Source organism: Pseudorasbora parva, chromosome 23, assembly GCF_024679245.1.
Source record: "Pseudorasbora parva isolate DD20220531a chromosome 23, ASM2467924v1, whole genome shotgun sequence".
Taxonomy (NCBI): Eukaryota; Metazoa; Chordata; class Actinopteri; order Cypriniformes; family Gobionidae; genus Pseudorasbora; species Pseudorasbora parva.
The window spans coordinates 21,044,282-21,166,177 of record NC_090194.1 but is presented as its reverse complement, the minus strand read 5'-3'; the positions used below and the strand labels follow the sequence as shown (position 1 = coordinate 21,166,177).

General features: G+C 37.7%; 3 protein-coding genes and 2 long non-coding RNA genes across 5 annotated transcripts; 2 read left to right on the top strand and 3 right to left on the bottom strand.

Moving 5' to 3' along the window:
- Nucleotides 1-1,445: 1,445 nt before the first annotated feature.
- On the bottom strand, nucleotides 1,446-4,283 carry LOC137062615 (uncharacterized). Its single transcript, XR_010901256.1, has 5 exons — nucleotides 4,061-4,283; nucleotides 3,510-3,550; nucleotides 3,137-3,290; nucleotides 2,801-2,886; nucleotides 1,446-2,120 (listed from the first exon to the last, which is right to left on the bottom strand). It is a non-coding gene; the product is annotated as an uncharacterized lncRNA (long non-coding RNA).
- Nucleotides 4,284-8,460: 4,177 nt separating this feature from the next.
- Nucleotides 8,461-27,412, top strand: sh2d4a (SH2 domain containing 4A). The gene is made up of 9 exons (XM_067432955.1): nucleotides 8,461-8,619; nucleotides 10,795-11,044; nucleotides 12,742-12,901; nucleotides 15,860-15,992; nucleotides 16,090-16,237; nucleotides 17,695-17,890; nucleotides 22,177-22,307; nucleotides 25,713-25,930; nucleotides 26,828-27,412. Exons 2-9 carry the CDS (start codon nucleotides 10,879-10,881, stop codon nucleotides 26,921-26,923), a joined length of 1,248 nt encoding a protein of 415 aa, XP_067289056.1. The 5' UTR covers nucleotides 8,461-8,619; nucleotides 10,795-10,878; the 3' UTR covers nucleotides 26,924-27,412.
- A 2,617-nt stretch (nucleotides 27,413-30,029) lies between these two features.
- slc38a9 (solute carrier family 38 member 9) lies at nucleotides 30,030-52,432 on the bottom strand. Its single transcript, XM_067432954.1, has 15 exons — nucleotides 52,275-52,432; nucleotides 50,466-50,578; nucleotides 49,540-49,669; nucleotides 47,423-47,541; nucleotides 46,986-47,049; nucleotides 46,803-46,896; nucleotides 43,891-44,061; nucleotides 43,727-43,783; nucleotides 41,548-41,748; nucleotides 38,481-38,588; nucleotides 37,861-37,967; nucleotides 35,046-35,159; nucleotides 34,802-34,950; nucleotides 30,498-30,587; nucleotides 30,030-30,381 (listed from the first exon to the last, which is right to left on the bottom strand). Exons 2-15 carry the CDS (start codon nucleotides 50,546-50,548, stop codon nucleotides 30,216-30,218), a joined length of 1,653 nt encoding a protein of 550 aa, XP_067289055.1. The 5' UTR covers nucleotides 50,549-50,578; nucleotides 52,275-52,432; the 3' UTR covers nucleotides 30,030-30,215.
- Nucleotides 52,433-53,793: 1,361 nt separating this feature from the next.
- On the bottom strand, nucleotides 53,794-109,048 carry ddx4 (DEAD (Asp-Glu-Ala-Asp) box polypeptide 4). Its single transcript, XM_067432559.1, has 25 exons — nucleotides 108,931-109,048; nucleotides 108,457-108,528; nucleotides 99,223-99,253; nucleotides 89,460-89,504; nucleotides 89,135-89,164; nucleotides 88,071-88,121; nucleotides 87,744-87,800; nucleotides 87,264-87,290; nucleotides 87,123-87,185; nucleotides 86,036-86,074; nucleotides 85,927-85,953; nucleotides 85,791-85,853; nucleotides 85,536-85,577; nucleotides 85,391-85,426; nucleotides 85,260-85,304; nucleotides 75,669-75,811; nucleotides 69,802-69,954; nucleotides 69,434-69,588; nucleotides 65,644-65,773; nucleotides 65,380-65,546; nucleotides 63,270-63,415; nucleotides 58,454-58,553; nucleotides 58,000-58,270; nucleotides 54,448-54,555; nucleotides 53,794-54,372 (listed from the first exon to the last, which is right to left on the bottom strand). Exons 2-25 carry the CDS (start codon nucleotides 108,478-108,480, stop codon nucleotides 54,286-54,288), a joined length of 2,040 nt encoding a protein of 679 aa, XP_067288660.1. The 5' UTR covers nucleotides 108,481-108,528; nucleotides 108,931-109,048; the 3' UTR covers nucleotides 53,794-54,285.
- Nucleotides 109,049-114,695: 5,647 nt separating this feature from the next.
- LOC137062565 (uncharacterized) lies at nucleotides 114,696-117,948 on the top strand. Its single transcript, XR_010901244.1, has 4 exons — nucleotides 114,696-114,942; nucleotides 115,051-115,110; nucleotides 115,258-115,395; nucleotides 115,570-117,948. It is a non-coding gene; the product is annotated as an uncharacterized lncRNA (long non-coding RNA).
- The last annotated feature ends 3,948 nt before the right edge of the window (nucleotides 117,949-121,896 follow it).

Here is a 121,896-nt window from a genome sequence, read left to right as displayed (position 1 = left end):
ATTCAGTCTACATTTTAGACTTGTCTTTTTTCATCAACGATATTGCATGTTTATATAACGTTAGTCACAATGTAGGCTAACGTTACGCAGTGACTGTGATGTACTCTGAACAAGCATGCGAAAACATCATAGGCCTACTTCAGTTATTAAAATATAAATATATTACTTATATTTTTACAAAATTAATAGCCTTGTCAAATGACTGTCATTTTAATTTAAAAAGGTGGAAAAGGTGACGTTTGCTAGAAGGATCAAGTGAACGATCTGTAAGCAACGTATCTACGGTTGTATTTTATAATACAAAATAATATAACCCTTTGTCATTAGACACACTATTTAGTTTTGTATGGTCCTTGGTGTTTCCTATTGTTACTGTACTAGCATCTTGTGTCATCTAGACAATGCTGTCTCTCTAAGAAACTTTCAATTTACGTTAATCAGAAATAGTTTAAACAGTCAATAAGTGGGTAAAATCGCTACTTACTGCTTGCAGGAATACAGTTGTAATTGCTTGAAATGGGCTGAACAAACTAACGATTTTGAAATAAATTGTTGTGGTATCCGATTATAATAAACCTCAACCCTGACTGTTGACATAAAGTCCTCACGTCTCCTGCACAGCCTGAACATGACGTGTGTCATGAGAGACGTTTTTGCTATCCTCAAGTGTCTTTGTTTACCTGCAGTCCCGATGATTCGGCTGCATCAGCTCCGCCTGACAATGCACGTTTGGACATATGCAAATGTTGGGGACGTGCATATAAATGATCCCCAACGCTTGCGTCATGGTTGGGTTTATGTTGAGAAGCACTTCTTTTTCCGTGGTGTTTTTCATGCACAAGATTTACATAAGAAGTAGGAGGCAATGTTGTTTGAGACTCACAGTAGGTGATGTCCATGTACTGAACTCTTATTATTTCCCTATGGCAAGGTTAATTTAATTTTTCATTCTAGGGCACCTTTAACAAAAATATATCCCAAACCATTCTTTAAATTTAACGACGATGCGCTAGCAAAACATTTGGGTACCTGACAGTGACATATCTATGGCTTTACAATTAAATTAGCGGACTTCATAAATACTGTACTACACTGTAAAAACTGTTACTTAAATAAAACTCAAAAAAATTAAGGCAACATTTTCCAACTACTTTTTGTAAGTTTAGTGAACTTCTTGGTTTTTTGAGTTGGTAAAAATCAGTATTATCTATTTTACTGTATGCTAAAAAATTAAGTAGAGTCTACAAGATAAAGTAAAACATTTGAGTTTAACCATTGTGTTAATGAGCAGCATATCGACCAAATCATACTTAGTTAAAATAAGTAAAATTTAAAATAAAAATTGTTTTTATTTTAATTAATTAATTTACTCATTAATTTAGACAAATTATTTCTTAATCCACTTTAAATAATTAGTTATCATTGCCATAACTTTAATAAATAAGGAAAGCGATGTATTCGTTTCCAACGTTTATTGCTCTATAACAGCTGTCATAAACAATTGGGTACATTTTCTGTAATCAATTTTAATGTAACAATAATGGTAATGTAAACATTTGTAACATAAAAAATTACAGAAACTTCTGACCTTATCTTTAAGTGCAGCATTGAACACCTTCAAAGTTCAATCTGTGTACTCTTAACACTGACATTAAAATACAGTGACTCTTCACCTGAGCGATACATAAAATGTACAGTACATTACCTTTTCATATTTATTAAAACATAATAAATTAATACAAGAACACATTTTAAGTACAATCTGTGCCATATTCTACTAGCCAATTAACAATTAAACATTCAGAACAATCTTCTGAAAAACACAAGATTGCCATTTATGAGTGTGAGGCTGGCATTTGACCAACTAAATCAGAAGTTTGTCATGAATCAAGAGGAAGGTTTTGGGCGCAGTGTGTCAAGTCCCACAAAAAGTCTTTGGAACATCTCAGATGTTTTGCAGAGTTGTGGTGGATACTGCAGGTTCAGAGCATATGTCATACCCAGAAGCAGGCAACATGCCCTAGGACTCCCTCAACGATGATGCCCACTGCATCTGGTTCACGACAGACATATATCTGCATATTGCGCAAGTCCTTGTGCACACTGCTCTCTGTTTTTCCCTGTATGAGACATAAACAGAACAATAAATGGCAACAGAGAACAATCTTCAAAAGCCTTCAATAAAATCACACATTAAAAGTTCACAAAAGGTTTTAAGTTTGGACGAGCCAGCTCCTGCACAGTAAGTCTGGCCTGTTGAACTGGCTTCATAGTACAACTTTCAGTACAGTCTCACTTGACACAACAAACCTGCGAGACTAAATCACATACACAAGTCACCTCCAAGGCCTAAATCCTTAAAGGGGAGAGGGGTTCAGCTGGTAACACATAGGTGTGGTTAAGTAAAAGTATCTGAAAATGCCACTCTTACAGTTATATCAGCAGATAAATAATGACTCCTGCATTCATGTAAACAAGGATTTTACTTCTGTGAAGCTGCAGTTGAAAAATATGACAGTATATTTTAAATCAAGTTTACTAACCACTGGAAGACCAAAAGATTAATTTTGATAACTGGTTCCTGTGCAGACGTTTGGTTGTTTGTAGGTGTGTTTTTGAACTTTTGACTGAGCCATCAGACAAGCCATTTCCACCCAATTATAGTATTTGTTCTTAGACAAGCTAACCAATCCTCAACTCCAGCTCCGTATTAAACTCAGACAGACATAACATTGATATCTGAGGAATAAATGCTTCCCCCCCAAAAAAATTAAAACTATGCTTTTTAAACAATACTTACATAGTAGTCAGAGATGAGCTCTTGCCCACTCTCTCCCATGTTTTCACATCTCAGAGTCTCTCCTTCACCACAGAGGTACTTGGATCCTATAGTTGGCAAATGAATATTGAAAAACTGAATCTTGCAGGCAATATAACTACAATGCAATTATCAGTGTGGGTCTGTACTACCTATTTAACAGAGCTTACCGGCATATTTCTTTCTTTTATATTTAAAATTAATTAGCAGCTGTAAACAAAAATGTTTTTTGCAATATTCATCTATAGGCAAGACAAGAGAATAAAGTACTTATTGTATGAATATGCCCCTGCAACATTGTTACCACTTTTGCCTCACCTGTATCAGTTCCATTAACAAGTTATTGATGCGTTGACCAACCGCTCCACCCTTCGCACTAAACAGGTCGAGAAGTTTTGGAGTACTTGTCCAGCTGGGACATAAACACTGATTCTAGTGGAACTGCAGCACACCTTCGGAATTCTTCATTTACCTGTAATACATCAATTGTTTAACTGTTATTTGGAACACAAGAATTGACAACCTTTCATTTTAATGCAATCCAAAAATCAGAAAGGGATGATACTTTTTTTTCCGTTCCTTTTTTCCTGACACTCAATAACTGACTTTTGGTTACCTTAATTCCTTTAAATGACAGATAACAACAAACCTCTGAAACATTTATCTCAATTCAACCTACTAAAAAGCTTACCTACTCCATGAACTTTTCCTCCCAATAGATTTGATGGTCTTCTAAAGAAGCAACACAGATGAAACAAAAGTTTATTTAGGAAAATATCAGGATCATTGATGTTAATGCAACGCAAAATAAATATATAATCTTTTTACTAGATCAAATGGTTTCAAAATATTTCAGACAAATATATCAACAGATTAAGTTAAAGCATTTAAAAACTGATTAAACAATGTTGAAGCGGACTAACGTTAGGTCCATAAACAGCTGCTTTGCAACACAACAACACATTTACGAATTTTCATGATACCACGTTGCAGAGAGACACCAGGAATATATTATGTCATGTCCTCATATTTTTCAGCCATGCGGGGATAACAGTAACTACAAACCTAACAGTTAACGTAACTTTTATTGTTAATTTCACGACCTTCGGTAGGCCTCATGCGGCGCCAGCAAAACTGACAAACTTAATGCTGTCTGAAACAGGCGACGCTTTTACATTTTAGTTAAAAAATGCGTGCTCATTCGGCTAAAACCTAACTTGCAATGTAAATAGCTATACTTACATCGGTTGCACGTTGTAAGATCCTCAAAAACTCCACAGAAACCCGAAACTGGTCCGGTACAGCCAGGTGACAACGCGCAACGATCTCGTTCGTTGTTCTGCTGCAGCATGTGGGCGTGTCGTGACGTTTTACTTCAGATATAAACACTTAAATAGAGTTTTGTAGAAACAATTTATTGTGAAGGTCAGGGAAATCATTTTTTTGATAGGTAATAATAAGTTGCAAAAACATTCACACTTTTTACTTATGTAAAACTTAAATTAATTCAAAAATAAAAGAAAATCAGTTTATTGGAATAAATATACTTTTTAAAATAAATTCCTACAGACAACACCCTGAATTACTTTTTACAGTGTAGGGACCGAACCAGAGGTTGATTGCTCCCCTTCCCCCTGCCCCCGCTGGATTGTGTTCACATTAGGATATTTGGGTCAGAACATCCTCAAAGCAGCAGCTGTTTACTCCTGTTGCTTAGTAATGATGGCAGAGGAGAAGGAGGCAAAAGGCATAGCATTGCTCAGCTCACTTTTATATTTTGGTTTTTGAACCTTTGGTTTTGTTTTCAAAGCATCAACACATAACGGCACTTGCAACAACTGCGAATACTGCGAATGTTCTAAAGAATGCAGAAGTTAATTCCTGCTGAAGTGTGTCACTAATTCTTGTAAGAACAGTGAGTGAGAACACACGCAAACAAATCCAATCATATGCAACCAATAGCAGTTCGCCATTCAAATCAGCAGCGAACCATACCAGAGTTCACATGAACCATACCCCTGATCACCCATTTTATATTGAGTACGGTTTACGGGTGTGAACCTGAGTCTGGAAAACAACGATCACATCATCCAAATGAACTGAACTCTGATGTCAATCGAACCCAGATAGTGATAGTGGGAAAGTGCGCTTAAATGCATTGTTTCCAAACAGGTTTCTCAAACACTCTTACGACCACTTAAAGGTGTGGTCACATTAGCTAAATTTTGCAGGCAAAAATGGTCTATTGTCTATTGTATATCCAGCTGTGCGCGCATGGTGGTAGCAGAAAAACGGAGTAGCAAGTGGAGGAAAATAGTCAAAATCTACAGAATAGGAGAGAAAAAAATTGTTGTGCCAAAAATACGGCCTTCAATTATATATAATTCCGTCGTTGAAGACACCCTTTGAAGCTAAACGTAGACGTTTATGTTGCAAGTCACAGACTGGACTGATAAAACTTGCAATGATTAGTCTACTATTAAAGCATGAATTTGATGTATACAGTAAGTCTACGTAATATTCACATATGCAGTTCAAAGGGGACATACATACATAGCAGATATAGTATAAATAATATTTAAACCTATAGCATTTTTTAATAGGCGATAACATTATTATCTCACAATTTTTTACTCTTTTTCTTGCATATGCCCGTTGATATCTCCCAGTTAGTTTCATGAGAAATTGTAGATTACATAAATACCTATTGAAATGACTGGACTGACTTTACATGCTGGGACACCACAGAATCACAGTGTTGCTCTTCAGGAAGTCAAACTATCAACATCTGGAAGCTGACTGGGATACATCCAGAAAATTCCACACAACAGCTTTAAATCATGGAAATGAGAACCTTTCGAATGATTGCCTGCTCGGTTTGCACCATTTGTTCTGCCCAGCCAGTTACTATATAGACATCCCTAGGGCAGGTAACAGCATGGCCCAGCAGCCAAATATATCCCCAGTTAAAGGAGCTTCGCAATTCACCAAATCACATTGGTGATATTTATAAGACTTGACCCCTAAGCACAATAAGTCTAAACTAAACTTCAGTGTATTTCGTCTTTAGAAAGACTCTGTTCTGTCCCCTTCTGTGATTTATCCCATATATCTATAAAGGAGTTTATCTGTGTTATGTTCCCCTCACTGTCCCTCCAGCCAACTGCATCTGCAGCACAAATCAGCCAGCGTTCGGCTCATGCTGAAACACTGCACCTCCCAACACCGCTGACATCAAACAGGACAAATATGTAAACCATCATGGATCACTACTAATTACACCCTTGATATAACCAACATCCAAGGCCACATGAAGCTCCAGCAAGATAGCATCACAGCGTCATATAAACATGGATAAATTACAGAGTTCCATTCTAGCATGAAGCAGGAAATCCGTCCTTAAACTTTTTTCTTTAAACGTTTACTATTGCAAACCTTTTAGAGTGTAAATATCTGAACAAATAGCGGTTAATGTAAAAATCTGGCTATGTCTGTTTTGGTTTTTGAGCAACAACTCGAATGCATTTTTAAACTAAATTAATAACAATCCCAGACTTTGGCAAACAAATAAGAGGATTTGACCTATACAAATAGTAAAAAATAAATGAGATTCAAGGTAATAACTCCGAAATAGGCATAAAACAAATAACATCGTTTAATCAAGTGATTTATCACCACATGACAAATAATTGAAAAAAGCAAAAGCTGCAAATGGTAATTTTAAATGGTAATTTTTTATCTTTTTTAAGGATCAATTTGCATAATTGATGTATGCCATGGCATTGGTGGAAAAGTGCTGCATCTGCCATACAGAAGGGTGGAAAAAACAGGAAAAAGCTTTTTAAAAAGCTCTAAAGGTTTCTGGATTTCTATGTAAAATACCTATTCCAGTTTAGTTTGTTGTTTGTTTGTTTGTTTGTTTGTTTGTTTGTTTTTATAGTAAAATAACTTTTGCAAATGGCTCTCCCTCAATTGGTGCTCAGCCATAAGAATGGTTCGCTGACCCAGAGTCAGTGTGATGGAACTGAGATGTTCTTTTTCGGACAGGCTACACTGCCACTTTTTGCAATCTTTGATCTTGTATTCTATTCTACTGTATCTATTTTAATGCCAGGCCCAACATTGGTTTTCTGTGAATATAGCCTACATTGTTGCAAATTATGCTGATTTGCTAAATTATATCAAACTTACTAAGAACTTTGTTAAAATTGCAAAATGACTAGTGATTACTTTAATGTTGTATATAATTACAGTTTGCTTTAATATATATATATATGAAAGCACCGCAAACCCACAGCCTGGCCCTGGCCAGCAGACAAACATGAACATTTCTCAACAAACATGATGATATTTTACAAACTGCAGTGTACATCAGGATCCACAGTTATTTGAAATGGATGGATCTATTTTGAAGATCAGATTTTATCCACATTTTCAAAATAGAATTTTTGAAGTAATGATAAGGAACAATGTCATTATCACAAGCAATTAATATGAACCAAATAGACTCGTTCAAACCAAAACCACTCCCCATATCGTTATCAATTTGAATCACTTTGTGATTGCTCATTTGTGTAAATGACTTGAGCAAATTTAAGACGTTCACGTTCTATTGTCTCATTCATTTGTCTATATGCTGTGAGTGACTCAATGACCTGTGCTGTTTAGCTAATAGGCATATAAAATAGGCTACAACATAAGTTGAGCTTTATTTGAAAATAACAGGCTTTTTTGTCTGTTTCAGTTCGATGGGGTGTCCATTTATTGTTGTAATATAGGCCTATTTTTTGTGAGTATTTTGTGTCATTGTGAGTTTTTACAGTCTATGCTTTGGGAACAGCAAGAAGAATTAAGCCATGCAGTTTTACTGGAGGTTTGAGACAAGTGCGCCACCTATTGCAATCATCAAGAAACTTCAACGCCTGGTGGTGGATGCTGTATTGAACAATATGTAGCCTAAAATGTGGATCATGGTCACGCTTTATTTATTTATTTGTACTAATTCCTGTGTGTGTGTGTGTGTGTGTGTGTGTGTGTGTGTGTGTGTGTGTGTGTGTGTGTGTGTGTGTGTGTGTGAGCCTGTTTTGTGGTTTATGAGGACACAAATTTGTATAACTACATGGGTATTACACTGGTATTACACTATAAATGTGGTTTATGAGGACATATCAAATGTCCTCATAAGTGTGTGTGTGTGTGTGTGTGTGTGTGTGTGTGTATGTGTGTGTGTGTGTGTGTGTGTGTGTGTGTGTGTGTGTGTGTGTGTGTGTGTGTGTTTTATTTATTTTTATTTAAGGGACAAAACGTCACTACAACAACCCACTGTGGGGGGGCGCTCATCTGCGGAGTGGGTTAAAATATGGTCGAACTCTACTACAGTACACAGCAGCTGTATCATATTTTAATTAAAGCTAAAGCTTGTTTCATGTAGAAATGTGAAATTGACGGCGTTATGTATATAGGTAGAGATTCCCCCGGAGGTCTAATAACGCTGATAATACAAACAAATATAAAGCACGTTTAATATCGCCGCAAATAAAGCATCTTTCCTAAATCAGAACGAGTCTTTTACAACACGTAACCGGCGTGTAGGAGGGAACTCAGTTTGACCTGTAGGGTTGAGATAAGGGTGTGTACCGCAGACTTCAGTCGACATTTACCTTTCTGTACAGGTTTCTGTGTTCTAATCTAAATGAAGCTTTATACTCAGCAAAGACTGTTGTGATTCTTTATAGACACGCCACTGATGTGCAGCGCTGATCCTCACGAGAGTAATGAGTGTGTGAAGCCTCCGTCCAGCGGTAAGTAGTCTAAGCATGTCAGCAACGGTGACATTAATTGATTGACGGCTTTTTGTCCCTCTTCCTGTTCCTTGTTTACATTCTGATGTTTACTGTATCAGATTTCTGTGAGTTTGGTCAAATAATAATGTGTGTTTCGAGATTGACCGGCATCCCTGTTTTTGTCATATTATAGCCTATTTAATTTTTTCAATTACACGTATTATGGTAGCCTAATACTTTTTTGTTGTTGTTTTAGGTTTTTTTTCTCTCTCTTTTTTTTCTCTCTCTCTTTTTAAAATAATAAGTATAGCTACTATGAATGAAGGCATCACTAATAGCGTCATGCTTTTATTCATTTTTAATTTATTTTTTTCTTTTTGTTGTTGTAATGGCCATAAACATTACAGCATGATTGAAAAACAGGTCTAAACCGCAAATTTAAATTTAACAATTATACAGAACTTATCACAAAAATATATAAAACAACTTAAATTTGTTTTATATATTTAGTTGTTATAATATATTGTTATATAATAACAACTTATGTACGATTTTTGGATTAAAATATTCAAATACCACTAGAACAGTGTTGCCTTGCATTATCCCAAATGTTTTCAAGAATATTTAAATCCATAGAAATTAGCAATTTTAACCAGGAACCTTGGACCGTGTCCATGCGTGGCCTATCAATGACATCATACCCGCATTAACCCTCGATTTATGTTTTTATTTTGTAGCAATCATGGAAATACCAAAGATATATGCTTTAATATGTTTTATTAGATAACTGAACAACTGTTTGGAGACATTTATTGACAGTAAACAAATTATTGTACAGTAATATTGAATTTTTTTTCTGTCAGACAATAGGTGAAATTAATTCAAATGAATTGCATGCCATTTAGCAACACAAGCATCCAGCATTTATTAATATGATGTTCTAATATCAATCTAGCTTACTGCAGTGTGCAACAAGTGTCTCATAGCAGTAACGTTAAAATATAATTTTCAAAACACTCAAACGTATCTATAATGATAAAGCAGCGCTGCGTTACCACACATATGCTTGACCGGAAGAAGCAGAAGTGGCGACTGTGGCATAATAAAAGTTCAGCTGCTGTCAAGCCGTGTGTCGCGCTCATCTCTCATTAGCTATCGCTTCATCAGCCTTGTTCAGCTCCACAACACCCGGTCCTGCTCTGCTTCATACTACATGGGCGTCGGAAGCAAATAAAAAGTGGGTGGGTCAGTAGCGGCTAAGACAAAATATGATAGGTGGGGATAGGGAAATTGTTTTGCGGGGGGTGTGGGGGTTCTCCCCCAGAAAAAAAAAGATTTCATAAATGTGATTTCCTGCATTATGGTGCGTTTTAGGCCATATCCCTTTCCTATACCAAAAAAGACCTCAAACCAGTCAATAGCTATCAATAGTCTAATAAAACACAAGTTGCATGTTTTTTATGCTCCGTATCCAGACAGAAAAAGTACCATTTACTAAACGATTTATTGGGCCAGACAAAATGACAGAAATCACTAAATTATTTACGGTGGCTATAGAGTAGGGGTAAGATGCATGGTATCAAGTTTTGACGCTTATCGCGAGCATAGGTTCGATTCCGCCTTTTGCCACACTCGCTCTACTCCCTTTCCCCATCACATATCAGATCGGAAAGGTATTTATTTTCAATAAAAAAATTTATATAAAATATTAGAAAAGGGGAAATAAAGCGTTTAACGTGTTTAATAATATGTTTCTTAATAAGTTTCTCGGTTAAGGGGTAGTCAATGTAAGCAGACATGTGTTGAATTAGAGACGATAAAAGTGAGTGGGTCCAATATCATTGGTCTTAAAAAGTGGGTGGGTCTTGTCCCACCTACACACAATGGTTCCGATGCCCATGTACTACAGTAACATTTATAATCTCATCCATGAACATGATTTCTGCCCAAGTCCCGTCCTGATTCTATTCCACCAGCTGTGAAGTGAAGACGACAACCCCAAACATTCTGCGCTCAATCTCAGCGTCATCAATCACCCTCTAGGGGCGAAAAACTACATAGAGTGCCTTTAAGTTATTTAATTGAACTTGTTCAGCCTTCAAAGTTCAGCCTTCGCTGCGATAGTTTACCCATTTGTCATCATTTACTCGCCATGACCTCCCGTGGTGTTGCTCCTTTGTATCTGTTTTACAGAGTCCAAGCCCACGGAGACCAAGAGACAGCTGTTCTGTTCTGCTGCAGTTCTCTGAGTGGTTACTGTGTTACTGACGTGTGAAGATGCTGCAGCAGATACTGGCTGACATGTACATTGAGCCTGAGCTACTGGCCGAGCTGAATGAGGAGCAGAAACAGGTGTTGTTCTTGAAGATGAGAGAAGAACAGATCAGGAGATGGAAAGAAAGAGAGACACAGCTGGAAACGAAAGAAGCTGCAGTCAAAAAAGGTTTTTATTTCCACATCCTCCTCACTGTCAGTAACATGTGAATATACAGGGGCAGATCATATGTCATATAGAGTATATTACTGAATAAATATGGAATTCTGTATTTGTCTAAAGGCAAAACGACTTTTGTTTTGTTTTGAAATTACATTCTGGAAAAGTTGATGCTAGTTGCCTAAAGTCAGAACCAGTCTGTAGGTTTGAGTTGAGAGATCTCACAGGAAATTGTGTACAGTGTGATGGACACACACATTTTTTTAGCTTCAAAGTTTCATCCCATCCTACCGGTCACCAGTCCTCCCAACTACAGGGCACCCAACACCTGTTCAATTTCTCATTAATGCAATTATCTAATCAATCAATCACATGGCAGTTGCTTCAATGCAATTAGGGGTGTGGTCCTGATCAAGACAATCTCCTGAACTCCAAACTGAATGTCAGAATGGGACAGAAAGGTGAATTAAGAAATTGAGCGTGGCATGGTTGTTGGTGTCAGACGGGCCGGTCTGAGTATTTCACAATCTGCTCAGTTACTGGGATTTTCACGCACAACCATTTCTAGGGTTTACAAAGAATGGTGTGAAAAGGAAAAACATCCAGTATGCGGCAGTCATGTGGGCCAAAATGCCTTGTTGGTGCTAGAGGTCAGAGGAGAATGGGCTGACAGATTAAAGCTGATAGAAGAGCAACTTTGATTGAAATAACCACTTGTCACAAGCGAGGTATGCAGCAAAGCATATGTGAAGCCACAACATGCATAACCTTGAGGCGGATAATAATAATAATAATAATAATATTAATAATAGATTTTATTTATAACGCACTTTTCATTCCGAAAAATCTCAAAGTATCGATGGGCTACAACAGCAGAAGACCCCACCGGGTACCACTCATCTCCACTACAAATAGGATAAAGAGGCTACAATTTGCACAAGCTCACAAAATTGGACAGTTGAAGACTGGAAAAATGTTGCCTGGTCTGATAAGTCTATATTTCTGTTGAGACATTCAGATGGTAGAGTCAGAATTTGGCATAAACAAAATGATAGCATGGATTCATCATGCCTTGTTTCCACTGTGCAGGCTGGTGGTGGTGGTGTAATGGTGTGGGGGATGTTTTCTTGGCACACTTTTTGCCCCTTAATGCCAATTTAGCATTGTTTAAATGCCCTGGCCTACAGCACCTTGTTGAATCAATGCCATGTAGAAATAAAGCAGTTCTAAAGGCAAAAGGGGTTCAAACACAGTATTGGTCATCAGCTCCATTGTCTGCAAAAGCCTTTAACTTGTTCTAGTTTCTGCACCAATAAACCTCAATCTTGTGGTCTGTTTCCTGACAACGTCAAAATATAATAGCTTGTTCTTCCTATAAAACAACTTTCCTTTTTCTCTTGGACTATTGGATGTTAAATAATAAGCATTCAGTATCTTGTTTCAGTATTTCACTATCCATTCCATATAATGGATAAGTTTTTGCGCTACATTTATAGACGGAAGTGAAATGGGTTGCGAACAGCAATTCATGTTGACTTTTAAAGAGATCCCATTTGTGATTTTTTTAAATTACTATTCTTGAAGAGAAACAAAGTCAGCATATTATAGCTTTGTGTTGTTTAAATCTTAGCCCATGTCTAGTGTAGACATAGATATTTATTATTCCTGCTCAAATTGAGTTTTATTCAGTGTGTGTGTGTGTGCAGTTTCAGGAAAGCATGTGTCATGGATGAAGGGTCCGGATGATGATGTGTGGGTATGGGTGATGGGAGAACATCGTGACGACAAACCTTACGATCAAATCTGTGACGAGATCATGGCCGAGAGAGCGGCGCTGCAGGCGCAGAGAGAGGCTGAGCAGCTCAGGTGAAACTACTCTTCACACATGTAGCGCAAACACAACTACACATCAGATTACACTTATAGAGTGGCTATAGGGAGACCAGGTATGGTTATAACACTTGTGCTTCTGTAACTTACTTAATTTTTGCTTACACTTTTATACAAAGTACCAACATTTGTTTTCTACAAAAGGCACCTATTCAAATCTCTGTAAGATTATCACAGCCCTTATGAGTTGATGTCAAATATTGTGTGCCTTTGTTATACTCTACCCCGCTACCAACAGATGCTGGGGTAAGTTGTAACTATTAGACAAATGAAGTAAATACAGAGGCTACATTATACAATATGTTAGTTTACTGAAACAATCGATAAAAACAATCCAAAACAATGCCTCTCTCTATGATTGACCATCACTGTGTTGTATGTGTAAATTAGTCTATTAGAACAAAATGGCTTAATGCACACTTGACTGAAGAGTGTACCTGTGTAAAGAACTTGTATAGGTCTAACAAAAACACTGTCAATGTGTGAATATTGTGGTGACAGATGAATGTTGTTTACCCTGGAGTGCAGGCTTGGTGGGACTAGAAACTGCATAGGCACAGTTTAACCACACTTCCTTTGGCTTTTAGTTGACAAATGGCTCCATACAAACAATTTCATTATCTGAGGTCTCATAATTCTCACCAGTTTTTGGCACACCTCCATCTGTCCTTTATTTCCACTGTCTAGACAAGTCGTTTATTACATAGAAACTGTTCTGAGATGTATGTTAGTTGATTAGTTAACACTTGTTACATGTACTTACTGTAGTACTAACTATAAATGATGCATAATTACATGCAACTAACCCTAAATCAAATCCTACCCTATAAGTACATGTAGTTCATTATTATTACCCAGTACTTAAATGTATAATAAATTTCACTGAAACACAGACACCTTAAAATAAAATGTAACTGAGGATTGTTGTAACACAAGATGTGTTACTTACAACCCACCCCATCGGTGTCAGCTAGTGTTTGCTAGCTGTATTAGAATAAAAGTTTGAAATTAGCAGGTTAAATTGCATCACATTTTGCCTGAGAAACTACAATTTCTCAGCCTTCACAACCCTTCATATGGGATCAGGTACGAATAGGGTAAACACTGAAATTATCATATGACTGCTAGCTTATTCCTGAATTGATGGCGTTACAACCATACCCGTTTTCACCATACATAATGTTATATATATATATATATATATATATATATATATATATATATATATATATATATATATATATATATATATATATATATAGAAATAAGAATCTAATGTTGATGAATCATTGTTGACAATCAATTATTTTAGAATTTTTTATTCATAAAAATATTAATGTGTAGGTTTTTTTTTTTTAATTTTCAGTTTTAGTTTAGTTTAGGTACATTTTGTATCTATTTACAGTTAGTAATTTTAGTGCTTCAAATTAAACCTTTGTTTAGTTTAAGTATTATGTCTAATATTTATATTTTCTTTTCTTTCAGTTTTATCAATTAACAAAAATGTTTTCAATATTTTTAATGAATTGTTTTAACAGTAATAACCTTAATGTAAAATGTCCAAAATTTGGGCAGAAGTTTGCTGTATTATCAACAAAATCAAACTGTTAGAATAGGCTCAAGATTTAATTTCTTTCCATTTTTTGGAGGAATTATGAATATATATAATATAACCGAGTTTAACCCAGTTACATTAGAGAGGCACTTCTTTCAGTGGTCAAACTGATTTTTATCTGATATTTAGGATATTTTATCTGATGCATGTGATCCAGGCAGATTAAAAATATCCTAACAGAATTCAAGTATAAAGAAACACAAAGTTTATCAATCAATCAATCAATCAACTTTATTTATATAGCGCTTTTACAATCACGATTGTGTCAAAGCAGCTTCAGTGTCAAACAGGATAATATTGCGACAAAATTAGATTTGGCTGTATTTTAATAATACTTTTAATAAGTAAAATATACATTTATAGCAGTAATCTATAAATGATTATTACAAAATAAATAAATCATAAAAAATAATTAATAAAAGTGATGTTAGTGTAAATCAAAAATAAAATCATAAAATCAAAATGAAATATTTTCTCGAGCTGAATAATGACTCGTCTTCTGCGGAGCGGCTTTATAGCTGAATTGAACTATAAATATACTTTGACTCTGAAAATGTATCATTTGGCATAAACTACAAAGGAATCCACTCGGTCAACACTAGTTAAATATTTGACCAGTTTAACGGAATGTTGTCAACACAGGGCTTGTGCGCTCATACCGCGCTCACTTCCTCCTCACGTGTTTGTTCTTTTCAAAAGGACTTTTAGACTGAACTTAAAATTATTATTCATTTCTGTTTTTAGAGGCACTTCTGATGTGAGATTATGAAAATCAAATCATTGCCTAACTGTTGTGGTGTATATCAGTGCAAACACAACCTATATGGTCTGTATTTCTATGATGCAATGTGTGTTGTAGATAACTGCACTTAGCCAAAGGGCAAAACCTCCATGTGCAAAGCAACCTGAAGAGGCTTTGATTTAACATCAGGTGTGAGGCAAATACATTCTGTTATCCAGTCAAAGTGGCATAACTAGTGACAGTAACTATTTAACAACTGGAATATTAAATTGGGGCTTATATCCAACATAAATTCACAGCTGCCTGATTTTCATATCATGGAAACAACGTGGAAAAACAAGTTTGACCTCTTTTCTTTTCACGTTGACAACTAGACAGTGAGCAAAAGGAATTTGTTTTGTTTTTTCCTACATGTGAACATGAGCACGTATGTCTTACTGACATTCATGTCACTGACATTCATGATCTTCTCTTAGAGCAACATTTCCTGTTCAACTCTGTGAATAATTAATGACCTCTAATAACTTAAAACAAGTAGCCTTTATATTTTTATGGTTTCCCCCTAATAATTGCACAGGGCTAAGAAAGAAGCCGAGCTGGAGAAGCGTTTCTCTGGACTGTATTTTGAACCGGAGCAGGTTGTGTTGTCGGAACAGGAAGTCCAGCTGAAGGCCAAACAGGAGCAGAGCAGAGCAGACGAGGAACTCAAGGTACTTCCGCCACACAAACACTAACATAAACAGACATGTTCAGTCTGGCTGCCCTCATCCCAGTCTTGTGTTTGGGTTTGTGCTGACTCTCTCTCAGAGGCTGGAGCTGGAGGAGCGGCGTAAGGCTGAGGAGGAGCTGAGGAGGCTGGAGAAGGAGAGGAAGCAGCAGATTTACATGAGCCTGAAGGAGGTGCAGCGCAGCAAACACACGCATGACGAGCAGGACAAGGACTGGCAGCAGACATGTAAAGAATATACTGCCCGACTGTACAATCTGCACTACACACTCTGCCCTCAATCGCTAATTACAAGTATTTGTGATGTATGGAATATACAGTATTCATGGGAATTAGGGATGAAGAAAAACCCTCCAAAAACCATGAGGAAAAACTTAAGAAAATTAAGATCCATAAATGTTTTTGTTATTGTTGTCGTAAAAATGATGGGTGAGCAATATGATAAATTTTATTTCACGATATATCATGTTATAGTAATTCTGTGTTGTTTTATATCATTTCTGTTATTAAAAATAAGAAAAAAGAAGCAAATTGCAAACAGTAGGACAAATACAATACAGCAAAAATATGAATTATGCAGGTGTATCCCCTCTCCCCCTCCCCCTGACTCGAGGTTGCCAGATAGGCTGCAGGATCCAGCAGGAACGTTTGTAGCTGCAGCTGTGGTAACTAGAGCAGATCTGGCAACCCGGATCCCGAAACACTACTGACTTCGTGATTGGTCGATAGGTGGAGGGTGGCGCTTCAGGCCAAAACACAACATGTCAACATCAACATCAGTTGAGGGCTGCAACAATAACTTTTAAATGACAATATCCTGGCCGGACTACTGTTGTCAGTGATATAAGTATTTGAAATGAACATGATTTCTTAATGTCTAGTGACATATCAGGGCCATTTTATGATTAACTGAAATACATTGCTTACATACAGTACAATTATGCACTAACTGCACAGATCCATTATACTGATACACATCCGGTTTACACCCAACTCTTTACTATCATTTGAAACATAACCGGCTGTGTTTACATGAATACTCCACATGATGGACATTTTGACATTACTGCAAAAAATGTACAACCAACTGTCATTCACGGTGTGTGTGCGCAGACACTTAACTTTCATAGGAATTTATTGAAACCACTCGCTTTGCTCCGCTCTGTTATTAATCCCCAAGTGGCCGTGTGCATGTTACTTTCGGGCTACATAACATTTGTGCTTTAAAAGGTAGCGTCACACGTCGATTAACTGGTGGGAAAATTTCCTCACCGTCTGCATGCGTATTATACCATTCAAGCGCAATAAGACATAAAAGAGAACTGAATTCACAATCGCATGCCAAGCTTTCTGTGTGTCAGTCAATGCAAGCACCGTGTTGAGTTCTTTTTCTCTGCTTATTGTGCTCAATACTTTTTAACAGAGCACGCCTCAAATCCATATACTGTATGTATACAGTAAATACATTATTGTTTTTCCTGCATTACAGTAAAAAATAATCTGATTAAAAAAAATCATCATAAGAAATAATGAGAATTACAAAGAGCAATAACTTATTTGGTGTGAGATTGGTGACAGTGACACAACATCTGAATAGGGAAGTTTTGTTCTCTGCAGTTGTGTTGTGTTATTTTCTCAGTGATGTAATAGGAATAACTGGTGTAATTTTGCATATGTGGTTCCAGTGCAGAAGTCAAAAGCCGCAGACATGCGCAGACGATCTCTAGCCAAACAGACAATCGAGGACCACCGCAGGCGCTCGGTGAAAGCTCTGGAAAGAGGACGTGTAGCGGCTGTGACAAAGGCCTTCGGCAGTGCAAACCCAACCCCAACCCCTCCACCTAAACCCAAACCCAGAAACACCGGCGGTGCCATCAGCCGGTGAGTCCTGTCATATGATTTCACATCACAGCCAGTGCCGTTCATTTGTGTGGCAATAATGAAGTAATGAAACAGAAGAGCCGGTGGTTTGGAAGATCACAATCATCATTCATAACAACCATGTTTACATAATAAAGGTTTAGTTTACATACTGTTCTCCCCTACCAGTGGAATATTCATGCATGCAGACTGATGAACTGCTTGTTATTCACCTGCTATTCTGTTGTGGAAATACTGGAAATTCTTGCTCTTGAGATTTTAAAGTTCAAATGCAGTAATTAGACTGTAATTTAACCATATTCATGCTCATTCATGTCCCTGACAGCAGCACACAGAGATCACAAGACATTTGTATTTATTTTGATTTATGTAAATTTAGTTTAAAGGGTTAGTTCACCCAAAAATGAAAATTCTGTTTTTAATTACTCACGCTCATTTCGTTCCAAACCCGTAAGACTTTAGTTCATCTTCGGAACACAAATGAAGATATTTTTGATGAAATCTAAGAGATTCCTGTCCCTTCATTGACAGTGTATGCAACTACCACTTTCAAGCCCCTGAAAGGTAGTAATGACATCACACTGAAAAATTATCTTATGTCAGTTGTTCCTTTCTTTTTCTTTTTTCTTGCCAAAAACACAAATAGGATTGTTTAAATATGAGTTACCATATAAGCTTTATAATGGGAGCGAATGGTCCTGATTTTAAGGTCCAAAAAAATGCATTCATCCATCAAAAAGTTATCCATACTACTCCAGGGTATTAATAAAGGCCTTCTGAAGCAAATTGATGGGTTTTTGTCAGAAAAATATCCATATTTAAACTTTATAGACTACAATAAGCTTACGGCTGGCGATCTACTTATGTAGCTGATGTATGATGTAGGAGTAGCGTAAGCTTGTATTTGACATTTAAGTTTGTTACGTACATTTTTGAGGTTACCATTATTGTGAAATGTAGACCTTGAGGTTAGGCTGTAGGTGGCTACGTAAAATACGTTTGTCCTCAAAGAAGTAACTGTGCTAATGCCCGTGATGAGTTTTGTACTTGATCATTTCTTTCATTCTACAAACAATACACTTGGCATATGAACAAGTTTTCTGTTGGTTATTAGATTTTATAGAAATAAACATAATTCAGTTTGAGAGCCAGCTCATCATTTACACGTTTATATGGTCATCTGTTCTACACATTTCAATCAAACAATCATGGAAGGTATGTATGTGTGCACGATAGCTACTCAAAACCCAAACACAAACTGACCTCTTCACCATATGATAACCCCAAAAATTAAATACATAATTCTACAAACTCTTTTACATGTTCAAAATAACTAAAAACTAAGCACTTAAACTCAATCAAGTCTTTCCATTTATTCTTAAAAAAGCAGAAAACACGCGGCAACTCAGCACAAGGGCACCAGTCTGAACAGCAATGGCACTAGCTGGATCAACATAAATGAATCATGTTCAGAAAACATTTACAGAATACGTCAAATGAAATTGGTGTAATCTCATTCAGGTAGGATGATGTTTACTCATCAGTACAATTAACATGGTTTAAGTTCAAATAAATCAGTTCAGCTGTGGAAATAGGTGTCATAATTGAATTAGTTTAGCCCAACAAGCTATTTTTGGTGTATATTAAAATCCTCCGAAATTTCTCTTTAAAAATTCTTGTTTTAGACTTCTAATTTGTGCACTTCTGCGTTCTGCGTTTGTCATTCTGACGTCAGGGTTTACTCTTTCGCCATAAATCGATGCGTTCAGTCATCGTTGGAAGCTAGTTATTTTAGTTTATTTTATTTAGTTTAGTTTTAAATATGGATATTTTTCTTTCACAAATGCATTGTGGCTTTGCCATTTGTACATGTGGAGTACATTTATGATGGATGGATGGATGGATGGATGGATGGATGGATGGATGGATGGGTGGATGGATGGGTGGATGGATGGGTGGATGGATTTGAGGTAAAAACAATGTGAAAAATTATTGCAATTTAAAATAATTATATAATATAATCTTCAGTGTAAAAGGAACAATAATTTTAGTAATTTCAGGCATCCTTACTGAATAAAAAGTATTTGTTTCCTTCATCGTCATCTCACTTCTTGATCACTTGATCTTACTTCAATCTCCATGGACTATGATGTTTGTGGATGACATTGTGATCTGTAGTGAGAGCAGGGAGCAGGTGGAGGAAAGTCTAGAGAGGTGGAGGTTTGCTCTGGAGAGAAGAGGAATGAAGGTTAGTCGCAGCAAGACAGAATACATGTGTGTGAATGAGAGAGAACCACGTGGAACAGTGAGGTTACAGGGAGAAGGTGAAGGATTTTAAGTACTTAGGGTCAACAGTCCAGAGCAATTGGGAGTATGGAAAAGAGGTGAAGAAGCGTGTGCAGGCAGGTTGGAATGGGTGGAGAAAAGTGTCAGGATCAGTTGTGTGATAAAAGTGTACCAGCAAGAATAAAATAAAAGATGTACAGGACAGTAGTGAGACCAGCGATGTTGTATGGTTTGGAGACAGTTGCACTGAGGAAAAGACAGGAGGAAGAGCTAGAGGTAGCAGAGCTGAAGATGTTGAGGTTCTCTTTGGGAGTGATGAGGATGGATAGGACCAGGAATGAGTACATCAGAGCACATGTGAGATGTTTTGGAGACAAACTTAGAGAGGCCAGGTTGAGATGGTTTGGACATGTTCAGAGGAGGGAGAGTGAATACATCGGTAAAAGGATGCTGAGGTTAGAGCTGCCAGACAGGAGGTAGAGAGGAAGACCAAAGAGGAGGTTTATGGATGTAGTGAAGGAGGACATGAAGGTAATCGGTCTCAGAGAAGAGGATACAGAGGATAGGAATAGATGGAGGCAGATGATTCAATGTGGTGACCCCTGAAGGGAACAGCTGAAAGAAGAAGAATCGTCATCTCACTTCTTAAATTTGTGGTAAAACTAAGGTAAATTGCATTCTTATGTTTGTTGTGTGGATTTTAGTACAAAAGAAAAGATGGAGTGTGAATTTAATGAACAAATTGCTGCATTCATTCTTCTAACTTCTCACGAAAATATGCATGGAACTCAAGCACAGTATTGTGACAAAATACTGCAGTACTTAGAACCATCATGTTTTCACCCACCCAAACATTTAAATATATGTATAGTAATCTATTTAATAATCAATAATCTAAGTACATGCCTTTAGTCAGAGATAACTGGAATGCCACCTGTCTCATGCTATTAATAGTGATACATTGTACGTCATGTCTTTTCATTCATCACTCAGTCTGCAGTACGACATTCCTGAGATGAGTGTGCAGTTACATATTTGGACACGGATTTCCCCTCAGCACATCACTGCCAATTCTTAAGATTTAAGATTCCCTGTTAAAGGATTAGTTCACTTTTAAATAAACTTTTACTGATAATTGACTCACCCCCATGTCATCCAATATGTCCATGTCTTTCTTTCTTCAGTCAAAAAGAAATTAAGGTTTTTGATGAAAACATTCCAGGATTTTTCTCCATATAGACAAAAAAAAGCAAAAGTTTTATAAGCATAAATGCTCTTAAAACCGGTTTAAACGATAAACTGACACAAAGACATTTGGTCCTCCTTCCGCACATTTGTAAACACTGACTCGGTTCTTCCGCCTACGTCAAGCGTGACCTTTTCAACATAATTGTGTATTACGTGAAGTCACGAACGCGCATCACAGAACAGAGCAAGGCAAACATTTGTACTTATAAAACTTAAACTTTTTTATTTTTTGTTTAAATGACTGATCATTTCGCTAGATAAGACCCTTATTCATCGTCTGGTATTGTTTAAAGCCCTTTGAAGCTGCACTGAAACAGCGAAACTGTCATTTGGACCTTGAACCGTTTGGGGCCCATTGAAGTCCATTGTATGGAGAAAGATCCTGAAATGTTTTCATCAAAAACCCTAATTTCTGAAGAAAGAAAGACATAGACATCTTGGATGACATGGGGGTAAATAAATTATCAGCAAAAGTTTATTTAAAAGAGAACTAATTATTTAAGGCTTGTTCGCACCAAGAATGATAAATCTTAAGATAACTACATTCGCGTCCACACTAGTAGATGATATCGTTCTGTTTATTCTAAGCGTGTCTTGTCTGCCACTTTAAATGCTCGGCTCATCACAGTGTCTTAGCCTGGTTAAATCTCTTTCTAATTGCTTCAGTTGCTCGGGTTGTGATGCATGGTGGTTGATGATCTAGGATTTTGACGGAGATGTGATCGAATGTTTCTTTCTGTTCTGACTGGCAGGAAGGGTGGTGCGCGGCGCTCATTGTCAACGTCTAGTCGAAATCATATTATTCGCTGGTTCCAGGAGGAGCAGTTGCCCCTCAGAGCAGGATTCCAGCGCGACCAGAGCCGAATCGCCCCCTGGTTTCACGGTGAGACTATAGCTGTTCATTTCCCTTCTACATCACACGGTCCTCTCTCTTCAAGTCTCTTTTCTGGTGGAGTTTGGGTTTTTGCTATTGTCACCTCTGGCTGGAGTTTAAAAGTCACTTAATATTTAGGAATATCTTCAAGCTGAATGACACCACTGTTTTAAAGATGAAATGACTTTGTTTCATAATTTATATAATATTGCAGCATTGACACTTATTGAATTGAACTGAATCAACACTGAACTGACTTCAGCTGAACATGACACTATTGTTATTTTAGTGCCACCAACTGTCCAAATTTGCACTCCCATTCATTTTTAAGTCACTTCGAAAGTGAATAACTTTACATCTGGGGCGTTTAAAGACTCCATGTGTCCATTGTTTATTTATAAAGAAATACTACAATGTATAAAAGACTCCGTTACCTTGTATCTTACACTATCGCCCCGTAGAAGCTGTTTTTGTAAAAATAGGCTAACGATTGCGTCATAACCAACGCGACTCTGTCGCACAGTTGAGAAATTACCGTATAGACAGGAGGAGATGCTCAGAGGCAACATTTTACTGTCTATGAGACAGTCGGGGGGACGTAGAGACAAAGTCCGATAAAGTCAAGGGAGAAGAATGGGGAGAAGCCGATAGTGAGCCAAAAGCAACGGGACAAAACATTTAAACAATGTGATTCAGATTTCACTTTCCACAACTACTAGAAGACCGACAACTGTCAGACAGGAGGCTCACGTCACATCTACGTCGTCAAGTTCAGTCTAAACCTGCGCAGTTCGCTCAGCCATCATGAAGTGAGTGCTTCTAATTGACTTCATTTCGCCGTTGAAGTCTATGGGATCGCTCTGTCCATTTCTTTTACTTTCTTTGATAAAAAGCGTTAAAAAACTACAAACATGACGGATGTGCGAGTCCGACAGTTAAAGGGGGGGGGGGGGGTGAAACACTCAGTTTCAGTCAATCTCATGTCAATCTTGAGTACCTATAGAGTAGTATTGCATCCTTCATATCTCCGAAAAGTCTTTAGTTTTATTATATTTATAAAAGAAATATGGGCTGTACCGAGTCTTTCCGGGAAAAAAACGAGCGGCTGGAGGCGTATCGTGTGGGCGGAGCTAAAGAATGACGAGTGCGAACAAAGCGGTGACGTCCTCAAGCCTGGAGAAACCCATGGCTATCAATCAGATTCAGCTAATACAGATAATGATCCAGAATCATTCGGAGGCTGAAATAAATTGAACAGGAGAAACAGCAACAGCAGGACGTCCGTCTCTGTGGTATGTACTGTATTTAGTGACCTGTCAACATTTGTGTGTGTTTACTCGCAGTTTATGAGGACATGATTCGGTTTATGGACTATTGTATGCGACTAAACCTTAGCAGTAGCAAGCAAAACGGTTTTGCACATCAGACTAGTGTAACGTTATACATAGAACAACAATGGAGTCAGTTAGCGCATTTGAATGACGAAGCACGCGATCGTGTCGTTTACTGATGTTTACTCACGTGACATTTGAAGCAGTTTTACTCACCAGCTGCTTCCAAAGCAGGACCGAACCTTTATCGCTGGGACCGCTCCGTCAAAAACACACTTCTTTGGTAAGATTTGGTGAAGTCCTGACAGCAGTGACCGTGGAGATCCACTTTGCGACGCGACTGAAGCGATGTTGTGAAGCTTCCCGTCATTTCTGCGTTCAAATCGGTTCAAATGCAGCGCTGCCTTCCCGGAATGCTGTGCTGAAGCGTTGAAGTCGCTTGATGTCACCCATAGGAATAAAGTGGAGCGCGGCACGGACGACAGAAGTGTTCACGGACGAGTGAATCTGCAGCTGAGCGAGTGTTTATGGGCGTGCATTTCCTCTCTCATTCTAGTCACACACGCGCACCCTACCGGGAGAAGAGCCTGTACGGCCCATACAAGGACCTTCCGCTCTAGTGACGTCAAGCCGACCCATACTCGAAAAAAACTCTTGAAACTTGTGAGAAACCGGAAGGAGTATTTTTGACACAGACATTAGTTTTTGAAACTTTGTCTATGTTTAGGATGGGAATCCAAGTCTTTAACAGTGTAAAAAGCTCAGTATGCATGAAACAGCATTTCACCCCCCCTTTAAGCTAAGAGTAAGGGCGGGGTTAATCTCGCTGCTATGATCTCATCACGCTTGCTAACTATGACCAGAGTGATTGGCTGATTAGGGGAGGGATCTCTGTCAGTGATTTAAATATAGAAGTAATTAGATGAATGAGGTTTCATGTTGCCATATTCAAATAAAGATTTTAAAATAAAAATGTTGCCATATCCAAATAAAGATTTTAAAAAGTAGGCTAAGTGTCACTAATTAAACTAGTATATGATGTCTATGGAAATGAACGGGTCTTTATCATCGCTGAAATGAGCCACAATTCGATCGCAAATGGACTAACAAGTGAACATGACACATGAGCATAGTCAAGCAGCATATATTAGGCTAGTTCTCGGCTAATGTCCGTCATGTGTGACTCGTGAGTTTTGAATAATGACGTGCACAAAGCGAGAGCGAGCGCTCTTCTCACCATCATTAGTAGACACGCCCCTTACCTGCTGATTGGCTACAAGTTTGTTATTCCACTCGGCCCGTGTCCTTTTTCTAAAATGGTTTTGAAATAACACTTACCCCACCTTTAAGATGTTTTGTGAATACGGCCCCAGATATTCACCGAAATCAGCTCAAATCATTGTGAGATGGAAAAAGTTATTAAATAGTTGTTGGGGAGACCAAACTGTTCTCTAATTATGCATGAGTGAAACTGATGGCACGGTGCCAAGCTGATTCTGAGGACTCAATGAGCAGTGCTTTGGCATATTGACACCAAGCTTTACATGCACCATTGCCTCTTCACACTGACCACACAACATCAATTTGTTAACAGTGCCATCTACTGGTCAAAAGTGATAAGCAATTAAATCATATTAATAGTGATTGTATTCCATTAATTTTTTTCAGTTGCTTTGCCTAAAATAATCTAGAAATGTCTTTAATTACTTGTTATTGCAGTTGCTCTGATGCTCCCCAGCCATGCTTGCATGATTTAAATTTTGTGCTTGGCCCCTTAATTGTGGCTTGCAGCTATATTTGTTACTGCGCAGCTGCTTTAAAACATCTGTATTATATAAAACGCTATAGAAATAAAGGTGACTTGTCTTAAAATAGTTCAGAGCACTGGGGCATTTTGGATTGGCCAACATGTTGTGGGCCACTGCTCCAACTCCCCACCTGTTTCACTAATATCTGGCAAATGGTACCATATAAAAAAGATGCAAAAGTTGTAAATGTGTTGTGGTGTTCTCTTCTGCCTTCTGCATTTATACAGAATACTGCTGGGTTTTCTATAAAATACATAATCTCTTATCACCTGCAGGTATAATATCTCGTGAACAGGCAGAGGCGCTACTGAATGACGGCGGGCCCGGGCTCTTCCTGGTACGTGTTAGTGAAAGAATATTTGGATATGTGCTTTCCTATCGATCCAAAGAGGGAATCAAGCACCTGCTGATCGACGCTTCAGAGAACTGCTACATGCTGCTGGGAGACCAGATCAAATTCACATCACTCAGTGAACTAGTGGAATATCATCAGGTGATGTACTGCGCATGTCACTCGGGGTAAACTGGGCCAGACCTATCCAAAACCGAGCCACGGTCTAGATTTTATTTCTTCAGGCTGTGAGGGACAGAAGTATGGTACGTTCAATGGATTGTACTGAAGTTTAACTACATGCCGGTTGCCCAAAAAAGTGACAAAAACATGACCTTTTGCACTCATAATCTTTTAACATTACACACTGACACCGTATTTCTTGGCAGACTCGTTTTGCGTGTATTTGGCGACACCTTGTGGGTATATTATTGACCTGTAAATGTCTAGATAGACTTCAGAAAAACATCATCTTATATTATTCAGTACAATATGGTACTTTTTCAAACACGTCTTGAAGTTTATCCAATTCTCACCATCGACTAGACTGTAGAAAATTCTATATGGTGTCCTGATATTGGTGTCTATTGTGTGCTCTTTGCTGCACCGAAATCCCAATATAAAATGAGGCTTAAATCTGTGTGACCAGCATTACGTGTCATGTAACACTGAAATGATTGTAGTTATGGAGAACTCATATTGAATCGATAATTATGTTCATGTATGTGGAATAAATGAGATGCTTCTACCCTTAATGTGATCATTAACATGGTGATAATGACCATAGAGACAGTTTGGCATCTCACGCCTGCTAACAAGAAACATGTCCATCCACATGCATGCCAGCCATAGGCGTAGAGCGAACCGACCTGCAGCGTAAAGTCATTAATAGACTGGGGCCGTCGACCACATTCCATGTCACAATACAAACCGTTCACAGCTGACACAAATTACTGTAGAACTGCTTGCTATTATTGTAGTTCACACAAGTCAAAGTGATTCAGTGTTACAGGTCAGTTTGAAGTTTGGCATGTGTAACTCTAGATTGTCTGGCACTAGGTGGAGCCGCTGAGCTCATCTGAAGAAGAGGAGTACCTGCTGCAGGCGTGTGGACAGAAAGCGGCCACAGCGGATTACACAGAGCTCTTCACCTGACCAACAGCGGTCATCAACACTGCCAACACACTCAAATCAATCCCAACTCCAAATCAACATGTGCAAAGACATTTCAGAAGCACCCCATTTGAAAAGTATTGAATTTAACTGAAAAGTTTGAATCCAGTGTTTTTCCATTCAAATACACAAGTCTGTTCCTTTGTGTAGAACAGACTTTTTCCATTTCGGAAATTGATATGATGATGATGATGTTGTTGTTGACGACTAAATGCACTCATTTTATTATTTACGAACTAGCTGATGAATTGAAAGCAAAGCAATGACGTTAAATGTGAAATCATAATTTTGATGGAACATGGACAGTTTATTATTTTTATTCACAACATTTTTGGAACCATTTTGTTCCTCAGACACTTTATAATAATAACAATGTCTATGATTTGAAAACATCAGCACATTTATCTGTGCTCTTTTTAAGTGACTGGAAAGCATTATGAAGGAAACCATTAAAATACCCTTTGTAAACAACACCTGCATTGGATTTTTTTAGGGTTGAGTATGTTTAAGTAACATGTGCTGTTCCTTTTATACTGTGAAAGTTGTTTAAATACATAAAGGTCACTTACAGGGTTAGTTCACCAAAAAATGATAGTTAGCCCATGATTTACTCACCCTCCATCATCCTAGGTGTGTATGGCATTCTTCTTTCAGACAAATATAATCAAGAGTTATATTAAAATAACCTGGCTCTTCCAAGCTTTGTGGCAGTGAATGGCTGTTTCTGTTTTTAAGTCCATAAAAGTGCATCTATCCATCATAAAAGTAATCCACCTGGCTCCAGGGGGTTAATAATGGCCTTCTGAAATGAAGCAATGCATTTGTCTAAGAAAAGTAGCCATATTTAAAACTTTACTTTCTGTAATCTCTAACTTACACTAACTGTGTTACAGTGTTCACAAGAGACTGGCGTTCCGGTGACGAACACGGAAGCGCAGAGGAGCTAGCCAAACAAAAGATAGCTTGGTTCTCGTGAGAACTAGCATATTCTCATCGGAGCGTCCTACGTCATACGCTGGAACGCGTGTACGACAGTTAGCAGAAGCCGCGTGGATCACTTTTATGATGGATAGATGCACTTTTACGGACTTCAAAACAGAAACAGCCATTATAAAAGCTTGGAAGAGCCAGGACATTTTTAATATCACTCCAATTATGTTCATCTTACTGAAGAATGTCATATACACCTAGGGTGATTGAGGGCGAGTAAATCATAATTTTAATTTTTGGGTGAACTATCCTTTTATTTAATTGTTTAAAAATACACAAGAGCATAAACACAGAAAGTGACAAAAATGCTTAAAGGGGGGGTGAAATGCTGTTTCATGCATACTGATCTTTTTACACTGTTAAAGACTTGGAATCCCATACTAAACATAGACAAAGTTTCAAAAGTTAAGGTGGACGTTTGATGGGAGTATTTCTTTGTCAAAAATACTACTTCCGGTTAGTCATAAGTTTCGGCAAGTTTTTTGAGATCATGCGTCCCCATTGACGTTAGTGGGGGCGGAATTTCCTTGTATGGGCCTTACGGACAATTCTACCGGAAGCGCGTGAGAGAGAGCGAGGGAGAGAGCGAAAGCAACAGCCTGCGCGTGAGAGAGAGCGAGGGAGAGAGCGAAAGCAACAGCCTACGCCCATCAAAGCGGGGCTTGTAGGATGCTGGACAGGTGACAATTACACATAGCACATAACAATGTCACCAAAAAAGTGGGTTTTTGGTTGCCAGACCAAGACAGTCCTGCACAGATTCGCCAAAAACCCCGCGTTAAGGCAACAGTGGATGTAATTTGCTTTTCCGGATCAGCAACTGAGTTGCGCGAATGTTTATATCTGTTCGCTGTTTCATAAACAAGGCCCAGCTCGACGCCGAATTTTCCCAATCGCCTAATGCTGAAGGATGGAGCAGTCCCAACGTTAGAAGGGTGAGTGAGACTGCTTTTAGTCACCTTACTGTCTACACAAACCACGCGTAAACACACAAACACACGTGCACAACTGCACTTCCCACATGTACACCTTCAAAGACAAAAATACGACGATATAATTCAAGTATAAATATGTAAATAACACAAGCCGCTAAGCATATTATATAGTTAGTGTATAACTTGTAACTTACCACATATAGACGTCCTGCTCTAGTCGTTTTTGCTGCTGCTCCTGTTCAACTGCAGCCTCTGGGTCTGATTCCGGATCATAGATGTATGGCTGTATCCGATTAAAAGCCATATTTTTATTTTGAATAAAGTTTTTTTCCGCTGTTAGGGATGCACTCGACTCAACACACAGCGCGCTGCTGCACACGTCATTATTTAGCTCCGCTCACACGACACGCCCCCACCCGCTCGGCTTTTTTCGGAAAGACTCGGAACAGCGCATCTTTCTTATATAATTATTAAAAAAATAAAAACTTTTCGGAGATATGCAGGATGCAATGCTACTCTATAGGTACTCAAGATTGACATGACACTGACTGAAACTGAGTGTTTCACCCCCCCTTTAAAAGTGACTCAAGCTTTGGAATCTCACAAAAGTGTGCACATTTAAGCTTCCCTTATGTGCACATACTTCATAAAGTGACATGAACTTACACAGAAAGCATCAGTACACTCCGATTCAGCTGGAGAATGATACACAGTCTACAATATCAGCAAGAAACAAATACCCCGTCATCAGGAAACGTTCGCCTGTAACCGAGTCTAGAGACTTAGGTTTCCCTTTATGTATCCATTAATTACGCAGGTTATATTTTAGTACATTGATACAATAGCATTCACAACAGTCACAGTGAGGACCGGGTCTGGAAGAGCTTTGAGGTGCGCACTGACGTCCCCTGTGTCTAATTTGAGAACTTAATTTGAAGGTACATTACCACAGTGATATTAGGCAGAATTCACTGGTGTTCAGTACAGCTTTAGTGATAATCTGCTCATCACACGTAACAATTTAAAACTAAACGTTTTAAATTCTGATTCTCTATGAAATCATGACATGATTATAAAGAAAAAAACTATTTTATAAAAGTTAAATGATTGAATCCCTGCTGAAATAGCTTTTGTCGAGCTAGTAAGAGCAGTTAAAAGCAATATAACAAATCAAAAACTTTAATTCAAAACTTTTAAAATGTCAAAAAGTTGCTGTTTGGTGCCTTTGAGTTAGTTTCTTGTATTGAAGTTCAAGTGTACTTGTTTAGTAGGTTAGTACATCCAGTACTTCATTCCTGTGAAAATCACCCGAGAAACCAGAGGGTGTGCGACTAGGCCCGTCCAGCGTGTCACATGAAGAACTGTCCGAACAGATTGGCCACTCCGAGCAGGACGAGGAAGCCGTGGAAAAGCGCAGAGGGCCAGCGTAACTCACCTCTGCGTCTGAGCGACACCATGTGGATCAGAGAGGGAAGCACAAACACCAGAGCCAGGCCACAGATGGCCCCCGAATACCTGAGAGCAAACAGACCGTTACAAAACCTGCTTTTCTTCATAGCACTACCCCGTTTAAAAACCAAAGTCACACTGGTCCTGTTAAGAATAACCCGGAGATATTACACAGCTCTTACCTGATGATGGAGCCAATGTTGGGGTAAAACCTGGCCGTCAGAACTCCAGCTCCGACAACAACAATATTCAGGAAAAACACATGAAGGAATCTAGGAAAGGAAAAACAAGGGATTTATTCAAAACAATTAATCACATACACAGGCAAATCTTCAAGATCATTCTTGCAATAAATATACAGGGTGTCCGTTTTTAACATTGTGCTCCAACTCTCATTCGAGTATAACCTTTTTCATGGGGTTTTGTAATTGGTTATGAGTGAGGGTCTGGCTTAAACGGGCACCATGTAACTTTTCCGTCCGCTAGAGGTCCCCTATTCACCTCACAGCTGGGCAGAAATCATGTTCATGGATGCGATTATTAACTGTAGTATGATTACGATTACGCTGACGATTATTACTGTAGTATGAAGTGAATCAGGGCCGAGTGTTGTGGGAGCTAAACAAGCTGCTGGAGGGATTCTTAATAAGTTGAACATAACACAAGCAGTGGGCAGGACTTTTATTATGTCACAATCACCGGCGCCAGTTCCGCTTTTCAGGTCATGAGGTAACGCAGCTCTGTTTATCATATTAGATACATTCAAGTGTGTTTAAAATGATGTTATGACATTACTCTGAGCGTTCGCTCGGCGGCTGCTATGACACTTGTTGCATGCTGCAGTAAGAGTTAAGCGTTTCTGCAAAATAAAAGCGGAAACCGAGGGTAACCCAGATATGACGCAATTGACAGGCGACTCCCTCAGATGTCCCAGTTCATTGGTTAAAATAGCAATTTTCCCTACGATTTACAAAACGTTGGAAACATTTGGGATATTGTAAGTACTCAATTAAACAAAATATATAACCTAGTGATTTTTGGATGTTTTACTGAATTTACATAATGCACCTTTAACACCTTAAATTCATGTGACCTGAAATAAGGGAAGTTGAAACATACATGATACGAGTTGATTGCACATGATCATGATATTGAACATCACCTCATTATTTAATAATTCTCAAGCGATTAGTCCAAAGATTCACTTTCTCTAAATCCCTCATTTCCAAAAGCCCACTTTGCTCTGATTGGCCAGACAGCCCAGTCTGTAGTGATTAGTCTACTCTGCTCTGATTGGCCAGATGGCCAAGTCTGTTGGAACCGGTCTACTCTGCTCTGATTCGGACGTTTCTCATTGATTTGCTACTCATTTTGAGGTACATTATGAAAAGTTTCAACTATTATTCCAAACCATTAGCATTAACAAGTCCATCAACAAACCTATGTGTACATTTCTAACATGAATGACTGATGTAACAAACATTTGTAAAACATATCTTGCCCCATCCTTTATCTTTACTCAACGTAGTAGGAACGACAATTTGCATTAATAGAACGTTTTAGGTAATAGTGGCCCACAGCTACTTAGAAGAAGTATATCAGTAAGACAATATTAATGTGAGTTAGCCGTACACAATATAAAACTCAAAACTATGTATTTCGAATACCTGGTAGAAAATGTATAAATAATTTATCATATTGTTAATCATATGTACAGGTTGTGAATCTGAGGAGCAAGCTGGTCCAATTAAACTGGGTACTGACCCATCTTTAAAGGTGCACTATGTAGTATTTTTGCAGTAAAATATCCAAAAACCACTAGGGCAGTGTTATATATTTTGTTCAGTTGAGTACTTACAATATCCCAAATGTTTCCAACTATTTGTAAATTGTGAGAAAATTGCTATTTTAACTAAGGACCGGGACGTTTCAGCATAGCGTCTGAGCGAGTCACCTGTCGTCACCTGTCGTCACCTGTCAATCGCGTCATATCTGCGTTACCCTTGGTTTTATTCTGCAGAAGCACTTTTCTCTTAGCAGTGTGAACTTGTCACAGCAGCGCCGAGCGAACACACAGAGGAATGTCATAACATAATTTTAAACACACTTAAGTTTATCTGATATGATAAACAGAGCTCCTATACCTGACCGGAAAAGGCGGAAGCGCCTGGCGACTGTGTCCCGTCCCGCCATAATAAAAGTCCCGGTACTCGCGAGCCGCGTGTTTGTATAACAATCTCTCCAGCGGCCTTGCTCAGCTCCACAACACCCGGTCCTGCTCTGCTTTACACTACAGTAACGTTAATAACCGCATGCATGAACGTGATTTCTGCCCGAGTCCTATTTTCCACCGGCTGTGAGGTGAAGACCACATGTCCCAAGGTACTGCGCTCACACTTGGCGTCATCTAACTACGCCTATGTTTAGAATAGGCGCCCTCTAGTGGACGGAAAATTGCATACTGATTTGAGAAGCAATCGTCATAAGGTTATTCTGCTGTTGTATCGCTGTGGTAATTTTAACTACTGACTCTTCACATCGTCTTCATTTGGAAGGGTTTACAAAGAGCATTTGCTTTTGCAGGGGAGGAAACAGCGTCTTCTCGACATGTAAACAACACGAAACAAGCTAGTGTTTGAGGGCGGGGGTGAGTAGACGTTGTTTACAGGCAGCCAATAAAGACAACAGGCTGCCGTTATGCAAATGTTTTACCATGTTACGTATGCAGGTCATGGAAATGAAACTGGAACTCCCAATGGCTCGTTTAGCGATTTGTTGATTCTTTCTTTTGAGAGACCACAACTTTATATCGTACATTTTCGACTTTACACCTTTGCAGAACGTTTACATTTACAGAAAACTGCATGAAAAAGAATATTTAAAATAAAAAATAAAAAAGCATAATAGAGGGACATGTTTGAGATCAGTGTCTGACTGCATCTCAAACGAGCCCTAGTTAAACTCAAATGCAAACAACCCATCCTTCAACTTTGACAAATGTCACATGACGTCATGAATAATTATGAGACAGCAATAAAGGATAAGGCCACTAATAGGCCATCTTAAAATTAAAAAGAACAGATTCAACTGTTGTTCGATAATGTGCAACATCTCAAAAATGTGTTTTAGCATTTCATGACCCTTTAAAAGATGTTTAACACCTATTGTCCTTTAAAGGGTCACGAAACACTAAAATCAGAAAGGCTGCATCAGAAATCGCATGCTTCCCTACTATATAGTACTATATAAAAGTGCATGTGACAAAAGAAGTATGTCAAAATTAACAGTACTAATAAAAGAACATTTAAAAAGTACCCATATGAAGTGAATGTACGATGAGGTCATGGGAGAGGATTTGTGAATGGCAGTGAAGCGATGCAATTGACGCTGGTAGATCACATGATAAATGACAACATGGTGAATGTAGTGTGCCTGCATTACACACACTATACGCATTCATACAATAAAGAAGAGCTTACTTTTTTAGTGGTCATACTCATAAAGTAATCATTAGAAAAATAAGCTTTTTTAATGCTATTAAACATAAGAAACAACAATTAAAGGACAGTTCATGTCAGATTTTGTAGCTGATTTGAAATATTGTGAGGTCAGCCAGCAGTGTTTGAGATTTATGGATTTCCCCATTCATGTAGATATGACTTGTAGATGCCTGAAATAGCGGCCTGAAGTCTTTGCTTTATATCAGTTATGTCGACTTTGCTTGTTTACCATTCAAGAATTGGAAAGTGGGTCTTTGGACAATATTTAATATAACTCTTGATATTTATGCATTAGCTTTGATAAGGGTGATTTTATAACACTTTATTTAGATAGTCCACTTCATGCATTCTACTAACTATAACTAACTTTGCACCTACAATTCAACTTTCTCTGCTAACAAATCAACGTTCTCTGTCAAATCTATTCATCGCTATTGAAAGCATCCAAAATAAGTTTGTTAGTAGACTGTCTACTTGATATCTGTTTACACTTTATTTTGATACTCCCCAACAGACATTCTACTGACTATAATTAACTTTGCAATTACAATTCAACTTGTTTTACTAACCTTAAAACATAACCTAACACTCTAAAGTAGTGCTGTTGAATCGATTAAATCCTGACTAATCGCATCCAAAATAAAAGTTTGTTAGCAGAATGACTGTAGTGGACAATCCAAATAAAGTGTGATAGATTTTTTTTCCACCCCTTTTTTATTCAGAAAGCCATCATTTCAACCAAACAGCAATTACAGCCATGAACTCAAAAGATTGAAAGCCTATGTATGTTTCAGTGGATGTGTCATGCAGCTATAGAAGCAAAATGTTCAATCATTTTACAAAATAGTTTCAACTTATCTGCCATTTCCAAATGATTGAAACTTGTTGAGGACATCTGCTGGTTAAAGCTATGTGAACACAGCAGAAATATGTCCCATCACTAGCCCAACAGTTTTTAGTCAATTAGTTAACCAGATATTACTGACCCTGGGTAATGGTCCCCAAAGATCTGGCCCATGAGCTGCACACGCACCAGGTACCCGAGCAGAGGATACACAGTGGTCATCTGGAACAGAAGGAAGGTCCTCGCTATAAACACCAGGATATCACTGCTGGGAAAGTTATCCAGGAAGTTCTGTAATAGAGGAGATGACGTCAATATTATGAAGCGACTTATTTTAAAAACTAAATGTTTTTGATATTCCATTTGCAGGAAATGCTCAGTCTTACTGGTTCAATGCACTCTTTAGACAGTGGTGGTGATGGGAAAGCAGCAAAGATCAGCACTCCCACATAGAGGTACGTCAATCCCACCAGCAGGTAAGCCAAGGACAGATCCCGCACCTAAAAGAGCACAGCAGCAGCTCACTATATTCAACTCATAGAGACAATGATCACACAAACAACAGCAATAGCGGTAATAATAACAGTAAAATTATTATTTATACTACAATGAAATATACTTTATGATAATAATAAAATCAATGATAAACCAAAAAAAAACAAAAAACAATAGACCTTAGTCACAGCAGCGCCAGCTTTGATTTTTAAAGGGAACGCAAGTGAGGGATAGACGTACATCTTTTAGTGTGTTGTACCGTTTTCTTTAATGGGTTTTTAGATTTTTCTGCACTGCAAAATATCTTTCCAATAAATTTCAGTAGACAAAATACTCCAGACCACATGATTTGGAGCTTTATGCTGTTTTAAAAAGCAGATGCAAATGAAAAGACAGTAATCTATTTCTCACGGCCTCACTTTCATACTGGTCATGGAATAAGGTCTATATGGCCAAACGTGTTTGGACGCCCCAATTTTAAATCAACAGGTTTGGCTTTTGCAGTTAAAAGTAATCAATTAATCAAATCCTAATGAAATACACATTCTAGAACAAGTTCTCTTTTCATTTTTGTCAAACAAACTCCTAAGGGAGTACTTAAAGTAAACTATACATTAGTCTTCACTTTTAAAACGGTTTTATTTTGGCAGAATATTGTAAAATGCTGTCCACACAGAATGTAGACAATTATGTGAATGTAAATAAAGTGACCCTAGAATGTTCCAAATGCATGTTAAAGTCATTATGGAACCAAAATTAATTAAATATTGCAGTATTTTTCATAAATTATTTATCCGTGCACATCGTTTTAAATTCATGTTCCTCGTAATCTTGAATCAGAATAACTTCCCCTCCCTCTTGCAGCTCATCTCTTCTCTGATGATGAGGGCGGGTCAACCTGTCACTCACATGAGATCCACCAATAACAAACCACAACCATCCAATCAATTCCCCACAGACAAAATCAAGTCTCGCCCTACATTTGTTCTGGTTCCAGAAGCCGCTTCACTCAGATATACGTCACAATAGAGAAGAAAGGTAGGCCGCAACTTCTGCATTTACTGTGAACAAGCCGCTCTAAAACACATGCATGCGTAAAATGAACACAGTGTTCACTATTCACTCTGAAACACGCAAAGTAACAGACTAATAGCAGCCTTTGATCTGATAATCACGATTTGATCAGATATAGTTTATTTCCGTTTTATCTCAATTAATTGTTCAGGTCCATTTGATTATTTCATTATTACATTTAGATTTAATTAATTTTTAGGGTTTTTTCAGCTTGTTAACCGCCTGAACTTCCTTCAGGAACCCTAGTTTAGAGCAGTGTTTTCTTTGTTTGCATTACAGTGTGGGAAGGGTGTACAATAATTTCAGAGTTGGACAGTACATCATTTACTTGAGTACTGTACTTAAGAACACTTTTTGAGTATCTGTACTTGTTGAGTATTATTTTTTTCTGGAAACGTATGACTTTAAAGGGATAGTTCACTTTAAAATGAAAATTCGGTCATCCATTACTCACCCTCAAGTTGTTTCAAACCTGTATGCATTTCTTTCTTCAGCTGAACATAAGAGAAGATATGTTAAAGTATGTCAGTAACCAAACAGTTAACTGAAGCCATTGACTTCCATAGTATTTTTTTTTCTTACTATGGAAGTCAATGGCTCCAGTTAACTGTTTGGTTACTGAAATTCTTCAAAAAATCTTCCCTTGTGTTCAGCTGAAGAAAGAAATTCATACAGGTTTGAAACAACTTGAGGGTGAGTAAAGGATGACCGAATTTTCATTTTAAAGTGAACTATCCCTTTAACTTCACTACATTTGAAAGTATCGTACTTTTTACTCAACTACATTCTATAAAGGTAACTGTTTCTGTAGCAGCTTTGAAAGTCAGTGGATTATTTATTTTTTTCATCTTTAAAAGGCGTTTGGGTTTTTGGGCCTATCAGGAAATACTCTTGATTCATAACCACTAATCACTCCAATACACAGTCAATACAGGTATTTAAATTCGTTTAAGTTAGTCGTATGCTAGTATGTTGGATGAAGCATTACTGACTTTGATACTTAAGTACTTTTAAAAACAAATACTTTAGTACTTTTACTTAAGTAAAATTCAGTTTTTACAACTTTCACTTGTAACGGAGTAAAATTTGACCAGTTGTACTTTTACTCAAGTAAAGAAGTTGTGTACTTTGTCCACCTCTGAATAATTTTACTTAATGAGTTAGGCACATTTAGCATCCCTAAAAGAATACAAGAAATCTTATCGGTCCTAAAAACGGGATACAATTTCTTTATGCAATATACATAACATTAATTTTGTGATGAAATGTTCTCTGGAAGAAAGAAAAGAAAAATATTCATATTGCCATAATAAACATTTCCTGTGTCTGCTGAGTGACTGGAAATTGTGAAATGAAGCATTACGTCCAAACTACAAATATCCAAGAATCATTACATAGACAGAAAAATGCTTCATAGTTTAGCTGACAATGAGGTTCTTTCTGTTTTTCCTGACAGCTGCATCTCGACCACAATGACTCATCTCCATTTTCCCTTTGCTATGTCTTTTTAGCAACACCAGCTGTTTGATTCACTCTAACTTTTTTGCACACAATGCTGAAGTATAATGCATGGAATATGGATGTGCTGAGGTAGTAATCATACAGTGATGTAGACAGGCGGAGAACACTTACATTGTTTTCTTGATGTCTGTTGCTCTTCATAAGTGTGATGATACAGTTGTGAATGAAAAATGCTAATGTAAGAACCCCACTCAGCTGAACAAACAGCGATCTGAACTCTAAATCAAGCCAGAGACAACAAAGACAACCAACACATTACACATAAATCAGAATAAACTTATTCATACGACCACATTTCTCTTTCACATGACTCAGGTCAGCCTTGCTTGCCTCAGTACATCATGGAAAGAAGCACGTCAAACCAAATGTGGGTTTGAAAAGCTTTTCGATCACTGGATGCCTGAGTTTGCCCTTGAATTGGCCATTAAATCATTTAATGTAATGCAAGTTTGCCAGCAATCAAAAAATGTGCAGTAATTTACTTGGATTGCTGTGTGAGAGGGGTTACTGGCTAAGTTGAAATAGCTTTCTGAAACCTTTAACACTACACAACGCCAAGCTTGTGGTTTGACGGTGAGCTCTGTAAAGTTCACTGCAAAGGTTAACAGTCATGTGAAAGGAAATTAATAAAGAACCATATATATCCCTTTAAAATGTATTCACATGTGATTTTATGACTACTTGCTCAAGAAGTTGCAAGATTGGGGGAAAAGAAAAAAAGTTTCCTTTACCTGGAACAAAAAACTGTGATGAATTGAACCAGTGGAACTCCAGGTGAAAGCCCAGTCGAATGGCTTTATATGTGACCAAAAAGATGAGATAGACCACCGAAATAGTGCCTGTGAAAATCAATGAAAGCCTCTTAAACAACAAGATGACAGTAGATAACACTGCTGAACTGATCAAAACACAAACTGCTGTTCATTTCAGTCATAATACACCACTATCCATTTCAATAGACCAGAAAGTCAAGAATCTACCCGTTATTCAGATGTGCTCAGAATTATTGGCACCTCTGGTAAAGATGGCAAAATAAGCACCTAAAGATATTTGTGAATTAAAAAAAGTAAAAAAAAAAAATAAATTGTTGAAATGTTGGTCACAATCATTGGCTCCTCTAGAATTGTTCTATTAATAAAATATCTCTGAAGTATATTCCCATTAATACTAAAATTTGCACACCAGGGTGACTAAGAGCATGAAATTGATTGAAAAAATCATTCATCACAATGAGTAAAAAACTAAGAATATAGTTCTGATGTGCAGCTAAAGATTATTGAGCATCACAAAATAGAAAGTGGCCGTAAAACAATAGCTAAAGCATTGACAATCCACAATGCACAATGATATTGTAACGTAGTTTGTTCGTATGGGAAGGAGGAGACAGGAACTGGTGAACATTCAAAAACTTTCATAAATAAATAAACGAAATTAAACGAAATAAAAGCGGCAGCTGACAACTGCTGCACACACATAACAAACTCCCTCATGAGAGGACTCGAGACGGGTGTGCCTCGCAGGTGACGTTCATTCTCAATCACTCACAGGTCTCGCTCGTTCCTCTCACGTCTCTCGCTCGTCAACCTCACCACAGAGATTTTTTTTTTGCTGGAGGTCCTGGATATCTTGTTCAGATACATGGTATCAGATTCTAGCAAACCTGACAAACTCTTCTAGAAATATTATAATGGACCATGGTTGGATTTCCATTAGGAAAATGATACAAAACAATCCAGGTCCTAACTTTGTGGTTATTAAAAATCCCAGGATGTCCTTCGGAAAAAGAGTAAGGGTATAACCCCGGCATCCTGGACAAATTTGCCCATTGGCCTCTGTCCATCATGGCCTCCTAATCATCCCCATATACTGATTGGCTTCATCACTGTCTCCTCTCCACCAATCAGCTGGGCATTCTGACACAATATGGCTGCCACCGCATCATCCAGGTGGATGCTGCACATTTAGGGTGTGCAAAAATTAATTCTAAAAATAAATAGTGGTGAGAACTGAAGAGGAAAAGGACCAACATGGAGCTGGGAAACTGAAGGATCTGGAGAGATTCTGTATAAAGGTATGTCTCTGATCTCTTGTTAGGTGTTTCCAACAACCAACAGTTTGACCCATTGAGAGATACGTTCCAGTGGTCCTTATAGTCGTGCCATCTGACTCGCACAGATTTTTAACTCATCAGGTTGTAAGTTCTAGACACACCCTAGCGGCAGCAAATCTAATCTGCCGCGAGTGTCGCAACTCTCAATACCCTTCTGAACTGTAAACGCCAAATTCTTGCCGGGCCAATCACATCGTGTATAGAGTCGGTGGGCGGGGCTTAACATAATGACTGCCGAGTTGTGCGTTTGCGTGCTTCTAGTAAACACAGAAACTGGCGAACGGCGGTCTGTCGAATCAGCTTTGACCGCGACTCTGGAAGACTTGGAGTTAAGCTTTTCTCTGAGAAAAGAACAAAGTGTTCTCCAAAACTCATCAGGGATTATAGAAGTAGACTGTCTGTCAAGAGCTGTTATCAGGGCAAAAGGAGGTTGCAAAAAGTATTTAATATAAGGGTGCCAATAATTATGGCCAACATGTTTTGGAGAACAGCATTTATTTCATAATGTGATTTACCCCCCACTTGCAATTCTTTTACTTCAATGAAAGGTTCAATTTCTTTTAAATAAAAGATCAAAAGCATAAACAATGCAGATTCATTTTTACAGCCATATTTCATCATATTTACCAGGGGTACCAATAATTCTGACCACAATTGCATGTAGATTTTGTGAGTCCGCTCTGTCTTGACCAGAGACAGAGCGTTCTGGGCCAGTTGCAACAGAGGACATTCACTCTCTCCAAGTATTTTCACATCAAATCTCTGCTGCACTCCTTCCATTAGCTCACAATCCCAGATCAGATCAAGTCCAAAATACTTGTCATAGAGTGCAAGATCATTAATAAACTAGTAGCCCCGACATTCAATATACTGACACATGACAGACTAATATAGCATTACTTATTTGCCAAATTTAGAGATCTTGCTTAAAGGTCCACTATGCAACTTTCCGTCTGCTAGAGGGCACCTATTCAAAACAAAGGCGTAGTTAGATGACGCCAAGTTTGAGCGCAGCATCTTGGGACGTGGTCTTCACCTCACAGACGGTGGAATATAGGACACAGGCAGAAAACATGTTAATAGATGCGGTTATTAACGTTACTGTAGTATGAAGCAAAGCAAGATCAGGTGTTGTGGAGCTGAGCGCGGCTGCTGGAGCGATTATTACACAGACAGACACCCGCCTCGCAAGCACCGGGACTTTTATTATGACGGGACACAGTCGCCGGGCGCCTGCCCTATTTCCTCTTTTCTGGTCACGACTATGAGGTAATACAGCTCTGTTTATCATATTAGATACATTTAAGTTGGTTTAAAATTAGGTTATGACGTTACTCTGTGAGTTTGCCCAGCGGCTACTTGTTGCACACAGCGAAACCGAGGAACCGAGGGAAACGAAGATATGACGCAATTGACAGGCAACTTACTCAGACTCTATGCTGAGACGTCCCGGGTCCTTGGTTAAAATAGCAATTTTCTCACATTTTACAAATAGTTGGACAAATTTGGGATATTGTAAGTACTCAACTGAACAAAATATATAACACTGGCCTTGGGGTTTTTGGATATTTTACTGCAAAAATACTACATAGTGCACCTTTAAAATAACTATTTCATTCTAAAATAAAACAGAAATATTATGTTCTATTATATTAAGATATAAATATTAAGAAAAATAAAGTTCATACCTAGAAAAGTGAACCTGGCGAAGAAAGAAGCTGAGCGGAAGTTGAGCAGCGGTAGCAGCAGAATAATGAGGTAAAACGGGATGGTGTTGGTTTTACTCCACCAGAGATCAAACACTTGACTTGTGCTGTTCTCACCCGCGTCGTAGTACAGGAGGGTGCTGCGGTTCCTGTTTGGATCCAAATCTGGATACGGACATATCACTAGTGCAAGAGACCAGAAGAAACACACCTTCTCATTTTGAATCAATGAATGAATGAATGACACTTTGAATGGTCAAGCAGATGAATTGCTGCTTCTATAGCAAAATGAGAATGTCTAAACATCTCTAATAATCCCAATATTTGACCAATATTTAAAACCAATACTTCAGGCAAATCAGCTCTAATTTAAAAGTATATTTAATAAAATAAAATAAAAATACTTGCCATGATCAGATTTGTAAAAATCTGAGGGAATTCTCTAGGCAATATGGCTGACTTAGATAAGATGGACTATAAGATGGATTCATGTATAACCTCCCAGCCATCTTCCTTAGGTGGTGCTGTCTCAAAATGATTCCAGGATGTTTAATTACACTTACCAACACTTAACAATTATGGCACATGCGTCCAATGCACAATGCTGAACAGTTAGTTAATGCGTTCATGACCTCAAGGCTAGATTATTGTAATGCTCTACTGGGTGGTTGCCCTGCTCGCTTAATAAATAAACTCCAGCTAGTCCAAAACGCGGCAGCTCGAGTTCTTACTAGAACCAGGAAGTATTGGCCCGGTTCTGTCTGGCACTGTCTCCCTATTAAACATTACATACATTTTAAAATCTTGTTTATTACTTACAAATCACTAAATGGTTTAGCTCCCCAGTTCTTAAGTGAGCTCTTAACACATTATACTCCATCACTCAAAACTCTGGCCAGTTGATAATACCTAGAATATCTAAATCAACTGCAGGTCGATCCTTTTCCTATTTAGCACCTAAACTCTGGAACAGTCTTTCTAGCATTGTTCGGGAAGCAGACACACTCTGTCAGTTAAAATCTAAACTAAAACACATCTCTTTACTATGGCATTATACAAATAAAACATTTTTAATTTCTGTTATTCAAATCAATTAAACAATTGTTAGGCTGCATTAACTAAGTCAGCCGGAACAGGGAACACTTCCCATAACGCCTGATGTACTCGTTACAACATTAGAAGAATGGCATCTACACTTATGTTAGTCTCTCTGTTTATCCGAGGTTTACAGCAGTCAGCTGGATGCGGGCCGGATCCAGGTCAGATGGTGGACCTGCACCCAGACATCAACAGCGCATCCCTGAAGTGTTTGCAGAGACTGTGTCAGTTAGACTCCCCCCTGAAATTGCCTCACCGGCACATCATCCTCAATAAACGTGATGATTCAGATCCTTTGTATATTCCTATTTAATAACTGTTTAATCTACATGTAATCCTCAATAAACCCATCTCAGGCGTAATTTAATAATTGTTTAATCAACACGTCATCCTCAATAAACCCTGCCTCCGATCTTTCGAATATTCAGATCTAATATGATTTCTGACCTGTAAGGTTGCCAGAATAATAATCATATACTTATAATTGATAATAAGCCAGAGGAGAACTGGCACCCGACTGAGTCTGGTTTCTCCCAAGGTTTATTTTTCTCCATCATGCCGTGATGGAGTTTTGGTTCCTTGCCACTGTCGCCTTTGGCTTGGCTTGCTCAGAACTTGGGGACACTAAAATTTAAACTAAATATGCAAATAAATGTAATAACTAAACTAAATTAACTATATCAACTAATATACTGACCTGCCCACATTGTCACTATATGATAATTTAAATAAGCTAATGACATCATCGTTTTGTGGCTGTACAGCCGAATCAAATTCTGTTGCATGATTTTCCTGTTCAACACTGTGAAGCTGCTTTGAAACAATCTGCATTGTAAAAAGCGCTATATAAATAAGGTTTACTTGACGAAGTTTTGTTCAAATAAAATAAAGATTTTTGTGGGGGGAAAAAAGAAGATTCAAACCATCGGACCCTGGTTATTATTAGTCACTGTATGGCTCAAGGAATCCAAAGGGACCAGGCTTATGACTTCAAACCATTTACTGCTACTACTACTACTACTACTAATAATAATAATCATAATAAATCACTGTGTTGACTCACCTCTATCTGTTCCATTTGTTCCATAAATATCTGATGTACTGACATTGTGAACATAGTCTGTGGATGCAAAATATACAAGCAGTTATACAGATCATCCTAGAAAACATCAACAGCCCATGAGCTAAATAGACAGCGGAGGAATCTTGGGGGAAACTATCACTTACTATAAATGAATTTTCCTGTATTGAACAGGAAGTTGGACATGAGAACCCAGTAGACCACCATTGCGCCAATCAGTGACACCAGTGAGAAGATGAGACTCGACCATTTCCCAAATGCCCCAAAGTAATATTTACACACATCAGGAAACTCCCAGTCTGAAGTATCCACATACGCTACAAAGACAGAGCTCATGTTAACTTTGTAAACCTGAAATGAAATATATATTTTTTTAAATGGAACAGTTTATAGAACATCTAGGCAAAAACACACAAAAAAAAGAAAAGAAAAAAGAAAATGTTTGTTGTGGAGTATCATATTTGCTACATCTGGCATTTAGTATAATATAGTGAGAAACACATGACGTGATAAATGGAGGTCAAACACTAAGAGGAAACAGCTCAATATTATTCAAACTGAGCAATAATATGACATTTGGATCAGATTCTAATATTTATAAGGTCAAAAACTAAGATGAAATTCTGATACCTTGTAATCGTCGAGAGCGTTAGAATAGCAGACCACTTACATTACATGCAACATCAGTACCCCAATATACAGTAAGAGTAGAATCATAGGATATTATTTTCAACTTGACCGTAATGTTTTATTCAATCCACATTGCCTTTGCATAAATTAACACTTATGTCATCTCATCACAGATTCAAATTGAAATATATATATATATATATATATATATATATATATATATATATATATATATATATATATATATATATATATATATATATATATATATATATATATATATATATATATATATATATATATATTATGACATTTAAGCAGAAAAGACTCAGCAACCAATGCTCTATCGTCTTATTGCCTCAATGATGTAAAGTTTCTTTAGGTGGATTGTCGGTAACATTAGGATTGTTTGTGATTTGGTCATAGTGACTTAAGCCGGTGGCACACTGTGCAATTTTGCCCACAATCCTGCAGTGAGACTTCTCCTACGACGACAGTCAAATATCTCGGTTTGTCAAGAAAAACTATGACCAAAACGAGTGCTAGAGATTTCTTTGTAGTCCTGGGTGTAATGCAGCTCACTGTCACCGAACGCATCATTCATTGATGATATAAAACTCCGGGCGAGTTTTCTTGCGCGTCCGTTTTTAGCACGCTTTCACTATCGTGCAGTCTGACAAAGGGGGGGGTGAAATGCTGTTTCATGCATACTGAGCTTTTTACACTGTTAAAGACTTGGATTCCCATCCTAAACATAGACAAAGTTTCAAAAACTAATGTTGGACGTTTGATGGAGTATTTCTTTGATAAAAATACTCCTTCCGGTTTCTCACAAGTTTCAGAGAGTTTTTTTCGAGTATGGCTCGGGTTGACGTTAATAGAGAGGAAGGTCCTTGTATGTGCCGTACGGGCTCTTCTCCCGGTGCGTGACTAGAGCGAGAGAGGAAATGCACGCCCATAAACACTCTCTCAGGTGCAGATCCAGTCTTCCGTGTACACTTCTGTCACGCCGCGCTCCACTTTATTCCTATGGGTGACATTAAGCGACTTCAACGCTTCAGCACAGCATTCCGGGAAGGCAGCGCTGCATTTGAACCAATTTGAACGCAGAAATGACGGGAAGCTTCACAACATTCAGTCGCGTCGCAAAGTGGATCTCCACCGTTCACTGCTGTCAGGACTTCAACAAATCATTCCAAAGAAGTGTGTTTTTGACGGAGCGGTCCCAGCGATAAAGGTTCGGTCCTGCTTTGGAAGCAGCCGGTGTGTAAAACTGCTTCAAATGTCTATGCTGTTGGCTATCGTCGCGTGAGTAAACATCAGTAAACGACACGATCGCGTGCTTCGTCATTCAAATGCACTAACGGACTTCATTGTTGTTCTATGTATAACGTTACACTAGTTTGACGTGCAAGACCGTTTTGCTTGCTACTGCTAAGGTTTAGTCGCATACAATAAGTCCATAAACCGAATCATGTCCTCATAAACTGCGAGTAAAGACACAAATGTTGACAGGCCACTAAATACAGTACATACCACAGAGATGGACGTCCTGCTGTTGCTGTTTCTCCTGTTCAATTTATTTCAGCCTGATTCTGGATCACGTATTAGCTGAATCCGATCGATAGCCATGGGTTTCTCCACGCTTGAGGACGTCACCACTTTGTGCGCATTCGTCATTCTTTAGCTCCGCCCACACGATACGCCTCCAGGTGCTCGTTTTTTTCCGGAAAGACTCAGAACAGCCTATATTTCTTTTATAAATATAATAAAACTAAAGACTTTTTGGAGATATGAAGGATGCAATACTACTCTATAGGTACTAAGGATTGACATGAGATTGACTGAAACTGAGTGTTTCACCCCCCCTTTAATGCCAACTGAGATCTTACAGTGTGACATGGCTTACATTGGGGATCATGTTCGTACAGTCTGACAAGGGACATTCACAAAGGATTTTGAAAAATCGCACAGTGTGCAGGACCCATTAGAAGTCCTCTTGACCGCTCCTAAATTTTCACAGATTTACAAGCTGGTTTTAGCGCTATGTAGGAGTCCTAAAATTTGGAAAATGTAAGAGTCCTAAAATTTGGACTGAAAAAGCCATTATATTTAAAAGTTAGGAGCTACTTTTAGCCTTAAGATGTTTTGTGAACACTGCCCCAGGATTTGAACCTGGGTCCCCTTTTACCATCAAACAAACATTATTGTCTCTCTGTCACATAAAGCACCAGAAATGTCACTGGGGTCCCCTAAAAAATTGGTCATAATGCCTTTGATAGCACATAAATCTTAGAATGATGAAATTATATTACTAACTTAATGATATATTAACCTATATCTTTCATAACATGAGCCTTGTGTTTTGTGGCTGTAAAAATGTGAAAGAATGGCTGTTTATTTGAGAGAAGTCATGTGGTTGGCTTACGTATGGACTTTGTGGACTTTAATACTCTGTAGCAGCAGTAAAGCGTCAGCAGGCCCATGAGAACAATGATGATAATGCCCAGAGTGAAACCAGCCTAGAAAAAGAGCCAAATATATAATTCATCTTCATAACAGCCTGCAGTGTGTAAAGCAAATACACACACACAAAAAAGATTAAACTTACTTGTTTTATTCCCCATGGTATACTTAATATAGATGTTCCCATCATAGTGTTCCATATGGCAAAGCTGTGCTTACACACACAAACACACACACACACACACACACACACACACACACACACACACACACACACACACACACACACACACACACACACACACACACACACACACACAATCAGTTTTAATGATGACTTGCACATCTGTAGAAATGTCGCTGTGTGAATCCACAGTATGTTCAACTGAACAATTGCAGAAACAACTGTACTGTTTTTATGGTCATGAGTATTTTGTAAGCAAGTATCGCTTAGCTTTCTGATTGGTTGTCTGCTGGTAATCAGCTCGACATAACATTCTGGCTCTGTATAGGTTTGGCACTGCAGTTCTCAGTGGCAGGGCTTCATAACCTCATTAAAAGCCTGTTTGAGGCTGGCCTTACATTGTGACAATGCTGGGGTTTTTGGCAGCACTGTCCCCTCCCTGCACTTTGAACGCTGTTCCCAGTGGACTGTAGATATAGATGTCCTCAAAAGAAGGAATCACATGGTCTGGAGGTGCCTGAGGAAGATAAGGTGCATAAACAAATGCATTTCATCACAGTAAGGGACTAGATCACAAACTTCAGGAGTCCCCAAACAAATGATGAACTGTCCTAAAATACTGGCGGAGAGCGGACTTTGTGGTTGAAGACCGTGCTAATCTGTTTTTAGAAAAGCATCCTCCACAAACCAAACCAGGCAAAACAAAAAAGGAAATCAAAGCCGCTGGATAATTTAATTATACGCAGATTCAAAACAGCAGACTGTGAAATATCTGTGAAACGAGGCAGAATAAAGATATGGTAGCCTTTGACTTCACCCACTCACAGCCCTCAAATAAAACAGTCTAAGGTTGCGTTTACACCAAAAAAAAATCAGATTTTTATTTCTAACATTTGACACAGATTGGAATTTGTTGCACGTGTAAACACAATAGATCCGATTTTTGCATATTCGATCTGAGCCACTTCCAAAAGTGGCTTTAAATCAGATACATATCCGATATCTGGACATCCAACTTACATCTACAGTAAACACGTATATGATTCCCCTTTGAACTCCAAACCACCACAAGGCGAGGGCGACACGTTTGCCCACTATTTAATTTTGCGTTATAAAGCAGATGAGCCTGTATGGGCTCACCAGCTTTTTTTATTGAGGTGAAAACTTTATAAAAGAAAGAAATGTTCTGTTTCGTACAGACAGAAACATTCAGGAGATGGTATCCGAAGGTGGTACTCTTTCCTTTAAGCGAATCAACGAAGGCATTTCAGAGACATTTGGATCGGATTATCTTCATGTCCACAAAACTGTAATGGAGTCTAAATGGACAGATTTTTTTTTGGACCAGACTGAAAAGGTAGCTGAAAAATCTTGTTCAAACCTCTCATTATAAAAAGGTGACAGTTTTTTATTTGTTTGTTAATTGTAGCATGTTAATCCCTCTTTTTGACCGAATTGCTCATATATGGACCTAAATATAAACTAAGAAAGAAGGAGATTTATCATCTACCGAATTTAATTATCGGACAAGCAAAAGCAAATTAGGTCGTATGGGAAAACAGATGTAATACTGATTTGATGAAGTTTCGGTAAAGAATAGAATTTGAAGTACTGTACTACAAGTACTGGATTGGGCAGCCCTGCATTGGTGTGTTTTGTGATATTGTGCCGTATAGACCAAAACCCCAATTTGTACCAGGCTGTACATGTTTTTTTTTCTGCTGTAAAGTGTGGTATTTTAACACGCAACTCAATGAGATTCTGCTCCCTTTTGGAGCCTGTCTCTAACGGCCAGATGATGAATTACAGATTAAGTCACTTCTGTACTGGCTTCAACAGAAACTAGGAGAGTTTGCAGCTTAGTCATATGTAGCAACGGGCTCAGCTAAGATAAAAAAATAAAAGTTTGCTCTTAGATCAGTCCTAAAATCACTCTTAAGCTAAGACTCATACGTAGAAGCTTTTGAGGTAAATTAGGAGTTTTCTGATAGGATTCTTGGAAGCTTTAAGAATACGGGTCCAGATCTGTGCATTAAGATTGCAGTGTAAACACAGCCTAACTGCCATACAAATAATTACCATTAACAAAGAAAACAGACTTTCTGTGTGAGCTGGGCTTCATACATCGCTACAGTAATGACAATAGACAATGGACCATTTTGCCCCCCCCCAAAAAGTGGCGAAAAAATGCCCACAAAACAAAAGTTGCTATCTACATAGAATTAGTGTTGGCAGTACAACTACAATGGAAACGTAATAAATGTGAATGTAAATGCAATAAAGCAAAACCATAAGAATTTAGAACACATTTTGACTTTTCACTTAAAACTGTCCTATTTGGTCAGCAATATGCGACTCAAATTTGATGTGCAAAATGACTAGTCATTGCGAATAACCGCAACAGGCCTAATTAACCTCTTGTTGCCATTTTAATGTTTGTTTGTCTGTCATGTTTGAACAGCACATTTGAAACATGTATTGGTTGAAGTGAAATGTGATGTAGACAGCGACATACCAGCAGTCTGTCTGAAGAGGCGGTCAGACGGCCGTAGTAATTAACTCGACTGCTCAGCGCCGCAGCTTCAGCGGACACCCTCTCCTGAGCGTCATCCTCCACAATATTCCTGGGCTCCACATGAAACGGCCTGAAGGACAGAGCAAACGGGATTCATAAGTATCTCAGAAAAACAACTGTTACTGTACAAGTTAGTGCAAGGCTGACCGAGACATTAAGGCACTGTGGATCTACAAGTACTGGATTGGGCAGCCCTGCATTGGTGTGTTTTGTGATATTGTGCAAATGGAGTTTGCAAGTGTTTTGTTTTGTTTTAAAGCACACTGCACATACATAGCGCTACATCTTAGATGGTATTTGTGAAATACCAGACTCAGTTAATTCAACCCTGCCAGTATTGCCAATTAGTCCTGGAAGGAAACCAAAATTGTAAGGGTCAGAGAGAGGGTGGAAAGTGTTCATGAAAAAACTAAATTATACAATCTTGGTGGATACACACACAAACACACATTAGTTGTACCTATGTACACATTTATATCCTTATACACCATATATATATATATATATATATATATATATATATATATATATATATATATATATATATATATATATATATATACACCCCCCCCCAACACACACACACACACACACACACACACACACACACCCATGTCTGGTTCGCTACCTTTGTGCAGACTCTCCATAGACGTAATGGTTTTAATTCTGTACAAACTGTATATTCTATCCCCCTACACTAAACCTAACAATCACCAACTTTTTGCATTTTTACATTAAAAAAATAAACAAACAAAAACTAATTATGTATGATTTGTAAGCTTGTTTCCTTAATTTGTTTCCAAAAGTCCCCATGAGTCAGTGTGCATTCAGGTTGAAGTCCCCACTGGGACAGAAAAACACAGTACCTTCTTTGCTTGGGGTCCAGCGAATCAGTGTAATACTCCCCGGCTCGCACTGATCCTAGTAAGGGTTTACTGTCCTCATCCATGATGCCGTGCTTCGCTTAAACCGTCATCACCTGTACAAAGGGACAAACAGACAAGAACACCAAACCGGATCTGAGACGGTTCAAGAAGCCAACCAAAAATTTGAAACCTTTTGAAGGAGGATGGAACTTGAATATCAATTTCCTATGAAAGACATGGATACCTGGAATGACACTTCAATAACTGGTTAAGACATGATGAGACATGTCACACACAGACTCTAAAGCATCACAGAGATTCCTGTCCTATGTGTAACGTGGGCACATCTAGCTGTCTGGCAGTCACAGCCCCTGACAATGACTTCTACATCTTCATCATGACTTCATCATGTACATCGATGTCTGGCCTACAAAAACTTTTTTACTCTTTACATTTTCTCTCTTTATTCAAATATTATTAAAAATTAGTGATTTTGTAAAACAAATTGTGTAGTTGTGCTCGGAGTCAAAAGTTTTATTTGTGAGGATAATGCAATGAAACATGACAAATTGTGCTGACATCATTTTTGGTCAGGCTGTAATACAAAAAAAAAAAAAAAAAAAAGAGAACCGATAAAATATTAATAAGTGGTTGTGTTGTAAGAATGTATGTTTTTCCTGATAGGTTTATCATTTTATTATGCTTTTTTTTTAGAACCAGCAAGTGTTTTTTTTATTTTTGCCAAATAACTGTCAGATGAATACCTTACTGTTTTGTTTTTCTTTCAACATTTTTTATTATTCAATCAAACTTTTAAAGTCATAAAAAATATACATGTCCCCTTCAGACATCACTTTTGGCAACTACTGGTTATTTGTTTGTTGTTGTTTTATTTGTGTGTGTGTGTGTGTGTGTGTGTGTGTGTGTGTGTGTGTGTGTGTGTGTGTGTATATATATATATATATATATATATATACACACATATATATATACATATACATATATATATATATATATATACATACATATATATATATATATATATATATATATATATATATATATATATATATATATATATATATATATATATATATATATATATATATATATATATATATATATACATACATATATATATACATACATACATACATACATACACAAGTTGGGATTAACGTTAGTCCAAAAGACAAAAGCAGTGCCAAATTTAATTATAATTATAGGTTTAAACTCTATAATTCAGTTTTTAGCATAACAGTGAAGTTCATCTACATATTCAGCACGAGAAATCTAGCAAACAGCAAATCTATAACCATCACTAAATCCTGTTGTTAACACAAAAAATGTAAGTAGATTACGTTCCCTGTTGTTTGTGGTCTTGATAAACAAAACGTGCTCTGTGAATAGCATTAATACTCATAATATCACGTCTGCTGTTTAAAGACACTTCTGAAAGTCATATGACATCAGGTGTCATTATATGAGCCCTGCAGCTGCAGTCTATTCTCAGTTTAAGAAACAAACACCTGCAGTTTCTCTACAATACACACGTTAAAGGTGAAAAAAATCATAGCTCGAATGTGTGAACAATTTTAAACCCTGCCAAAGTATACTCAGATTAACACATAATTTGTACGACCATTACTGCATATATATTAAAATCAATGTCCTTACAGCAGCTCTATCTGTCAAAAACAACATTTAGGTATCTGTTCAGACATCCGTACGCTTCACATGAATATAGCTTGTTGCTTTACCATCTAAATAAGCTTCTCTCTAAACAGGAAGTTTTAAATATAAACTTACCAAAGCCCGACATAAACCGACAATCTGCTGAGACAAATGTTTTGAAAAGGAAACTCAGTAGTTTAAACGGCACATGCCTTGTAGATGTCGCATGGGATTAGTAGTGCAGATTTCACGGCTTCACAACGCATGTGTAACGAGATAAAGCGTTCAAACAACTACACTACCCACAATTCCACAGCGGGCGGCAGTCCACTGTTCTGAGAACAGAGCCAAATGCGTTGTGTCGTTCATTTAATTTAGTAAAAGTAATTAAACACAAAACTAACATTTTATATTGAAATCCTAAAAATGTACATCAACAGAGTTGCCTTAATTATTTGTATACCATTTTTCTACCCTTCTAAAACATAAAATGATGATGACTTCATCAGCCAGACCGAAAGTGCATAGAAGTGTACCATTTGGGATTCAGCCAATGTCCGATCTTGCCCATACTTCACATTTTATTAGTCCTGACCTGAAGACATCTATATGCCAATATTTAGTTAGTCATACATCAGGTATATGCACACCGGTATATATGGTCATAGCGCCACCTGCTGGCACAGGAAATTGAATGCTTAGTTTAAATCACTCCCCGAAACACATTACACTCAATGGGCGCATTGGGGACCCATCCAAGATGGCGCCGCGCTGATACGTCCGCTCCAATAGGAAGCGTAACTCTATGGGGCGTCTACGTATATTATGTCTATGCCCGTCTCCCCCAGTCACCAGATCTTAACTCATACGATCATCTTTGTGATGTTGTGGGACAGGAGCTTTGTTCCCTAGATGTGCATCCCACAAATCTCCATCAACTGCAAGACGCTATCCTATCAATATAGACTTTTCTAAAGAGTGCTTTCAGTTGAATCAATGCCACGTAGAATTAAGGCAGTTCTGAAGGCGAAATTTGTGTATTTACACCATAGTCTTCCTGAAAAACTATGCATACTTAATGGTGTGGACCTATACGGGCAACTACTGACTGAACGCTACTACTGTGAGAAGTTTTAAATCACAGCTCCCTTAAAATGCCTATACAATATTCACTTCATTACCATGAAAACTGAGATCCCCATGAGCCTATAGGCAGCTCATTGAATCAACTCGTTATAAATTCATACAAGACAATTTTATCTCCTGTAAAAACAAAGCAACTTGTTTAAAACTGTTACAGAAAACTGGAGCAGTATTTTTAAAATAATTCAGAAACTTCAGAAGACTTTTGTTCTTTGGGGTGCAGCCTTTATGACCAATGAATTTAAAGTTTCCCTTTTCATTTGTGATCAAGAATTTTTACTCACAGCAATATATTTGTTTACTCTCATAGCAACATTTGAGCTTTACATAACTAGAATTTTCCATTACTTTGAGGTCTAGAATTGACACTTAAACCAACTCAAATCTTGAATTGACTTTTGGATTTTTGTGAGAAAAGTTCCACAGCCATTTTTATCTAGAGTAGAGGCCATCTATGACAGCCTGATCACCGTTTTAAAGTGTTGTAATTCAGTCAGGATTCACAAAGATGTCAGGTAAACAATCACTTTATTTACCTTTATCTGGCAAGGTACATTGTCAAAACAAGTTTCTTTACTTGTTGTATACTTTGGCTTTAAGACGAAAACGTCAAGAAAAAATCTGCAAACTGTCACATTTAACAACAGAACTGATCGATAAGGTACAGCTGTAGGAAAGAGCTTCAGGAAAAGACTCACAAAACTCAATACTATTAGCAAAGTGTTAAAATGTGACAACTTAAAACAAATCCACTAATCCAGGTGTGCTCCAGTCAAAACAAGTGATACAAAGAAAAAACTCATCCAAACCAAACCGCTAAAAGGCATCATGTCTTGATTAGTATCAGTTCTTGAGATCAAACCTACAGCTTCCAGAATGTGACTTTTTAAATGTAACAGCTGTAATGCTACCTTAATCATTCAACTTTTTAAACAAACATGAAGAAATGAATAAACTCAAAAATAAAAATTAATCTACATAATAGAACTAAGTGTACAAGTAGTTATTCCCATTCCTCATCATCTGCGGCTGCTGCTGATGTGTTCGGGGTGGATGCTGGTGGTGGATCATCTGTCTTGAAGGATCCTCCCTACAAACCAAAAGACATTTAGTCATGCATCACTACAGCAGTTCAACTGAAGCTCAAGGCAGGGATGTGGCGTACCTTCCGTGTATCTGTAGATGCAAACAATCTTCCACGTGGGTTAAAGCCTGTTGTGCCATGAGCACTGAAAGCTATTTCCTCCAGCCATTTGGGAACCGTCTGTTGAGCCTGGGAGATGGAGATTTATGGAATTGATTTTGATATTTACACTTGATCATTAAAGTGAGCAGCACTGCATTCACAATAGAGGCGGGTGGAGTTACAGTGCCTTGCGAAAGTATTCGGCCCTCTTGAACTTTGTTTGAAGCCTGAAATGTGGCAAAAGGTCGCAAAGATATAAAACTTATTTTTTGTGAAGAATCAACAACAAGTGGGACACAATCATGAAGTGGAATGAAATGTATTGGATATTTCAAACTTTTTTAACAAATCAAAAACTGAAAAATTGGGCGTGCAAAATTATTCGGCCCCTTTGCTTTCAGTAGGGCTGGGTTTCGATTCAAATTTCAAGAATCGATTCTCAAGATCTTGAATCGATTATCATTATTCGATCCGATCTTTGAGATTTACTGTTTTTAAAGAAAGCATTTTTTCTAGATGTTACCTGAATATTACAGGACTGTAGTTATGCAACATTGATACTATTATTATAGACATTCAACTGCAAATTCAGGGTATATGCAGGAATCCTGAAGTTAATTTCAATACCTTTTAAAGAATTTTTTAAGACCTTCTCAAAATATTTTAAGACCTCATCGTACTTCAAGTTCTAATCGGCAACAAACCTTTAATAAACAGTTGTAGTAGAATGTATCTACTACATACATCATACTACATACACATAAATCTCTATCGTAGGCCAATTTTGCATCGTTTTTATTGCATATCTGTTTCGCAACGTACGGAGGGCGACACATTACCTAACTGCACATTTCACAAAATACATGACATCACCCGTAGACAGCGCACGCCAGGGATGCAAAAAAATTAACTTTTTTCAAAGTCTACCACTCAATGTTTTTACCAGCCACTTTTTTGTTTTTAACTGACAATGTGTAACTGCATGTGAAAATTAATACTACAAGCTCTACAATGGCTTCCAGTTTTATGGTTTTCAGTCCCAACAATGAAACTATTCGTTCTGTCTTCTTTGAAGCGTGCTGACGACATACCAAGCAGAACATTGTCAGTAGGGACGCACTGAAATCAAAGCCGAAAACCGAAAAAGAAAATTCAAACTAAAATGTTTAACTCGACCTCACTCATGTGTACATTAAATAATACTGCACATGCCTACTGGCCTGCAGAAAGGTACATAAATTGAATAAAGTTATCAAATGTAAAATAATTGCATATTTAACTGTATATGAAAGATGAATCCTTATTAAACCTACAAAAGCTACTCAATCAAGAGCATTGTTTAATGTCAAACTAAATATAAGGCCATCACTCAGGCAGCAGTAAAGGCTACTGCGCCTTTAAGACCTGATGCAGGGATATGCTCGTCTTTCTCGTCATATGCGCACATACGGCAGCACTCGCATGCATTGAACAAAGTTTACAAAGATGTGAAACAGCTCGGTAGGTGAAGCGAGTTTACCCACCACAACTCAAAATCAGCCGCATTTGGCTGGTGGCGGTGCTAATTTCCATCCCTGCCGCGCGCGCTCTGAGCCGATCTCAGACTGAGCGCCCCATTGTTTTTTAATACTTATGGGGATGAAAATAAATATATTCATAAATACTTTTTGGAGTCAAACTCTTTTGACAAAGCTTGAACAAAATACTTTCAAAATTTAAGACTTTATAAAGCCGTGATAAGACTTTTTAATACTTTATAAGGGTCTTAATTTTCACAGCCCTAACTTTCAGTGCAGCAAACTCTCCAGAAGTTCAGTGAGGATCTCTGAATGATCCAATGTTGACCTAAATGACTAATGATGATAAATAGAATCCACCTGTGGGTAATCAAGTCTCTGTATAAATGCACTTGCACTGTGATAGTCTCAGAGGTCCGTTTAAAGCGCAGAGAGCATCATGAAGAACAAGGAACACACCAGGCAGGTCCGAGATACTGTTGTGGAGAAGTTTAAAGCCGGATTTGGATACAAAAAGATTTCCCAAACTTTAAACATCCCAAGGAGCACTGTGCAAGTGATAATATTGAAATGGAAGGAGTACAGACCACTGCAAATCTACCAAGACCTGGCCGTCCCTCTAAACTTTCAGCTCATACAAGAAGACTGATCAGATGCAGCCAAGAGGCCCATGATCACTCTGAATGAACTGCAGAGATCTACAGCTGAGGTGGGAGACTCTGTCCATAGGACAACAATCAGTCGTATACTGCACAAATCTGGCCTTTATGGAAGAGTGGCAAGAAGAAAGCCATTTCTTAAAGATATCCATAAAAAGTGTTGTTTAAAGTTTGCCACAAGCCACCTGGGAGAAACACCAAACATGTGGAAGGTGCTCTGGTCAGATGAAACCAAAATTGAACTTTTTGGCAACAATGCAAAACGTTATGTTTGACGTAAAAGCAACACAGCTCATCACCCTGAACACACCATCCCCACTGTCAAACATGGTGGTGGCAGCATCATGGTTTGGGCCTGCTGTTCTTCAGCAGGGACAGGGAAGATGGTTAAAATTGATGGGAAGATGGATGGAGCCAAGTACAGGACTATTCTGGAAGAAAACCTGATGGAGTCTGCAAAAGACCTGAGACTAGGACGGAGATTTGTCTTCCAACAAGACAATGATCCAAAACATAAAGCAAAATCTACAATGGAATGGTTCAAAAATAAACATATCCAAGGTGTTATAATGGCCAAGTCAAAGCCCAGACCTGAATCCAATCGAGAAACTGTGGAAAGAAACTGAACTGAAAACTGCTGTTCACAAACGCTCTCCATCCAACCTCACTGAGCTCGAGCTGTTCTGCAAGGAGGAATGGGCAAAAATGTCAGTCTCTCGATGTGCAAAACTGATAGAAACATACCCCAAGCGACTTACAGCTGTAATCGCAGCAAAAGGTGGCGCTACAAAGTATTAACTTATAGGGGCCGAATAATTTTGCACGCCCAATTTTTCAGTTTTTGATTCGTTAGAAAAAGTTTGAAATATCCAATAAATTTCATTCCACTTCATGATTGTGTCCCACTTGTTGTTGATTCTTCACAAAATATTACAGTTTCATGTCATTATATTTGAAGCCTGAAATGTGGCAAAAGGTCGCAAAGTTCAAGGGGGCTGAATACTTTCGCAAAGCACTGTATGAGGTATGCCAGATTTTGAAGCTCCATTGGAGTTACAAGGTTTGGTCAAGTTTTTTTTAAAATACTTTTCATTGCTTAAATATTTGCCAATCACAGAAAAATGTACAGGGTGACAAATAGTAATGATTTATAAAAAATGTAATGCAGAAATATGGAGATGGAAGGTTTCTGGCTTACAGTGATGTAATGATGTGTCATTAACTGTGACTGTCTGACAAAAAGATGACTAACAGCTCTAGAAGACCGTGAAATTAAGGTCTGTGTAATTTGATACTGATAGTCTCCGCTAACAGCAGCTTTACAGTGTCTTTGATGCAATGCGAGAAGTACAAACCCCTGAAAGGACTTTGACCAGAGAACGAGCTAATGGAGTATCTGACTCTGGGTTAAAAAAAGACACAGCCCGACCAGTGTTCCCACAGCGTCCGGTTCTTCCAATCCGATGGACATACTCGTCGATGCTGCTGGGCAGGTCGAAATTCACCACATGCTGAACATGCTCAATGTCCAGGCCTCTGGCTGCAACAGACGTGGCAACCAGCACCGGACACTGGCCGGTGCGAAAATCACTGAGTGCTTTCTCTCTCTCCCGCTGTTCCCGATCACTTTTCAGAGAAGAAAAGCATACAATTAAATGCTTCAGTCAAACTGAGTAATCATAATAACATGCATCAATAGTCATTCTTTAATAAGAATGGCATATAGAGGTTACAAAGCTACTTTAACACAGCATCAGAATGAACAGGTTATGGGGGGGAAGAAAGAAAAAAGAATGGAGAAAATGGTACCCATGGATGCTTGTAGTAGCGATCTTCTCCTGACAGAGAAATGTTGCTATGAAATCAGCACTTCTTTTGGTTTCAACAAAGACCATTGTGCGTTCAGTCCCTGTAATTACAAACATAAAATGCCATAAAACTGACCATTTGATGTCTTGGCAGTGAATAGAAAGTTACTCAGATCATTTTATGCATTTAATTAAAAAAATAAAAGACCTGATGGTATTAATGTTGGTTGATTATCATCAATTTTAAGAGTCAATGTAAAATTGTAGATTGATTCCAAAAATGACCTTGATTATCTACATATGGTTCACACAAGGCACAATTAATATAAAAATAGATATTGCTCCAAAAAATTTTTCTAAAATGTAAAATAGATTAGAACGGCACAGAGAAACAATATTGTTATATATATATATATATATATATGAACCATCGTCATACTTATGACATTGTGATGTCGTAAGTATGACGAATTTAACTTGTACTGACTAATCAAAATGCTTCTTTATTGCCTTTGTTATATACTGCTCGAAATAAAATTATTTCATTCATTCATTCAACCATAAAAAAAAAAGTTTTAAAGAGCTTGAGCATTTAAAGCATAACAGCACAGCGCGTGCTTGAAATATAAGTTATACATGTAGCCTATTTGTTCTATTGTAAGCAACATGTTATTGAGCAAAACTATAATTAAAGGCTCCAGTATGAAGAAGCACAATGGAGCAAAATGGTGTGCTTCAAAGAAAGCTTTTTTTTTTTTTTAGAGTCACTGAGTCTCACTCCTTAAAGGGGTCTAATAGCACAAAAATAACCAATATCATGCGCACATGACATCGTACAATACAACATTTTTTTGCATCCGATCTGGACCATTTTCAAATGTGGTTTTCAGGCATGTGATTGGCTAAGGACAAAAAAGCAGGAAAATATACCATATTTTATAATATAGACCAACCCCACCCCCGCCGCGCCGCGCCGAACAAACTGGTGGCGGATCAATACGGACAGTAAAGCAGGACCCATAACAACTTATTTGAACAAAAAAATACATTTTATTGTAATAACTTTTTTGTACAGTATGAAAAATAACTAATTATTTGGTGGATGCATTTTTACCCAATTTTAATAGCTAAATGTGCAACATGCACATTTTCATGTCAAAAGAAGGCCTCAATTTTTCTATGACTCTTTAGCCTTTGTAGAAAGCTTTTTTAGAGCCTCTACACGTTTCTTTTGGAATTTGCGCCTGGATAAATTAATCTATAATGACGAAATGGGGGTGCAATTCACATTTATTCCACAAGGTGGCGATGTCTGATACACAATGATGATGTGACGTTTCACTCATAGTTACCTCTGACAGAAAACGAAACAATAATGAATTATAATCTGCAAAACTTGAAATGACTCAGTGATTTACTGCAGAGAGCAAGTACTAAACACAATCATATGTTAGTGTCACTGTCTCTTGATGATGGATGTGGACAAGAAGCTGTCAGTGAGCAAAATATTGATTTTGAAGACGTTGAAAATGAGTTGGAGAATATGCGTGAGATCGCGAATATGAGGCAGATGCTGAATATACTGGTAAACCAGCTCTGACGAGGAAATATGATGATGGTATTAAACATCTGCTCAAACTGAACCCTTCCAAGCTCCAAAAGGTAACGAAATACGTTTTATTTTATTCTTCTGTAGCTGTTACTCTAACATCAGGAGTTGTATATATTATCGCGACAGGTAGAGGTCTAACGTTATCCATGTTAAATATAGAACCGGGTCCCCAATATGTAAGAATGTTTGGCGAAACAGTCATGCATTTAAGTCACGCACAGTAATGCAGCCGTGAAAAAAGCGGGGGGCGCCGAAAAGCGCGCTGTTTGCATATATAGCTAGTGCTAGCAAATACAAGTAATGTTAGCTGTCAAGTTAATGTTAAATGCAGCTTAACCTGATAACCGTCACGAGGACGAGGACGTGCTGAAACTCTCTTTGCTTAAATTAGCTCAAAATTACTATCAGATGTAAGTAATTACCTTGACAAACTATACATCATTAAAAAGATCTAAGACTAAAGTTTAATTTTGTTACCTCTGTTTTATTCTCAAAGTCTTATAATGACCGTAATGTGTTAATATGTGCCAGGAGTTATGAATATGATCTTGGGCGTCGCTACCTTTTGATTGTAATATGCGCGTCATTTGCTCCCATTCATAAAAAACTCTTCTCTGGTCATCATGAAGACACTCGACAAAACAACTTCCCTCAGGGCTTTTACTTCAAATGTGTGCAGATGTGGAGAAATATTGATAGATTCTCACATGTTTGAGTCAAATTTCTATACAGAGAAGTATTATTTATTCAATCTTTATCCAAAATCCGCGGATGTGTGATTATGAGCGCAGTATACTGTGATATGCTGTGTTTTCAATTCATTCTGGCAGCCGGAGGGCGCTGGAAAGCTGTACTACTGAAAATTCACCCCTTATGGAACACATGAAGAACAGACACACCATGTGACATTCAGGAAGTATCTGACATGACCAAAGCTGCTTTCTAGCGATCGTCAGATGGCTATTTTATGCAGATAGACACGTTTTAAGACAATAAACACACAATCGCGGCAATATATGGTTGGTCTGTGTTCATTATGCCATGTTGGGTGGTTTCATAATAGATGATATTTATAATGCAATGCTATTCCACATAGCTTTTAGCATTGTATATTTTCTGTCAGATTTTTTGACCCGAAGCTACATGAGATCACATATTGTTATATAAAACACTCGACTTATAAATTATAAAGTGATATGAAGCAAGTTTTGAATAAAACATGATTTTAATCGTATAAATTGTTGTTTTGCTGGTGTGCTAAGCTAACATGCTAGCTTGCCCTAGATGCACCTGCCACTGAGTAAATACTTTATTTTTATGAACATTTTCTAAATGTAAAACTACTGAAATGCTTATTTGGACGAAATGCATTCAATAGAGTCTCAGTGAGGGTAAAGTGAGAGGTTTGATTTAGAAATGAGGTTTGAATAGAACAGTTTGAATAGAGAATCGTTAGTAATTATAATGCAGACAAAAGAATAATAATTAGAGCCATAACCAGTCCGCAGAAGTGTGAATGTGTGCCGGGAGACAAACTGAATGGGGCAGTTTGCACCTCTAAACAATAGAGGCAAAATAGAGAATGAAAGCTGAAGACATGGCAATAAACATCAGTTGATATTTTAGAGATATCTCAAAATAAAATCACATGAAACGATCTTGTAAAACGTTTAATAAAATTCAGAGTTTTAGACTGATCATCTTCAGATCTGAAATATAACATGGTCAGACTTGTGGCTTTAGCTGTAGTGCATTTCTAGATTTCTCCAAGGCCCACTTCAATTTTATTTTCATAAAGATATTTCATACAAATAAATTTCTAATAACTTTACAAAACTTTGAAGCTTATTATAGCTTTTTTTTATTATAAAAAATATTATCATTTTGACTTTACAGTAAACTGCCAGGTGTCTGCTTTCAAATGAGACCATAATTATGCTTTTAGTGCAAAGGATTCACAAACTGTATTTGTTTTAGTCTGAGTATACATTTCTTAGGATTTTTTCAAAATTTAGAAATCAGCTTAACAGGTTAAACATCCTGCCATAGTGGAAAATCAATCAAAATCGATCATCTAATCAATCGACAACAAAGTCAAATTAGTAACTTATAGGTTATAAATAGACACAAGCAATAGTATACCCAGATCATCCGATCCGGTGATGTTCTTGTCACGATACAGTCCTTGTTGCCCATCCCGCGATCGTGGTTTCGACCCGGGTTACCATGGTGACGGCTGTGAGATGACGGTCAACCCACCAATCCAGCCCCCCCCCCCCCCCCCCCCCCCCTTTTTTTTTTTTTTTACAGATCTGCATGATTTACGTAGGTCACATTTTCAGGTCGGAAAATCCGGATTAATCCGGAAAAATCACATCCCTGGGTTTTAAATCAAATGCATCTGGACATCCTGACTAAAAACATCCAATTTACCATGATGCTAAAAGCAAGTGATCGCCAGTGGAATCCTCCAAGTGGAAGATTAATGTATAAATAATAGATAGAATTTGTATCTTAAGGGAATGTTAAATCTGAGAATTTTACAGTGAGTACATTTACATGCATTTTCTTAAATTGATTGTAAGCAGACAATGCAGGTGGTCATGTAAACGCGTTTTCCTTTATTGGAGTGAAGTCAAACGAATTAAGCATAAACCGATGAATTCGATTTCTCTAATCAAGTATACACATTAACCTGCATTATTTAGGCTTATTGAAGTATGCATACAGTACAGTGAAGGCCAAACATTTGGACACATTACTATTTATGTTTTTGAAAGAAGTTTCTTCTGCTCATCAAGCCTGCATTAATTTGATCAAAAATTCAGTTTTGTTTTTTAAATATTGTGATATTACAAATTTTAAATATTTTGTACTTTATACTTTATATATAATTATACTTTAAATTATCATTTATTTCTGTGATGCAAAGCTGAATTTTCAGGATCATTAATCCAGTCTTCAGTGACATCCAGTCTATCACATGATCCTTCAGAATTCATTCTAATATTCTGATTTATTATGAGTGTTGGAAACAGTTCTGCTGCCTAATATATTTGATGAATAAAAAGTTCAAAAGAACTGCATTTATTCAAAATAAAAACATTTTCAAATATAAATCTCCTTTACTATCAATTTAACATCCTTGTTGAATAAATTGATTTTTTTTTTTTTAAAGCATTCCACTAAACACTAGTGAACACACCTGTCGTTTTGAGCAGTTCAAGCAGCTGCTCTCTCTTGGAGAACTGGTCCACCTGAATGACCGTTTGCTCCACATCACTGCAGGCTCCACCCACCACACCAACAGCAAGGAAAAGGTAGTCCACTTTCAAAAATTCAGCTGCCAACCTATCATGCAATACACAGGGTATATACAGCAATCCTTAAGTTAAATTTACTACTTTTTAATACCTTTTTTACTACCTTCAGAATATTTTTAAAACCATCACGACACTGAATTGCAAGTGTTAATCAGCGACCTTTCTATTATTTGCACAGATTTTGACATATATAACATACAAAAAAGAATAGATTTAGAATCGACACCAGGAAGAAATCTGTTATAAGTTATCATTCAGACACAGTAAAATACATCTCAACATTCACAAAGGTTGGTTAAGGAGAAGCATTACTGCTTCTCCTTACTGCTTCATTTGATTTCAATTAATAATTGGTAATTCAGCAATTCAATTATTTAGTGTTTTTTTTCCAACAACAAAACCTGAGCCAAATATTACATTTCTATAGCTGTGATAAGTTGTTGAACATTTTTTTCTGTGATTAATTGCAATTAATCGCAATAAAAAAGAAATGTTTTGTACGTTTTTAATATATTTTTTTATATAATAATTTCACTGTTAATCAAATTAATGTAGAAACAACATAAAGACAGTATATTTTAAATACTTGTTTAAATGGCATCTTTTTATGAATGAAGGCCAGTATTACTGATATTAATACAGCTACTTTTTTTACATTTATTATTAGGCTTCAAAAATATAACAGTTTTTAATTTAAGTAAACTTAAAACAATGCTAACATAAACCCATAATAAATGTCATGTTTACTCCTGCCCTTCCTGTCTTAACAGTTAGAAAATATACAGATATTTAATAAAGGTATTAAAGTTATATGCAGTCTGCACTGCATAAACTATAAATGAAATAGTTAATCCTTATTAAAGCTACAAAAGTTATTTAGTCAAGAGCAGTGAGTCATTTTCTCTGTTCCCTTTGTTCTTTAACTTACTGACAGGAAGCTTTATTGGCTACTGTCCCTTTAAGAGCAGACAGACACGCGGATCTCACTGTTTATATAACCATCGCGCCTCATTCTCTCACAACTCTTTTTGTTCATTTTAGACTTTATATAAATCGTTTAAGATTGCTCTTATGAGGATAGTCGTTGAAGATATGCCTTGAAGCAAGTCTAAAATAAAACGTAAGCCAGCCACTTCTGTTGAGCGCGCAGTGCTCTGAGATGATGCCGAACGACCACTGAATATGACGTCAGCATCAAACATACGTTGAGAGAGACGGAGACGAAAGATCTTTGATTATGTGCCCAGATATGCTAAAGCCCATATTTAAACGAACTAACGCGAACGCAGATAGAATTTCAATCAGAATAGGACACCTGATAGTCTGAAAAAATAATACCTAATTTGGTAAAAAATAATACCTCTGAGACCACATTTAACACTTTTAATGGCCTTAAATTTGACAATTTTGATTTATCACTTTTTAATACTTTTTAAAACCCCGCGGACACCCTGAATACATAATATATACATCAGTCCTAATGAAGCCATTATTAACGACAGAAAAAATACTAACATTCATGATGGTCCTAATTTATTTTCTTTCAAACATTAAGCCTAAAACTACAGGGGAAGCTTTACACTTTTCTCTTTGTTGACATTACAAATTTAATTTGATAGTTCCCAAGTGTACATAAGCAACTCAAACTCAGCACTTGCAGAGTAGCATTTACTGTATCAAAAAATAAGAACAAACACTGCTGTGTTTTGGCTTTATGTGTAATAACTGTATTAGAAAATCATGACTATGACCCTCAAGTTATTCAACCTTGATCAAACTCACATGCCTGTATCTTTCTAGTAATTCTGTAAACAATAGCTTGTTCATCTGTGTTTGATCAAGGTTGGTGCTGAACTGGCAGGAAATTGGGCCTCGAGGGCCTGAGCTGAGAACCCCTGATTTAGTGTTCCATGGGTTCTAAAAAGTTATACAGGTTTGGAAAAATCAAGTTCTGAAAAAAACAACAACTCTTAAAATGTGTCAGAGTCAGACCTTTGAATTTCTTCAGGAAAGGTGGCACTGAACATGAGGGTTTGCCGATCCTCTTTTGGAGGCATTCCTGGAGATCCCACTAGCTTTCGCATATCTGGCTCAAAGCCCATGTCCAGCATTCTGTCTGCTTCATCAAGAACTAAATACCGTAGCTTACTTAGGCCAACCTGACAGGAACAAGTTAAACAACAGTCCTAAAGTGACATCCACACAATATATACAGACTTTCATTAAATGCATCATAGAGAGGGAAAAAAAAACTACCTTTCCACGACCAATGATGTCCAGCAATCTTCCAGGGGTCCCACACAAAACATTGCAGCCCTTTAACACCTCTCGAATAGTATATCCAGTATTTATACCACCATAAACCACCACAGGACGCACACAGGTCCTATGAGAATCAAGAACAATTGTTTAAGGATTAAATTGCTGTAGTTTTCAACTTGGGGACTACAAGCAATATAGAATAAATAAGTGACTTCATGTGACCCAAGTGTGGATAATAGAGACTCGTGTCTAATAAGGACTTATAAATCAGAATCAACTCATGAAATCTGTATCAATACACAGCGTCACTGTGCATACTGTAGTGTCATAGTATTGTTCCTAGTTATTTTACAGATTCATGTCCACATCCCCAGAAGTGAAGCATGTACCTGAATTTTTTAAAGGCTTAAGTATTGGTCACACATCTGTGTATATAGGGTAAAATTGTGCTTATATTACTTCTCATAAAGTTTAAGTAATACTGTAAAATTGTATCAAATATTTAGCAAATTACAACTACCCTAACATCTATGGGTTTATGTGGGATTTCACAGTAAAATAAAATATAGAATTAATTTTGTGATTCTAAAACAGTCTAATTTAAAATCATTTTTGTTTTTCAGTCCAGAGTTTCCAGAATTTTCAGTTTAAAACAATATATACCATGGACATGACCATTGCAAATCGCAACAGCTAGTTGCATCCAAACTGGATACGACGAAGCAACCGTTGCAAAATATTTGTCCTTCATGTCATGTTCGTGTCATAAATGGAACGAGGCTTCAGTTTACTGCCGGGGATGTGTCGTGCCGCATACATTGTGGAGAACATCACTGATTAAAGTCGGCTATATTGTCGTTTTGTTGCGTTGCTTGCATCGGGTGTAGACACTAGGCATGTGCCGATATCAATTTTTCATGTTGCGATTAATTGATGAAGTTATCACGATATACGATATCACGCTATTGAAATAAGTTGCAAAAAAAAGTGTTGCCATAGCATAACAGCTTTAAGAACTATTTTTGTAATAACAAAAATAACTGAATGTTTAAATACAATAATGCACCAAAAATATATACAGCTATATATACAGCTTTGGAAAAAAGAGACCCCTTTACATTGAGAAATCATGTTAAGTGGTCTCTTGATTTTTTTTTCCAGAGCTGTAAAAAAAAAAATCCAAACAGATTAAAGTGCAAAAGAATTAGGCTATAAAGAACAACAGGTACAAATTAATATAAGGTCTCATTACTTCATGCATTAATTAAGATTGAGCAATAGCTACATTTGGTATAGAAAGTATAATGTTTTTGTTAATGTTAGTTAAGAAATACTGATCATTGGTAGTTTTATCTTAGGTCCATTAAAAAGTTATTTTGATTTTAATGTTATTAAATATTAACTAAGAAATAAACATTACTTAGAATGATTAATTCTTTATAAGCGATTTTCATAGTTAGTTTGGTAATAACAGACCTGCAAACTCCTCAGAGTAAAAAAGGTGATAGTGCCGGGGTGTGTGTGTGTGTGTGTGTGTGTGTGTGTGTGTGTGTGTGTGTGTGTGTGTGTGTGTGTATGTGTATGTGTGTATATATATATATATATATATATATATATATATATATATATATATATATATATATATATATATATATATACACACACACACACACACACAATATAACAATATTGTGCATATTCATTATCGTGATAAATCGCATTATCGAAAATCGGCACATGTCTAGTAGACACTGTGTTAGACAAGGAAACTATAAATTAGGGATAAAACGACTATAAATAGGGCTATAATCCGGTCTAAAGTGTGGGAATTTTTTTAATAGACTGAATAAAATGGTGCACTGTAAAACGGAAATGGTATAGGCCCACTTCAGCAGCATCTGAAAAGAAAACAATCCCAGGTTCTCTCATCTTAAATCAAGAAGATGCAGCTACATATTTGGACTAGCACAGTTAAATATTACACAGCACTATAATATAGTTATCAGTAGGGATGTCCCAATCCGATCACGTGATTTCAGACTCTATCAGAATCGGACGTTACATCCCGATCAGGACTCGGATATATATGTATATTCTGGGGTGAGAGAAAGTGAGCACTTGCACCGCGGTTCATCTCACATCTGATGACGCATCAATATAGGTTGTAACTTGAAAATAATGCTTTATGTATATTTCTGTACATGGATACACGTGCTGGCTCCTCAGTGATACATTACAACTGCGCTAATAAAAGAAAAACGTGGGCAAAACGGTCTGTGTAAACTTTGTTCAATTCATGCGAGTGCTGCCGTATTGTCGAATATGAGGAGTCATTTTCACAGTCATCACCTGAGTATATTCGCCAGAACACGCGAATGAGAACGCGCGCGCTGATCTGTCTCTGTGCATCATCAGAAAGCGTGCACTCGTCTCACAGCGCGCAAATATTGAGTTCTCTTTCAACTCTTCCGCTTAAACGGACCAACTCACACATGTAGTATGTCAACATGTCCATCTTGATGAGTATCCAAGCAGACATAGCCTGAATATGCCTTAAGAGGACTTTAAACAGTCGAGAAAGACGACGCAGAGCCTTCCATTAGGTCTTAAAGGGGCAGTAGCCTTTACTGCTGTCTGTGTAATGTCAAACAAAAGATAAGGAATCACTCACTGCTCTTGATTGAATAGCTTTTGTAAGGATTAGTCTTTAATTTAAACAGTTAAATATGCAGCTATTTTACATTTGATTAGCCTACTTTATTCAATTTCTCTACCTAAAAACTAATGTTAGACCTATAAAAACACGAAAAGCATTGTTAATTACACTTCAATCAAATTACACTTCAAATATTTTTTCCCCAAAGTTAGTTTATGTCATTGTAGGCAGAAATCGTCACAATGATTTCATTTCAAGTGTTCGTTTTTTAAATAAGTTTAGTTTTAGTTAGTTATTTGATGCTATAAAAACTGCTGTGTGATGTCATGATTGACAGCTGAGATCGACGTCTTCTCTGAGTGAAGTTGTTACTGAGGCACTAACAGACTTTTTTCGGGATTTTTAGGAGCAGATTATTTAATTTAATTAAATATTTCACACCAACATAATTAATTGTTTTGCATCTGTGAGTGTGTGGGCAGGGTTTTGATATCGCAATTGTACTTCCTGCTCTGCGCAACTCCGGTCCCGGACTTTTTTATATTTACTGTTGCACAAAAAAAACCCTGATCGGGACATCCCTAGTTATCAGTCTCATATTTTGCGCTTAATACAGCTACCTTCATAAAGCATTGTTTTATATGAGCTGCCAAGGGATGCAGCTCAAACCCACTCTCTGCAACCAGATACAAAGATTTAATGCTGTTGTTGATTTAAAATAGCTTTTAAACTTACACCTTGGTATCATACAATCATAGTAATACTTCAGTTTTATGGACACCACCATGCTTGATACTGTCGTTATGGTTAGTTTGTTAGAATACAATTGTGACTTCATCTGTTTAATCATAAATGAACATATTCAAGCAGCTACTTTAATCTCCTGAATGAACATTTCTGAATTCAAATTTAAGTAGTTGCTGGCGAAAATCCCAGATGATTTTTGCAGCCGTATTAAACACATACACTGCATAAACCATATATAAACCAGAAATATTTTAATTTATCAGACCATATTTAATTTATCAGAAAATAATCAACAGATTAACCAAGAGAAAATATATATTGTTAGTTCTAGCCCAGTTCTATATTGTTAGTTTCTACAATTCTGAAAATTGTTAAGTGTACCCATATGCAAACTTCCTGGCCTCCAGATAGATCTGATTGATGAGCTCTCTGGTGGGAGCCACAATTATGGCCTCGGGCTCCTGCACCTCGCTGAACTTGCTGGCTGCCACTCCATCAGTCATAAATTTCTGTAAGATGGGCAGCAGAAAGGCCGCCTGTGGGACGTCACAGAGCCAGCAAATAGTCAGGCAGATGTACCAATAAAAAGGTTCTTTTTTATGCGCAAAAATAATGTGGTTTATCAGTGGTGCTAAATATTTATATAGTCTATAAGTCTTTTTAAATTCTTGTTCTGACAATGAATACGTAATCTTATGAGAAACACTGATAGTAAAGCTGATCATAAGCATGTATTAAGTGGTTCTTGCCGTTTTTCCTGATCCGGTCTGAGCACAAGCCATTAGATCACGTCCAGCAGAAATAATTGGGATTCCATATTTCTGGACAGGAGTAGGCTTCACATATCCAGACTTCGTTACATTCTTGTTCAGTGATTCACAAAGTCCTGCCTCACCAAATGTCTGTGAGAGAGAGAGAGAGAGAGAGAGAGAGAGAGAGAGAGAGAGAGAGAGAGAGAGAGAGAGAGAGAGAGAGAGAGAGAGAGAGAGAGAGAGAGAGAGAGAGAGAGAGAGAGAGAGATTAATTTCTTGTAAAATCTGAACCACCGAGCAGTTATATGATTCACAAACATGGGGCAGGCTCCATCTAGTGGTGTTTCAGGTTATGCAATGGTAAGCCTTTGTAGTAGATTTAAAGGGTTACCTAAAAATATGGTTTTACCGGTTTTATCACTGAGACAACACGTCATGACCAAACGTTGCCAATGTTCATTTGGATGATCCAGAGGAGTCATGGGAGAAAGTCATGTGGTCAGATGAGACCAAAATAGAACTATGCTCATAATTCCACTAATCATGTTTGAAGGAAGAAGAATGATGAGTACCATGCCAAGAACACCATCCCTACTTTGAAGCATGGGGGTGGTAGCATGCTTTGGGGGTTTTTTTCTGCACATGGTACAGGGCGACTGCACTGTATTAAGCATTAATAATAATAGAGCATTGAAGATGGGGTCGAGGCTGGGTCTTCCAACATGACAATGACTCGAAGCACACATACAGCCAGAATAACCAAGGAGTGGCTCTATAAGAAGTTTGTAACCATGCTGCTTTCGGGGCACCATTTACTTCCATGGTAGGCATGTGTCTTCCTATGTATTCAACATGAAATGCATACAGGTTTGGAAGGTGAGGAAATTATGACAGATTTTTAAGCAGTCATTCTGAACCAGTAACCACTTTACTGACAATTCTGAAATTCAAAATATATTTAATTTTAAATATTTTTTAAATGTCAAACTGCTAGGCTAAATGATAAATTATTATAATTTAGCAGTTTGACATTTTAAAAATATTTAGATTAAAATGGGACAAATAATTACATAATAATAGTCATAATAGTAAGTTAATAAAGAAAATTAAACATTTTTGAATTTTAGAATTGTCAGTAGTTACTGGTTCAGAATTAATTAACCAGTCTAATGTCTAGAAAAATAAGTCTGCCAAGCTTTGATAATGTATGGATTATATGAATATATTATCCATTAAAAAAAATAATGGCCTACCTTTTTAGGCTCATTGTAAGTTACTGGGCAGACCCACTGTTTTGCCATCTTAAAATATTGTTTGGGACTAGTACCTAGCGTCCCCCCCTAAACCTATGCCCATGGGCTAATGAGCCTAGAAATAACATTCAATACACTTGTGCGAGCGCTGACAGGCAGCAAACAAGCCGACGGCGCTCAAATGGCCAATCAAATCAAAGTAGGCAGGATTTACATTCTCTTTTGGCTCGCGCATTCACACACGCAGACATGAGAGACTATTTTTTCCGGTGAAATCACAAAACTAAATTGCACACACAAATGCAACATGTCTATGCTTTTACTCAAATATATTGGCAATAAAAAAACAAAATAAAATAAAAAACGAGTAGGCAAGAGAAGCCAGTTCATGTTCAGAAGGAACATTCATGTTGAAGATTGAGATCAGTTGTGCTCTTTTTTTTTTTTTTGGACAACTTGATGCGGCCCAGCCTGACCCAGAGTCTACCTCCAGTGGCCCCCGGGTAATTTGAGTTTGAGACCCCTGGTCTGTGGGGTACGAAAGGAGGAGGCTCATGCCAATAACACGAAGGCTGATTGGCTGCGATATAAGACGCATACTGGTCTAATTTGTAGTTGTAATACAGCGAACAATAGTGTGACTAGCGAAAGAAAGAACTACAACACCACGGAATAAACATACGAGAAGGAGGCGGGACCATTTAACCGTTTAACATTATTTAAGACCTAGAACACAATGCTTACGCGAATTTAAGACTTTTTAAGGCCTTAAATTTCAAAATCAAACAGTAAGACTTAAGAATTATCTTGGTCTGATTCGAAGCATGCAGGATGCTAGATCTAACGAGCTGTAACTGATGAAAATAACCGTCAATGTTACCCTTCCGGTCAAATATTGTGCTGCAATCAATAACATCTTTAAATTGTCAATGTTATGTCATTTGTCAAGAGAGGGCTGACCTCTTGTAACCAAGTAGCTCCTTTTTAGGTACTAAATCATCAGAGGCTGACATGCTGATATTCATGCTCTTCTCTCTCAGACAGATTTTGTGCGTGCTAGGGAAAGTAATGCACCATACATCATCGCGCCACTATATCATTGATATCGCGATATGACACTAATCATGTAAAAATGTATACCAATATTATCGTGGACAGCATAATATTCCCTACGTGCTTTGGAAATAGAACGACAGGAAGAGGAGGTTGCGATCACATTTTTCCAGTTCAATTTATCACACTGAAACTTAAAAATAAAATAGAGTACTGCAGGATGGAACAACACCGTGAAATCGGCAGCACGCCATCTTGATGTGACTCGTTGAGCCTGGTCATCAATGGCAGTAACTTGTCCCACTCCACAGCACAGACACCATTTCAGTTGTCATAGTCGCCACCACACTCACACCACCAGTTCGTGTTGGCTTTTATCCTCACATCCTCCGGTTGTTGAGCGATCGCAACCTCCTCCTCCTGTCATTCTATATCCAACGTAATTTTCTGGAAACTATAAACTTGTACATACATGCTGCTCATATTATTGTAGCAGAGTTTGTGCTGAATACAGAGTAATCAGACTTTAGCCATTACAATTTTACAAGTAACAAAAAAAAAAAAAATCAGCACAAACATCAAGGAATGTCAAAACGCCTCCAGAGCACAGAAAACACCTCAGGGTTCAGAGGGTTAAAACCGCAAGGAATATATATACCTTTCACAACAGCACTATGCTATAGTATGATTTTTAAATTATTAATACACACTCCAGCCTTAGAAAATGGTCCAATCCAGTTCATGGATTCTCGTCTGTGGGACGAACCAGTTTTTGTATTTTGCTGGTTACTCAAAATGGGTAAATTGAACCGATCAACGAATTGTGCCCTAGTCCTGAAACAGGGTATATACAGCAATCCTTAAGTTAAATTTACTACTTTTTAATACCTTTTTTACTACCTTCAGAATATTTTTTAAAACCATCACGACACTGAATTGCAAGTGTTAATCAGCGACCTTTCTATTATTTACACAGATTTTGACACATATGAATATTTGAGGTTGCTAGGCAACGTGGGGGAGAGGACGCTGGCGTTGTCTGTTCGCCGCTTCTCCACCCACAACAAATCATGTTAATGTACTATTAGATTTACATTTTATTTTATTTCCTTATGTTTGTGACTAGTCTAACAGTCAGAGCTACAATTGGGACTGTTGCTGATTGCTGGCAGCCACTGAGAAGTCGTTGTTCGTCGTTTCGCCGTTTTCAACCGCTTCTCTAATGTTTACGTTTGAATTGCTGCGGTTGGTTTCTGGTTTGGAGGACATTTGATGTTTTTCGCCGCGACTGCTCACTGCTGGTCTCCCTTGGGCTTAAGCTGCATGGTGGCTGAAGTTTGCACCGGGCTAGCGTCATCCGGGCTCTCGTCGTCGGCGTCCGGCATGATGTTGGGATGTTCTGCTTCTCGGCTGCGCCGCTGTTCCGTCCTGCATTGCGACCGTGGAGCGACATCTGCGCCGGCCCCGGTGTGTCCACAGAAGTGCCCGGAGGAATGTTCTGCCTCCTGCATGGTGCTGCAGCGATCCCCATCGTTTGAATCATCATGAAGAAGACCCATCATCTGGTCTTCAGCTGTCGTGCCTCGGCGATGTCATCGGGACACTGCCGCTGGGAGAAATCTGAAACATGGAGTGGACCACAGTGTGCTGCGGAGCTAACAGAGACTTCCACCATCAGCTGTTTTCTGTCCACCATCAGCTCTGCTTCTGTTCACCATCAGCTCTGTTTCTGTTCACCATCAGCTCTGTTTCTGTTCTGTTTTCTGTGTTGGTTGATTGTTTGTAGTATTCTATATTTTTACTTGTTATTCATTTTTTGTTGTTATCCCCCCCCCCCCCCCCTTGTTGCACTTTGAGATTCTTCGGAATGAAAAGTGCATTATAAATAAAATCTATTATTATTATTATTATTATATATAACACAAAAAAGAATAGATTTAGAATCGACAGCAGGAGGAAATCTGTTATAGGTTATCATTCAGACAGTAAAATATATCTCAACATTCACAGAGGTTGGTTAAGGAGAAGCATTACTGCATACACATCTGATTTCAATTAATAATTGGTAATTCAGCAATTCAATTATTTAGTGTTTTTTTTTTCCAACAACAAAACCCAAGCCAAATATTACATTTCTATAACTGTGATAAGTTGTTTAATTTAACAAAATACTAAAAACTAGTGCTGTCAATCGATTAAACACTTTAACTAGATTAATCACACATTTTTTCTGTGATTAATCGCAATAAAAAAGAAATGTTTTTGTACGTTTTTAATATATTTTTTAATATAATAATTTCACAGTTAATCAAATTAAAGTAGAAACAACATAAAGACAGTATATTTTAAATACTTGTTTAAATGGCATCTTTTTATGAATGAAGGTCAGTATTACTGATATTAATACAGCTACTGATTTTTTTTTATACATTCATTACATTTTTTAACAGTTTTTAATTTAAGTTAACTTAAAACAATCCTAACATAAACCCATAATATGTTTACTCCTGCCCTTCCTGTTTTAACAGTTAGAAAATATACAGACATTTTATAAAGTTATCAAAGTTATATGCAGTCTGCACTGCATAAACTATAAATTAAATAGTTAATTCCTTATTAAAGCTACAAAAGTTATTTAGTCAAGAGCAGCGAGTACTTTTCTCTGTTCCCTTTGTTCTTTAACTTTACTGACAGGAAGCTTTATCGGCTGCTGTCCCTTTAAGAGCAGACAGACACGCGGATCTCACTGTCTATGTCTACCGTCTATGGATCGCGCCTCATTCTCTCACAACTCTTTTGGTTCATTTTAGACTTTATATAAATCATTTAAGATTGCTCTTATGAGGATAGTCGTTGAAGATATGCCTTGAAGCAAGTCTAAAATAAAACGTAAGCCAGCCCCTTCTGTTGAGCGCGCAGTGTTCTGAGATGATGCCGAACGACCGCTGAATATGACGTCAGCATCAAACATACGCCGAGCCGGAGACGAAAGATCTTTGATTATGTGCCCAGATCTGCTAAAGCCCATATCTAAACCAACTAACGCGAACGCAGAAAGAGTTTCAATCAGAATAGGACACCAGATAGTCTGAAAAAATAATACCTAATTTGAAAAAAATAATACCTCTGAGACCACATTTAACACTTTTAATGGCCTTAAATTTGACAATTTTGATTTATCACTTTTTAATACTTTTTAAAACCCCGCGGACACCCTGTGAAACCTAGAATACTTTAATTCACACACGCTCTTAAATATATTTTAGAGTTCTCACACACCTATTTAGTTGCAAATGCAATGAAATGCTTGCACTGTTGAGCCCTGAATTCAGAAAATGAAATTATGATTATAGTAAATTAAATTATTCAGTGACCATAAAACAGCAGATGAACACTACCCAAATTACCTACAACAACAAATTCTATCCCATGAGTCCATGGAAGAAGAGTCATGAATGGCAGTGAAGCGGCATAACTAACATCACATTCAAACTGCAATGATCCAACAATTTCAGTTAAAATGGCTTGTAAAATACAGTATATGCCCCAACAACTTACCATAATAGCTTTTGGAGCATTGCTTCCACTCACTTCCACAGGGATATCATCATATTTGTCAAAATTAATGCCTGTGGCAAACTGGGAAAATATGGAACTCTCCTCTTCTGGAGGTGGAGGAGGCACATAGACAACCTTGGGTCCTACAGGACAGACAAACAGGATGTTATTTCATTTTGGATATGAAACAAGGCTGCAGCAATAACTTCCTTTTCAGAATTTCCATATTTTTCAGACCACATTAAACATCTAATAAATGGTTTTAAAGTCCATAAATTAACATTCAGACTATGAATGTTGCCAAATTGAAATGGGATTATGTTTGATACATTTTCACACTTTCACTGAGTGCATACATTAGAAACATTGGTTTATAAGACTTAAAATGTCACTGATTATTAGGGATGCACCGATTTGATACTCTGTATCGGCTCAGATACCGCCATTTTTGCCGGATCGAGTATTGGTCAGACAGGGCCGATCCAAATCTGATACTGTGCATATAATATTCTGGTTTATTGTTACACCCCACCAAAGGCACAAAAACATTATAAAGCATCAGCAGTTTGTGCACTATAAGTGCTCTGAAGCCATTCTAGACTTCAATGTGAGGTACAGATTAAAGTAATTAAATTCAAGTTCACGTAAATGCTTCCCTCCGCTGCGGCTATCAGTCACTCGTTTCAGCTTTCAAACTGTGTGTTGCATTTGGTTACGATAGTCAACTCTCTCCAAGATGATTCAATGTTCCTGTTGCTTGATCTGTAGATAACGGTTCATGGTTTTGCATAAAGTGGCTTTATCTGACTGGAGTTTATTGCTGCATAAAGTGTTCTACCAAGAGTCTGTTAGATTCCAACACTTGACTAGAGATTAATTTTGCTCTTTACACACAGTAACTGAAATGTTAAACGAAATGGCTCAAAATATCGGATTTTACATTTACATTTAATCATTTAGCAGATGCTTTTATCCAAAGCGACTTACAAAAAAAGGGAGAGCAATAGAAGCAACGAAACGAACAAGGCCAACAACCTGTAAGAGCTGTAATAAGTCTCAGTTAATTAAGCACAGTAAACAAACTATTTTTTTGGGACAAACAAACAAAATTTAAATGGAAAGTTAAGTGCTATTCTTTATTGGCCAGGTGCAATTGGAAAAGATGTGTCTTAAGATGTTTTTTAAAAATGGCTACAGACTCAGCAGCACGAATTGAGATCGGCAGTTCATTCCACCAGGTGGGAACGGTCCAGAAAAATGTCCGTGAGTGATTTCATGCCTCTTTGGGATGGAACAAATGAGGCGTCGCTTACTCGCAGAACGCAAGCTTCTGGAGGGTGTGTAAGTCTGAACAAGCGAGTTTAGATATATTGGTGCAGAGCCAGTGGTTGCTTTGTAGGCAAGAACCAGTGCCTTGAATTTGATGCGAGCAGCAATTGGCAACCAGTGATGTCTGATGAAGAGAGGAGTTACATGCGCTCTCTTCGGCTCATTAAAGACCACTCTCGCCGCTGCTGTCTGGATCAGCTGCAAGGGTTTGATAGTGCATGCTGGAAGGCCAGCTAGAAGAGCATTACAATAGTCCAGTCTGGAGAGAACAAGAGCTTGAACCAGGAGTTGTGCAGCCTGTTCTGATAGGAAGGGTCTAATCTTTCTAATGTTGTATAAAGCAAATCTGCAGGACCAGTAACCAGTTGCAGTAATGTGGTCAGTGAAGTTTAAAATGTTCAATCACAACTCCAAGATTCCTGGTTGTCCTGGATGGAGTTATGGTTGATGAACCAAGCTAATTGGAGAAATTTGGATGAAGTGCTGGGTTGGTTGAGACAAGTAATTCTGTCTTTGCAAGATTGAGTTGAAGGTGATGCTCCTTCATCCAGTCAGAAATGGACAGACAGGCAGCAGTACAAACACTGACTGTAGGATCATCTGGTTGAAATGAGAAGTAGAGTTCAGTGTCATCAGCATAGCAGTGATAGGAGAAGTTGTGTTTCTGAATGACAAAGCCTAATGACGTAGATGGAGAAGAGAAGGTCCAAGCACTGAGCCCTGGGGAACCCCAGTAGCTAGATGATGTGACTTAGACATAACTGATGTGACTTGTCACTTGATGTGGCTTAGGATTGATGGACTATGCATATAATATATATTCCCCCTTGCTTCAAGCCAAGCGAGAACCTCCCCCAGTTTATGTTGAAGCAGTACGGAAGTAACTTCAACTACAATTCATCGACTGGCTACTAGGGACAGGCTCCAGAAGGGAGCAGAATCTAATTGATTCCCATGTTAATGTAAATCAACTTTCCCATGAGCCTTTGATATATTTAAGGTCATGGTAATATAAGAATATCCTGCAAGTTTCAAAGCTGAAAACTTCCTTGTTAGTCAAAGAAAAGTTCTTATTGACACCAGGCCCAGAAAACGACAGCTCTCAGATATATACATATACCGTATTTTCCGCACTATAAGGCGCACTTAAAAGCCTTTAATTTTCTCAACAAAAAAAACAGTGCGCCCTATAATCAGGTGCGTCTTATACATGGATCAAGGCGCTCTGTAAACGACAAAGCCGCACCGCTTCCAGCATTACGGCTACCGTAGTCAGTAAATACCTGTACTGTGCTTACTCACAGTCCCACACCACTTGTGTGTGAATAAAGACCCTAAAATGCCACCTTTCAAGAGACACGCTTACGACGCTGAGTTCAAGCTCAAGGCTGTCAGTCACGCAGTAGAATATGGGAATAGAGCAGCAACGAGAGAATTCAACATTAATGAATCAATGGTATGAAAGTGGAGGAAGCAAGATGATAAGCTGCGCCAAGTAAAAAAGACTAAACAGTTTCCGAGGGAACAAAGCAAGATGGCCACAGTTAGAGGACAAACTCGAACAGCGGGTTGTTGAACAGAGCAGCAAGTAGAAGTGTCTCTACAGTCACTATTCGAATGAAGGCAACAGCGCTAGCACGGGACATGAACATAGATGAATTTCGAGGCAGTCCTTCTTGGTGTTTTCGTTTTATGAAAAGACGTAATCTTTCAATCCGCACACAAACTACCGTCTCGCAGCAACTGCCAAAAGATTACCAAAAAAAGCTGGTCACTTTCCCCGCATAATGCAAAAAGAAGATCACTGAGAAGAAGATCCGGCCAGAGCACATCACCAACATGGACGAGGTTCCACTCACCTTTGATATTCCCGTGAACCGCACTGTGGAGAAAACGGGGACCAGTACGGTGTCTGTACGCACCACAGGGAATGAGAAGTCATCCTTCACTGTAGTTCTCGACTGCCAGGCTAATGGCCAGAAACTTCCACCCATGGTTATTTTCAAGAGGAAGACCTTGCCAAAAGAAAACTTTCCAGCCGGCATTGTCATCAAAGCTAACCCGAAGGGATGGATGGATGAGGAAAAGACGAATGAGTGGCTGAGAGAATTTTACGTGAAGAGACAGGGTGGCTTTTTCCACACAGCTCCGTTCCTATTGATCTACGACTCCACGCGTGCCCATATCACCGATGCTGTCAAAAAACAAGTAAAGCAAACTAATTCGGAGCTTGCCGTCATTCCGGGTGGATTAACTAAAGAACTTCAGCCGCTAGATATTGGTGTCAACAGGGCGTTCAAAGCTAGACTGCGAGCTGCGTGGGAGCAGTGGATGACAGAAGGTGAACACACGTTCACGAAGACGGGGAGACAGCGCCGGGCGAATTACGCCCCTATCTGCCAATGGATGGTGGATGCCTGGGCTGATATATCAGTCTCAACTGTGATCCGAGCTTGCACAAAGGCAGGAATAATCTCTGAACTGCCAGGCAACAGCAGCGACACTGATTCGGATAATGATGAGAGGGAGCCGGGCAGGTTGGATGCCGTAGTCTCCCAACTGTTCAATTCGGACACTGAAGAAGAAGAATTCGAGGGATTCATGGATGGTGAATGAACTGAAAAGTGAGCTTTACGTGTTATACGTAACTGAACAAAATGAGTTATGCACTAAAGTTTAATTTAGTGGTATCAGATGGTTTCTAACGTGTTTACTGAATTAGGGAAAAGTTTTCCTCCACGTTTGGGAGAAGTGTGAGCGAAATGAAAGTGAGCTTTACGTGTTATACGTAACTGAACATTGTTGTTATGTACTGTTTGAATTTGTGGTATCAGACTGTTTCTTTTACTACGTGTTTACTGAACTGGGGAAAAGTTCCCCTCCACGTTTGAGATAAGAGTGAGCAAGGCTGGGAGATTGTTAATATGCACATCAACGTTTGAACAACGAGTGAACTGAGTTGTCAGAACATTTAATAAAGTTTGACTTTATCTGACTGTTTTGTTGACATTCCCTTTAGCACAGCTCTATATAGTGGATGTATAACACAAACCCAGTCAAACGTTTGACTGCAGGATCCTCTATGCGCCTTATAATCCGGTGCGCCCTATATATGAAAATAGTTCTAAAATAGGCCATTCATTGAAGGTGCGCCTTATAATCCGGTGCGCCTTATAGTGCAGAAAATACGGTGTATATATATATATATATATATATATATATATATATATATATATATAAAATACGGTATATATATTAGGGGTGTAACGATACGCGTATTCGTATTGAACCGTTCGGTACGAGGCTTTCGGTTCGGTACGCGGTATGTACTAGTGCTGCAACGACGCGTCGACGTCATCGATGACGTTGACTACGGAAATACGTCGACGTTCGTAAAATGCGTTGACGCGTCGTGTCAGACGTTCATCTCGCGTAATGTTGGCTTCTGCTCCTGGTTCTATCACAAAAACCTAGACCGCGAATATCAAAAGTATGGGAATACTTTAAACAGAGGCCAAACAGTGTTTCCCACACAGACTAATTTGTGGCGGACTGCCACATAATCAATTACGGCCGCCACATTCGTCATTCATTCATTTTTACGCTATTTAAAAGACGCACGCATATTCGTTTAGCTGCATTGCCTTAAGTTCTCTCTCCGCCCTTTTGCGTGTCTCTTACTCACTCACACACACGCGTTGCATTCGACCGTAAAACAAGTTTTATTGCATTTTGGCGCATTTAGTATGACATAGCTTTTAAAACCAGAGCAGTTGAATAACAGAGTTGCGACACGCCTTCATCACGCTGCAGCGCGCGGTCACGGCGCTCATATAATTTTAAACAAACCAGCGCGGTGTCAATCAATACAGACCAGTGTTTCCCAACCGGGATTCCCAATCAAAAGTTGCGGGGACGCACTTACACTTCGGTTCATCTCGCATCTGATGATGACTCTTTAATATGGGTTGTAACTTGAAAATAATGCTGTATGTATGTTTCTGTCGATGGATACACGTGCTGACTCCTCAGGTATGCACTACAACAACAGCGATAATAAAAGAAAAACGTGGGCAAAACGGTCTCTCTTTGTAAACTTTATAAAACGCATGAGAGTGCTGCTGTACGTCCGAATATGAGCAGTCATTTTCACCGTCATCACCCCCGTGTAGCCAGAAGACGCGAATGAGAAGATCTGTCTTTGTGCACTCGTCCCAAAGCGCGCAAATATTGAGTTCTTTCAAATCCTGTGCTTAAACGGACAAACTCACAAAAAGTATGTCAAAATGTCATAGCCTACTCTATGCCTTAAGTGAATTTTATACAGACAATACGATGACTATCCGTGGGTCTTAAAGGGGCAGTAGCCTTCACTGCTGTCTGTTTAATGTCAAACAAAAGATAAAGACATCACTCACTGCTCCTGACTGAATAGCTTTTGTAAGTTTAATAAGGATTTTTTTTTAAATTTTAAACAGTTAAATGTGTGGTTATTTTACTTTTGATTACTTCATTCCATTTCTCTACCTAAAAACTAATGTTAGACCTACCTGAAAAGCATTGTTTATTTTATTCTCATCTTTGCTCAATAGTATTTATTTGTGCTGCTGCTTCTATTTAAGTTATCTGTTCTTATTTTCTTTATTTTCATTTGACAGTAGTCCTTTATCCCCTGAACATAGCAAATACCGAACTTTACTGAAACGTGAACCTAAAACCGTGATACAAAGCGAACTGTGAGCAGTCTGTACTGTTACACCTCTAGTTGTAACTTATGTGAGGGGGTGCCACAGAATTTTGACAAATTTCAAAGGGTAAAAAATATAAATCGTTAGATTAGTCGACTAATCGAAAAAATAATCGTTAGATTAGTCGACAGAAAAAATAATCGTTAGTTGCAGCTCTAGTATGTACCGAACGGTTCTTGGTCTAATTAGATTTAGAAAAAAAAAAAAGTGTGTGCGTTCAACAAGGAAGCCCAATAACCAAAACGACGTAACAGGCAATGCCCCTGACACCTCCTAAGAGAAAAAAAATGTTTTGGGCTGCTCAGTCAGGTGCTCGCTTACTCAGTACACGCTGAATGCTCATTGCAAAATGGCTATTGCGTTTAACAGACCAGAAATAGAAGATCCTCCAATAACCAACGGGTCTGGTGTGTTGGTGAACTTTGGATTCTCTGTAAGCTATGATGTTGGCAAGAGTGATGGATTAAAAAACAACGGTATGTCGCATTTGCTACATGATGGTACAGCAGCGGGAATAATTAATGTCATGTCAATCAACTCATTTACGCCGACAACAAGACGATAAAAAGAAGAAACGGCCACAAACTATCCCCGCTTCATTTAGACAGACATTTCCAACTTATTCAAATGGCAAGACATTTATAGCCTTACGCCCGTTTCACACAAACTCCGTCTGCAGAGCGTAGCCTGTGGGGTGCGTATTTTTTTCTGTACCCATGTTAATGGTTGCGGACTGAAAACGCAACATATGTGAAAGGACAACAGGGCATGCGGCTCCTGCACCGCATACACAGCGCAAAACGCACCGCATACGCACTGCAGACGGAGTTTTAACCCTCTTGGCGCCACGGTCGAGTTTACTCGACAAGATGCGTCACTGAATAAAACGGCCGATTTTGTCAAATAGGGTGTCAAATTTCAATCAACCTCCCCTCCACTAGATGGTAGACATGTTGTACTTCATCCCTGACTCATACAAACATCATGATTCTATACAAAATATGCGAGCAAGAGCGCTTTGAATCAGTGTAAACAAAAGCGGAGCTGACGTGCGAGTGAGCTGTTTTATCAGTCCATTGTCAACGTCAGCGTGTATTTGCATTAGATTTTTATTACTATAATTATTTTCTAATGGCATCAATAAAGCTTACCCACAATGAAGTGTTGGGTCTTCTATTCGCGGACCCTGATTCTGAAGGGAAATATGGGATGACGGTGATTCTGAAAGTGAAACTAAACCTAACGTTACACTAAGCACAAATGGTGAATCATTTGCCCAATGTAGATGGTCCTTTGCCCAATGTCAGTGGTGGGAATAATGTTTCCCGGGGTCCGAGTGTTCATCGCGAAGTTAGCAGGTGTGTTAGTGTTGAGAACGCGGCGGCCGCGGGAGATTTTTGCCGCGCTCACCATGAAGCGCGCGTCTTCTCACCGTGTGCATCTCCGCGATCGCGGCGACAGTATTGTGGTGGAGACCTTATCTAACGCCACTGGGTATGTTAGAAGAGGTCGAAGTAGTCATAAGCAAGTTCGAGGGCAACGTGGAGGCAGGGTGGGGAGTCAAAATGACAATAACAGTGGTCCAGACGCTGTGCAGACTCTGCGGCGCGTGAGGCAGATCTGGACGCGAGTAGACGCGCTGTGACACGGGGCAGGGGGCTATTATGCATAATATATATGTGCCCTATATATGGAATCAGAGTGCTTACTGTATGTAGTAAATGGAAAATCTCTACAGCAAAAGGCAAACCGCTACATGCATTCGGTTTGTTTCTACCATTTATTAGTAATGATTTACACAGTTTGTTTACTATTTACTACCTAAACAATCAATATTGTGCAATATAGCACACATAAGGTGAGGGGCATTTTGGGGGGAATGAAGTGCTGCATTTATCATTTAAACATTTGGCTTTTCATGAAAATTCTATAATCCAAGATTGCCCCCACGTTATGACGTCATAATATGCAAATTAGATGTGAAAATGTAATCTCTACATAAACTTATGGTCCTCCTTAATATTTCTCTAATTTACAGAAAGTTTCCATCTTTTATCACTTTTAAGATATAGCCTTTTGAAATTAAGATGTCAAAATCGAACGTTTTAGGAAAAAACCTCTGGCGCCTAAAGGGTTAAGAACGTGATTAAAGTAATTGAGCCCCGTTACAATGTTCCTTCACGAGCCCATTTCAGCCAGTAATTCCTGCTTTGTACTAAAAAACAAAAGCCCAAATAGAGAACCAATTGGCCAAAGCAACAGCGGTTGCTCTGACAACAGACGGCTGGACGTCAAGGGCTACACAAAGCTACCTGAATGTAACTGCACATTACATTACCGATGAATGGGAGCTGAACAGCCATGTTCTTCAGACACGCCCCCTTGAGTGTCACACAAGTGAGGATTTGGCCAAATGGGATGCCAGAAGCAGTAGTGTGTGAAAAAAGTGTGGAGAGAACTATTGTAAAGAGCTAATGTCTATTTCTGTAGTTACATAGAAGATGGGTAAAGTATAGCTCCATCTTTGTTCAATGTAAAAAAAAAAAATCATACTTTGTTAGTTAAAAAAAAAAAAAAAAAAAAAAAGGTAATTTATCTGCCAATTTTTTCTTTTTGCTGTATCTAAAACGTACCGAACTGTGACCCCAGTGTATCGAATCGAACCGAACCGTGAATTTTGTGAACCGTTACACCCCTAATATATATATACACACACACACATGATGTGCTGACAAGATGGTAATGGCCAGCTCGTCTCTACTTTACGCTACTACAGGACAACACTTCGGAATACTATGGGTGACGTCCTGGACACTACGTCCATTTTTTTTTTTACAGACTGCTTCAAGCGTATCCTCCTGCACACGGGATGCGCATACACGCTTTGTGCCACTCGCTATTGGAGCCTTTCATATTATAATTTTCCGCTATAAAAGATTAATAGCCTTTCTTGTTCTGCCTTATCTATAATGTTGCTGCCACATTAAATAGCTGCACTATACATTTAAAATAAATGTCTTAATTTCTTAGTATATAGGCCCTTTTTCTATAAATATATTTACTTATTTTTCATGAATGTATTTTACAAAGTGTAACATTTTACCAGATTTAGTGCTACACTTATTCACTTAAATATTGATTTTATAATATTATTGTGCACTCGTGACTTTCCTAGAGTAACTTTTGCTGCTGAATTATCCACTAATCTATTTTATCCATCTAGTTTATAGCAGTATTTTTGTAATATATTGTGATTATTCTTTAATTTGTTGTTTTTCTTTATAAAGTTGTCTGTTTTTAGTATATTGTGTTTAACTCAAAATAATGATTTTCAGTTCGCTTTCGACACAATGAGACAGAAATTCGACATAAAATTTAAAGAAAGCAGCATTGGTATTGGCTGCTACTCAGAATTTTTGGTATCGGAATGGATTGGTTCTGGAGAAAATGTATTGGTGAATCCCTACTGATTACATACATTTAGAAACTTGTAATGAAAGTAAATATGACCCACCAGCATTTTCACCTGCTTCTTGATCCGTCTTGTCTGCTGTTGAGACTGGACAATCAGAGAAAGAGCAAGAAAACCAGCAAGTTAAAGCAGCAGTTTATTACATACTAGTTACTTTAAATGAGGTAAATTACCCTTGGAAAACACTTCCTCATTTTGGCCTCTGAAACCTAGAGCCATATAAACAAAATATAAAAAAATGAAATTCAGTTGAACCCATAAGAGCCACTGGATAATCACTTCTGCACTACTTAAAAAAAAGATGATTTTTAACATTACCTCCTCTTCCAAAGCCTCTTTTCCCCGTCTCTTCGTCACCACCTTAAAAGAAAGAGGTAAATATTAAAAATAAATTACACTATTTGATTGGGACTGGTCAAAGGCAGCTGTAGTCATTATTTATATTGACCAACTGTATAATTTACTATTGCCCCAGGCAATCAACCTCCTACATAACTGTGCTAGTTGCATGTCTATCTTTTTGCCATTTTTTCTCATAATTACAATTCAAATTAATTTATTCCAAAAACTAACCATCACGAAAACCACCACGGAAACCACCACGGCCTCTTCCTCGGCCTTCACCTCCTTTCCAACCTGCAACAAATAGATGGGGTCCATGAAACACGAGTCAGAAAAGCATTCGTTATTTGAAATAAAGAAATATTACCTTCATCGTTGCCATTTTCATCATTTTCTGGAAGATAAACAAACATTTGATTTAAAATGATTATACACATGTACACATTTATTCCCAAAGGAATATTAAAATGCATCACCTCTTCCAAAGCCTTTCCTTCCGGTCTCTTCATTACCACCTTAAAAATGAGACAAAAATTAACTTGTATGATACTTATGATATATAATTCAACATAACCAACTTTCTACATAGTAGGCCTAAGTGTTTAAATACATTTATTTAAATGTATTTTGATTATTTAGAGTCTGAGCACAGACAGCTCACTATCTTCCATCTTGATTAGTGTACAATCTTTATAACAGTCCTGCCTAATGTGTTATCAGGTAGAACTGTTATATAAAAAAGAAAGTAGTCATATGAAAAAGTGTTAGCATTTGCCGTGTGGTTAAGGTCCAGTGTCACTAGCTGAGTAGCGTACATGTTCGTCACTGGTGTTGCCTATTGTGCTGGGTTAAGCCTCGTTTATGCTTTCGTCTGGCTACATAGCACGAGCTTCTGCTGACTGCGTGCGCCTCGTCCGTTTGGAGGTTTGCATTCGACACGCATGTCATTGTGCTATTCTTTAAAATAATAGGGCTATGGAGTAATTGTTCTATAAACCACCAGAAAAAAGCAGTGAAGTAGTCAAGTCAACTTTATTTATATAGCACTTTTTACAATGCCAACTGTTTCAAAGCAGCTTCACAGCATTAACAGGAAAATAATGCAATGGAATTTGATTCGGCTGTATAGCCACTCTGGAGAAAACAGTGACGTCATTAGCTCATTTAAATGATAATATAGCGACAATGTCAGCAGATCAGTAATTTACTTGATATAGTTAATTTAGTTTAGTAATTTAATGTATTTGGATATTAAGTTAAAATTGTAGTGCCCCAAACTGAGCAAGCCAAGCTAAATGTGAAGTACACACTAGTCCCTACTCTGAAGTAGTCGAGATTCGTCACAACGTAACATGCTCTAAACACACCTCACACCTCTCAAGCATGCAGAATATTATAAGTAGATTTTTTTTTTTTGTAAATCGCAGCTTTGAACAATGACAAAATCGTAGCATTTGTAATTGCAATTAGAAATTAATTTAATTGTGCAGCCTATTTAGCTATGCATATGCATGTCAACTCTTTTTGACATTTACAACAAATTCATTTATTCCAAAAACAAACCATCACGGAAGCCGCCACGAAAACCACCATGGCCTCTTCCTCTGCCTTCACCTCCTTTCCAACCTGAAACAAACAGTGGACTCCATGAAACGATAACAAAATTCAGAAAAACATGTCTTATTCAAAAGAAAGAAATATTACCCTCGTCGTTGCCATTTTCATCAATTTCTGAAAAAGAAAGCATTTTATGTAAAAATTCTCAAATTTATACACTAATATAGTATAAAGACATCCTGCTTCACTGGCATACAGAACAGCCAGCTTTATGGTCAAGAAAAGTACTCGTCTTGAAAAACAATTGCAATGTAATGTTAGACACACCCTTAGTGATCACCACCCTGAGTCATGTGATCATAAGTTATTAATTACACCAGTGAAGTGATCTTTCAGGAGGGCAATTCATAAAGGGGTTCCGCTGCTCATTTGAAATTACCCTTTGTGTGGGACCCCTTCCTACATTGTGGGACATGGGAACAGCATTTGGAATTGTTAGGTGATTTTTTTCACAACAGCTTTTAGTCTATATACACTTATGTTCCTCTGAATGCAACAACCAAAACTGACTGACAGCCTTAATACTGGATTTCTGTTGAGGTGAATCAGGGATAATGAACATATCACCTGATTTAAAGGTATTCCTAAAGCCTCCTCTTCCTCCTCGGGATCCTCCCCTGCCTCCTAACATCAACAGATAAGAAACGGTTACAGCAGTTCACACAAAGCAATGACAAACAACTTTAGATTTGAACGAAGTAAATGCAACTGATTTCATAGATCTTTTTAAAATATAAATATTTATATTATATATATTATTTATATAAATTTGTTCTTGTGAATTCTTAAACTAGGAAACATTGAAAATGTGTAGTGCTGGGAGCTCCAGAAACACTTTATCAACATCTTAGTGCAGTTACACTTTCTTTACCTAGTTAAAGTTCACCTACTCACCTCTGCCTCTGAATCCATCACTAGCAGTCCTCCACGAGCTGCCTTCATTATCTACAAACACAAAGGCTCACCTTAGACAAGCTCTGATCTGAATCCTTTCAAGCATCATAGTTCTAAATTATAATAGCATCTGATATGGGATTTTAAATATCCCCAAAAATTAGAACAGTGCAAAACATTGCACTAAGTGCAAATAGCGTGCCTTGGTGGAGAGTGCAATCAGTAAAGTGTATGCATTGCAAATAGATCACTGTTTTGTTGCGATCAACACAGGATCGAATCCGCCTTTTGCAGAGCTTGCTCTTCTCTTTTCTCAAATCACATCGGAAAGGCATTCATTTTCAATAAAAATTAAGAAAAATGTATTACATGTGGAAATAAAGTACCAAACTAAATGTTTAATAATACTAAAAGCATTTATTGGGTAGGGTTGATGGTGTAAGGAGGGCTTTTATTGTCCCTTTAAGGTGGCATTCCATTTAATAATTAAAATTAAAATAATTTACTCTGGTATTATTGCATCATGTTAATGTACAACAATACTGAGGTGCAAATAGTATGTATCTGTCAAAATAAATGAGCTTTAAATTACTATTTATATGGCAAAGAACAGCTATTTTTATATGGTGCAAATACTAGAAACTACCATTATTAATTGATTGCAACATGTTATCAATATGGGAAAAATAACTGCTTTAATTTAATATTTTTTTTAAATATTTTTGCTTTAATATTGTGCGAAATCCAAATGTAATACGCTTATTTATTGCAAGCTTTTTCTAGCTACCCTGTTTTTGATCCTGTCAGTAACGTGTTTGTCTTACGAATTAATTACGAATTAGGCACCACAGCTCAGGCTGCATTCACTGGAAAAGTGTGAACTTTTAGATGACTGTATAAAGATATCTCCTGGCTGTAGTAAACAAGACTTTTTTATTGTAGCACATTTGTTGCATTTCAGTTGTAGTCTGGAGTCATGCAACAAATCATTTAAGATTCTAAAGCCAATTCATACATACAGCCTTATCAGAGAAAAAAACAAACAAACAAACAAACAAACAAACCTTCGTTGTTTGCCTTGTCTCCTGCACTTCCTACAAATGAAAAGCATCACAAAAAAATGTAAATAATAATGTAAAAAATGGCTGCCACTCCTTAGATTAACCACTGCAGCATCTTAATTAGCATATTTTAAAAAGTTGCCATCCATAGCTCTATACTACAGTTCCAAAAATGCAATGTTACAGCAATTTCTGTCAATCTGACAGCAAAAACGACATTTGTACGTACATACAAATTTACATGTGAATTGCTTTTTGTCTGGAATTTTTTTAATAAAAATACTTAAATACTAATTTTATGAAAAAAGGGGCTCATATTCAAATCAACCTGTATAGAAGCTCTTGAATCCTCCAGTACCACTAGAGCCCATACCTGTAAATGAAGAGGGGTAATACATGACATTTAAGCACACATTTAAAAGGACTTAAAAGGTCCACTGAAATCAAAATTTAAGTTTTTTAGCTTTTAGTATGACTGTTAGCCTTAAAGTTATGAATAAGCTTGTATTGGACATTTGCCGATTTTCGATAATGTGCTTCATCACGATAATGAATATGCACAATAGTTATCATAGGCTCTTTAAAATATCATAAATAATAATTTATTAACAATTGATAATTTTTTATAATGCACTCAAGAATACTTTGCCCATCAACCGTATAAATCCTTAACACCGCTGTATTGTGCTTCAAAGGGACACGCGCTAAGATGTAAATGAGAAGCACATGAACAAGTGAAGGAGACGCGCTAATGAAGTGTAATAAATCATACAGGATACGTTTTTTTTTTTGAGAAAGTAAAAATGTAGAATGTTTCCTGTGATGGGTAGGTTTAGGTTTTGTGGCAGTGTAGGGGGATAGAAAGTAAGGTATAAAAACCATTACGTCTAGGTTCAAGGTATTTCAAGGTCTATGGAGAGTCCCCACAAAGATAGTGAACCAGACGTGTGTGTGTGTGTGTGTGTGTGCGTTTGTTTATTTTAAAAATTATAAAAACGCAATCAACATATAAAAAACCTTGATACAAGGGGCACCAAGTAAAATCTTGCCTAGGGCAGCAAATTGGTCAGGGCTGGCCCTGAGTAAAAGTAAAGTTCGTGAGTTCAGTATATGAAATTGTTGACAGCGAGTCGATGATGTTGAGAGGTGCAAGATAAAAAATAAAGTATTTTAATTTGAATGATTTTAGCGTGATTTATCGCGGGCACGGGTCGGATAACGGGCCAAATATTAACAGGTCTGGGCGGGTGCGGATTTAATTTTGATATTTTCAAAATCGAATCTTTTTGAATCGAAAATCTTTTTGAATCGAAAATCAATTATGAATCGAATCGTGGCCTCAATAATCGGAATCGAATCGTGAGATGGTAGAAGATTCCCACCCCTAGTTTTCATACTGATGATTTTGGCATACAGGGAGTGCAGAATTATTAGGCAAATGAGTATTTTGACCACATTATCCTCGTTATGCATGTTGTCTTACTCCAAGCTGTATAGGCTGGAAAGCCTACTACCAATTAAGCATATTAGGTGATGTGCATCTCTGGAATGAGAAGGGGTGTGGTCTAATGATATCAACACAATTAATAATAAAATGCATAATTATTAGGCAACTTCCTTTCCTTTGGCAAAATGGGTCAAAAGAAGGACTTGAGTGCCCAAAAGCACAAGGTGTGCAATACTCAGAGACATGGCCAAGGTAAGAAAGGCAGAAAGTCGACCACCACTGAACAAGACACACAAGCTGAAACATCAAGACTGGGCCAAGAAATATCTCAAGACTGATTTTTCTAAGGTTTTATGGACTGATGAAATGAGAGTGAGTCTTGATGGGCCAGATGGATGGGCCCATGGCTGGATTGGTAAAGGGCAGAGAGCTCCAGTCCGACTCAGACGCCAGCAAGGTGGAGGTGGAGTACTGGTTTGGGCTGGTATCATCAAAGATGAGCTTGTGGGGACTTTTCGGGTTGAGGATGGAGTCAAGCTCAACTCCCAGTCCTACTGCCAGTTTCTGGAAGACACCTTCAAGCAGTGGTACAGGAAGAAGTCTGCATCCTTCAAGAAAAAAATGATTTTCATGCAGGACAATGCTCCATCACACACGTCCAAGTACTCCACAGCGTGGCTGGCAAGAAAGGGTATAAAAGAAGAAAATCTAATGATATGGCCTCCTTGTTCACCTGATCTGAACCCCATTGAGAACCTGTGGTCCATCATCAAATGTGCGATTTACAAGGAGGGAAAACAGTACACCTCTCTGAACAGTGTCTGGGAGGCTGGGGTTGCTGCTGCACGCAATGTTGATGGTGAACAGATCAAAATGCCCTTTTGGATGCCCTGCCATCCATGGATTCTGTCAGTGTCCTTGCAAAGAAAGGTGGCTATATTGGTCACTGATTTGTTTTTGTTTGGTTTTTGAATGTCAGAAATGTATATTTGTGAATGTTGAGATGTTATATTGGTTTCACTGGTAAAAATAAATAATTGAAATGGGTATAAATTTTTTTTTTGATAAGTTGCCTTATAATTATGCTCAGTAATAGTCACCTGCACACACAAATATCCCCCTAAAATAGCTAAAACTAAAAACTAAAACTTCCAAAAATATTCAGCTTTGATATTAATGAGTTTGTGTTCATTGAGAACATGGTTGTTGTTCAATAATAAAATTAATCCTCAAAAATACAACTTGCCTAATAATTATGCACTCCCAGTACAGCTCATGGAAACCCAAAATTCCACAAAAAAAAATCTCAAAATTAGCATATCATGAAAAGGTTCTCTAAACGAGCTATTAACCTAATCATCTGAATCAACTAATTAACTCTAAACACCTGCAAAAGATTCCTGAGGCTTTTAAAAACTCCAAGGTTCATTACTCAAAACCGCAATCATGGGTAAGACTGCCGACCTGACTGCTGTCCAGAAGGCCATCATTGACACCCTCAAGTGAGAGGGTAAGACACAGAAATTTCTGAACGAATAGGCTGTTCCCAGAGGGCTTCTCAGTGGGAAGCCTGTGGGAAGGAAAAAGTGTGGCAAAAAACGCTGCACAACGAGAAGAGGTGACCGGACCCTGAGGAAGATTGTGGAGAAGGACCGATTCCAGACCTTGGGGGACCTGCGGAAGCAGTGGACTGAGTCTGGAGTAGAAACATCCAGAGCCACCGTGCACAGGCGTGTGCAGGAAATGGGCTACAGGTGCCGCATTCCCCTGGTCAAGCCACTTTTGGGCTACAGAGAAGCAGCACTGGACTGTTGCTCAGTGGTCCAAAGTACTTTTAGTAGGCTGATTGCCTCCATGCCACACCGCATTGAAGCATTCATTTCTGCAAAAGGATTCCTGACCAAGTATTGAGTGCATAACTGAACAATTATTTGAAGGTTGACTTTTTTTGTATTAAAAACACTTTTCTTTTATTCAATTTTTTGAGACGGGAATTTTGGGTTTTCATGAGCTGTATGCCAAAATCATCAGTATTAAAACAATAAAAGACCTGAAATATTTCAGTTGGTGTGCAATAAATCTAAAATATATGAAAGTTTAATTTTTATCATTACATTATTGAAAATAATGAACTTTATCACAATATGATAATTTTTTGAGAAGGACTTGTAGGGCCCTATAAAATCCATTTTATTTTTTCCCAAATTCCGTTTTTTCCGTTTTAATTTTTTGCAAATTCCGTTTTTTCCGTTTTAATTTTTGCAGATTCCTTTTTTTCTGTTAAAATGTTTGGCAATTCAGGTTTTTTTACCCTTTACTGTTATTTTGGTGAAAAAAGAGTGTGCTTTTAATCTTAATATAATAGAACATAAAACAAAAAATAGGAATGACCTTAAATTTATTGAGGTAACAAACATCACTTCAAGTACTTCAAATATTAATGGTTATTAGCTTTAAACTTTCCGGTAAAATAAATTATAATAGTTAAAATGTTAAAAGTTAAAATGAAAGTAATTTTTTTTAAAAAGAACTAAAAAAATAATAATCATTAGAATCATCTTTTACATACAGTACTATTAAGTAAAACATTTAAAGCTGAAAATTAACATTAAAAAAATAACACATTTCACCATGAAATCATGTAGTGAATTGTTTTGTGTATTTAACAATCACCATTATGATATCCAGAGCTGTGAAAAATAAAAATACAGGAAAACACAAAACTGCCTGATGTTATTTCCCCCAACTTCAAAGGCCCCTTTAAATTATTAAAACTAGATGCTTATCTTAACTTTAAGGTTACTTATCATGTAAACTACCCATAGGCTACAGCATGTTAAATGCATGTTTGGAACAGAGGGGAAAACGGTCGCATTTGCAGCAGATATGCATTGCTGCCTAATGTGCCCATTATAAATCAAAGCACGAGATGACAGGGGTCGAGCAGAACACCAGAAAATCTGACAGAATGTCTGTGCAATACACGAGCCGCGGTTCAGGTGCGCGCGCGACCAATGCTGCCTGAGCACAACGAGCGCGCAGCTCCCGCTCTCCATACGCAAAGCTTCTGCGCCGCCTGCGCGTGCAGTGTGAAACTGCCGTTAGCGTCGAGTTTCTTAACTTTTTCGCAGCCGAAAGCAGAGCCGTGGAGACCAACTTCGCCATACTTTCATTGTTTTGAAGGGCGAGTTGAAATGACGGGAGTGGTTGTGTCGCGGAGATTTGCTTCCCCCCGTCTGCACTTTCCTCAGACATATGTTTTTAACCCACACGACACAATTTCATTACAAATATGTAAAATTCCGGGGAAATCTGCATTAACACCAGATTCCGCGTTTATATGCAGATTCCGCGTTAATATGCCAATTCCGCGATTCCGTCCGCGCGGAAGTTATAGGGCCCTAGACTTGTATTTTTAAAGAAAATCTAGGTCCTACATTATTTTTCTATACACTGACTCACTTGAGTCTCTAACCTGTAATCTTTCGGCTGTTCCCTTCAGGGGTCGCCACAGCGAATCATCTGCCTCCATCTATTTCTATCCTCTGTATCCTCTTCTCTCAGACCGACTACCTTCATGTCCTCCTTCACTACATCCATAAACCTCCTCTTTGGTCTTCCTCTCTACCTCCTGTCTGGCAGCTCTAACCTCAGCATCCTTTTACCGATGTATTCACTCTCCCTCCTCTGAACATGTCCAAACCATCTCAACCTGGCCTCTCTAACTTTGTCCCCAAAACATCTCACGTGCTGTCCCTCTGATGTACTCATTCCTGATCCTATCCATCCTCGTCACTCCCAAAGAGAACCTATGCTCTTTAAATCCTCACTGAGGATTTAATCACGCTCTGGGAGATTTTTCAGCCTTCTAAAAGGATCAAATCTGAAGTGTGGTCATATTTTTCGCTTTTACAAGCGAAAGTCCTGAGGGAAACTTAATCGACGATGGTCACCCTGTCTGCAGAACATGCCAGAAGAAAGTTTCTGTAACAGAGGGAAACGCTTCAAATCTGCAAACGCAAGGCAAGTGGACTTTGACCTCAACACCAAAACTGGGAAATATTGCAAAGCTTGAGCAAAAAAAGACAAACTAACGTTCGTCTAAGTTCAGACAAGACTAGGGTGACATTTAAGGGATAATCAGGTCTCGACATCAACAACCGACATTTGCGGGTGTATTTCAGCTGTTGCGTGTAACAGACACTCACTCTAGCCACTTTGGTGGAGTCTTCTCAAAAGCCATGTTATAATCGTGTTGCGCATTAACCAATCACATGTTTCTATAGAGTTTATAAATGTAATGTCAAATAAGAGCCGTTCATATTAGCTGGAGTTTTGTCCAGAGCACGATATTACTGGCATAATTTTGGCTTGACATTCGAGATTTGCTAATTTAGGGACCGTCTCTAAAGTTACATACAACATTGGTATACACGTTTCTAACTTCAATAGCATTTGAAGAGAATGACTTGCAGTCATAAAACTGACTGTAAATCGTTCATCTAAGTGTCAGGTATGGTTCACATATTTCTAATTTAAAATATGGATATGCATTATTTCAATAGGATACTGTTTGGGCTCTTACAAAATATGGTAGATTTAAACACCATAATTTCATAGCTGATAGAACACTGATGATATTATATTCACAGAGATAGAGATTATATTTATACCAAATTATTATTATTTATGAGTTATGCAGTGCTATTGACAACAGCCATTATAAGGAAGATTATCTCACTGAATAGAATCTAGTTTAAAAAGGTGCACAGAGCTGCTTGATTTATTTGTTGTTATATATTTTTAAACACAAAACTTGTTGAAATGTTTTAAGTGTGTGAATCTGTTCTTTTTGAACATTCATCTCATGAAAGGTAGCCTGACAAGTTTGGTCTGGAAACTCACCATTGACAGGGCTCATTGGCCCTCATTTATCAATCTTGCATAGAAACGGGCGTATATGTTGGCGTAAGATTATGCTTACACTCCTCTCACCGCCTGATTTATGAAGCTGTGCGCACCTCTGCAATCCAGGTGTACGCAATACCTGCCCTTGATAAATGCCGCGGCTGAAAACGATCGTCATTAGAATAACATGCCCCTATATATTCAAGTCGCCGCCTCCCCCACGCCCTCATTTTACGCCATGGACACAAGGAAGACGGCAAAGAACCGAAACTTCTTCGACGTGGAGATCGAGCGCTCCTCCATCATCTCACTAGTCCACTAGTCAGCGCACTGATTAGAACATAAGTCAATGGGCTGACTCCCTGATCAGTGCCCTGACTACTGAACTAGTGAGATGATTGAGACACGCCCATCGAGACAATTACCAGGGAAGTGGAAAAAAGCGAAATTGTTTTATTTGGGAGTTTAAAGAGTGGGATTAAAAAGGCACCTACAAAAACAAACATATGAACCCAAATTACGAGTACTGTTAATAGTGTGGAGGTTGAGAAGCGCACTCCAGCAGTTTAAAGCTGTTTGGATGATGTTTGGACCTCACAGTGCATTATTTTACAGCACGTTTTGAAACAATTAGCATTTAATTTCGTATCACGGCACATGTATTGGGGTGTACGACGATGTGATGTGGAGTAGCCTACTATTCATTCACATTAATTATTGCATGACAATTCGTAAGATTCTTTTTAATTATATTATGATTTTTATTATTATTGATGCTTGTTATTTAGAAGAAGAATGTCGTTATTTTATTAATATTTAAAAGAAGAAGAATGTAATTTTTATTATTTTGTCAGTCTAAATTATTCAGTCCCAGTCCGTGCGCAGCTGCCGCACAGGCTCGCAACTGGAGGAACACGTGCCTCAAATGCTTTGGTAGCCTAGTCACACAAATTAAACATTGAAGTCTACGTTGCACAAAAATAAACAATGAAGTTTATAATTACTATGCTGTTGTTGTTTTTTACAGTGGGTCATAATATAGCATATCTTGTCAGGGCGTTTTATGGTGTGAGGGATTGTTTTTCTGCGCATTTTCGCACTAACTCCAAACGTGCGTACACCACCTCCTGAGCTGGCGTAGGATTTGAGCGTGCCGTACGTCACCGTGGGTTTGGGTGTACGCAAGGTGTACGCTGGAAATTTGGTGTACGCACTTTTGATAAATGATGGCCAATATGATTCGACAGGGCGGGATAAACGGTTGTCTTTAAAACTCTCTCTACATCAACCAGAGCAATGTGACGCAGAGCTCGTTGATAGATTAAACATTCGCCATATCCGGTCGGCAAAACTCAGAACACATCTTCCCTTCTTAAGAATGACTTCAGTGCCGTTCTTTTCTCAGAGAAAAGCTTAACTCAAAGACTTCCAGAGTCACAGTCAAAGCTGATTCGTAAGACTGCCGTTCGCCAGTTTCTGTGTTTACTAGAAGCACACAAGTGCAACTCGGCCGTCATTATATTAAGCCCCTCCCACCGACTCTATACACGATGTGATTGGCCCGACCAGAGTTTGGCGTTTACAGCTCAGAACTGTACTGAGAGTTGCTAGACGACACTCGCGGCAGATTAGATTTGCTGCCGCTAGGGTGCGTCTAGATTTCTAGGCTACATGAAAGGTGACAGTGATAAAATTGATAAACGTGATAATTTGGGTCACGTCGTATAATATACGTAATATAATCGTGTATACGTAATATACGTAATATAATCATATTATAATCGTGACGTGAAATTTCCATACCGTTTCATCCCTTAGTATTTCTTTAGTTTAGTTATATAGCTTAGCTGCTTTACAACTAGGCATGTGCCGATATCAATTTTTCATGTTGCGATTAATTGATGAAGTTTTATCGCGATATACGATATCACAATATTGAAATGTTGCAAAAAAAAGTGTTGCCATAGCATAACAGCTTTAAGAACTATTTTTGTAAGAAAAATAATGTTTAAATACAATAATACACCAAAAATATATAAAGCTCTGGGGGAAAAAATTAAGAGACCCCTCATTGAGAAATCAATGTTAAGTGGTCTCTTGATATTTTTCAGAGCTGTAAAAGTACAATTTTCAAACAGATTAAAGTGCAAAAGAATAAGGCATAAAGAACAACAGGTAGGCTTACAAATTACAATAAGGTCTCATTATTTAATGCATTAACTAAGATTGAGCAATAGCTACATTTGGTACAGAAAGTATAATGTTTTTGGTAATGTTTGTTAAGAAATACTGATCATTTTTAGTTTTAACGTAGGTCCATTAAAAAAGTTATTTTGATTTTGATTTTAATGTTATTAAACAGTAACTAAGAAATTAACATAGAATGATTAATTCTTTATAAGTATTTTTCATTGTCAGTTTGGTTATAACGAATTAACATGTTAACTAATGAAGTCGTATGTCTCAAAGTTTTACTGAACAATAACAAATAATCAGAACAGTTCTAATCATTAGGGCATGTTGTAGGCCTAGTCCAGATTAAAACATAAAAATGACAGCTGTTTGTAAATCGGCTGTACACTCGTTATTGCGGTGCAACGTGAGACTGAATGACTGCACTCGAACATGTCCACTATGATGTCGGACAACACTACAAATGGCCGTCCCTTCAAATAATGCCCTTTTTCAGGGTATAGGGGGTCGATTTCAGATTCAGCCCGTCGTGGAGACTGAGCAGCCCAATATCTCGATTGAGACAGCGAGCGCAGTCTCTCAAGTGTGTGTGGCCGCCCGCCAATCTGTTTGACTTGTGTAGGTGAGTTTGTGTGCACATGTATGTTTGAGTGTGTTTTAAGTACAACTACAAAGCAATTCATTGGTTTTGTTTAACTCTGAAACAATTTTCGAGTTGCGTTGTGGTAAAAATAGCTACGGGTAGCGCCAGCTGATTGAGTAGTGCAACCACTCTACGTCATCAACCTAGAACGCAAACAAAATGGCGCCGCCCATGGTCCAAATATAAAATCGATTTTTTAAATAATGTAGATCTTTCATGGGTTTTCGACTACATAATTCAGTAAGAGACATTGTTTATGTTATGTTAAGCCATACAAGTCTCAACACCATGGGATCCCTTTAAGTTTGAAAATAAATAGCCTATTAAGTCTTTAAGTATTAAGTATTAGGTGCTGTGATGAACAACACAGATTACAAAAATGAATGGCTGTTTTAAAAACTACACGTGTTTTTTTTTGTTTGCTGGTTACCGGGGTAACCGCGCCATTCTGCAGTTCATCAGCGCCCTCTGCTGTCACTGAGCGGCACTTCAGCAGCGCGTCTCCTTCACCGGTTCGGTCATGTGCAAACGCACGTTGGGCTTGTTTATAACTGAGCACGTGTCCCTTTGGCGCAGAATACAGCAGTGTTGAGCATTTATACGGTTGATGGGCAAAGTATTCTTGAGTGTATTATAAAAAAGTCATAAATTGTTAATAAATTATTATTTACAATATTTTAAAGTGCCCACGATAACAATATCGTGCATATTCATTATCTTGATAAATCGCATTATCGAAAATCGGCACGTCTATTTACAACCCTGGAAAAACAAGCTGTGTGTCATTTATATTGTAGCATTTATTTACGAAGCATTTATGGCACAATATAAAACCATGTTTTAAATTTTTTTTTAAAAAAAATTAAGTGCACTGTGCAAAGAACACAAAAAAAAACCTACCAAATCCCGGATTACAGGATACAACAGGGCTCTGTAGAAGGATAAAGAAAACAACATTAATAACTTACATTAATCATTCATAGCTTATGATGTCAGGTTTGAGTGCCTAACTTACAACCAGGGGTCCGTTCTTCATACTTCACTTAATTCATCCAATATAATTTGCCAGATCCGATATTTTAATCACAATAACTGATCTCGGTCTTTTTTGGTTCTTCAAACAAAATTGCGGATTGGATTAAAATATCTGGATTAGTCAGATTACTGTACAGTCTTGTGTCCCCTAAAGAGAACAGATGTAGCTACAGTGCCTTGCGAATGTATTCAGCCCCTTTGAACTTTGCGACCTTTTGCCACATTTCAGGCTTCAAACATAATGATTTGAAACTAATTTTTTTGTGAAGAATCAACAACAAGTGGGACACAATCATGAAGTGGAACGAAATTTATTGGATATTTCAAACTTGGGCGTGCAAAATTATTTGGTCCCCTTAAGTTAATACTTTGTAGTGCCACCTTTTGCTGCAATTACAGCTGTAAGTCGCTTGGGGTATGTTTCTATCAGTTTTGCACATCGAGTGACTGAAATTTTTGCCCATTCCTCCTTGCAGAACAGCTCGAGCTCAGTGAGGTTGGATGGAGAGCGTTTGTGAACAGCAGTTTTCAGGTCTTTCCACAGATTCTCGATTGGATTCAGGTCTGGACTTTGACTTGGCCATTCTAACACCTGGATATGTTTATTTTTGAACCATTCCATTGTAGATTTTGCTTTATGTTTTGGATCATTATTTTGTTGGAAGACAAATCTCCGTCCCAGTCTCAGGTCTTTTGAAGACTTCATCAGGTTTTCTTCCAGAATGGTCCTGTATTTGGCTCCATCCATCTTCCCATCAATTCTAACCATCTTCCCTGTCCCTGCTGAAGAAAAGCAGGCCCAAACCGTGATGCTGCCACCACCATGTTTGACAGTGGTGATGGTGTTCAGGGTGATGAGCTGTGTTGCTTTTACACCAAACCATGGGCGTAGGTTTAGGGGGGGACGCTAGGTACTAGTCCCAATCAACATTTTAAGATGGCAAAATTGTCCCCACCAATATTTTAGCAAACTCCTTCGTGCTGCTATTGTCCCGTATTTTCAAGCAAAACGACGCCTCCCGCCGTATCAAACCGGGAAGCGATGCACAAGTTTGGGTTTTAGCGGCTTTGCTGCTGCCATAGCGACGGAGTCTCGAGAACATGCGCTGTAAACTTGCGTGGTTTTTTAAAAACATGTCGAGCTCGCGTCCACCGTTTAAACGCAAGAGGATTTCCAGATATAGGGCTGAATAGAAAAAAAAGGTATCAGTGGGTCTGTCCAGTAACTTACGATGAACCTAAGACAAACTGCAACCTTTGCAGAGAAGCATTTCAGTGTCTCAGACTGTCTGACTGAAAGCAGCAGCGATGACGGACACATCCGAGCTTCTAGGTAGGCCATTTAATGGATAATATATTAATATAATATTCCATACATTATCAAAGCTTGGCACTTATTTTTCTAGACATTAGACCGGTTAATTAATAGATTATAGCCTAATTAATGTTATTAATTTTTATCATTTAGCTATTAGCTATATTAATTATAAATAATCCAGTCATATAAAATTTGATTTAAAAAAATATTTAGATAAAAATGGGACAAATAATTGCATAATAATATAGTCATAATAGTAAATTATTAAAGAAAATTTAATTTAATTTTTGAATTTCAGAACATTTTTGTCAGTAAAGTGCTGGTTCAAAATGACTGCTTAAAGAGACAGTGCACCAAAAAATTAAAAATCTGACAATTTCCTCACCCTCAAGTTGTTCCAAACCTGTATGCATTTTTGTTATGTTGAATTCCTACCATGGAAGGAAATGGTGCCCCCAAAGCAGCCTGGTTACAAAATTTCTTCAAAATATCTTTTTTGTATTTTTTGTAAACCTGGTGGGATGTCCCCACCAAAGCTGAGACCAAACCTACGCCCTTGCACCAAACATAACGTTTTGCATTGTTGCCAAAAAGTTAAATTTTGGTTTCATCTGACCAGTGTCTTGTGGCAAACTTCAAACAACACTTTTTATGGATATCTTTAAGAAATGGCTCTCTTCTTGCCACTCTTCCATAAAGGCCAGATTTGTGCAGTATACGACTGATTGTTGTCCTATGGACAGAGTCTCCCACCTCAGCTGTAGATCTCTGCAGTTCATCAAGAGTGATCATGGGCGTCTTGGCTGCATCTCTGATCAGTCTTCTTGTAGGAAAGTTTAGAGGGACGGCCAGGTCTTGGTAGATTTGCAGTGGTCCGATACTGCTTCCATGTCAATATTATCGCTTGTACAGTGCTCCTTGGGATGTTTAAAGCTTGGGAAATCTTTTTGTATCCAAATCCCGCTTTAAACTTCTCTCCAACAGTATCTCGGACCTGCCTGGTGTGTTCCTTGTTCTTCATGATGCTCTCTGCACTTTAAACGGACCTCTGAGACTATCACAGTGCAGGTGCATTTATACGGAGACTTGATTACACACAGGTAGGTTCTATTCATCATCATTAGTCATTTAGGTCAACATTGGATCATTCAGAGATCCTCACTGAACTTCTTGAGAGTTTGCTGCACCGATATTAGGATCGGTTATCGGCCACGATACTAACAACAAAGCTGGATCGGAAAAATAAACAGATCCACAGGCTGATCCAGGTGTTTTTGTTTGTTTTTTAATCGCAGCAGAACCCGACATCATTCGTCAGCTTCACGTGTCGCGTGCTCGAAGCAACATGGAGCGAGCCGGAGAGTCGAAAGTGTAGAGATATTTTATGCTTGCCATGCCCACTAGTTCGTCTGTCGGCAATACTACCAAATTTAATCCAGAAACACCATGTTATGAGCACGCTGCATTCCTGCAGCTCAGCAAAACTAAAGGAGTGGACAATACAGACCAGCAACTAACTTTGCTTGTGTAAGAAAATATCGATACACATGAATATCGCGATATGTTTGGCGATACTGTATCGATTCTCAAAAACGATGTATCGATATTTATATATTTATTTATTTACATCCAAGATTCATGGCTGTGTTCGGTTTAAACCACAGACTGTATAACACCCAACCGCTAGATGGCAGTGCTATCTCAGAACGTATAACTGACGCGGAGCCGAAGAAGCGCAAGGTAAAAGTGCGTGCATCACTAGTGTTTACATTAGGCCATCCTTAAAAATATTTTGGTTTGCAGTAACAGTAAAAAAAAATTAAAAAAGGGTCGGTAGGTAGGTCTATATTTTTTTTCTTCAAATTTTAATACAAAAAAAAAAAGTACATTTTTGGTGATGGTGATTACGTAGGTATGAATTTAAACAAATTGGCATATCGTGACATCACTGACTGGGTCTTCAAGCCGTGCCTTCGGGCGTGTAGGCTAATTGCAGGCTATATAGACCACAAACAAATTGAAATATTTGTCAAAAACATGTTTATTGCATAAATTTCAGGTGCATTCTTTAAGAAAAGGCTCCAACCACCAGCTAGCTGTCATTGACTCAAAGCTGTCAACCCTCCCTTTTTTTCTGGGTTTCTCACGTATTTTAGCTCTTTTCCCGCTGTCTTCCCGTTTGAGTATTTTCCCGTGATATGTTTCTTATTTTTATGCTCGATTGTGTTAACTCAGAACACGCAACTATCTGTGTCTCTGAAGTGGCTTGCACTTCTTGCCAGACCAACGCATCTGGTGATATAGACTAGTGCATTTGAATATTAAAAAGCAAAAAGTTGTTTTTATGAATTAAATTAAGTAGCTATAACTAGCTATTCAATCAAGAGCACTGAGTGAGTCCTTATCTTTTGTTTGACAGACAGCAGTATAGGCTACTGCCCCTTTAAGACCTAATACAGAGATATGCATCGTCTTTCTCGACTGTATAAAGTTCTCTTAAGGGATATAGACTGTCTGATGGATACTCATCAAGATCGACATGTTGACATACTTTTTGTGTGAGTTTATCCGTTCAAACGCAAGACTTGAAAGAACTCAATATTTGCGCGCTGTGAGACGTGCGCGCGCTGCGCAAAGAGACAGATCTTCTCTCACTGCAGAGGGTTCTCATTCGCGTCTTCTGGCGAATATACTGAGTGATGATGGCGAAAATGACTGGTCATACGGCAGCACTCGCATGCATTGAACACAGTTTACAAAGATAGATCGTTTTGCCCACGTTTTCTTTTATTATCGCTGTTGTAGTGCACGTGTATCCATCGACAGAACCATACATAAAGCATTATTTTTCAAGTTACAACCAGTGCCGCCGCTCCCACCACGCGCTGGGGTCGAGCAGAACACACGCTACCCATAGCAACGCGTTATGACAACGACATTTCAGACTGACAGAGACAAGATAAACGGCTTTTCCGCCATTTGTTACTGTTTTGTACACGTTGTTATATTAATTATAATTCAAAATATGTTTTATTCGCCACAATATAGTAATGATAAATGTTGAGAGGGGCACTTTTGATTCATTTTCAGAAAGGGCAGGGGCTCAAAGCCCTCCCCTCTGCAGTGCACTTGCCTGGTGTGTGTAACGTGTCCATGGTCCTGACTCCTGTCACACAATGCGGCGAAATCTCCGACAGGGCTTTAACAGTCTAACGTTACAGTGAAAGAGTATGAGCCGAGCCGAAACGAACGCACGTGCAGGTCATAGTGTGACATCCGTTAACCATAGTTTAAACATAGATGACGTCACGGGTTTTTCTATAAACGAAAGAACGTAGCCTTCGTTTGTATGGCCCAGGCAATTTATACATTTATAATACTTACTTAAATATAATTCATATTATTTTATTACTGTTGTATTAGTTGTTTGAAAAGTAAAAAAAGAAATTGGTCGGTCTTAAAGCCAATTTACAACCGGCAAGTCGGTCGGACTAAAAGGAAAAAAAAAAAAAAAATTTAGTCGGCCCTAAATTGACAGGGTCGGTCGGGTTACGGCAAACAAGAATATTTTTAAGGATGGCCTTAGCAAACCCAGCTCTCAAGACGATAGCATTATTCCGCTCCTGCAGTATACAGAGCTGAAGTGTGGACTCATTTTGGCTTCAGCTAAAAAGAACCCACTAGGGAAATCGACAAGAAACATTTTGTTTGCAAAATAGGCCAAGTTATAATCTAATACTCGGGAAACACATTGAAACAGAGCTTGCTTAACATCCTGACGTCACCCGCGCTGCTGAGAAGGGTTTCGATAGAATAGACTGCACGTTTTCCTCTCAGTAACAAAATAAACATGCCAAAACTGACAGCGGTGGCAGGAGAACGAAAGATAATAGCGATGTGGATATGGATGCACCAGCTCTGCAGTTCAGTTCTTGAAATAGCACTTTATACAATAGACTGCTTTATAGAAAACAGCTTTAGGCCCCGATCACACAGAACGCGATTTTCAAGTTCGAAAACGCGAGGCGCACTGCACTCACTTTTTTGGTCGGCGTTTTTTCATTCAAAAATAAACAGTGCGCTTTAATGTTTCTAGGCAACCCCCGAATCACCTGTACTGTCAGTCAAATCAATGTAACGGTCCACACAACGGAAGGCCTGCTGCTTCATTAATTCGATTGGACAACAGAACATAAGCGCGATGATGTTGCACGCTTTTCTGCTCAGTTGACTTTTTTTCAACTTCACGCACTCGCAGCGCTCCTTCAAAAACGCGAGGCGCCCAGGGCGCATAAGCAGCGCGCATAACGCTCTCTGCCAAACGAAATCTATTTAAAAAGGCACCTCTCGCTGCAAAAACGCGTTCTGTGTGATCGGGGCTACTGTGTTAAATATAAAACAAACAATCATTCAGTCATGAAATGGACTGCACTTTCTGTTGTTAAATAGCCACTGCTATACTGTGAACCTTTAAAACATTTACACAAAGAATCCTGCAGTAACTTTACATTTCCCTCAACTTAGATTGCACATTGCATATGATTAGTGATATAAATTATACTGTATTAATTAAATAAAATACTTTTATTAAATAAAATACTGTCTCGTGTTTTAGGCTTATGGTTGTGTTCTTTATTCTTTTAAATTATAAAAAACAAAAACACAAAAAAGAAATAAATCGCAATATATTGCCTCTCTTACAATATCGCAATATATTGCAATATATCGTATTGTAACCCCTGTATCGTGATACGTATTGTATCGCCAGAGTCTTGGCAATACACAGCCCTAACATTTGCACAATATTAACACCAACACGTTCATTCTCGTTTAAATTACCTTTCAAAGCTTGTGAAAGACGGTCAGACATGGCTTCACGAAAATGTATCATTTGCTCATGCTTAAAGCCTTGCAAAAAGCAGCGTGCACTCATCTCAAACAGAGCACAAATAGGCCACTGAATTGAGTCTTCTTGTATTTATTTTTTGTGCATCAGTAGATAAAGGTCTATAGTTTTGCATAAAAGGAGAATATAGCGCTATGAATCGTTCTTCACTGAAATTTAAAACTTAAAAGAAAATGCTCAATAAACTGCGTCTGCGAAGTGAGAGTCTTATGTTTATTTGACGGTGATTTCACATTTCTTGTTAAGGCTAAATACAAATAAAAGGTGAACATTAATTTATTTGTACCGTTTTTATTTCTAAAATATTTAGTTTTATAGGAGGAGGTTTCATAGACTTGGCAAATTAATTTTTCAGAAGTTTGTAGGTACAGACATCCTTTGTGGCAGTTCTTGGTAGTTTTTCTAAAGCTTTTATATAGTTCATAACGATATCGAAATTATATTGTATCGACCGAAATTAAGAATTATATCGTGATATAAATTTTGGCCATATCGTCCAGCCCTAGACATCGTCCAGCCCTAGACGTGACACACAGAAGCCAATGGCAGGTCACTATGCACAGATATGTATACGTATACATATCTATGACTAGCGTGTATTGGCACATCCGTGGCACATGCGGTCTTCATTGTCATGTCACTGACATTATCGCAACACACACTGACATGACACCTGCATGACACAGAGTTGCGGAACATGTCGCCGTGTGTCTGGCGTTTTTTACATTCTATGATGGTCGTGAAACCTACACTGACAGACTCGAGCACCTATACTGACGTAACAAAATCCGAAATAAATAGCCTAATTTTGTTGTATTTTAGATGTCAATAAAACGCATTAAAGTCAGTAATATTTTTTTTTAAACATGTTACTTGTGTCACGGCTGTATTTGATTGGCACGTACCACTAAATGTTTTGTAATACGTCACCCATTCTAGGAAAAACACGAAATAAATCGGGTCACTACGACTATAAATAAGGCATCATTCGCGTCCGTTACTGTAAAACTTTATTTTTGCGTTACATACTGACATTAGCCCTATGACATACTTACATTGCGACATCTAAGATCTAGAACCTCAACAAGCAAGCGAAACAATTTCACCTCCAAGCCTAATAAACCTGAATAACTCCATGTCTAATTTCACGAAAACAATCACCAAAAAACGAAATTTCTAACTGGTTTATTTTTTTGTGTTTTATTAGCCTATTACTTAATTTAATGCATTAAATGTAATGTGTCTTTAGTAGCCTATGCGGTAAAAGACACAGGGTTTATTTCACACTAGGCTACATAATGATTATTCGTTCAAATAAAGATTGCCTTGTCACTGCAGTGTTGCCTGTCATTCATAAATAATTTTAATAAATCCATTAAATAAGTATAAAGTTATGTTCGCTATGCTTAAGCAACGAGAGGATCTTCAGACTGACATGAAGAGATTGTGAACGCATATCTCTCTCTCTCCGATCTTTCTCTTTCAGTTCTCTGTCTCTATCTAATAATGAATTTAAATAAACTTGATAATTTGTTCATATAAAAACATTTAGATGGCTCTACTTTATTTAAAGCTATTGTGTGCTAGAACTAACGAGCCATAACTTAAGAAAACAACCGTCATTTTAACCCGTCTGTTAAAAAAAACAGTTACAGCTTTAACTTGTTTTTAACTTGGCAAATAACCATGGTATACGCGGGATAATCCACGGCTAGCCATGCATTAAATGATTTTAATGCACGACCTAGAGGCAAACACCCTCCGTGTCGCGTGGTTCTTCGCCTCTACGCCATGCATTAAAATCCTTTAATGCATGGCTAGCCGTGGATGGTAAAATAGCAAAGATAAATAAGCGCTTTATAAGTGCAGTTCTTTATTAGTTCATTAGTTCGTTAACTAATGAGCCTTATTGTAATGAGCCTAAGTGTTACCGGGTTTTTTGCCCACTCTCTGACCTCTGAAGGCCGGTGTGTAATTCACACCCTAACTAAAACACATTAGGGGAAGCATTTTAATAATCCTATGAATGCATGTAAGAAAATGCATAATCGAATCAAATCAATTTGAATGTGAATCATCTCGAATCAAATCGTTCTGAATTGGCAAAAATCGTTCTTGAATCGAAAACCTACCCAAAGATTCACAGCCCTACTAACCACTTGCCACCACCCACTGGCGGTTCATTTTCATGTTTAAAAGTATTACTTTTCAACATTTCTTATTTTTATTCAAAATACATTTAAAACAATCTTATAGCATTCATTGCAATTGTAATTTTTCAGTGTAAATTATTAAATTTGATTGGCAACAGCACTAGTGTCTTCATATTTATTGATCAAACTGGCAGTGAAAGATGAAGCCTACATTTTATAAGATTAGGAAAGAAATTACCCCTGGGGGGGGGCACGATATGCATATACAATTTATGACAGAACACTGGTGAGAACATTGCTTCAGAATAAATATTTACAACAAATCCTATTTTTCTCAAACTATTTTTTATATTCCGAAAATTGAATGACTAATTTCATAATATACCAATATAAACATTTCAGTTGTCGTGCTCCCCAAGTTAAAAAAAAAAAAAAAAAAAAGAAGAAAAAAAAAAAAATCGAGCCGTGTTTTAAGACATGCGCAGAACATAACGCTAAGCTCGTGGCTCATTGTGAACCATACAGTGCAAGTCCCCATGGATAAAACGTGCGAAATACGTCAATGTCAATTTAAACGTATAAACTCCTGCCAAACTTAAATTGCAATAGGCTTACACGATAACAATATACATTCAACAGGCCAAATATAAAAGAACACTGACTACAATACTACTGAAGGAGGTAACGTTAGAGGAGAGCACGTGGCTGGCAGTTAACGTTACCTGATCTTCCTCCCAGTCGTCCATGTTGAGCAGCTTCGGCTGAAAGCAGACGATTAAATATTTCCAAGATCTCTGCAAGAAAACGACACATTGTCGACAGTAAAAATAATGTCCTAAGTTACATAAAGAGTCAATTACCTATGCTAACATGTTGAGCAAGTTATTTAAATTCAAAACTATTAAGTTAATTAGTTTTCAATGAAACCCTAATGTAAAGCGGTGATATATCGAACAAAAGCATACAAGAGTTTAAATCTGTTAACACAGTAATAAACGTTTATTTAAACGCTAATAATTAAAAACAAGTTAGCAAAATTACCAACAATTGAACCGCTGAAGAAAATAATAATGTCACCACTAACACCTAAGTTACCTATTAAACAAGAACGAGTCAACTTTGTCTTTAAGTCTAGTTAATACAATTGTAAGGAATTAAATAATTTTAGTGTAGCTTATAAAGTTAAAACAGCATACATTTGTCAGAAGACCTGTTGGCACGTGCGGCGGGAGACGGTCAGGAGTTCGCGAGAAAAGAGCCGGGCAGAAATGACGCACGCAAATCTTCTCGTGGGCGGGAAAACCAGAACGCTTTCCGATTCGCGCTTTTGAAAAGATTCTTTAATGAATCAGGTGAACGATTCACAAATCGGTTTGAATATTTTTGTACAACAATTTGAAGTTATTGCTCTGAATCGATTTTCTAAATGACTCTGAGTCGTGATTCTTTCGGTTATGTCCTGAATCAACTTGAAGTGTTTTCAGCTTTTATTAAAATAACTAAATTAGAATAAATGAAGGCAATGCACATTTTACAGTACATCAGGTGAGGATGGGAGAGAGAGGCCATCAAATAATGCTGCTCACTTACTGCAAAATTATAAAACCACCGGTTTGGAGCATGTGCTAATTACCTCAACATGAATCAAAAATATGTGCCTCCTCTCCACACTCTAACAGCAGCACCACATAATTTTGATAATGCTGAAAAATCCAGTATATCTGGTCACCAGCATAAAATAGGGGCCTATGCTTTGCACACTAAGACCAGAAAGTGTAGTGCTATTTTGGAATATACATATATATATATATATATATATATATATATATATATATATATATATATATATATATATATATATATATATATATATATATATATATATATATATATATATATATATATATATATATTACCAAAGTGCCTCATCATCGTTGTTTTCACACCTGTCAGCCAGAGTGCTTATGATAGTCACCAGAGGGCACTCCTCCTTTCTTTATGACATATGAACTGCATTTCCCATGATTCATTGCCTGGACACATCTGCCATGTGCTGGTTTCTTTCACTTGTGTATTATGCTGCCTTTGAAATTATTAGAATATTTTATAATTCCCACTTCAGAAGTTGTGATTATGAGCTTGCTGCATTCAAGAGATTTGATGTCAAAATGAACAGGAATAATTGAGAACACCGTGTTTATTCGTGTCTATTTATTGGGAAAATAATATTTAAAACCAAAATTATATGTGTATGTGTGTGTGGGGGGGGGGGGGGTACTTGTCCTTGATTAGTTTATAAAAATTGTACGCAATGTATGTTTGGTCCTGACTTCCTTCCTGCAAACGAATTGTCACTTAAATGATCGATCTTGTTATGTGCTCTAAGTGCTTATGTAAATACAAAGGAAAAAAAAATATTCAGCCATGAAAAATATCCTTTTCTTAGAATTAATTAATAATCAATACTGTGCATTCACAGGATGAACAAATTGATTGTACTGTTAATGTAGCCACATCAAGTTAATCCATTTAACTGATTTAAATTTTTATTGTTAATAAGAATAATCATAATGAGCTATGAATAATTATTAACATTTCCCATCTGAGCTAATTTGCTACATTGGACCGTTGTCATTTTCTGGAAAGATTAAGAAAACTTTATGAAACACAATTGTTTTGTCATTTGAAATGAGGATGCAGCTCTTTTCTTTTTTTTTCTTTTTTTTTATAAAAATCAAAAACCAGTCCAAAGGAGAAAACAAACACATCACCTTTATATCCAAACATAAAATCAATACTTATCAATGAACTGAGAAAACTAAGGGCATAAAATACAAAAAGTAATGAGGAACTAAACAAGAGACAGGTGATGATAACTAACAAGCTATAGCATTTAACCCATTTATTAATAGCATTGATTAATAATGAAACAAACATAATCAAACTTGTCAGTTTTACTTTAGGATTTACCAGAGGATGCAAAAGAAACGACAGAGTTATGTTATATGGTTAAAATCGTTCCTAAAGGGGTTAAATGTAGAACAAGCACACAAAAAAAACAAGCTTGTCCCCATGCACAACATTGCTTGCATGACCGCTGACCTACTTACACTCTTCGTCAAACACCTACATCAGAACAAACTTATGAAACAGACTCACCATATTTGTTTAGCTTGAACACATAATGACTGTCCATCAACTAGACCAGCACTATCAGGAAGTAGTGAAGCAGTAATTTTCCAGTGCCTTTGGCATAGAAACCTGTTGAGTTTGGAAGACTTATCCTAGACTATTCAATAAACACTGTTTATTTTTACCATCACTTTGTCTCCTGGGGCCTGTACCATGAAGGTAGTTTAATAAACTCAGGGTTACAGGATTAGTTTTGAGTTGACAAAATCAAACCATTGTATTAAGGCTTTGTTGGTCCCATGATGCTGATCATCAGCTTTCTCTGTCAACTCAGGCTTTGATCCTGAGTTCAGGAGTTTAAAAGTGACATCAGCAGTGAACAGCCAATCACACGCTGTGGAACTGAGATTCACTTTTCGCGAGACAAGCAGTGAGATTAATTTCTCTCTTCTGCAGAATATTACGTGATTGAGAAATATTAAGAAATAAAATAAAATTAAAAAAAAAATCACAGCAAGAAGAAAAGCTGTCTATGAAAGAGGACAACTTAAAGAAAAATAGTATACGTCAATGCAAGTAAAAGTTATGAAGTTAGTTTATTTGATATAGAAAAAATTGAACATTTAAGCTCAGTAAGCTTTTTTTAAAAGTTTTATTTATTGATTTCAAAGCTTATTTATATGACTTTATGTAGGCTATTTATATTAATTTGAACAAAGTGCCTATTAATGATTGATTAACTAAAATGATAAATGTGTAATTAATGAAGGGTATAATATTTACATAAATTATATCTAAATATTCAAAATTATTATTTTTATAAATAAGCATTGTTAAAAGTCAGATGCTTTAGTCTTTAAAAAACATTTGCTATGTAGTGACCTTTAATTTGGAGCAGAAACAGGGGGAGTGACTTTATTGCATCAGAGGTGTGTCACTTTACTCACAGCTGATTGGCCCAATTTCAGTTTGAGATCTCTAATCCAGAACATAACCTGCCCTGGAGCAGGTTAGCCGTGGAGCGTAAGTTACTATGGCGATGAACACAGCTAAAAGCCAAACCACTTTAATGGTACCTAAAACCCAGGATTGGCACAAACTAAGCCTAAACAAATCTGGCTAGCTAGCTAAACCAGCTTCATGGTACAGGCCCCTGCTCTTCCTTTGACTGCACCTTTTGAATTTGGATGCTTTTGAATATCAGACAAAACTCATGTTGACGGCTTTATGTTGGTTTGATGATATAGATGTAGCAAAGGGGCTGGATCTAATAAACCCTTCCAACATAGAAACGTTATTCTCTTATGTAGAGGAGCAAGAAATGTAATGGGTTACCAAAATTGATATCTGCTTAACGTGAGAAGTGTCAGGGTTTGTTGACGAAAGAGGAAGCGTAGGAAGAGTGCAACACATGAGATGAGGGTTCAACACAGACTTTACTTCAAATGGACGAAGGCTGATCATTACATACACACAATAACCAACAAAGGACAGCCCAGAATGGGGAGTATAAATACACAGAGTGGATGAGGGAAAGACACAGGTGGAGATAAACAGTGGCAAACGAGCACAGGTGAAGAAAGAACAGAATATAATTGTAACAAGAAGCAACAATGCATAAGATATTAAGACTTGTTTTTATAGAACATATCTTTAATGAAAACTTTTGTGTCTTAACGCACTGTCTTGTTTTGTTTTGATTTATATAAACAAGTATTAGTCATTTCTTTTAAAGAGGTTTGTAACCGTGAACCTGAAAGCCCGACACTTTCACATCCCGAATTCCCCTCAACACAGATGCTTACTGAAGTTTGACTTCAAAGTTTTAAGGCATTCCTATTTTAGGTTCTCACATTCGGCCTTTCATTGGCTACATTTAAATTCAACCTACTAATCTGAACCATTCCCCATGCAACATTTTTAAAGACTTGGATGTGCACCCATGTAGGTAAATAAAATAGGTATACATGATCACATTGAACAACTCCAGAACGACTCTGTTTTTCTTTGTCTCTCACTCAGAGGAGGATGAAGTTTTCCCCAACACACTCTCCACTTCAACCTACATGGGTGGCCAGGGCTGCCTCACATACACAGCTGAATTTCTCAAGAATTTTCAGGCCAACCCACTTGCAGCATATATCTGACCACTTTCACTTCATATATACATTTTCACTTCATGTTAAAGTGATACCATGGACTGGCAGTTTTGTATCCCTTTTTACTCTGGTTAATATAACAAGAATACAATGAAATATGAAAGAATACAAGACACTCTCAAAAAAAAGGTACAGTGGAGGTACAATTTTGTTCCTTGGGGAACAAAACGTATAACTGTACCTTTTAACTGGACCCTGTCCTTAGGGTACAATTATACCATTGTTTTCCTCAGTTCGGTCATAGTGAGCCACTGTCAGAGTTTGGTTCCAACCCTGAAACAGATATAGAAGCTTTTGTTGAGAATTAACAGGTTTAGCTTTTGTTGTTTTATTGAAAACGTTTGGTCACCATTATGGAGATCAGTATTTCCTTAGTTTGACAGTTTGACTTTGATATTTATGTAGACCTTGTGATTTTTGTTAAACTCATCACTGAATAAAAATATTAATAAATAATGTTCACCAGCAATACTTTCTTGCCACAGACATATGGGGGGGAGGTGGGGGGGTAACATTGCGGGGTTCGATCCGGGATGAGCGCTGTGTGAACAAAAGCCAAATCTAATGCCGCAACGTGTACGTAGTTATGGTGCGACTCCTAGAGCTTGTTTTTTCAATAATACAACTATGCTAGTCTGTGTTTTAAACACAGAGAGTGTTTGTACACAAAAGAAACTAAAATTAAACAAGCAGAAATGTGTGCAATCTGGACACAAGTTGAGACCACCGAGCTCCTTACTATCCGCGCTGAAGCTGAGATCGCTCGCCATTACACGTCACATCCGGATGTCACGTGTCAACTCGATCCGGGACCGTTACGGGTTGTGTGTGAAAGCGCACATATTACGGTATTTCGCTGGCAGTGTGAATAGACCAAATCTAGCGGCCCAGGAACAAATGCCGGGTCACATTATCCGTGTATTTGCCGGAATCGCAGTGTGAAAGGGGCTTTAGACACACAGATATCAAGAATCAGCACATGAATCTCAACAATGGTAATATACTTAATGCTGCAATGCATGCTGGGAGCCATGATTTACTGAGTTATACTGTATATACTGTGGTGGCTTTGTAGGGTTGCAGCTAAACTCTGGAGGACATTAGCTCTCTACACTGTAAAAAAATTTTTTGCGATTTTGTTATTTCAACAAATTTTTTTCAGTAGAGATAACTAGATTGTCCAGACAACAAGGCATTTTAAGTTTTCTTGTCCTCAACTAGACTGAAAGTTAAGTGAACAAGTATAATTGTTGTTTTAACTCAAAAACATATGTTGAAATAACTAAACTAGATTTTCTGTTGAATGAACAAGTATAATTGTTGTTTTAACTTAAAAACATAAGTTGAACTGTTCTGGATTTTACTCCAATTATACTTTAGTCTATTTATTTAACTACAGTAAACTAAACTTAATCTACTATGTGCAGCTGATTTATATACAACACTCTAATTATATAGATATGAGCACATTTATTTAACTTACCGTATTTAATACGTACCATTCCACACCATATAAACCAAGTCTTAATTCAAGGAGTCAATGAGTAAAGAGTTTTTGTATTAACACGGCTAGTGAAAACAGCGCCATCTGGCGGAGAGGATAATTATGTACATTCAGGAAATGCACGTGCTGTATGCGCGCGCTCCCGTATCCCCTCCCCCACCGACTGACAGACCAGACGCCATTTCCCTTCAATCGCAATGCTGAGCAAATGAGTAGTGTTTACACCGGCATAGTGTTTTATTTCATTAACAGTATGAAGTTTATAACATTATATTGTGGTAGGATGGTGTGTGTGTGTGTGTGTGTGTCCGTGCGCACCTAAACTTAGAGATATCTTTGACTCGCGGTGCAGAGCGGAGGATAGAAACAGGCGACTGAGGCGAGAGAACTTTTTCACAGGGAAATATTATAAAGTAAGTGTTTTATCTCATTTACCATTTGTTTTTCATAATTTATTGATTTATACCAATATGTAACTTATATGCTGTACGCGTTTAAACGAGCCAAATTTTTTCTCTCAGGGGACATGACTCACCGTGCAGTGCAGACATTGAGTTTACTTTTAACCAAGATAACACAAAGTAAGTTACGTGTTTAACCTCATCTACAAAGTGTATTTATGACATTATATTGTTTTATAATTATATTTGTGTGTGTGTGTGTGTGTGTGTGTGTGTGTGTGTGTGTGTGTGTGTGTGTGTGTGTGTGTGTGTGTGTTGTGCTCCCAGAGCCGTTGAAATACAGAGTTCCTAACGTTACACGCTTTTACCTCGCGGGGTTCATGGAGCTCTCAACAACTCGCGCCGTCTATTTGTTCGAATGGTTGGAGGTGGACAGCCGTTTCACTATATTTGCTGCAATTTCTGGTAAATATTAACTTTATGAATTTAAATAATATCAAATTGTGAAATTTGAAGTATTCAGCCCTAATTAAATCACATTGAGTCATTGTACAGTGTAAACATTGCAACATGTTGTCAATAAGCCTATAAAATGTTTTTTTTTTTTTTTTATGTTTTTATCTATTGCTCCTTGACAAGAAACTGAACTGGTTTACGGATCGGATGAAACTACATCTCGCTTCACTGCATGGTCTCTCTCTCAGATTGCCATCAGATACAGATAAGTTTCATGAAACTCCTTGAAAATTATTAAATGTGAGTTTGAATCGATACAGGTCAAATAAATAACTATTAAAGGGTAAGTTCACCCAAAAAGGAAAATAACCTCATGATTTACTCACCCTCAAGCCATACTAGGTGTATTCCAGACGAATACAATCGGAGTTATATTTAAAAAAAATCTAAAGCATTATAAATGGCAGTGAATGGCAGTCCAAATTTTTAAGCCCAGAAAAAAGTGCATCCATCCATTGTAAAAGTAATCCACACGGCTCCAGGGGGGTTAATAAAGACATTCTGATGTGAATCGATGGGTTTGTAATGTAAAAAGTTATAATGTAAAATATGTAGCTTCTGGCGCGATGGCCTTCCGTATTAAAGTTACGGAAAAAGTGTAACTGGCACGGCGATGTCGTCGGATGTAGAGGGAAAGAAAAACGCAACTGGCGCAGCGACGGCATCGGACATGGTGTAAAAAAAATGTAATTGCCGCGACGATGACGTCGGACGTGGCGTAAACCTTTTGAACTTCGAGAGGCATTACACTTATTTCGTAAGTTGAGGGCGGTCCGCCAGAAGCCTTTATTAACCCTCCGGAGCCTTCTGGATTATTTTTTATAATGGATACAGGGCTTGACATTAAGCATGTTCATGTGCTTGTCCGGAAAAAAGTTTGATATTTTGTGTGTGTGTGTGTTTTAAATATAATTTATTCTGAAGCAATATGCTGACCAGTATTCAATCAGCTTTGACATATTTAAATCTGCATATTTGTGAATTTTTTAATTATTATTTTTTACTTTATATTAAGGGCATTTCCCCTCTAATCTTATTAAATATAGGCTATGCTTCAGGTTTCATTTTATATTGTAAAATTTGATCTATACATTAATTTAAAATAAGACACTATAAGGGCTGTTACCAATCACATTAAATAATTTACACTGAAAAATTTAATTTGCATTAAATAATGTTTTGAAATTTGTATTTTTGGATAGACCAATAATGTTTAAACATCAAACCAAACCTCCAGTAGGTGGTAGCAGGTGGCCGTTTTAATGAGTGAGTCATTGAGTCGTTCATTCAAACGATTCATTCAAACGCTGAATCGTTCAGTAACACACATGTTGCTGTGACGTGTTGCGGTTCTGCTGTGAATGATTTTCACGGCTGAAATAGAACAAAACATTAAATATTGCTTCTTAAAGTGACTTTAAGGGAATGTTAATTTAAGTTAATGTTAATTAATTGTTTTGCTATGAACTGTCATATGAAGTCAGTGTCATTTTCAGTCGTGGTGGTATTCAGGAAAACAGGTCAAGTGTTTTTAATGTCTTCTCTAGAGGCTGCACAAGTGTCAACAGCGCGACCTTGTTATCGTCAGTTCATTATATATTATTATCCACTATCAATCGCCACTTACACTAAATTAATGCAATCATTCTTGCATTTTGGTGATTCGCTAGCTATTTTTTGTTTTAATCAGGTCCATCGGGCAAGTAAAATTCTCTTTCACTTGTCCCTTCGAAAAATCCACAAGCGTTAATGTCGAGCCCTGGGATAGATGCACTTTTTTTCTGGGCTTCAAAATTTGGGCAGCCATTCACTGCCATTTATAATTTTTGGATTAGCCAGAACTTTTTTTAATATAACTGATTCAGGGCTCGACATTAACGCTTGTCAGGGACAAGTGAAAGAGAATTTTACTTGCCCGATGGACAAGGGCCTGATTAAAACAAAAAATAAACTAACGTTAGCGAATCACCAAAATGCAAGAATGATTGTGCATTAATTTAGTGTAAATGGCGATCGATAGTGGATAATAATATATGATGAAATGACGATAACAAGTTTGCGCTGTTGACACTCGTGCAGCCTCTCGAGGAGAAATTACAACACTAGAGCCATTTAAGCTGTTTCCTGAATACAATCATGACAGAAAGTGACTCTGATTTCATATGACGGTTCCATAAACATTACATTAACATTCACTTAGTCACTTACATTTTAGATGCAATATTGAGTGTGTTTGTTCTATTTCAGCAGCGAAAATCGTTCACAGCAGAACCGTAACAAGTCTCACAGCAACTGAACGATTCAGTGTTTGAATGAATCGTTTGAATGAACGAATCAATGGCTCACTCATTAAGACGGCCACCTGCTGCCACCTACTGGAGGTTTAGTTTCATGTTTAAACATACTTTCTAACATTTGTATTTGTCTATTCAAAACTACAAATCTCAAAACATTATTTAATGTAGTTGTGATTTTTCAGTGTAAATTATTTAATTTGATTGGTAACAGCCCTTATATTGTCTTATTTTAATTTAATGTATTGATCAAATTTAACAATATAGAATGAAACCTGAAGCAGAGCCTTTATTTAATAAGATTAGGGGGGAAATCCCCTTTATAAAAGGTAAAAATATCCTACATTTCAAATGATTCAATATTTTTTTTTAAATCACAAATATGCATATTTAAATATGTCAAAGCTGATTGAACAATGGGGAGAATATTGCTTCAGAATAAATTATATTTACAACGCACACACGCACGGAAAAACCAAAAAATATCGAACTTTTTTCCGGACAAGCACATTTTTTATTTGGCCAAGTGAATGAACGATATGAAACAAGAATGTAATACACCTAGGATGGCTTGAGGGTGAGTAAATCATGGGCTAATTCTCACTTTTGGGTGAACTAACCCTTTAATATGACAGTGGTTTTAAATGTTGTTTTTGTTGCTTTTTTGCATTTGAATATTGCACTTTACTAGTAGATACAGCATGAAATAAACATGTATGAACATCAGAGAATATGTTTAAAGATACAGTACAATGTATGAAATCTGTATTGTCTCATGTAATCGCAGTGTTTCAACTGCGCAAACGTTAATAAACGTCAATAAATAGCTTTTAAGCAATGTCATGTCACATTTACCTCAGAAAAAATATTCTGTCAGCTAGAAAAAGTATATTTACTATATTGCATAGTTATTGTATTGCTGTTCTTTAGTATTTAATGTATGTTTGAATAAATATTTTATGACAGCACCACTTAAAATTTGTATCTGTGTCTCATTTTTTTCCAGCCAGATGATGATGAGAGAGACATTGTTCATGGGGTTAATGTAGGGCATCTTGACCATGAGTGAGGACATCAGACATGATAGTGCCTTCCCAGATGATGTTGTGGATGTGGATGTCATACTAGACGGAGATTGTGGTCATGGATCTAGAAGATGCCCTAAATGCCTTTGCCACACTGTTTGGGCTCGAGCTATGAGGTTATCCAACTTTTTATTTTATTTTTATTTTTAATCTAGGTTTAATGGTTGGGGAGAGCTGCAAAGCTGAAAAAAATGCAGTGAGGTAACACTGGTGCATATGTGCTGTTTATGCTCATTGATAAATGTACTGAAGCTTGAGAGCTTACACATTGTTAATTAAAATGAACTTAAATTAAGTTTAAATTAAAATGGTATAAAGCCAAATCAGAGGTGTTTAACAGTCTGTGCCGTTTCTTTTTGCAATTTTCTGAAGAAAGGACATTTCAGACCTTTTGTGTGGTTGTTTTTGGTGTTTGTTTTTGCAATAAATATAAATGTGTACTGATATGTGTTGCTGTGATTTTAATTTGCTATAGGTTTTATTCTAAATCAAATGTAGTTTAAAAATCAATATAGTAATGCAATTAATACTTATTAAAGCAGCTTTGCAACCAACTAAAGTAAAGTTATGATGACTAGAACATTTAAGTTCAGAAAACTGAAGTGAAGTTATGATGACTAGAACATTTAAGTTCAGAAAACTGAAGTGAAGTTATGATGACTAGAACATTTAAGTTCAGAAAACTGAAGTGAAGTTATGATGACTAGAACATTTAAGTTCAGAAAACTGAAGTGAAGTTATGATGACTAGAACATTTAAGTTCAGAAAACTGAAGTGAAGTTATGATGACTAGAACATTTAAGTTCAGAAAACTGAAGGGGAAGTTTTTATTACTAAATGGAATTAGTTCAGATAACTTATCCAAATAAGTAAGAGAAACTTAAAAAAATCAATGCAAAAAGATAACAAAATATATTAAGTTAAGTCAACAAATAATTTTTTACAGTGTAGGACTGAACTTGCCTACCTCTGACTTAGAGGTACAAAAGGTGGAGTCGAAGGGATGGAGGGCCCCAGTGGAACTGAAGGAGGGAAGGGCGCAGATGTATAGCCAAAAATATGTCTGTGGTGGCGCACAGACCAAGGCAAGGTACGGAGGGACAAGGGACCCCGGTGGAGCTGCAGGGATGACAGACCACGGTGGAGCCAAAGGGGGTGACGAGCCACAGGCCAAAGGGCTGAAGAGGAGCAAGTGAAGCCAGGTGGAACCAGGCGAACCGGTGGAGGGCCTAGGCGTAGCCAAAGGCCTGAAAGTCTGTGGTTGAGCCGGGACATTCGACAGACAAAGTTGTAGCCAGAGGGATGGGGGACTCCAGTGGCCCTGTAGTGGTGATGGACCATGATGGAGCTAAAGGGTCAATGAGCCACGGTGGAATAGGCAGGTCAAAGGGCTGAGGTGAAGCAATTGGCTTAGAAGTCTGCAATGTAGCAGGAGGTTGCCTCAGGCCCCAGGACAAACTTGGCTTCAGACTTAATGCGGCATGATGCAATGCAAACCAACTCCTCTTGTGTTAAGGTTTATTATTTCCACATGATCCTCCCGAACTTTGTTAATTAAACATAATTTGTTAAATGGCAGCATTTCCTTTTGTAACATCAGGCAGTTGCTATCCTTATTCTAAATAAAATAGATATACTTACAAATCAATCTTTTTATTTTAAATCTGGCATTTTACTTCAGGTGAGGGCAGTGTTTCTTCATGCAACATCCAGACAATTGACATCCCTATCCTATTAAATCCAAAGATATGGGGTACTACAGGTTGCACAACAGTTCACTACAGATCAAATTTTATTCAGCTGAGCTTTTTATTAAGCTGGCATTCATTTTTGAATCAGTTTTATTTCACCCCAGGTGACTGGTAGTATTCCACTTGAAACATAAAAAAAAGTTGCTATTATTGTAATAAATGACAAAATATAAATGGTATCAAATCATAATACAGGTTGTACAATAGAGAACAGAAATGCTTTAAAATTATTACTCACCTGTGTTTTTCCTTTATCTTTTTGAGTTTTTAATTGGACACTCACCACAGTTTTACTTTACCTCAATGGACAGGTAATTTTCTTGCAGGCAGTGGGAGCACAATAGAGGGTAATTATTGTCTTCTCTTCCGCGTTTGTTTTCAAACCTCAAATAAAGAATCAAACGGTCGTGAATCAGCAGATTGATAAGTGATTCATATCGCCAATGTCACGTGATTTCAGCAGTTTGCCAGCTTGACACGCAATCCGAATCTTGAATCACGACCGTTTGATTCTTTATTTGAGGAGCACAGAAGAGAAGACAATGCTGAATAAAGTTGTATTTTTTGTTATTTTTGGACCAAAATTTATTGTCAAAATGTATTGTTCAAAAGAGTCTAACTAACCAACTGATGTCACATATGGATTACTTTGATGATGTTTCAAAGGACAGAAAGCCCTGGGACTAAAATCTGGACTAACTTTATAACGGGACTTTTAATCCTGTTATTATCAAAGTCGATTTCAGTCATCCAGATTTTCCTCTTGTCTCGCGAGTGGAAAATGGGATTTCTTCATCGAGTATCAATCTTACAAACTCGAAGAAATAATAATTTGTTTGATCAGGACAAATAATACTTCATGAATTTGTACAATTTGTATTACTGAAATAGTAACACAAAAATCAAGCTTAATTTGTAGCTAAGATCTTACGTCATCAGTGACTTCAAATCCATAAGCAAGGCATTCACTTCAATGTAATTATTGGACTTTAATAGACACTAGAGTATACAAAACTACGATTTCACACAGGGTAAAACATGCATATATGTGGGTAACAAAACAAACAACGTACAAGGAAAAATCAAAACTTAACGAATAACACAAAAGTAACATAGAATGAGAGAGAAAGAGAGAGAGAGAGAGGGAGAGAGAGAGAGAGAGAGAGGGAGAGAGAGAGAGAGAGAGAGAGAGAGAGAGAGAGAGAGAGAGAGAGAGAGAGAGTTCTATGTCTTTTATCACGCAGTTCTTTCCAAGAGGCCCCAGTTAAATTCATACTATTCCCTTTAAGCGCAGTTTGATTGCGAAATAGGATACTTGCA

Excerpts from the sequence above, each read along its gene's own strand:
- ddx4 (XM_067432559.1), bottom strand. The coding sequence starts at position 108,480 with ATGGACGACTGGGAGGAAGATCAG. Across the intron at positions 88,122-89,134 it reads AGACAAGGCAAACAACGAAG|ATAATGAAGGCAGCTCGTGG; the intron begins GTTTGTTTGTTT and ends TTGTGTTTGTAG. Across the intron at positions 65,547-65,643 it reads ACATCATTGGTCGTGGAAAG|GTTGGCCTAAGTAAGCTACG; the intron begins GTAGTTTTTTTT and ends TGTTCCTGTCAG.
- sh2d4a (XM_067432955.1), top strand. The coding sequence starts at position 10,879 with ATGCTGCAGCAGATACTGGCTGACATGTACATTGAGCCTGAGCTACTG. Across the intron at positions 11,045-12,741 it reads AGAAGCTGCAGTCAAAAAAG|TTTCAGGAAAGCATGTGTCA; the intron begins GTTTTTATTTCC and ends GTGTGTGTGCAG. Across the intron at positions 25,931-26,827 it reads AACTAGTGGAATATCATCAG|GTGGAGCCGCTGAGCTCATC; the intron begins GTGATGTACTGC and ends GTCTGGCACTAG.
- slc38a9 (XM_067432954.1), bottom strand. The coding sequence starts at position 50,548 with ATGGATGAGGACAGTAAACCCTTACTAGGATCAGTGCGAGCCGGGGAG. Across the intron at positions 49,670-50,465 it reads CTGGACCCCAAGCAAAGAAG|GCCGTTTCATGTGGAGCCCA; the intron begins GTACTGTGTTTT and ends TCTGTCCTTCAG. Across the intron at positions 35,160-37,860 it reads ACAGACATCAAGAAAACAAT|GTGCGGGATCTGTCCTTGGC; the intron begins GTAAGTGTTCTC and ends GTGCTCTTTTAG.